This window comes from Carcharhinus amblyrhynchos, chromosome 17 (assembly GCF_965287045.1).
Source record: "Carcharhinus amblyrhynchos chromosome 17, sCarAmb.v2.hapA, whole genome shotgun sequence".
Classification (NCBI taxonomy): domain Eukaryota; kingdom Metazoa; phylum Chordata; class Chondrichthyes; order Carcharhiniformes; family Carcharhinidae; genus Carcharhinus; species Carcharhinus amblyrhynchos.
In genome coordinates, this window is record NC_137340.1 from 53,867,272 (window position 1) to 54,011,450 (window position 144,179).

General features: G+C 44.4%; 1 protein-coding gene across 1 annotated transcript; it reads right to left on the minus strand.

The window, feature by feature from the left end:
• Positions 1 to 1,308: 1,308 nt before the first annotated feature.
• On the minus strand, positions 1,309 to 81,180 carry prom2 (prominin 2). Its single transcript, XM_080205972.1, has 24 exons — positions 80,898 to 81,180; positions 61,396 to 61,451; positions 57,340 to 57,545; positions 50,789 to 50,909; positions 45,539 to 45,602; positions 42,742 to 42,831; positions 41,605 to 41,801; positions 40,253 to 40,327; positions 38,877 to 38,940; positions 37,284 to 37,443; positions 36,726 to 36,878; positions 30,608 to 30,731; positions 27,693 to 27,784; positions 24,248 to 24,332; positions 21,824 to 21,970; positions 20,517 to 20,588; positions 17,941 to 18,030; positions 16,543 to 16,596; positions 15,235 to 15,315; positions 13,868 to 13,936; positions 11,727 to 11,816; positions 10,914 to 11,036; positions 3,986 to 4,009; positions 1,309 to 1,803 (listed from the first exon to the last, which is right to left on the minus strand). The coding sequence occupies exons 1-22, from the start codon at positions 81,133 to 81,135 to the stop codon at positions 10,920 to 10,922; spliced, it is 2,445 nt and encodes an 814-aa protein (XP_080062098.1). The 5' UTR covers positions 81,136 to 81,180; the 3' UTR covers positions 1,309 to 1,803; positions 3,986 to 4,009; positions 10,914 to 10,919.
• Between the last annotated feature and the right edge of the window lie 62,999 nt (positions 81,181 to 144,179).

Consider the following 144,179-nt stretch of genomic DNA (forward strand, 5'->3'; position numbering starts at 1 on the left):
GGTGGATTGGTGCTGCTGGGGTGGGGGAGGGGGAAGGACCAGCCATTGGCTGGCTGCTGGACTAAGTGAGCCCAGAACCAACTAAATTAAAACTTATCCACTAAAAAGCACCGTCCACAGAGAGTCTGCACTGGATAGTCTTGTATACTCCATTGGCATGGGTTGTGTGAGTTATTATCATGAATTACGATAGGCACCAGGGTTTTAAATAAGCCCCAATCCAGGAAAAGTGGTGATTAGGATAGCTTTCAAATAACCAAGTCTGGGAATGGCAAATACACCGAGATTCAAGTAGTCAGGTTCAGTGATGGAAAAGATATAGGGTTAGAAGTTCAACCCAATGTCAAATAGGACTCCAAGGTTGTGCACAGTTTGGGGAATGAAGGCAATGGCTTTGATCTGTTCTTAGTATTGTTTGTTCAGAGCTACCAACTCAGAATCCTTACAGGAGGAGGCCATTCGGCCCATTGAGTCTGCACTGACTCTCTGGCAGAACATCTTACCAAGGCCCTATCCCTGTAACCCCGCCTATTCATCCACATCTTCAGACACTAAGAGGTAAGTTAGCATGGCCAAACAACCTAACCCGCACACCTCTGGACTGTGGGAAGAAATTGGAGCACCCGGAGGAAACCCATGCAGACACAGGGAGAACGTGCAAACTCTACACAGACAGTGACTTAAGGCTGGAATTGAACCCAGGTCCCTGGAGCTGTGAGGCAGCAGTGCTAATCATTGGCTCCTTCAACGGCATTTTCTAAATGATGACCACCCCCATCTAGAAGGACAAGACTAGCAGACACATGGGAATACTACCAACTGCAAATTCTCCTGCAAGTCACTCACCAGCTTGTCATGGAAATATGTCACTGTTCCTTCACTGTCACTGGGTCAAAACCCTGGAAATCTCTCCTTAACAGCATTGTGGATGTACCCACCTTACAGGGACTGCAGCAATTCAAGAAGGCAGCTCACCACTACCTTCTCAAAGGCAATTAGGAATAGACAATAAATGCTGGACCAGCCAGCGATGCCCACATCACATGAAAGAAATAAAAATTGTTGGGCAAATAGTGTGAGGTACTGGAGGTTTGAGAGATTTGCTGTTGAAGTAATGCTGAATGTTAATATGGAATTAACATGGTGTTTTTGGATGGTTTCATAAAGGGACAGCTTGTAGATAAGAAACAGAGGGGTTGGTCAAGGATATATCCTTGGGGAATATCAGAGGTGACACAGGGTGGGAGCTGGAAGCGATCAGGCCACAGTTGATTAGTTAGGAATGGAACCAGATTAATGCAGATTTGTGCAAAACCTCATTCGAATTACATACACTGTCATTTCTACTGACTACACTTTGGTAATACTGAGCTCTAAAGGAAGCTCTGTGGGGAGAGAATAGAGCCAATGTTTCGCATCCAGATGACCTTTTGTCAGCCATTACACAGCCCTCCATCCCTCTCACAGGCGGCTTTCCAAATATACACAAGGGCAATACTATTCCCTTTCCCCAAACCCACCGCTCTGCTCACCTGGAGCTGGACCAGAGAGGCTCTGACGAAGGTCATCTAGACGCAAAACGTTGGCTCTATTCCCTCCCCACAGATGCTGTCAGATTTTCCAGCTATTTCTGTTTTTGTTTCAGATTCCAGCATCTGCAGAATTTTGCTTTTACCACTAATGTCATTGGTCCATTCATTTTTGTTCACATTGTCTAGTCAATTAACAGTTGTAATCTTCAGTATCTTGATAAAATCCCAAATTCTGGCTTCTGAGAAGCTGATTCAATCACGCAGAGACCTCCTAAATCAAAGCAGAGATAATGTTACTTAACACTTTTCCCTCTCCTGGCTCCTTGGAGTATTGAGATAATGTGATAAACAATTTTATGGATGTCAATCAGAGAGACATTTACAGCACAGGAAGAGGCAATCCAGCCCTTTGTGTCCATGGTGGCTTCCTTGGAGCAGCCCAGTCAGTCCCACTCTCCCATTCAATCCCATTGCCCTGCAAGTTTTCTTTAAATGGCCATCCAATTAGCTTTTGAAATTGTTGAATGTTTCTCTTTCCACCACTGTCATGGGCAGTGAGATCCAGGTGTAATTGAAGTCCTTCCTCACATTCTCCACTTCATCTCTTGCCCAAAATCTTAAATCTGTGTGCCTAATTTTGTACTATCAACCAATGGGAAGAGAATTTCCTAGTCTACCTTATCTAACTCTGGCATAGTCTTGTACAGCTCAAACAAATTTCCCCTCAATGCCCTTTCCTCCAAGGGGAACAACCCCAGCTTCTGTAGCCTAACCTTGTGATTAGACCTCCCCCCCCCCCCCCCCCCCCCCACCACTCAGTATCTGGAACCATTCAGGAAAGTCTCCCCTGCACTCTGTCAAGAACTTTCACATCCTTGCTGTATGGTGACCAGAACGGGACAGGCTAAGTGCAACCTTCCTGGTTTTGTACTTATTGAGCTGGATTCTCCAACAGTCCCGCTGCAGTGACTGGAGATTTGGCTGAGCACCAAATTTTGCATCATTTCTGGCAACAATGGAGTGGTGTGAACAGCCAGAAACTTCTGGCCAATATCTCTATTTATGACACCTGCTCCCAATGTGTCCTGGCACCTTTAAAGATCAATGCACATGCACTCCCGGGTCACTCTGTCCCTGTAAACTCTTTAGAATTGCACTATTAAATTTATATTGCCTTTCTCAATCACTTCTGCCTAGATGCACAAATGCAAAATCTGTATTAGGAGCCCAGAACTAGGGGTTAAAGTCTGAGGGTAAGGGATAAGCCTTTTAGAACTGAGGTGAGGAGAAATTTCTTCTCCCAAAGGGTGTGAATGTGTGGAATTCACTACCACAGAAAGTAGTTGAGGCCAAAAGTGTTGTCTGATTTCAAGAAGAAATTAGATATAGCTCTTGGGGCTAAAGGGATTAAGGAATATGGGGGAAAGGGGGGGGGAAAATCAGGATATTGAATTCAATGATCTGCTATGATCATAATTAATGGCGGAGTAAGCTCGATGGGCTGAATGGCCTACTCCTGCCTCTGTTTTTTATGTATTTTTCTGTCTGTGGTACCTCTCAGTATAGCAATATCTAAAGTGAGTTTAAATTTAACCATAACACTTTGAAAATGTGAATTCAATTTAAAAGCATGGCAGCATTTATAAAAGTGAAGGTGTCAGATTATTTTTAAAAACCCATTCCACTGGTGCTGCAGGAGTGGGGAAGAGGAGGGGCTGCTGCCAATGGCTGGCTGTTGGGCTGTGTGGGGCCCAGGTCTAGCTTAATTACAACTTGACCATTAAGAATAACAACTATCTGCAAAGAGCCTGTGAGCTCCCCCTCCCTGCTCTCAATGGCCTCTTTTTGTTTCCAGGAACAGTGGGAGAATTCCATCCAACAGTCATTCCAGTAGTTCTGTCTCTTTCTCCTATGTCAGAAGCAAAGTATGTTGGAGGGCGCGGGGGGGAGGGGGGGGTATGTGTGTGGGTGGCTGGTGTTATGGAGATCAGGCTAACACAGCCACCCTCTGCCCCCCCCAAACCCCAGCTCCATGCGACTAGCCCCAGCTACATCCAAAAGGAATTAGCAACCTGGCTTCAATGGGTCAAAACTGAGGGACATAAACTTGGAGTGAGGCCTTTCAGAAGTGAAATTATGAAACACTTCTTCACACAAGTGAAATGGAAATCTGGAACCTTCTGTCTGAAAAGAACTGGAGGTCAATTCAAGTTTTCAAGACCAACATCAATAAATTTCTTTTGGCACGAGGGTATTAACAGGTATGGAGCTGAGATTGACAAGTAGTATTACAAATCAGCCATGACAGGACAGATCTCAAGGGGCCGAATAGCCTCTTCCTGTCTCTGTGCTGTGTCGCAAACTCCACCCATTGCAATGATATTTGGGGTGCTCCAAAAAGTGTAAGGGCCATCAGGGGCCAGTAGCTGCAGCCAATGGTCTGTTATACTTACATCTCAAACTGAGGATAACTGTTCCTGAAACAAGAAGGAAAAGATGAGTGAATGTTGTACACAACATATAGAAATACAGTTATTGGCCATTAAGCCAAACAAAAATGATAATTTCAGGGAAACAGGTGGGCTCAGGAAGATTCCATTTGCATTTCAAGCTATTTTTCCCAAAGAATTTAACTTTGAATCATTCACTGGGGGAGGATTGGCTCAGATATTCAGTGTGTGATTCGGAGTAACAGCAGCAGAGCGGGTCCAATTCCCGTTTTGGCAGAGGTAGATTTGTCAAATTCCCCGTCCTTGCTGGCAACAGTAGCAGAGCATGAATGGCCAGAGAATTCAAGCCCTCAGATGGGTGAATAAATATAACTGTTGTTATCGTGATCCTGGAAGATTCCAGTTTAATTTATCCAAATTGTAGTTGGAATGATTTCCTTCATCATCCAATAGTTTGACACGGACTTTTCTGCCATGCAAATGACTTAAACCATTTAGGCTTAGGGCGGATTTTCTGACCGCACTTGCCCCAAAATAGAAAATCCCGCCCAAAGTCAGTGGACGTTTGAATGGTCCATCCCTCACCACCTGCTGCGATTCCGTGGCAGTTGAGGCAGGAAAATTCCCCCCTTTGAAGTTCAATGGTTGAAAAATTACTTGCAGTTTTTTTGCAAGCCATCTTCCTACCTCTCCATTCACCTGATAAAGGAGCAGTGCTCCGAAAGCTTGTGATTCCAAATAAACTTGTTGGACTTTAAGCTGGTGTTGAGACTTCTCACTGTCCCCAACCCAGTCCAACACCAGCATCTCCACATCACATCTTCCTTTTGGCCTAGCTCCTCCTCCCCTCAATATTTTGACTTCCTGCCAAGATTTCTGTTTGTTCTTTAAGGATATCTCATCCAAGCTGCCTGTCTTCATGTGTGACTCTAGAGTGAACAAGGCTGTGCCTTGGATATTCAGACTTTCTAGCAGGGTCTAAAAAGTCTGGAGGGACAATGCTGCATCGCAGCAACACTATGGCACTCCCACAGCAGCACAGGGATTGAGCACAGCCTCTCCTGATGTGAATGTCTCAAGCTGGGCCATGCATTTGCCACCTGTGAGATCAAAGATGAGAAACCCCTTCAAAAAGTAAATACATTTCCAAATGCACTTGGACTCAATACCCATGTTGCCACATGCCAACCATGACTCAGTGGGTGGCACCCTCTCCTCCAAGCCAATTGTTTGAGGCTTCAAATCCCACTCCCAAGGATTTAGGTGTATAATCTAGCCCGACATTCGCATTGCATTACTGGGGGAGTACTGTACTGCCAGAGGTGCCATCTTTCAAGAGAGAAATTAACCCAAGGCTTTATCTGCCTTCAGGTGACATCAAAGATCCTGCAGCCACTCTCTGCAGAAGAACAGAGGAGTTAACCTTGGGACCAATCTTCACCAATTTCCCTACATCACTAAAACATCTGATCATTTGCCTCATGGCTGTTTATGGGAGCCTGCTGTGTACAAATTGACTGCCATATCCCATACATTGCAGGGTTGATGGTCAGAAGCTGTCCCCTGGCTGGAGAGTCTAGAACTAAGACTTAGAGGGCAGAATCTTATTGCCCTTGAAAATGTTTTTCCAATGTGGATGAGTACAGGTCATGTTACTGAAGATCTGTGGGCCCTATCTGCCCAAAGCTCTTCCTGGAGACAGCCTCTTAATTGACCTCTTCCAAGAGCTCTACCCAATTAATGTCTGTGGGTGGGTCAGCAGTAAGTACGTGCATTATTCAGCCAGTGAGGTGAGCTGTCAGAAATATTTATAAAATTAGAGACTAATGTGGGATGAAGAGGGTAAGCCTGTCAGAATGGGGGGAGGTTCCTCCTGAAGAATTGTTTAAGTCACAGGAAGCAGCCTTTCCTGCCCACATATCACCATCAATAGGGATGAATGATCAGATCCCATGGTCACCTGACCTACCACAGCAGGCTGCCTCCAAGGAGCTGTGGGCTTTGGCACTCAGGAGGTCGCTCTGATGCTGAAGAGATCACAATGGAGTCCTTACCATCCTCGTTAACCTACTCATTGGGTCATTTATGATTACCTGTCTGGCAGGCAGACGTTCCTATTTTTTACCCACCTCTGGCAAGATTGTCCAAAGATTGGAACATGTTGCTCTCCCAACCTGAATCCCTAAGTTTACTCCTGATCTAAACTTCATACCAACTGCCTGGAACTGGGAAGATCCCACTCATAGTCCAAGGATAAAGAGTCAATCAGTTTGGACTGAGATGATGAGTGAGCTCCAACAATACCAAAGAAGCTTGACACTATCCAGGACAAAGCAGCCCACTTGATTGGCACCACATCCACAAACATTCAATCCCTCCACCACCGATGCTCAGTAGCAGCAGTGTGTACTATCTACAAGAGACATTACAGCAAGTCACCAAAGATCCATAGACAGCACCTTCCAAACCCACGACCATTTTCATTAAGAAGAATAAGGGCAGCAGATACTTGAGAACACCACCACCTGCAGGTTGCCCTCCAAGGCATTCATCATCTTGACTTGGAAATATATCACTGTTCCTTCACAAGTTGCTGGGTCAAAATCCTGGAATTCCCTCCCTAACAGCATTTTGCGTCAACCCACAGAACATGGACTGCAGCGATTCAAAAAGGTAGTTCACTATCACCTTCTCAAGGGCAACTAGAGACGGGCAATAAATGCTAGCCAGCCAGCGATGCCCATGTCCCTCAAATGAATAAAAGAAATAAATTTCTTCACTTAGCATCTTGTGAAGCTTTGGAATTCTTCCTCCACAGATGATATTGTTAATCACTGCGTATATTCAAGACTGAGAGCCATAGATTTTTGCACTCTAAGGATACCAAGGGATTATCATGAAAGAGGTGGTATTAGGCAAGTTAATGGGGCTAAAGGTAGACAAGTCTCCTGAACCTACCAAACTACCGAATGGTAGGTTGTCGAACAAAGTTAAATCTCACAGGATCCAGGATGAGGTATCTAAATGGATACAAAATTGGCTTCTTGATAGAATGTGGAGATGCCAGCGTTGGGGCAAACCCCAAAAGCTTGTGAATTTACTATCAAATAAATTGGTTGGACTTAAACCTGGTGTTGTCAAACTTCTTACTGTTCTTGACAGAACATAAGAAATAGGAGCAGGAGTAGGCCATCCAGCCCTTCGAGCCTGCCCCGCCATTCAATAAGATCATGGCTGATCTGTCGCTGCTCAGTTCCACTTTCCCGCCCTCTCCCCATAACCCTTAATCCCCTCTCCTATCAAAAACCCATCAACCCGCGTCTTAAAAATATTTAGCGAGGCAGCCTCCACCACTTCAATGGGCAGAGAATTCCAGAGATTCACCACCCTTTGAGTGAAGAAGTTCCTCCTCAACTCTGTTCTAAACCGCCCCCCTTTTATCTTGAGGCTGTGCCCCCTAGTCCTACTGTCTTTTTTGAGCGGGAAGAGTCTTTCCACCTCTATCCTATCCATCCCATTCATCATCTTATATGTCTCAATGAGATCTCCCCTCATTCTTCTAAACTCTAACGAGTACAAGCCCAGTTTATTCAGCCTCTCCTCATAGCTCAACCCCCTCAACTCCGAGTTGTTTTTCAAACTGGAGGCCTGTGACAAACAGTGTGTCTCAGGGATCAGTGCTGGGCCCACTATATTAATGATTTGGATGAGAATATAGGGGGCATGGTTAGTAAGTTTGCAGATGACACCAAGATTGGTGGCATAGTGGACAGTGAAGAAAGTTATCTCCAATTGCAATGGGATCTTGAGCAATTGGGCCAGTGGGCTGACAAATGGCAGATGGAGTTTCATTTAGACAAATGTGAGGTGATGCATTTTGATAGATTAAACCAGGGCAGGATTTACTCAGTTAATGGTACGGCACTGGGGAGAATTACAGAACAAAGAGATCTAGAGGTACATGTTCATAGCTGCTTGAAAGTGGAGTCACAGGTGACAGAGTGGGGAAGAAGGCATTCGGCATGCTTGGTTTCATCAGTCAAAACATTGAATACAAGAGTTGGGATATCTTGTTGAAGCTGTACAAGACTTTGGTAAGGCCACACTTGGAATACTGTGTGCAATTATGGTCACCCTATTATAGAAAGGATATTATTAGACTAGAAAGAGTGCAGAAAAGATTTACTAGGATGCTACCGGGACTTGATGGATTGAGTTCTAAGGAGAGGCTGAATAGACTGGGACTTTTCTCTCTGGAGCGTAGGTGGCTGAGGGGTGACCTCACAGAGGTCTATAAAATAACGAGGGACATAGACAAGGTCAATAGTCAATATCTTTCCCCAAAGATAGGGGAGTCTAAAACTAGAGGGCATAGGTTTAAGGTGAGAAGGGAGAGATACAAAAGTGTCCATAGGGGCAATTTTTCACACAGAGGGTGGTGAGTGTTTGGAATAAGCTGCCAGAGGTAGTAGTAGAGCTGAGTACAATTTTATCTTTAAAAAGCATTTTGGTAGTAACATGGGTATGATGGGTATAGAGGGATGTGGGCCAAATGCAGGCAATTGGGATTTGCTTTGGGGTTTTAAAAAAATAGGGCGGCATGGACAAGTTGGGCCGAAGGGCCTGTTTCCATGCTGTAAACCTCTATGACTCTATGATGGAATGCATCCCAGGGTACTAAAAGAGATGGTGGGAGAAATAGCAAATGCTCCAGTGGTAATTTACCAAAATTCACTGGATTCTGGGGTGGTCCTGCAGATTGGAAAATGGCAAATGTGACGCCAATGTTTAAAAAAGGAGGCAGACAAAGGATGGGTAACTCTCGGCCGGTTAGCTTAACTTCTGTATGAGCCAAAATGCTTGAATGTATCGTCAAGGAAGAAATATCCGGATATAAATTATCCCATTGGTAAGATGCAGCATGGGTTCATGAAGGGAAGGTCATGTTTGACTAATTTGGTGGAATTCTTTGAGAACATTACACGTTCAGTGGACAATGGAGAACCTGTGGATGTGGTGTATCTGGATTTCCAGAAGGCATTTGACAAGGTGCCACATCAAAGACTGCTACATATGATAAAGGTACACAGTATTATGGGCAATGTATTAGCCTAACAGAAAGCAAAGAATGGGGGTAAATTTGCGGACGACAAAGATTGCTGGAGTTGCGAATAGTGATGAACATTGTCAGAGAATACAGCAGGATCTGGATAGGCTGGAAAATTGGGCAGAGAAATGGCAGATGGAATTTAATCCAGATAAATGCGAAGTGATGCATTTTGGTAGATCTAATGCAGTGGGGGGTTATACAATAAATGGCAGAACCATCAGGAGTATAGACACACAGAGGGATCTAGGTGTGCAAGTCCACAGATCCTTAAAAGTAGCAACACAGGTGGAATAGGTGGTGAAGAAGGCATATGGCATGCTTGCCTTTATCGGACGGGGCATAGTGTATAAAAGTTGGCATATGATGTTGCAGTTATATAGAACATTGGGTAGGCCATATTTGGAATACTGCGTCCAGTTCTGGTCGCCACACTACCAGAAGGACGTGGAGGTTTTGGAGAGAGTGCAGAAAAGGTTTACCAGGATGTTGCCTGGTATGGTGGGTCTTAGCTATGAGGTGAAATTCAGTAAACTAGGGTTGTTCTCCCTGGAAAGACAGATGTTGAGGGACAACCTAATAGAAGTTTATAAAATTATGGAGGGCATAAATAGGATGAACAGTTGGAAGCTTTTTCTGAGTTAGGAAATGACAAATACAAGGGTCCACAGGTTCAAGATAAGGGGGGCAAGGTTCAATACAGATATGTGGGGGACATATTTTACACAGAGGGTGGTGGGGGCCTGGAATGCATTACCAAGCAAGGTGGTTGAGGCAAACACACTAGGATCATTTAAGACTTATCTAGATAGCTACACAAACAGACTGGGAATAGAGGGATACAAACGGATGGTCTAGTTAGGAACACATGTTCAATGCAGGTTTGGAGGGCTGAAGGGCCCGTTCTTGTGCTGTATTGTTCTTTGTTCTAAATGGGTGTTTTTCTGGTTGGCCATTAGTGACTAGTGGTTTTCATCAGGAATCAGTGTTGGGATTGCAATTGTTTAGGATTAACATAGATGTTTTGGAGTTGGGGACCAAGTGTAGTGTATCAAAACTCACAGCTAACACTAAAATGAGTGGCAGAGCAAAGTGTGCAGAAGATGCTGAAAGTCTGCAAAGGGATATGGATAATCTAAGTGATTGGGCAAGAGTCAGACAGATGGAGTACAATGTTGGTAAATGTGAGGTCATCCATTTTGGTAGGAATAACAGCAAAATGGACTATTATTTAAATGGTAAAAAATTGCAGCATGCTGCTGTGCAGAGGGACCTGGGTGTCCTTGTGCAGGAATCTCAAGGAATCGGTTTGCAGGTACAGCAGGTAATTGAGGGGAGATCTTATGGAAATGTACAAGATTATGAAGGGAATAGATAAGATAGAAGCAGGGAAGTTGTTTTCATTGGCAGGTGAAACTAGAACTAGGGGGCATGGCCTCAAAATAAGGGGGAGCAGATTTAGGACTGAGTTGAGGAGGAGCTTCTTCACACAAAGGGTTGTGAATCTGTGGAATTCCCTGCCCAGTGAAGCAGTTGAGGCTCCCTCATTGAATGTTTTTAAGGCAAAGATAGATACATTTTTGAACTGTAAAGGAATTAAGGGTTATGGTAAGCAGGCGGATAAGTGACGCTGAGTCCATGAAAAGATCAGCCATGATCTTACTGAATGGCAGAACAGGCTCAAGGAGCCAGATGGCCTTCCCCTGCCCCTATTGCTTATGTTTTTGTTGTGACACTTCCAAAGTACTTCATTGGCTATAAGTATCATTCAGACAGAGGGAAAGGGTTTGAATAAATATAAGATCTTTCAGTTTCCTGATTCACCTTTACTTACTCATACACGTCTGAAGTTGTCATACGTCGATAGAATTTGGCCAGCTTCACCGCAAATATGATGCTCGGAATCAGGAATATAGTGCTCCAGCCCATGCTAAACCAGAAAGCATTCTGTGAGAAGCAGATAGATATTGTTAATGCTCCCCTCGATTTTAGTGGAACTTCAATTACACAATGCAAAACATGGTGTGAGTTTTACATCAGGACTTTATTCCATATCCAGTTCTTGATCTATTTGATCCGAGAGTGTTTGATGCCAGCAGTAAGTGACCAGAATAAGTCAAGAGCCACAAGAGGGAAGAGATTGGCACATTTTCATTCAATGCGAGAGTTGAACCTGACTCTCATAGGTCATACCACCCTCGACGCAAACCCAAATCCCATTCCGGCGCCACTCCCTCTGCCCTCTACACCATCGTCCTCCTCGAACAGGAACAGGGCAGGTCCCCCTCCCAATCCTGACGTCTACTCCCTATCTGGTACCCTCCTCCCTATCCTACCCCCTCCTCCCTCTCCTGCCACTCTCCCTCTCCTGCCCCCTCCTCCCTCTCCTGGCCCCCCACCTGCTCCTCCCTCTCCTGCCCCCTCCTCCCTCTCCTGGCCCCCCACCTGCTCCTCCCTCTCCCTTCCTCTTCTGCATTCTCTTCCCTCTCCTGCCCTCTCCTTCCTATCCCTGCTTCCTCCCAATTATGCCCCTGTCCCCCTCCTGCCTCTCCACCCAATCCAGCCCTTCCCCCCCCCCCAAATTCTGCCCCTCCTTTCCTTCCTGCTGTCTTCTCCCTATCCTGTTATTCTTCTTACCAATGAGTCCAGAAGATAAGCGCAGGCGATTGTTTCAGCACCATTGACAGCTTCAGCGACTGGTCGGCACCGAGCAAGATCCTCCGTAATCTGGAAAATAAACCATCTTCTACTGAGCAAACAAGAATCAACTGAGTCTCAACAATCAACTCTCCTCAAACAAAACCTACAATGCTCCTCAAACAAAACCTACAATGCTCCTCAAACAAAACCCGCAACCCTCCCCAAATAAAACCAACAGGGCAGAGAATTCACACGATTTATGTAGAACTCACTCCCAGACACATATCAGTCTCTGTGGAATTTACACACTATAGATATCTGTACTCTTTAATTTGCTCCCCTAATTTCCTGTCAGATGTGGAGATGCCAGTGTTGGACTGGGGTGAACACAGTAAGTAGTCTCACAACACCAGATTAAAGTCCAACGGGTTTATTTGGTAGCACAAGCTTTTGGAGTGTCACTCCTTTAGGTGAGTGAAGGGTTGTGTACACAAACAGGACATATATAGACACAAACTCAATTTACTCAATTTTCAACCTCAATGCAATTCTACAGCTCATCCACTTCATCCTGGATCACAGCGTCTTCACCTTCAATAACCAGTTCTTCATCCAGACACAAAGAACAGCCGTGGGGACCAAGTTCGCACCTCAATATGCCAACATTTCACGCACAGGTTTGAACAAGACCTCTTCACCACACAGGACTTTCAACTGATGCTGTACACTAAACACATCGATGACATTTTCTTCCTTTGGACTCATGGTGAACAATCACTGAAACAACTATATGATGACATCAACAAGTTCCATCCCACCATCAGACTCACCATAGACTACTCTCCCGAATCGGTTGCATTCTTGGACCCATGCATCTCCATCAAGGACGGTCACCTCAGCACCTCACTGTACCACAAGCCCACAGATAACCTCACAATGCTCCACTTCTCCAGCTTCCACCTGAAACACGTTAAAGAAGCCATCCCCTATGGACAAGCCCTCTGTATGCACAGGATCCGCTCAAATGAGGGAGATCGCAACAGACACCTCCAGACACTGAAAGAAGCCCTCATAAGAACAGGATATGGCACTCAACTCATCGATTGACAGTTCTGACACGCCACAGTGAAAAACTGCACCAACCTCCTCAGAAGATAAACACGGGACATGGCGGACAGAGTACCCTTCGTCATCCAGTACTTCCCCAGAGCAGAGAAGCTATGACACCTTCTCTGGAGCCTTCAACATGTCATTAATGAAGATGAACATCTCACCGAGGCCATCCCCACCCCTCCACTTCTTGCCTTCAAACAACCGTACAACTCAAATAGACCATTGTCCACAGCAAACTACCCAGCCTTCAGGAGAACAGTGACCACGACACCACACAACCCTGCCACAGCAACCTCTGCAAGACATGCCGGATCATCAACATGGATGCCATCATCTCATGTGAGAATACCATCCACATAGTCTTGTGACTCAGCCAACATTGTCTACCTGATATGGTACAGGAAAGGATGTCCCAAGGCATGGTACACTGGGGAGACCATGCAGATGCTCAACAATCAAACAAGAGGCGTGTTCTCTTCCTGTTGGGGAACACTTCAGCAGTCATGGACATTCAGCTCTGATCTTCGGGTAAATGTTCTCCGAGGCAGCCTTCACAACACAGATTCGCTGAGCAGAAACTGATAGCCGAGATTTGCACATGTGACGACAGCCTCAAACTGGGATCGTGGGTTCATGTCACACTATCTGTAACCCCACAATTGGCCTGGGGTTGCAAAATCTCACTAACTATCTTGGCTGGAGACAATACACACCTCTTTAACCTGTGCTTAACCCCCTCTCCATTCACAATGTCTGTACCTTTAAGACTTGATTACCTGTAAAGACTCGCATTCCAACGATTATCTTGTAAATTGAGTTTGCGTCTATGTATGTCCTGTTTGTGAACACAACTTCTCACTCACCTGAAGGAGTGACACTCTGAAAGCTTGTTCTACCAAATAAACCTGTTGGACTTTAACCTGGTGTTGTGAGACTACTTACTGTTCCCGTCAGAGTTAATATCAGTCACACAGTGCCATGTATTTCTGAACTTGAAGGTAGATTTTATGATGATGTTCGCTTACCATTGTCTTGGTCCAACTGACATAGGAATCGAAAATAGCAAGTTGACAATCCAGAAAAGCTTTGGTTTCCTGTCATGGTGAAAAGTTTGGCAGTTTCACATTTATTTTGTTATAAAGGACATTTCAGTGGTGCAACATTTATTAATGCCTTTACAATGTGGTCAACACATCATGATCTCTGGTACTGAACACAAGAACTGCAAGTTCCCAGATCCAATAATACCGTGTGTCAGACCAGGAATCCACCTGCAATCCATGCTGAGTCAGCGTATCTAAAGCAGGGTTACAGTTGGCCTCAGTACCACCAACGCAGGGAAGTGGAAAATGGGGAGCTCAGGATCTCGCTTGTACTAACTGGGGTTGAGTGTCATCTTCAGCACTCACAGCTGGACAATGAAGTGATGGTTTGAGGACTTACTCCCGCTATTTGGAAACTTCCTTTTGGAGCAGAGAGTTTAACAAAGTTCAAATCCCACTGGGAACTGAGAACCTGGATCACACTGAGAGAAGAAAGGCTCAAGATCTCAGTTCAGTCAAACATTTTCACAGTAACTTCATTGCAATGTTAATGTAAACTTACTTGTGACTAATAAATAAAATTTAACATTGCCCTTTCACCTCCAGGAACAAGGTTCAAATCCAATCTGGATGTAGGGAATGAAGGCCCCACTGTCTATAATAGATGGTGCAGCGTGAGACAGGCGGTGCAGCGTGAGACAGGTGGTGCATGTTCACCTTTGGATCTCAGTCCACAGATAAGTTCAAGTTTTCCTATTTACCATTCCTCCTAAATTGTTGTCCAGATATTAAACTTAAGATCCAAGCTTTGTTTTACTTTTTCATGGAATGTGGATGTTGCTATCTAGCAGCGTTTATTGTCAATCCCTCTTTGTCTTTGATCTGAGTTCTTGCATGGACATTTCAGAGGGTAGTTGAGAATTAACCACATTGTTGTGGCTCTGGAGTCACACGTAAACCAGACTATAAGGACAGCGGATTTCCTTCCCTAAAGGACATTAACGAACCAAATAGATTTTTATGACAGGCAATGAGAGGTTCATGGTCACCATCACTGAGACTAGCTTTATATTCCAGATTTATTTATCAAATTTAAATTCCACCAGCTGGTGTGGTGGGATTTGAACCCGGGTTCATGAGACAGTTCATCTGGGCCTCTGGATTAATACTCCAATGAGCATTACACAGCACCACCTTCTCCACCTCAGCAAAGATCACATCTGAGGCCAATCCACGGATTGTGCCTAGGCTGAATCGTACATTCGGAAACATTAATCTACATTCTGTAGAAACATTGAGTAAATAGGAGTTTTTATGGAATTTGACACAAATGCTTGTGGGATACTCACATTTTTAATTATATTGGAAGCTTTTGTCTGGAGAAATGTCTGTGCAGAAGTCACATTCGATAAAGTAGCATTCACATTTACCTGGAAGAATGGGTTGAAATACAGTTAGGATAAACAGTCACAGTGTGTAACAACATCACAGCATGTAACACACTGATTGTATAACACTGTCACAGCGTGAAACACTGTCACAGCGTGAAACACTGTCACAATGTGTTACAGTCAGTGTGTAACACAGTAACAGCATGTAACAGTCACAGTGTGTAACATAGTAACAGTGTGTAACACAGTCACAGTGTAACACAGTAACACCATGCAACAGTTACAGTGTGTAACACAGTAACAGCGTGTAATAGTCACAGTGTATAACAGTCACATTGGATATAACAAGTGTGCATAAATATATAATGTTCTAAGAACAACAATATGATCTCAATGATTCAGAGTGGCCTCACCACTGGAAATAGGGAAATGAATTCCAATTATTTAGAGCTCTGGTTAGATCAGCCCTCGCGAACTCTGTCCAATTCTGTTGACTGAGGCCATCCAGCTGTGGCGGCAGTGCCAGGAATAGTTATAAGAGCCTGAGTTGTTGTGACAACATACACTTTTAGATGCATGTTGTAACCTGGAGCTGTGGATAATGAGGTAGAAGCTGCAACTTATTTCCACCACATGGCTGACCAGGAATTTCTCCCACTCTTACTGCCTGCCATTGGCGACTGTTAGAAGGCTTTATAAATTGATATCTGTTTGGCCACATTATGAATGCACCTTCCTCGACTGTCATGTTCTGGGTGGAAATGAACATGAGGCACGGACACTACATGACCAGCGCATGACCTCTACATTAAAGACATGCTTGGGAAATTACTGCAAACTAAATTTCGATATAGGAATGGGATAAAAGGTGAAATATTGGCATTTTTATCAGGAGATTCCTCTTGATATAAAAGTTGATCAATATGTGGAAGTATCTGCCTGGGGGATCCTGGAATCCTTTAACAAACATTTGAAATGTCAGGGCTAGGGCTGTCTGGATTGATGAATGGGCTGAATTATGTCCTTTAAACATCTTGTGATTATGTAATTTAACAATATCGTTGGGTGTCTAAGAATGAAATCCAGATCACCCATGTGATGTTGCAGTTTGATGATTCAGCTCAGCATCCACTCATGTCTGATCATCTCAAACCACGCATTTCATTGATTGACAGCTCTGGCCTAGAGCTATCAGAGAACAGGAGTTAGACCAAGAAGCAACATCTGTAAAGCAGCCACAGAAATGGTTTCGAACAAATTGTGCACCTCAATCTGTGAAGTCTTTGCCTGAAGATTCTCAATGTTTTCTTTCAAATTTTCCTGTTAAACCAAAAATCAAACACAGTCAACAAAATCCATCACTTTCCCTTTCTAACATATGAGAGAGAATTTCTGCCCTGGTATAGATGTTTTGGATAAAGTGAAACAGCTGCTCATTGTTATCCAGTCCTAGAATTCATAAACATCAGTCATATCATCTCCTATCTTTCTCACCGCCTGGGACTATAAGAGTAACTGCATTCTCACCATGGCCCACTGGCTACCAGTACATTTATGGAGCAAGTTAATTTAGGAAGGAGAATGAAGCGGACATTATTGAGTGTGAGATTATGGAACTCACTTCCAAGGGGAGTGGTTGAGATGAATAGATCCATAGAAGCCAGAGAATGAAGTGAGGGCGAAAGATATAGGATATGTTAATGAAGTGAGATGAAATAAGTTAGGAGCAGCCTTGTGTGGAGCACAGACGAGTGGGGCCAAATGTTTCTGTGCTGCAAATTCTATGTAAACAGGTTCAAAAGGCATTTTTTATAAATAAAAACCAGTATAATTCAAGCATCAGAAATCAGAATTTAAATACATATAGAGAGAAAAGAGGTGTTAATGTTTTGGATGTACTGAAGGGTGGGTGAAGGTAGTATAGGTCAGACAAGGATGCCAAGTTGCTATGGCAACATGGACTTTTATGGGCATGTTGTGGTCTGGAGCTACAGGCCGTGATTCAGCATCTACCCGAGCCACGGGCACAAATCCCATAACAGCTGCTACATCTCCTGAGAGACCCAAAATGACATTTGCACCTGTGAGATTTCGGTTTGGGATCTTCTCCACTCCCTTCTGATGACATGATCAAGTTCACACCAGGAAGGGCGTGAGCCTGATTAGCATACGTCATAACAAATTTGAATTGAATTATAGGGTTTAATACGGCAGTGCACAGATAAGTATGGGCCTCTTGAGTCTAATAAGCATAGAATCCTTACAGTGTAGAAGGAGGCCAATCAGCCCATCAAGCCTACACTGACAACAATCCCACCCAGGCCCCATCTCCTTAACCTCACATGTTTACCCTGCTAATCCCCCTGACACTAAGGAGCAATTTAACAAGGCCAATCAACCTACCCGCACATCTTTGGAGTGTGGGATGAAATGGGAGCACCTGGAAGAAACCCATGCAGATACAGGGAGAATGTGCAAACTCCACACTGTCACCCAAAGTTGGAACTGAACCCAGATTCCTGGCACTGTGAGGCAACAGTGCTAACCCCTGCACCATCTGTTTTTCTGTCTAAGCAATCCAGTCTGAGACAGGTTTCCCATGTTGAAGTAACTGTGCTATGATTGTGATGTAAATATGTGCACACATCCAGCATTAACACTTACAATGTTTGGCACCATGTTGTCCTGGACCCAATTGTTCAATTCCTTCAGGTTTGCTGCATCTCTGCCTAGATTAGTTTTGGTTGGATCCGACTGTAATACAATGGACATGTGTGTGAACAGAGTATCTGGTGACAGTTACGTGATGAAGTTTGACTTCATAAGAGTGAGCACTCATTAGCATTGGGAATGAGATGTTTTCACATAAATCCCATTTTCCCGATCAAACACTTCCTGGTCAGGTACAGCCTGGGTTTGATACAATCTCACACACTCTCAGGATGTGGGAATTGCTGGAGCAGCTGTTTGAAGGGGCTGGTGGCTCTTCAATCACAGCTAATGATTTGGTACAATTGACTGTACCATATACACGGCTATCTCCACATATACACTGCTAACAAATATCCCAAGAAATTTCGTCATTTTTTTCCTACATCTCATAGCTCAGCTCCGTGTTGCCATTATTGGTCACACTACAGGCTGGATTTTATGTACCTGGACAATGGGTTTGAAGACGGTGGTGTGGAACAGAGGGGAGAGTGAGGGGGGCTTGTAAAATGCAGCTTGTGCCCTGCCCCAACCCTACCTGCTCACCCCTCATCAACTTACCAGCCCCTGACATTCCTAACCCCCAACTGCACCCCCCCCACCGATCTTCCCACCCTGACCTGCCCACCCTCTGACCTGCCTGCTCCTGACCTGCCTGACCTCAACCTGCCTGTCCCCAACTTGCTGCCCAATCTCTAACCTGCCTGCCCCCTGACCTCCCTGCCCCTGACTCCCTGCCCCATCTGCCACCCCTGACCTGCCTGCCATTGACCTATCCACCTGCTGACCTGCCCAACCCCCTGACCTGCCTGACCCCAACCTACTCTGCTCCAATTTTAAACTGTTGGGGTTGTGAACTGCGAACTATCCAACTGATCAGTATCTACGAAGGTGGGACACCCTCTCAATATAGGTCAAAACACCTGCCCTCAGCCAGTTAAGACAGTAGCGTAGCCAGCTGTAGTGTGGGCAGGCTCACCCTGCATCCCACCAACTCTGCTGGGGGATGTAGGAGGATAGCAGTGAAATGCAGCTCAATGTGTCGCTGCTTGCAGCAGTGGGGGCTGTTGGGGGGGTGGGGAATGACTGAATTGCCACATGGCTGCTGCTTCTCACATCGAGCCTGAGAGATTGCATATTGACAAGCAGAATTCTACACTCCCCTTTCCACAGCTCTTTAAGTTATAAATGATAATTTCAATCCTGGGATGGAGATATTTCACATCATTTTACTTCATGTTAATGCCGTTTCCTGGCAGTTGCCCTGTGGCACTGCCTGCTATGGATCACCGGTTTCATTGTATTTTGCTGTGCTGTGCTTTGTGGCTGATGTTACTCCAGAATGTTTGACAAACAGACCAATTGATGATGGATTCGTAAATTAAACAGTCCCATTTGGGGATTATATATATCTGGGATACTTCATGAATACAAATATAAGGCAAAAAAAAGATAAGATTTGCCTTTTTCTAGCATTATAACAATCTCTTCATGTGTCAAGAAGTATTACAGACAATTGAGTACTTTCTGAAGAGTAGTCACCCCTTTGCAATATGGGAGAAACAACAGCTGGTTTGTGCACAGCAGGATCCCACAACCTGCATTGTGATGATGACGAGGTGACCTGTTCTTTGTGATGTCGATTGAGGGATATTGGCCAAAGCATCAAGGAGAACTCCCCTGCTCTTCTTCAAACTAGTAAACCCCACATCCAAGTGAGAAGACAGACAGGGGTTCGATTTAACGAAAGCTGACGCTGCTACACTCCCTCAGTAATACATCGGGAAAGGCAGTCTGGCTTTGGTGCTCAGCTCTCTGGTGTAAGAGCTGAACCGGTATCGAGTCAGAAAAGAAATTATGTCGTTATTTGTGGGTGCATTCTAGGCGTACTCTGTGGGAATGTGAAATGGGGTAATTCAGTGGGAGATAATCTGTGGAGGTATTATTCTGTGGGGAAATTTTATCAGGATATTCTCTGGAGATATCATTCTGTGAAAATATTCTGTGGGAATATTCTTTGTGGATTTTCTCAAGGTATTCATAGAATCCCTACAGTATAGATGGAGGCCATTCGGTCCATCGAGCCTGCACCAACAACAATCCCACCCAGACCCTATCCCTGTAACCCCCACATATTTACCCTAGCTAGTCCCCCTGACACTAAGGGGCAATTCAGCATGGCCAACCAACTAACCTTTGGACTATGAGAGGAAACTGGAGCACCCAGAGGAAACTCACAGACACGGGCAGGACGCACAAACTTAACACAGACAGAGGCTGGATTTGAATCCGGGTCCCTGGTGCTGTGAGGCAGCAGTGCTAACTACTGTGTCATCATGCTGCCCAAAATCTGTATCCGTCCCATGTGGGAGCACTGGAATAGTTAGAATTGGAATCTCAGTACACGTTCCAATCTCCAGTACTAACACACTGATTAAAATAAAAGTTGCCGAAATGATACGTAATTGAAAAGAGGACAGAAAGATGTGCTGCTCATGTTTCTGACCCGTGTTGATTGTTGATGGTCTTACCACTTCCTTTGAGAGATTTTCTAGTTTCTCTGCGGTGTAAAGCAGTTCTCCCTGAATTATTGGCATTCTCAACTGAAAAATAGCAACATTATATTAATGATTTGAATGAGAATATAGGAGGCATGGTTAGCAAGTTTGTGGATGACACTAAAATTGGTGTAGAAGACAGTGAAGATTATCTAAGGTTACAATGGGATCTTGATCAACTGGGCCGGTGGGCCGAGGAATGGCAGATGGAGTTTAATTCAGATAAATGCGAGGTGGTGTATTTTGATAAGACAAACTAGGGCAGGGCTGACACAGAGGTACATAGTTCCTTGAAAGTGGCGTCACAGGTAGACATGGTGGTGACGAAGGCATTTGCTACACTTGCCTTCATCAGTCAGATCATAACGTACAGGAGTTGGGACATTGGATTACAACTGTACAAAATATTGGTAAGGCCACATTTGGAGTACTAAACAATTCTGGTCACCCTGCTATAGAAAGAATGTTATTAAACTGGAAGCACAAAAAAGATTCACAAGGTTGTTACCAGGAGTACAAGATTTGATTTATAAGATGGGGCTGGAGAGGCTGGGAGTTTTCCCCCTGGAGTGTAGGATGATGGGAGGTGACCTTATACAGGTTTGTAAAATTGTGAGGGGCACAGTTAAGGTGAATAGTCAAGGTCTTTTCTGCAGTGTAAGGGAGTCTAAAACTAGAGGGCACAGGTTTAAAGGTGAGAGGGGAAAGATTTAAAAAAGGGACCCGAGGAGCAACTTTTTCACAGAGAACGTGGTGTATGTGTGGAATGAGCTTCCAGGGGAGGTGATGGAGGCAGGTACAATAGCAACATTTAAAATACATTTGGACAGGCACATGGAGGGGAAAGGTTTAAAGAGATATGGGCCAAACGCAGGCAAATAGGACTAGTTTAGTTTAGGAAACCGAGTCAGCATGGACAAGTTGGGCTGAAGGGCCTGTTTCCGTGCTGTATATCTCTATGACTCTATAGATGAGCACAGCTGGAATCCAACCTGAAGTTATGATATATTAATTATATGTACAAGTTAAAATATATTTCCTCAATGTTTCTCCCACTATGCCAAAATAACTAAAGCCTCTGTAAATTGGGCATTAGTCAGTTAGATTGAGATGACAATTTGCCAACTTCATGATCACTTCTTTTCATTTTCCATTTCCATAACTTGTATGTTTGAATTCAAATTCTCAAACTGCCCATGCTGAGATTTAAACTGATGATCTACGTATTCCTCAGATGACTAGTTCAGCAACAAAAGCCAATCCATCAAGAGAGAACTTACCTGCTTCGAGATGCTTGTAAAATTTAGATCATTGATCCCAGTCTTCGGCAAGTCATTCACAATCTTTTTGCCCTTGTCATTTAGTAATACAATCTCCGATAAATTGATATTCAGCCTATCAAATTCATTGGCAATGTTCCCTGTATACTGCAAAAAATTAAAACAACATTTAATTTTTTTATTTTACTTCACATTGCTGGGTGAGTTATTGAACTTCAATAAAAGTGAAATCATCATGGAAGAAAGTAATTCGATATGTTGGATGTAGGCCCAAAGCCCATACATGTCCTCTATCATGGAATCTCCCCACACATTTAATCCCCCCTCCGACAGTCCAATCTAAATCAAACAAAAACAGAAAATGCTGCAAAATCTCAGCGGGTCTGACAGTCTCTGTGGAGAGAGAATAGAGCTAATGGCTGAACAAAGAATTCTCATTCCTCCATTTCTCCTTGCTCCTCCATTCCTCCTCAGCCTTATATCCTGCCCTGATTGTAGGAAATGAACAATGTGTACCCCCTGCCTGTCCCTTTTTCCCGTGTGTCAACAATAGACATCCACTGGCCTCTCAGTTTTAGAACTGAGGTGAGGAGAAATTTCTCCACACAAATGTGGTGAATGGTTGGTGAATGTGTGGAATTCACTCCCACAGAAAGTAGTTGAGGCCAAAACGTTATGTGATTTCAAGAAGAAATTAAATATAGCTCTTGGGGCTAAAGAGATCAAGGCATATGGAGGGAAGAGAGGGATCAGGATATTGAATTTGATGATCAGCCATGATCAAAATGAATGGCAGTGCAGGCTAGAAGGACCGAATGGCCTACTCTAGTTTCTATGTTTCTAAAATGGCAGTGCATTGATCCTTTAATTGGCTCGATTGGCCTCGTGATTGATGGGCTGCCAGCAGTGAGGTGCATCCACCCAGTGTAATATCATGATGTGGGAGTGATGATGCTGTGAACCCCTCTTGGCATCATCACCCTGCATTCGACATGACATCAGGAATGCTGGCTGCTCACATTGGCAACTTCCAATTCAGGCCCAGAAAACCATCCCAGCCCTAAACTAGACAGAAACAAGGACCCGGCAACCAGGAACAAGGGCCCCGGCAACCAGGAACAAGGGCCCCGGCCTGCTGAATCTGACCCTAATGGATCTGTATCTGTGATTAATCAACGCCACACAGAAACTACCATCTCCTGGTTCATTCGCTATTTCAAGCAGCCATCCTATCCAATGCCTGCTGGGACACTTTAAATATAGGTAGAGGGTTTATGCAGCCTGCAGAAGGTTGTGGAGGCTTCATTGCTGAATATGTTTGAGACTGGGATAAACAGATTTTTGGTCTCTCAGGGAATCGGGGATATGGGAGTGGACAAGAAAATGGAACTGAGGCAGAAAATCAGCCATGATTGGTTTGAATGACAGAGGAGGCTGAAGGGGCCGAATGGTCTCCTCTTGCTACTTCCCATATTCATATGTTCAAAGGGTAGCTCCCCCTCCAGTAACAAAGCCCAGACTCAGTCATTGCCCCGCCGATGCTCATCAGCAGCAATGTGTACTAAGTACAAGATGCACTGCAGCAATTCACCAAAGATCCTTAGACAGACCTTCCAAACACACAACCACTTCCATTTAGAAGGAAGAGGGCAGCAGTAAGATGGGAACACCACTATCTGCAAGTTCCCCTCCAAGCCACAGTATCCTGTCTTGGCAATGTATTGCCATTCCTTTCCTGTCGCTGGGTCAAAATCCTGGCATTCCCTCCCTAACGGCACTGTGGGTCATAGGATCATAGAAACCCTACAGTGCAGAAAGAGGCCATTGGGCCCATCAAGTCTGCACCGACCACAATCCTACCCTGTCCCTACCCCCATATTCCTACATATTTACCCACTAATCCCTCTAGCCTACGCATCTCAGGACACTAAGGGGCAACTTTAGGATGGCCAATCGATCTAACCCACACATCTTTGGACAGTAGGAGGAAGCTGGAGCACCCAGAGGAAACCCATGCAGGAGAATGTGCAAACTCCACACAGACAACCCACAGAACATGGTCTGCAGCAATTCAAGAAGGCAGCTCACCACCACCTTCTCAAGGGCAACTCCAGATGGGCAATAAATGCTGACCAGCCAGTGACAATCATGTCCCATAAATGAATTTAAAAAAGTATGCAAAAACTATTCCAAAGAGATGTGAGATGAAGTTCAGCATTAATTAATGTTATTGAAACATCAATGTGGCAAACACATTGACCGAAATTCTCTGGCCTCGTACGTCTTGCCAACACTGACAACAAGAACAGAGGATTTGGCACTCAGCCAAATCTCCGTTGACTGTAGCAGGACTGGAGAACCCCAGCTGCAGACGGGAATGGAGAATTCCAGCCACAGTTTGGGATCCATTAGTTACTGACATACCTTACTCAGATTCAAATGTTCATCCAGATTGAAGGTCTGGCTCAGTTTCAGGACCTTCCATACAGGCGTGTTGTTCTGGCAATCACTGTGTACAGAAAAAGAGCTCAGTCTGTGAGGGGGTCACCGAGAACTTGACAAAGCATACAGGATCCTGAGTGTTGTAGACTGAGCTACAGGCTACAAGGGCCAGGGTGCTATGCTAAACCTAACAGCACATTAATTCAATCTAAGTGGAATATTGGCTGGAATTTTCCAGTCTCGTACACCCGGTGACAGCTGACAGTAAAAACAGAGGATTGGCACTCTCTCCTTTCTCCTTTCATAGCAGCGGGAGTGGATAATCCCAGCTCCAGGTGAGGTCAGAGAATTCCAGCCATTGTGTTCAGTTCTGGGAACAACACTTTTGCCCACAGGCTTCAAGTCCCTGTCATCAAGGCTAAATAGGGGTCAGGGCCCACACTCTGTGGGGAACAGTCACTCCCAGTTCTGATTGTCCAATTAATGGCCATAGGCTGTGCTCGCTATCCATTTAAGGATGACAGGTCGGCAAACAAGAGCTGCCCATCTTTGTCAAAACAGCAGACTTCCATTTTCAATAAGTGAGAGGGGAGAGAGAGGGAGAGGAGAAGAGGGGGGGGGGGTGGAGAGAGAGGCAGAGAGGGCACCCCATCACGGATGCATCCTCACTCCGGCTTTTCGATCTTTATATTAAAAAATGGATGCAGGGCCATCATTGTGAAGGGGCAGCTCACCCACAGGGTGCCCAGCAGTTTCAGCTGGATCCAGGCAAGCAAGAGAGGCCTTCCTTGGAACATTGCACCCCTCGCCTGCCATTAGGAAGCCAGGTCCATACAGCTCCATGTAGGCACATGTGCCCCATATCCCTTAATACCCCTGACGAATGACACTCCATCAATCCCAGATTTCCAATTGAAACAGCACCAAATGCCAATTTGGTTGGAGAGTTTGAAATCTCTATCGCCCTGTGTGTATATAGAAATGTTCCCTAACCTCATCTGGAAAGGTATGACTAACTTATAAACTTTGCTCCAAAGTCTTATACTCCCTAAACCAGTTCACTCCCTAAACTAGTTCTTCTCTCTCTCTATCCCATCTCTTCCACTTAATATCTTAAAAACCTCAATCTAATTATCCCTTAATCCTCCAAAATCTAGGGAATACAACTCTACGGGGTGGGATTTTCCAGCCACACTTGCCCCAAGACTGGAAAATCCCACCTAAGGCAATGGACTTCTGCATGGTCCTGTCCTGCCTGCTACCATTCCCATGGTGGGCAGGGTGAGAAAATTACATCCTAGATTTTTAATAACTCATAACTTAGCCCTTGGAATCCAGGTATCATTCTGGTAAATCTATGCTGACTCCCTCCAAGGTCAATGTATCCTTCCTAATATGTGGGACTTAGAACTGTTCACAGTAACTCCAGGTGTGGTGTAACCAGGACTTTATATAGTGTGAGACCATGTGACCTCTACCCCCTTGGATTCTAATTCTCTCGATTATAAAATGTTCATACAGTAAGAATGCAGAATGAAAATGGTTATATTAATGATTAGATGGGTGGGATATTTAGACCTCAGGAGGAACATGAGCAAAGACCCAGAAATAGTTGCAATCAATTTAGTATGTGTATTGTAACAGTATCTCTGTAAATATGGGACTTTGAGTTATTCTTACACCAAAGACTTCAACAGAGTCAATATTTTTCACTCTGGAAAAAGGTGTGCATTTGATAAAACAGCTGAGAAATAGATATTCCGTTCAGAGTCTAACTTTGTGACTTCTTTATCCTCATACACCGAGATCTTTTGGCCCTGCCATGGTGGGCTTTCCCATGGTGGCTTTTCCCACAATGGATCCTGTGATCCATTTATATCCCATTTACTTCTGCAGAACTGGAGGATTCCCCAGTAGGAAGGGACTGGAAAATCCATCCAGAGGATAGGAAAGTCTAATTGACAACTGTTTTCTCTCGAGTTGGAAAGGCAGGTTTATACCAGACAGTCTCAATATTATTCAAAAAAAATGGGCACTAGGGGCAGAATTTTCTCATCCCGCCTGCCACGGGAATCAGAGTGGGTGAGGACGGACCATGCAAAGGTCCATTGACCTCAAGTGGGAATTTCTGGCTTTGGGAAGAACGCGGCTGGAAATCTCCCACCCTATACCTCTTTGAAATCTGTCTGTTATAAGGTTACTCTATCATCTATCATAATAATATGTCATCAAAGAAAAACAGCTTCCTAACTAATCTCATTCCATGACAAAGTCCTTTGTTTAGGATTCAAATTTCATAACATTCTAACTGTTCCTTCACTGACTCGAAGCCTCTAGAGTGATGTATGGTCATTGGCGTTTGGCTGTGTAGTACTCTGGGTGGGTACCGACTGTTATCATTTTCTTCATTATAGAATCAGCACTGGTATCTTGTTTTAATTTCACAGCTTTTCTCAAATACTCAGATCTCGAGAATCTTCCTTTCAGCTTTTGGATAACAAGTCATGTCAAGATAATTGTCTCCACCATTTTGTTACCAATTTCATCAATTCACCCACTCTCTGTCACTCTGCCATTCCAGACCATTCCCATCTTAACTCTTTTACTCCCTTCGTTCCAACCCATCCCTATCATTCCCATCAAACCTAACCCATCCCACACGGAAACAATCTCCCCAGGTCCAGATAACTTTGTTGCTGGATTCTCCTTACCTTCTTCCCAAAAACCCTCAAACAGACACTCCCTTTAAACTGACCAATCTAAACTGTCCATAAGCTGGGTATTATTGTTGCAGATTCATGTGAAAATTGATAGGAGACAAGTTGGGCTGGGGTGGGGGCAGAGGATTGGTGTTGTACGCAGGGGGATGGGAAATGAGTAATTGAAAACCCAAAATCCCAGAAACATTTGAACCGTCTCCAGTATAATTCCAGCAATCAGAACTTTACCTAAAAGGGGAAATTTCATCACTTCACGGTAAATCGCAGCTTATTGTAATTGGATTGGTGGCCCACACTCCTGATTAACCCCAGAAATTCTGGAAAAAATACCATGGCATGGTGGCACTGGTTAGCATTGCTGCCTCACAGCACCAGGGAACCGGGTTCAATGCTCGGCTCACTGTGCAGAGTCTGCACGTTCCCTCTGTGTCTGTGTGGGTTTCCTCCCACAGACCGAAAGGTTGGGTGCATTGGCCATGATAAATTTTCCCGTAATGTACTCGAACAGGTGCCGGAGTGTGGCGGCTAGGGGATTTTCACAGTAACTTCATTGCATTGTTAATGTAAGCCTACTCGTGACATTAATAAAATAAACTTTCAAACTTAGGTTTATGCTTGGGGGGGCGCAGGTGGTGGTGGAGTGAGGGGAAATAATTCAGATGTCTCTCCAGCAATAATTATGAAGGAGTGTTTAAGTTTTCACTCACTTGTAAACGTTACTGATGTTCAGAGTGGTGTTCTTCAATCCAAAGGACTGCGCTAGGTTGAGTTTGGCACTTAGCCCCGAGGTTTCAATAATCTGTAACAGAAGTTAAAAGTATACATGTATCAGTTTCAGTACCATTCACTCTGTAGCTTGTGCCTGTCTCAAAATGATCTCCTGCACTCTGCGTTCTACACAGCAAAAGGAGATTACTTAGCTTCTTTCTGCCAATCCAATTAGGGTGGCATGATGGCACAGTGGTTAGTGCTGCTGCTTCACAGCGCCAAGGACCTGGGTTCAATTCCAGCCTCAGGTCACTGTCTGTGTGGAGTTTGCACATTCCCCCGTGTCTGCGTGGGTTTCCTCTGGGTGCACCAGTTTCCTCCCACAGTCCAAAAATGTGCAGATTAGGGGCATTGGCCATGCTACATTGCCCCTCAGTATCAGGAGGACTAGCAAGGTAAATGTGGGGTTACGGGAATGTGGCCTGGGTGGGATTCTTGTCAGTGCAGGCTCAATGGGCCGAATGACCTCTTTCTGAACTGTAGGGCTTCTATAATTCTATGACTCAATCCTGTTCCATCATCCTGATTACTAATGTCCACCTCCCCTCCCTGAACCCTTTGCCAGCTCTCAGATTAATGAGCTGCTATTTATTCTGTTAGTACACACTGTCACCTTGTGGTCAGAGTGAATACTGGGAGTGAATCTCAGTGAGTGAGGATAACATTACATTCAGTGATTTGTGGAAATTGCCCTTAAATTAAAATTCAAGCAAAATGTACAACAGGCACTCAAAAAATATAGCTGGTTTGGCACTGTTTATAGTGAGATGGTGATTGGACACTGCTTAAACTCCCCTCAATACTGATATCATTTACCAACTGACAGGGAGAACTGCAGATACAAGGGGCCTTCAAGTCAGGGGCATTGAATTAAAATGCTTCACATTTTGGTTCAGATCTCCATGGAGTAGAGAAACTTAAGGGGAGGTTTGAGAGAAATGTTCAAAATCTTAAGTGCTTTGACAGAATAAATGAGGAATCTCTGTTCCCAGTAGCAGGAGGGTCAGTAGCCAGAACAGATTGAATGTGAGTAACAAAAGAGCCAGGGGCCATACGAGGGAAGCCTTTTCTTTTTACTTTGGACTATTGTGATCTGTAAAATACTGCCTAAAAAGGAATGGACGCAGATTCAAAAGTGACTTCCAACAGGAAATGGGATAAATACTTGACAGGGAGAAGTTTGCAGGGCCATGAGTAAAGAGGCAAGGAGTGGAACTAATTGAATAGCTCTTTCAAAGAGCTGGCACAAGCACAATGGGATGAATGGCCTCCTTCTGTCATTCTATACCATCTCTCTTCAGGAAGGGTGACATGGTGGCACAGTGATTAGCACTGCTGCCTCACAGCGCCAGGTATGCGGGTTCAATTCTGGCCTTGGGTCACTGTCTGTGTGGAGTCTATACATTCTTCCTGTGTCTGCATAGGTTTCCTCCAGGTCTCTGGTTTCCTCCGACAGTCCAAAAATGGCTATGGGAAATGTACAGTGTTATGGGAATAGGGCTGGCGAGAGGACCTGGGTATGATACTCTGTCAAAGAGAGTCTGTGCAGACTCGATGGGCCAAATGGCCTCCTTCTGCACTGTAAGGGTTCTATGATTCTATGAAAAAGCCTTGCATTCATACCTTACCTTGTCTCTCAAAAACAGCACAGAACATTGATATAAAGTGGAAGTCTTATGGCTCACTAACTCCCCTGCCTCTATGCCCAAAGGTCCTGGTTCAAGTCCCACTGCAGGACTTGCTAGCCACAGAAGGAGTAATGATGCAGTCGATAAAATGTCCCCATTATTCCCCAAAGGGACAGAAATGTGAGTGAAGATCCAAAACAAACAGAAATATAATTCCTGGGATGTGGCGTCACTGACTGGGTAAGTATTGATTGCCCATTTCTTATGAGGAACAGTAGAACTAAGAGCAGGAGTAGGCCATTCAGCCCCTTGAGCCTGTTCCGCCATTCAATAAGAACATGGCTTATCTTTTTGTGGACTCAATTCCACTTACCCGCCCACTCACCCTTGATTTCTTTACTGTTCAAAAATCTATCTTTGTCTAATCTGCATTCAACAAGATACCCTCAATGGCTTCATTGGGCAGGAAATTCCATAATTCACCCTTTGGGTGAAGAAGTTCCTCCTCAGCTCAGTCCTAACTCTACTCCTCTTTATAATTACTCCTGAGAAGGTGAGCTGCTTTCTTGAACCACTGCAATCCTAAGGTGTAGAAACATCCACAGTGTTGTTGGGGAGGGAGTCCCAGGATTTTGATCCAGCCACAGTGAAGGAATGGCGATATATGTATCAGCATGGTGACTGATTTTTTTAAATTTAAATAGTAAGTTTATTTATTAGTGTCACAAGTAGACTTACATTAATAAAGTTACTGTGAAAATCCCCTCGTTGCCACATCCCAGCATCTGTTCAGACACACTGAAGGAGAATTTAGCATGGCTAATACACCTAACCAGCATGTCTTTCAGACTGTGGGAGGAAATCGGAGCACCCAGAAGAAACCCATGCAGACATGGGGAGAATGTGCAAGCTCCACAGACAGTGACCCAAGCTGGGAATTGAACCCGGGAACCTGGCACTGTAAGGCAGCAGTGCTAACCCACTGTGCCACCCAGTAGGGGAGGAATTTGGAGCGGTGGAGGATGGGGAATGTGAAAATTGGAGGTGATGGGTTAGAAGCAATAAGCGACCAGAGGTGGAGGACCATAGGCAATGGACAGAAAGAAAAAAAATACATCCGGTAAAAGATTGAAGTTTAACCTATTGAAGGCAGCACTGATAAAAAAAAACAAGGCCAATACTGGTAGTGAGAACAATATCAGCACAGAAATACAAACAAGTATTACCTGGAAAAGTTCATCATTATACCAGGGTTTGCAAACCAGCGAATACACATTTCCACCCACGATAAACATGATAAAGACAAAGAGCATCAAGAGCCACGAGAAGATGAAACTGAAGCTGGCTCCCCTGTTGGAGCAGAGTGAGGTGTTAGTGACTAACATTCAACAAGATTTGATCAAGCACTCCCGGGACAGGTCTTGGCTAGAGGGTGGGGAGTGCTAGGTGGGCTTTAAAGTTCCCTCCCACTCTTCCAATTACACACCTTATCCTTCACCGGCAAAGAGTGCTATTTACTATCATAGCGTCACAATTTCATTTCCCACAGCAACAATCTTTATTGCCTGCCTGAGCTGGCACTCTGTGCTCAGTGTTGCCCGGTTCTGTGGTGGCTTGATAAAACGGAGTGTCACCATCAGAGGAGGGTTAATATTGGCCTGGAATTTGCAGTTGGAAATGATGGTGAAATGGTCAGTGTTCACCAGCATAACTCCACCAAAACAGCAACTTCTGGAGTTTTCACATGGGGAGGCAATGGCCTAGTGGTATTATCACTGGACTATAAGCCCAGAAATTCAGCTAATATTCTAGGAACTTGGGTTTGAATCCCGCCATGGCAGACGGTGAAATTTGAATTCAATTAAAAAAAAGTCTGGAATTAAGAATCTACTGATGACCATGAAACCATTGTCAATTGTCAGATAAAGCCATCTGGTTCACTAATGTTCTTCAGGAAAGGAAATCTACTGTCCTTACCTGGTCTGAACTACATGTGACTCCAGACCTGCAGCAATGTGGTTGACTCACAGTTGCCTTTTGAAATGGCTGAGTGAGACATGCAGTTCAAAGGCAACTAGGGATGGGCAATAAATGCTGGCCCAGCCAGCGATGCCCATGGATGAATGAAAAAAAAGTGTGCAGAATAAATGAAAATCCAGAGGTTGCTGCCAGTGCTTTTACACTTCCCTCTAGGATGCGCAATTGAGTTTCTTCAGACTGTAATTAATTAGAAATCACTGAACTGCCAAAAACTTCATTTCTGTTTTTAGACTTGCTGTAAAACCCCCTGAAAGATTTCACCTTGCTGAATGAAGTGTAATTGATTTTTTGACATACATACTGCTAAGCACTTCACTGGCAATGAAAAAAAAACTGAACTATTATTTGAGGAATATCAAATCACAAATCTCATATTTTTAAAATTTTTTTTAAGTTTATTTATAATGTTTTTGTTTCTTTCTTAAGCTATAATCAGAATTAGTTATTTTACCGAGAAACTAAATTAAGAGTGAAGGATGATCTGTGTTTTTAACTTCTAATGTTGCTGTCTGTGAGAATACTTCAACTCGGTTGGCTGCTTACTTTCTTTGTTGACATCACCACCACTGGACACTCGAAGGTCTCACTGACTGGTGTCCAATTTAAACTGACATTGGAAAAAGGAAAATCCACAATTCAGAGATCGCAAGATCTTTGTGAGAAGTTTTCTTTAGGGCCAGTGGTTCCTGCCATTACTTCTTTACTGATCACGATATCTAGATCACTGACTCCAGCAGACTGGGATCTAGGCTCTGCAGATGAAAGGTCATTATCCTGAAAGACTGAGTCACCCATTCATAACTAAACAGATGTACTGGAGTATAAGGTCTGCTTCCTCTGCATTTAGACAGTAATTGTTGGTGAGAACTTGGTATGATCACCAATAAAAAGTAACATTTATATAGCATTTTTAACATGTCCAAATGTTCCCAGGGGTTTCAGGAGAGACACCAAACAAAACTAATTTTGACACAGAGTCACATAAGAAGGTCTGAATTTACAGAATTTGATGATCAGCCATGATCATAATGAATGGTGCAGCAGGCTCGAAGGGCTGAATGGCCTACTCCTGCTTCTACTTTCTATGTTTCTATTGGAGGGCAGGGGGAGAGGGTTGTGAATCATTACTTCCTGGAAGAAATGTTGGACATTATCCAACCCATGTACAGCAAGGCCACCCCAAAATAATAACACACCATGGGCAGCATGTACGAGATCAGAGTGATAAGAACATAACATAAGAAATAGGAGCAGGAGTAGGCCAACTAGCCCTTCGAGCCTGCCCCGCCATTCAATAAGATCATGGCTGATCTGTCTTGGCTCAGTTCCACATTCCCGCCCTCTCCCCATAACCCTTAATCCCCTCTCTTATCAAAAACCCATCAACCCGCGTCTTAAAAATATTTAGCAAGGTAGCCTCCACCACTTCAACGGGCAGAGAATTCCAGAGATTCACCACCCTTTGAGTGAAGAAGTTCCTCCTCAACTCCGTTCTAAACCGCTCCCCCCCCTTTATCTTGAGGCTGTGCCCCCTAGTCCTACTATCCTTTCTGAGCGGGAAGAGTCTCTCCACCTCCATCCTATCCATCCCATTCATCATCTTATACGTCTCAATGAGATCTCCCCTCATTCCGATCTCAACCCTTCCCTTATACTCTCAAGAGCTGCTGGCCAATTAGATTAGGCATAGCAGCTCCAGCAGTCCCAGCAGTGCCAGAACTCAACACTGGGCATGTTCAGGATGCAAACAGGTCCAGAGACAGAAGAGTACATCAGAGCGGTCAGTCAGGGACATTGGATGGAGAGGCTCTGTAAGTGTAAAAGTGAAAGTAATTTGACAATCTCAAATAAAACCATAAGACAATAAGGTATGGGAGCAGAATTAGGCCACTCGGCCCATCGAGTCTGCTCTGCCATTCAATCATGGCTGAAATTTTTCTCATCCCCGTTCTCCTTCCTTTTCCCCATAACTCCTGATCCCCTTATTAATCATAAGAACACAAGAACTAGAAGGAGGAGAAGGCCATCTGGCCCCTCGAGCCTGCTCTGTCATTCAATGATTCATGGCTGATCTTTTTGTGGACTCAGCTCCACTTGCCCGCCCACTCACCATAACCCTTAATTCCTTTACTGTTCAAAAATGTATGTATCCTTGCCTTAAAAACATTCAATAAGGGACCTCACTGGGCAGGGAATTCCATAGGTTCACAACCCTTTGTGAGAAAGAGTTCTTCCTCAAATCACTCCTAAATCTGGTCCCCCTTATTTTGAGGCCATGCCCCTAGTTCTAGTTTCACCCGCCAGTGGAAACAACTTCCCTTCATAATCTTATATGTTTCTATAAGATCTCCCATCATTCTTCTGAATTCCAATGAGTATAGCCCCAGTCTACTCAGTTTCTCCTCATAAAACAACCCCCTCAACTCTGGAATCAACTTAGTGAATCTCCCCTGCATCCTCTCCAGTGACAGGATATCCTTTCTCAAGTAAGGAGATCAAAACTGTACACAGTACTCCAGCTGTGGCCTCACCAGCACCTTATACATCTGCAGCATAACGTCACTGCTTTTAAACTCCATCTCTCTAGCGATGAAGGACAAAATACTATTTGCCTTCTTAATCACCTGCAAACCAACTCCTTGTGACTCATGCACAAGTACACCCAGGTCCTTCTGCACAGCAGCATGCTGCAATTTTTTACCACTTAAATAATAGTCCATTTTGTTGTTATTCCTACCAAAATGGAGACCTCACATTTACCAACAATGTACTCCACCTGCCTAAATTTCGCCCACTCACTTAGACTATTTATATTCTTTTGCAGACTTTCAGCGTCCTCTGCACACTTTGCTCTGCCACTCACCTTAGTGTCATCTGTGAATTTTGACACACTACACTTGGTCCCAAACTCCAAATCATCTATGTAAATAGTAGACAGTTGTGGTCTCAACACTGATCCCTGAGGCACACCACTAGTCACTGATCACCAACTAGAAAAACGCCCATTTACCCCAACTCTTTGCTTTCTGCTAGTTAACCAATCCTCTATCCATGCTAATACATTACCCGTAACACTGTGCACCTTTATCTCATGTAGCAGTCTTTGGTGCGGCACCTTGTCAAATGTCTTCTGAAAATCCAGATATACCACATCCACAGGTTCCTCATTGTCCACTGCGCATGTAATGTTCTCAAAGAATTCCACCAAATTAGTCAAACATGACCTGCCCTTCATGAATCCATACGGCATCTTACCAATGGGACAATTTATATCCCGATGTCTCGCTATTTCTTCCTTGTTGATAGATTCAAGCATTTTCCCTACCACAAATATTAAACTAACCGGCCTATAGTTACCTACCTTTTGTCTACCTCCCTTTTTAAACAACAGCATCACATTTGCCATTTTCCAATCTGCAGGAACTAGCCCAGAGTCCAGCGAATTTTGGTAAATTACCACTAGTGCATTTGCTATTCCCCCCGCCATCTCTTTTAGTACCCTGGATGCATTCCATCAGGGCCAGGAGATTTGTCTACCTTTAGCCCCATTAACTTGCCCAACACTACCTCTTTCATGGTAATGATAGTTTCTAGGCTCTCACCTGCCATAGCCTTCCTGTCATCGATTTTTGACATGTTATTTGTGTCTTCCACTGTGAAGACCGACACTAAATACCTGTTCAATGCCTCAGCCATTTTCTCATTTCCAGTTATTACATCCCCCTTCTCATTTAAAGGACCGATGTTTACTTTAGCCACTCTTTTTCATTTTATATATTTGTAGAAACTTTTGTTTTTTCAGCAATATAGCAATATCTGTTATAGTTTATATTCTGAGCTAATTTACTCTCATTATCAATCTTACTTTTCTTTATTGTTTTTCTTGTGGCTTTCTGTTGACCTTTGAAGATTTCCCAATCCTCTAGTTTCCCACTAATCTTTGCCACTTTGTATGTCTTTTCTTTCAATTTATACCCTCCTTTATTTCCTTAGATGTCCATGGCTGATCGTCTCTTTTTCTACACTCCTTCCTTATCACTGGTATAAACTTTTGCTGGGCACAGTGAAAGATCGCTTTGAAAGTCCTCCACTGTTCCTCAATTGTCCCACCATAAAGCTTTTGCTCCCAGTCTACCTTAGCCAATGCTCCCATATCCCTTTGTAGTTTCCTTTGTTTAAGCACAAGAAACTGGTATTGGATTTTACTTTCTCATGCTCCATCTGTATTTTAAATTCAACCACACTGTGGTTGCTTCTTCTGAGAGAATCCCTAACTGTGAAATCATTATTTTTTCTGTCTCATTACACAGGACCAGATCTAGGATGGTTTGCTCCCTCGTAGGTTCCATTACATGCTGTTTAAGGAAACTAACGCGGATACATTCTATGAACTTCCCCTCAAGGTGGGCTTGACCGATTTGGTTTGACCAATTGATACGTAGATTTAAATCCCCCATGAGAATTGCTCTACCATTTTTACATGCATCAATTATTTCTTTGTTTATTTCTCACCCTGCCATGATACCATTATTTGGTGGCCTATAGACTGCACCTATCAGTGATTTTTTCTCCTTACTATTTCTAATTTCCACCCAAATGGATTCAACGTTTTTTCCCTAGAACCTATCATCTCTTACTACCACCCTGATGTCATCCTTAAATATCAGAGCGACACCGCCTCCCTTACTTTCCTGTTGGTCCCTTCAAATAGTCTGATACCCCAGTCGTGACCACTCTGCAACTATGCCTCTGTAATGGCTACCAAATCATACTCGTTTGCAATGATTTGTGCTGTCAACTCATTTACCTTGTTTTGAATGCTACAAGCATTCAGATAAAGTACTGTTATGCTGATTTTTGTACCTCCATTTTGAATTCTAACACTTCCATTAATAACATCTCCTGCGTTCTCCTTCCTTTTAACTTTTTTCCTGATTTTTGATCAAGAACCTATCTATCTCTGTCTTAAAGGCACCGAATGACCTGGCCCCCACAGTCTTCTGTGGTAAAGAGCTCCACAGATTCACCACTCTGTAGTTGAAGAAATTCCCCCTCATCTCTGTTTTAAAGGATGGTCCCTTTAGCCTGAGGTTGTGCCCTCTGGTTCTAGTTTTTCCTACTAGTGGAAACATCCTCGCCACGTCCACTCTATCCAGACCTCACATCATCCTGTAAGTTTCAATAAGATCCCCCCTCATCCTTCTAAACTCCATCAAGTGCAAACCCAGAGTCCTCAAACCGTTCCTCATATGATAAGCTCTTTGTTCCAGGGAAACAAATATACAAATTTTAGATTCCTCTTACGCCATGAAGAGATTCCCTCCACAGTTAGAAACCAAGCTTCTTTCAGTCGGATCCACATTGGGATCCAGGCTTGTTGCTCCCAGTAACATTCCCAGGTAATTGCACAGGACAACCAGGAGAATTATACAGGATAGCACAATCCCAACGATCCACCTGAAATTCAGGAATGACAAAGACACTAATCAAAATCCAAAGATTTATACAGAGAAATACAACAAATGATCAAAAATACCAAGTGTGAATATTAAAGAGTATTACAGTGAGGGGTGCAGGGTATATCAGAGTGTTACAGTGAGGGGTGCTGGGTATATCAGGGTGTTACAGTAAGGGGTATGAGATATATCTGAGTGTTACAGTGAGGGGTGTGGGATTTATCAGAGTGTTACAGTGGGGTATATCAGAGAGTTTCAGTGAGTTGTGCAGGATATGATATTTTCTCACAGGGAGATGTGCGTTATGTTATTGTGATAGTCAGGAGTTTGGGCTATATTGGAGTGTTATAATGATTGGTATGTGTTATATCAGGTATACATTGTTGCCACTCATTTCCTCTCTTACCTGTACTTATCTCCCTGTTGGACCTGTGGGAGGTATTTATTCATTGAGGTATTAATGTTGTCTATCTCAGAACTGACTGATGTTATTGAGGTTAATACAGGAAGCTCATTTGTGATATTTTTTATCTGCATCTCAATGTTCTTTATGCTCTTCTTAGTTTCTGTGTGAAAGATAAAAAAAAGTACATGTATGAAATCATTTATTTAAACAAATGCTTGAAGCTGGTGTGCAAAATAGATTTGGAACAAACAGAAGGTTATGCTATATTTCAAGGGACTGGTGTAAGAAGGGGAGGAAATGATGCTTCAGTTGCACACAGCCCTGGTCAGAGCCCTGATAGGATTTTCCATGCTCCCTGCAGCATGTTTCGTGCAGGCTGAGGCAGCCTGCCATGAACCAGCGGTGGGATCAGATCAATGGGATTTTCCTGGCGTATGTACCAGACATTACCAGGAAACCACTGCCCCCACCTCCCCAAACCACCCCCATCACCCCACCCCCCCAAACCCCATGCCACCCCATCATCCCTCACCCCCACACCACCCCACGCACCCACATCCCCCAACCCCCATCCCCCATCCCACCCCACCTCACCCCCCTCCCGCACCCCCACCCCACAACCACCCCTGCATCCCACCCCACCGCACCCCACCTCCCTGCCCCACCCCCAACCCCTCCCACCCAACTCCCCACCCCACCCCCCGACCCCCGCATCCTACCTCCTGCACCCGACTCCCTGCCCCACTCCCCCACCCCCCACCCCAAATTCAAGAAGGTGGCTTGTCAACACTTTCTCAAGGGTAATCAGGGATTGGAAATGAATGCTGGCCTAGCCAGCGATGTCTGAATCCTGTGAAATAATGAAAAGAAAGCTGTATTAGATTTTAAGATCTTTGTTTTATTTAATCTCAGCACATTTTCTGAGGACTGACCATGATAAATACTGGGCGATTTGACATTGAGTGTATGAGCCATGGGGGTGTGGTGGGGATGGGTGATGTGAGGATGGGGGTTAGAGAGCCTAACATGTTACAATATATCTGCGATAAAGTCCCAGACAATGCTGGCAGCCTCAGCATATGGCCATCCTGTTATCCATTAACCAATCATTTACTGGCACATCTAATTAATACCCCAGGCTTCAGCTTTGGGCTTTTTCTGACTCCCTCTGTGACATTACCCTTTTTTGTGAAGATCAGTTAAGTACTTCTCCCTCATTGTGCCAAATTCTCTCACTTACCTAAAGTTTATGTTATTTATTATTGTCACAGATCGGCCTACATTTACACTGCATTAAAGTTATTGTAAAAATCCCCTAGTCACCACACTCTAGTTCTGAGAAAACTCACATCCATTCCAGCTCCAATTGGATATCAAGTATTAGTTGATATATTGGTGCTGTATATTAGCCCTTGTATACATGGTACATTGCAGCCACATAATGGCATTGCCCATTGAATTGGTATCATGGCACTTAGGAAGACAAAAGTAAAAGTTGAATGTTACAGGCACAGAATTACTTCATTTTGTGCACAGCCACATCAATATGCAGCACAAAGGCAGCTTAGCTTTGCATGCAAGGACTGCACTTACCTGTCACAGTGTTGGCTGACTGGTTAACAAGCAGAGCTGGTGTGTCATTAAAAGCCTTGTAACCCTTTGCAGAAGGAAGAAACATATTAGGACTGAGGCAAGGTGTTGAATTACACAATTACAGGCAGATTACAGAGACTGTGTAATTGTGAATAATGATTGAATGCCTCTTTATTCTGACCAATTTATTACTGGGAATGAATCAAAGGAGGAGATGGTGAAAGAGTGGTTACATCATTGCAGCGGTAATCCAGAGGCCCAGGCTAATGTTCTAGGCACAGTAAGAAGTCTCATAACGCCAGGTTAATGTCCTTTCAACTGGAGTCTTCAACCTGTTGGAGTCCTCACTCACCAGATGAAGGAACAGCGTCTGAAAGCTCATGATACCAAATAAATCTGTTGGACTTTAACCCGGTGTTGTGAGACTTCTAACTGTGCCCATCCTAGTCTAACACCGGCATCTCCACATAATGTTCTAGGGACATAGCTTCAAATCCCATCATGGCAGCTGGTGGAATTTAAATTCAATTAATAAAATCTGGAATGGAAACACTAGGTTCAGTACTGATGACCATGAAACCATTGTCGATTGTTATAAAAACCCATCTGGTTTACTAATGTCCTTTAGGGAAGGAAATCTGCTGTCCTTACCTAGTCTGGCCCACATGCAACTCCAACCCCACAATAATGTGGTTGACTCTTAACTGCCCTCTGAAATAGCCTAGAAATAAAACTAGAAATAGTTCAAGAGTAATTAGGGATGGGCATCAAATGCCCACCAGCGACGCCCCACATCACATGAATGAAAAGAAACAGCACGTTAATGAGTTCCTAAAAGAAACTGAGTTATAGAATTTTATAGATTGAGAGTTTTCTATAACTGAGAATGATGGAAAACAATGAAGTTGTAGAGAGAAATGGATACTCTGTTATTACAGAGAGTAATAGATATCAGTCAGTGATATTGACACCTGAAAGGGTGTCTGTTTGTATCAGAGATCTCATGCTGTCATATCCTTTTATGATTATTTTCTAACAGAAACTTGGGAATGAGTCACTCAGGGAAATCAATGCATGGGAATGACTGCATAATTTCAGCAAAAACAGCTACTATTATTTTTTCTTATCTCTAATTGTCTCATTATCCCATTAATACTGTCCATGTGCTTTCTCTGGAAGCACCTTTTGGGTGAAAATTGTCCCTTAACGTTCATCCTATTCCTGACTTCCTCATCTTCAGCTTGTGCTCCTTGGATTTCAACACTTTCCCGTTATGAAGAGTCTCCCGGGGAATAGTTTAATGAACATCTTAACCTTCAATCTTTAAGTCATTATGAACACAGAAAGCTTGGTGAATGTGGTTACAACTACTGTACCTCTTGTACAAAGAAAGAAAGGTTAGCGTTCACCAATTCCTTCATGGCCCTTATCTCTTTGTCCATATTGGGAACCTGTTGAGAAATTCAAAGTGATTTGAACATCTGAATTCACATCACATCTTAATTTGGTTACTTCAGTGATAGATTCAAGACGAGATCACACATTTTCTCAACATGAAGTCCTGCTCTGATATCAGCTAGACAGTGAATCCTGAATGGGAGTCCAATCTTGCTGATACTCCAATCACTCCAGTCCTTGGTACTGGGAGCTTGTGATTCACCCAGCCTCTTCACACACCAATCCCTGCCCCACACTAACATCAATGTCACTGTGTTCCTTGCGAGGGAGGAACGATGGATCTTGGGTGACATTGCTCTATTGTTTAGTGGGACTTTGAGCTTCTGGGTTAAGTGTCCAGTAACATTGGTGGAACAGCTGGAGGATTACCTGACAATGGACCAGGCTCACTCTCAGATCTCCTTACTCCTTTGAAGTAACTTTGTGGATGCATCATTGTACCTCTCTCTGGCCAATGTCACAGTCCAGACATGACGAAAAATATAGATACAGATTCATCAGCTGGACAATTTCATAAAGTTATTGCGCCCATTGCTGTTATAAATGGAGAATTGCTGAACTAGTAAATTGTTCAGCTAATCACCTGATGCCTTGCAGCAGTTTCAAGGTGTTAACGGCCACGGGGTTGAGGAGTCTGGTGCAGCTGCCTCCTTGCAAGGGCAAAACCTTCATGAATCATAATCGCGCATTGTGATGCTAATGGCCAGAGCATTAGCGGTCCTAACACCACAGGTTCAACAAAGAGAGTGGCAGTTAGTTAACCCGACACCAGTGCCTCCAAAAACAAAAAGAATTGCGACTCCAATTAAACATTCAAAATATTGGACGGCTCAGTGGCACGCTGGTTAGCACTACTGCCTCACAGCGCCAGGGATCCGGGTTCGATTCCCAACTTGGGTCAACGTCTGTGGGACTCTGCACGTTCTTCCCACATCTGCATGGGTTTCCTCCGGTGCTCTGGTTTCCTCCCATAGTCCAAAAGAAGTGCCGGTTATGTGCATTGGCCGTGCTAAATTCTCCCTCAATGTACCCGAATAGATGCCAGAGTGTGGCAACAAGGGGACAGTGACCCAAGCTGGGAATTGAATCCAGATCCCTGGCTAACCACTGTGCCATTCGTTAGGACTGAAGACACAAGCCGCAGGTGGAGCAATGAAAATCAGGGGGGGGGGGGCGCAATTCTGAGGCCGGAATTGAAGGAAGACAATTATCTCCGAGGTTACGAGGCTGGAGGAGGTGAGATTAGATCAATGGTGGGCACATTCTGTACCGTGCTAAAATTGGCAGAAAGGGTAAGATTGGCCACCAGGCCCTGACTACTGCTGCATCCTGAACCACACTTATTGAATGTGTTGTTGATATCTTGTCGAATGGCTGTTAAATTCTGCTCCAGGACCTCCTGTTGCTGGAGCAGCCATGCTGCTGTTGAGTTTATGAGCAGCAGCTTGTCATTCATTTCAGTGATATCTGTGAATAAAAACAGGTACACTGTGACCGAGAGAGAGAGAATCAGTCAGAACTCAAACAAAACTTCACAACACCCCCTCCCAGTGGAAAGCACATTCTCCACCCACTTTTCATCCTTACTCAATATTTCCCTGCGACCTAGTCTTGCAAACTGTTTACAGTATTAGATACACAGTAAAGCTCCCTCTACAGCACAGGGTTAGATACAGAGTGAAGCTCCCTCTACACTGTCCCCCATCAAACACTCCCAGGACAGGTACAGCACGGGATTAGATACAGAGTAAAGCTCCCTCTACACTGTCCCCATCAAACACTCCCAGGACAGATACAGCACGGGGTTAGATACAGAGTAAAGCTCCCTCTACACTGTCCCCCATCAAACACTCCCAGGACAGGTACAGCACAGAGTTAGATGCAGAGGCTGATGTGAAGGGGCAGGCTTTGCATCATCTGAAATGGGGTCTGTTTAATTTGCAATGGCTCTGCCATTGAGGAAACCTCAGGTTTCTCTCCTGTGTCAACCACACCTGGCCCTTTCCCTGCTGACAAAAATCAAATCTGTCGGAAATGCGCCCAGGTTCTTCCTATCATTTTCTAACCACTCCAGGGAACCGGGTTTGATTCCCAGCTTGGGTCACTGTCTGTGTGGAATCTGCATGTTCTCCCCATGTCTGAGTGGGTTTCCTCCAGGTGCTCCAGTTTCCTCCCACAGTCTGAAAGGTGTACTGGTTAGGGTGTATTGGCCGTGCTAACTTCTCCCTCAGTGTACCCAAACAGGTGCCAGAGAGTGGCAACTGGGGAATTTTCATAGTAACTTCATTGCAGTGTTAATGTAAGCCTACTTGTGACACTAATGAATAAATATACTTTAAGCAATCCATCTAAAACATCAATAAACAAGATATTTGTCATGTTATTCTCTGCATATTGTGGCCATTACCTTGTGCCAGCTGAGATGCTGAATTCAGTGCATCATAGGTGGTTTCACCCAGTATCTTCAGGATTGTAACTCCAAGGTCTGAACCAATGTCTGAAAATCACAAATCAATCACGATCATTTGAAATAAGATGATAAAAAGGACATAAGCTGCAGTTTGTACAGCTACAGATTGCTGAATTCAACCTTGATTAATTTAACACTGGGAGCCAGATGCAATCATACTAGTGATTGGGGAGTGGGGATGGGGTAAGAGCAACACACAGAAGTTTTAAGTATTGTAACATCGTCTTATTTTTTTACCCATATAACAAGATAGGGAATCTGCTTTCTGCCTTTCCTAATCCCAATGTTGTGATGGATTCAGGTTATTCAACAACATTTTCTGTCAACTGGGAAAATCTCTGGCTGCCAGCACAACTCTGAACATTGCTCCATTCTAACTAATCACCACTCAACAACAATCAGAGGAGTGTGTCAAAAATCTTTCCATTGTGTACGTAATCTATTTCATTAGTTCTATGGTCTCGCACTCGCCTTTTCTCTCAGCTACCATTATCTCTCTAGTTGCTGACCAGCACTGGCTTCTATTCCAGCAATGCCTTGAATTTAAAATTGCCATCTTTGTTTTCCAATCCCTGTATTGCCTCATCTCTCCGTAATCTCCCCTCAACCCTCCAGGATCTCTGTGCTCCTGCACATCTGGTCTCATACAATCCACCATTGGCAGCCATGTTTTCAGTAGCCTTGGTCCTGAACTCTGTGGCTCTCTCCCTAAATCTCTCTCCTCTTTAAAATGCTTCTTAAATCCTACCTCCTGGGCTGGAGTGGGGTTACCTGCGTTGCGAAGTTGGTGTTTGTAAAATTATTTTAAAAATTGTAAAAATGCTAAGAGGTAAAAGTATTTCATGGTCTCTTTAAAAAATAATGCAGGTGCATATAGAGTACACAGACTGAAATATTGTATCGAGAGGCTAGGCAGTCATGTTACCAAGACAATAGGATGTTTTTGAATTTTGCCCAATCAATTTAAATTAGGCACTTGAATAACAGCAGGCTATTAGATATAAACTTGTTATTTGGGTAACCTGAGAACCAATCCTATTATGGGGTATTGGTATGTCGTCAGAGGTATAAGAGACAGCTCTCAGCTCCAGAGAGACACAACCAGCAACTATCTCTGCCACAGCTTTAGAGAGAGAAAGAGAGACATAGCCAGCAACTGTCTCTGCCACAGCAAATAGCTTTTAGCTCATCTGAATAGAAAAGGTACCAAAAAGAAGTCAGAGGATTTCAGAAGACGACAACCCTGGTTGAAATTTTGAGCGACTAAAAGTTCTATTTTTTTGTTAATGAGTGGTAATTGTATTTATCTGAACAGCATTCCATGCGAATAGTGTTTTATTGGGTTTGCTAATAGTTTATTTAACCAGTTCACTGTTAGTTAGATAAATAAAGTGTTACTTGTTGATTTTAGGGAGAATCCCAGGTAGTTATTTTGATTTAACCACTAAAAGTTGCTTAAGAACAGACCATACAATTTCTCACACACTTTAACAGATTACGAGGCGAGATACTTCCCTTTGAGTGGTTGCGTGGTTAATCCTCAGAGAACGGATTAACTTCCCCTTTAAAACACCTGTCCAAATAACATACTAATTTAGGAGCAGAAGGAGGCCACTCAGCCTCTTGAGTCTACCCCGCCACTCAATAAACTCATGGCTGATCTAATTTTAATCTTAGTTTCTGCCTGCTGCCACTAACTTTTCACCCCTTTGTTATTCAAGACTCTATCTACCTCTGCCTTAAAAATATTCAGAGGCTCTGTCTTAACATCTTCTGAGGAAGAAAGTTCCAAACACTCACAACCTTCTGAGAATAAGAAAGGGTCCTCATCTCTGTCCTATTTTTAAACAGTGACCCCACCTTCCAGTTCTAGATTCTCACACAAGAGGAAACATCCTCTCCACATCCCCCCTGTCAAGTCTCCTCAGAATCTTAAATATTTGAAACATGTGATGGAGTGTCAAATTTGGTCTGACATTGCACTTGTAAACTATCACAACACTGACCCCAGCAGAACACCATTCTTTAACTTCCATCCAATCTGAAAAGTAACCATTGATGACTATTCTCCTTTAGCCATTGCTGTGCTTTTGATTCCATGAAATTTAGATTTTGCTCATAAAACTGGTCTTCAGGGACATCCCCTCTACTCGAAGCTATGATTCCAATCAGGCTTTGGATACACAGAGGAGGAGCATACCAAGGTCTATGGCACCATAAGAAATGTGATTGAACAGATGTGACACAACTATGTATGTGTATTGTGTCATTGACAACACTGAGGGATAAACTGTCTCCTCCTTTGCCTGATGGTTACCTAATCCTTTGTCCTCTTCTTCCTGTGTGCCCTCTCCTCCATTCCTCCCATTTTCCCCATCCTTCTTCAGCCCCCACCAGCATGTTTTTTTCAGCCACATTATACTACGTACAAACTTCAAGGGGTTAAAACTGCCTCATTATGTATCCTTTTTACACCTAAGAAAATCCTCAGCTGTAACTTGGTCACAGAGCCAGCTGGTTAAGTTTTTGAACTGGACAGGGAGAGTGGGCCTCAAATCTTCACCAATAGATGACAAAGATGCTTGTGGACAAATACAGACCATCTCTGAATCACAGCCATTGGCCAAACTGACATGATCTGTGTGTTGGTGATACCAATCCTGCAAATTAGTTGCAGCTATACACAGAACTTGCACAGGCTAAATCAATCTTTCAACCATAAATCAATACTTACTGTCCAGGTTATCTGTGACACTGTTTATTGGGACTGCACAGGCATTAGTGATTGCTGTGATTTGCTGAAGAAAAATTAGTTTGAAGAAAAATTAAAATCCCAACATATACTTCTGAAAATAACATACAGCTCCTGAATACGTGATTCTCACACTAACCAAGTGCCCAGAATTATACTGATTAAAAAACACAGCCAGATTTCAAAATATATGCATAATACAAACCCACTCCTGAACCACATATAGTAACAATTTACATTTATGCAGCACATTTATTATAACTAAATATCCCAAAGCACTTTTTAAAAAAACTTTATTTGTTAGTGACAAGTAAGGCTTACATTAACACTGCAATGAAGTTACTGTGAAATTCCCCTACTCACCACAGTCCGGCACCTGTTCGGGTCAATGCATCTAACCAGCATGTCTTTCAGAACGTGGGAGGAAACCACGCAGACATGGGGAGAATGTGCAAACTCCACACAGACAGTGACCCAAGTTGGGAATCAAGCCCGGGTCCCTGGCGCTGTGAAGCAGCAATGCTAACCATTATGCCACCATGCTGCCTACAAGACCACTTCACAAGAGCAATGACAATAAAAATATTTTTGACATTTTTTTGGCATAGATTCACATAAGAAGATATTGGGAAATCTTGGTTAAAGAAGCAGATTTTAAGGACCATCTTAGAGGAGGAGACAGAAAGGTTTAGGGAGGGAATTCCATAGTTTAGGGCATGGCCATCTGAAGGCATGGCCACCAATGATAGAGTGATTAAAATGTATGACACGCGAGAGGTCAGAATTAGTGGAATGCAGGTAATTTAGGGCAGTGTGGGGCTGGAGGTGGTGAAACAGCGAATTAGGGCCCAGGTCATATAGAATTTGAACACAAGGATGAGAATTTTCGGATAGAAGCTTTGTTGGGTAGCACTGGTGAGTTGGTGGTCAAGATCATACCAATGCTTAAGAATAGATTGAATAGATGGCTGAAAGATTGAAGAATAAAGGGACGCAGAGCACCAGGGATTAGGATAAAACTCATGACGAGGGATGATACTAATACTTGTGGCAGCATGGTGACACAGTGATTAGCATTGTAGCTTCACAGTGCCAGGGACCCAGGTTTGATTCCCACCTTGGGTCACTGTCTGTGCGGAGTCTGCACATTCTCCCGTGTCTGCCTGTGTTTCCTCTGGGTGCTCCAGTTTTCTCCCACAGTCCAGAAGATGTGCTGGTTAGGTGCATTGGGCCATACTAAATTCACTCTCAATGTTCCTGAACAGGCACCAGAGTGTGGCAACCAGGGGATTTTCACAGTAACTTCACTGCAGTGTTAATGTAAGCCTACTTGTGACACTAACAAATAAACTAAAAAAACTTTTAAAAATACAGTCATGTGGCTGGAAGTTCTAATTTTAGAAAGAAATTTGTTCTCTAATGTGTGAACGACATAAACATATGCTCATTGACAATTACACTGTCGTGTCTTAACTCTCTCCGAATCTCATTTACCCATCACCCGCTATGCTTACTGGCCTGCAACAAGTTTTGGAAAACTATTCAACTGTGATGGTCATCAAGGCCAGGTTGCCTATGCTTCCACTTACAAATCCAGCAACCTCTCCAATCCTCTCTTTCCCAACCTGGGGGATCAAGGCTAACTGTCATCTTCCCTATTCTGTGTGAGGTCACCACATCCAGTACAGACTGGGCTTGACACCGGGGAACTTGTACAAAAGCTGAGCTGTTTCTTGCCAAGCAAAGGGTAGAGATTTTCCTGAGAAACACACCAACAATAGTAAATCCCTCAGATGAGGGACACCAGTTATGAGTGTCACATTCTTCTCTGATGCAACATAACACCTGAACCAGAGGGGTACCAATATCTTGGGGGGAAAATTTCCCAATGCTCTTCGGGAGGGTTTAAACTGATTCAGAAGGGGAATGGGAACCTGAATTGTAGCTCCAATGTACAGAAGGTTGAGAATAGGGAGGTCATGGATGAGGTTTCAAGGTCGCAGCAGTATATTGGCAGGCGGGAGGGTGGTTTAAAGTGTGTATACTTTAATGCTAGGAGCATTCGGAATAAGGCGGGTGAACTTGCAGCCTGGATTGATACCTGGGACTTCGATGTTGTGGCCATTTCGGAGACATGAATAGAGCAGGGGCAGGAATGGTTGTCGTGAGATCATGTTGCAGCTGTGCAAAACTCTGGTGCAGCCGCACTTGGAGTATTGCGTACAGTTCTGGTCGCCGCATTCTAAAAAAGATGTGGAGGCATTGGAAAGGGTGCAGAGGAGGTTTACCAGGATGTTGCCTGGTATGGTGGGAAGATCTTATGAGGAAAGGCTAAGGGACTTGAGGTTGTTTTCATTAGAGAGAACAAGGTTAAGAGGTGACCTAATTGAGGCATACAAGATGATCAGAGGTTTAGATAGGGTGGACAGTGAGAGCCTGTTTCCTCAGATGGTGATGGCTAACATGAGGGGACATAGCTTTAAATTGAGGGGTGATAATTATAGGATGGATGTCAGAGGGTAGTGAGAGCGTGGAATGCCCTGCCTGCAGCAGTTGTGGACTCGCCAACTTTGAGGGCGTTCAAATGGTCAGTGGATAGGCATATGGATAATATTGGAATAGTTTAGGTTAGAGGGTCATTAGATTGGTTCCACTGGTCGGGGCAACATCGAGGGCCGAATGGCCTGTACTGCGCTGTAATGTTCTATGTTCTATAATGGATATTGGGAAAACTCTAAAATGGGTTATTTCTTTGAAGACAAGACTATATACAAATAGAGTTAAGTAGAAAGCTAAGCTTAAAAGATAAATGTACTTTTTACCACAACAATGGGGAAGGACTAAATAAACTGGAGTCATTCTCCATTGAACAGAGATAAGGAGAACTTTAATTGTGTTCAAAGTTGTGAATTGTTTTGAGAAATTGATTCCAGTGGCAGGAGGGTTTTTAGATTCATTAGCCGGTAATTTCCTCAGAGTGGTGGTGTCTGTCAGATTTCCACTCTGGATGGACATACGCTCACTAGTTGTACTGGAGGGGAGGAAACAGAGCAGACTGGAGGGGAGGAGGTGGGGCCAACTGGAGGGGGTGGAGCAGATCATGTGAGTCAGACCAGGAGGCGTTTTCGGGGTGATGTGGGCAATTTGTTCTGGAGTTGTGTGTGAGGGGTATCCCAAGTGGGTTGAGTCTGGGTGTTTAGGTAGTTATTCTGGAGTAACTTCTAACTCTTTCAGAGTAATTATGAGGGTAAAACTGGCAGAACCGTCGGAAGTTAACGATTTCAGTCACCTTTTTGGTTGGTTCCTAGCTTAATGCAATTGTCCAGAGGAAGTTAACACTTCTGGACAATAGCTGGGTAAACCATTACATGAGAACTTCTCAGAGGAATTCCCCAGGTATCATTGAAGGACCTCCTGAATGTAAAGCTGGGGAACCAGGATGTTATGGGTCATAGATTCCTAAACATTTACAGCACAGAAGGAGGCCATTCAACCTATCTGCTGGACTTTTACTGCCTTGCCTGTCTGAGACTTTTAAGATCTCACCTGAGGCCAATGGAGAATGCCATTCTACAAACCACGCCCATCCAATTCCAGGGTGGACGTGGCAGTAAAATTCCAGCCATTGTGTTCATGCCGAAAATCAAAGAGCTGACTACATTAATCCCATTGACCAGCACTTGGCCCAGAGCCCAGGAAGTTACAGTGAATATCTAAATTTTACTTGTATGTTATGAGAGTTTCTGCCTCTACCACCATTTCAAGCAGTGAGCTCCAGACTCCCACCACCCTCTGGGTGAAAACATTTCTCCTCAACTCCCCTCCCCTCCTAATTAATTCTGCCTCTTAATTTAAATCTCTGCCCTCTGGTTATTGACCCTCTGCTCACGGAATGATTGCCTTCCCATCCACCCTATCTATGACCCTCAATTATCTTGTATGTCTCCATCATGTCCCCCACTCAACCTTGACTGACCCAAGGAAAACAGCTCCAGCCTATTGAATCTTTCCTCAAAACTCAAACCCTCCATCCCGGGCAGCATCTGCACCCTCTCCAGTGAAACCACATCTTTCCTATAGTGTGGTGGCCTGAACTGCACACAGTACTCCAGCTGTGGCTAAACCAGAAGTTAATGCAGTTCCTGCTCTTATATTTGATGCCTTGTTTAATAAAGGCAAATATCCCATATGCCATCTTAACCACACCTTATTTACCTCTCCTTCTGCCTTCAGAGATCTGTGGATATGCACTCAAAGGGTTCTCTGATTTTTCAGTACATTCAAGGGTGCTACCATTCACAGTGTAATCCTTTGCCTTATTAGCCCCCTCCCCAAGTGTCCTCACACTTGTCAGGGTTGAATTCCATTTGCCACAATGACCAGTGCAATGAAATCCTCCTGCAGTCTCCTTCTATCCTCCTCACCATTCACCACCCAACCAATTTTCATGTTATCCATGAGCTTCTTGACCGTACTTCCTATTTTTAAGTCCGAATCATTCATTTACAATGCAAATAGCAGCGGCACTGAGCCCTGTGGAATCCCACTGGAAACAGAATTCCAGTCACAGAAACATCCCTCTAACATCACCCTCTGCTTCCTGCCTCTCAACCAATTATGGATTCCAATGTGTTACTTTGCTTTGGATTCCACGGGCCTTCTCAGAAGCCTTACTAAAGTCCATACAGACCACATCAAATGCATTATCCTCATCAACACCCCTGGTTACCTCCTCAAAAACATCGATTAAATTTGTTGAACACAACCTTCCCTTAACAAATCCATGCTTCCTATTGCATTGGTAAATGGAGGGCATGGATAATTGAGAAAGAACCCAGATGGAAGACGAGAAATTCTTTTGAAAGATTGAGGAGTGTCTGAAAGGGCATTGGAAGGAGATTCAATAATAACTTTCAAAAGGGACCCAGGTAAGTTACATCAAAGGAAAATGAGTTTGGGTAGTGGGGGAACAGCAGAAAAAGTGGGACTAATTGGAAAAATCTTTCAAAGAACATGAACGGCCTCCTGCTATTCTGTAGATTTCTGTAATTCTGTTGCAGTTGACAATGTGCGTGGACATTAGATAGTGAAGTAAAAAGAAATAGCTTTATAGAAAAATGGGTTCACCTTTAGAGAGGAATTGCAGATGAAGAATCAGTACTGGATGAGACTGTCATGAGGAATGAATTCAAAATGTTACTTGTAAACCAACATAACAGAATAAAAGCTTACTTTTGGGATGGCATTAAGGTAAGTCTTTAGATTGCGTAAGGTGTCTCCCAATAAGTTGCCACTATCTTGTAAGGATTCTGTCACCTTCTCATTGCTGATGAACATGCAGACATTTCCCGCTCTGTAGGTGGGAGCATTGGGGGGTGGGGAACAAAAAAACAAGTGTTACCGTTTCAGAAGGAAAAAAAAAGCCTCTGCATTTAGATAATGACTTTTCAGAATGCCCTACAGACTATTTGAATTCTTAATGTGTTTGAGTAATAACGATGTGGATGTGCCGGCATTGGACTGGGGTAAACACAGTAAAAAGTCTGACAACACCAGGTTGGACTAAAACCTGGTGTTGTCAGACTTTTTACTTTGAGTAATAATACAGGTTTTGCCATCTCAATAAAGGTGAGATGAATGGTACTCAGTGTTATTGCAAGTGGTACAGTCACCCAGGCAAAGGCAAGATATACAATGAAACACAAAAAATCCACATGTGTCCAAATCATGACTCTCCACTTTGAAAGCAGCAACTCATCATCAGATCCAGCATCGGCACACATTAAACCATGTTTCAGTTGCTGCATTTGGATAATAATAACACATTAAGCACATTGCAGAAGTTTAAATCTTGTTCATTTTATCTAGCCTAAGTGCCCTCATTAATTACTTCTAGTCACCCTCTCTTGCACTAACAATTAACTATTACAAATATGGAATCTCATTCCCTCCAGTTTTAATTCAGGATTTAAAAATGTCAAATTCTACATTTTGATCATTTGAAACTTTGCTGTTGAATCATTTACCTTTCTCTTAATCCAATTTTCTTTCTCCGTTTACTTACCTTTCATTACCTGGTTTGATGTTATCTTCACCCACTCTGACTTCCTTCCTAGTCCTTGCACTGTTTATTTTTTATTCTCTCGATCTGATTGTTTAAGGGGTTAGTCAGGTGTTTCCTATTCACTCAGATTTCCCTCAATGAAACAATGTCAGCTCACACTTACAACACAACACACAAACCCTGCAAGTATCTAAGCATGCAAAGGCAAGTTTTACTTGTGGCAGGCAGATGCTGTTACCTGCCTCATGATGGCAAAATCATGGACTATTAAAATGAGCAAGTAAGTCATAACATTCTATTTTAAATTGGTTTGAAAACTAATGTTGGTTTCTCCTTGTGAAAAAATCTATTTCAAAAGTGTCAACAATGACCTACAATATATTACAGATGATACTGGGATCAGACTGTCCAATGCTTTGGGCTAGAATTTGCTCTGTGCTATACTTGGAGCGCGGGGGTCACAATCCAAACTTGCTCATAGCTGATGAGTTAGAGTGAGGCAGAATGCAAACTTGGCATTGGCTCCACATTGGAGCCAATGGACATGGTGTTGGATTGACCAGTTCCCACATTGCAGGGAGCTGAAGCATGGGCCAGTAGCGAAAAATTAAAGTTAAAGTTTATTTATTAGTCACAAGTAGGCTTACATTCACACTGCAATGAAGTAACTGTGAAAATCCCTAAGTGGTGCTGGGCGCAATCTTACCTGCCGTTCATGCCACACTCCCACTGCAGCGAAGACAAAGAAATTGGCGGCCACCAAACCCCTGTTCACTGCAGCGGTGTGGGAAAATCCCGATGGCGTGAACAGTGATAAGATTCCAGCCTATGTTCTTGTAGACAGCCTATTCCTCGTAAAAACAAGTTACATTCAACACATTATAATAAAAGCAAAATCCCGCTTATATTGAAAATCTGACATAAAACAGGACATGTTGAAAAGACTCAGCAGGTCTGGCAGCATCTGTGGATTCAATATTTTGAATCTGTATCAGGCTGTATCAGACTTGAAAAGTTAAATCTGTTTCTTTCTGAGTTTTTCCAATGTTTTCTGTATTGTTTTGGACTCCAATCCAGGTGTGAGCTGCTGAATGATTTTGCTGCGAATGTAACTCAGAAAGTGGAACTCCAGGCGAAAAACTCAGGGAACAGCAAGCGTGCAGTTAGAGTGCTGCAGGCCATAGTGCTGGAGTTAGATAGGAGTCACTGGGAGTCCTGATGAACTCCAGATCACCCTCAGGAAGGACTGGGAGCCAGGGTAGTCATTCTTGATCTCTGGGTCAGAGGATATGGCAGCAGCTCCCATTGTCATTGGCTGTACCTCAATTCACCATTGTCAAGAAGAGATAAAGTTTGAAGTTTATTTGTTAGTGTCACAAGTAGGCTTATGTTGACACTGATGTGGAGATGCCAGCGTTGGACTGGCATAGCACGTAAGAAGTCTCACAACACCAGGTTAAAGTCAACAAAGAACAAGAAAATTACAGTAAAGGAACAGGCCCTTCATCCCTTCAAGTCTGCACCACCCATGCTGCCCATCTGAACTAAAGTCTCCTAACCTTTTGGGAACCACACACCTCTATTCCCATCCTATTCATGTATTTGGCAAGACGACCCTTAAAAGTCATTATCATATCTGCTTCCACTACCTTTCCCGGCAATGAGTTCCAGGCACCCACCACGCTCTGTGTAAAAAATCTGCCCAGTACATCTCCTTTAAACATTACCCCTCACACCTTAAACCTGTGCCCCTAGTAATTGACTCTCTTACCCTGGAGAAAAGGTTTTGACTATCCACTCTGTCCGTTCCTCTTATAATCTGTTAAATTCTGTCAGTCACTCCTCAACTTCCGTTTGGTGGCATGAGCACTCTAAAAGCTCGTGCTACCAAATAAACCTGTTGGACTTTAACCTGGTGTTGTGAGACTTCTTACTGTACATTAACAGTGCAATAAAGTTACTGTGAAAGTCCCTAGCCGCCACACTCCAGTGCCTGTTCAGGTACACTGAAGGAGAATTTAGCATGGCTAATGCATGTGACCAGCATGTCTTTCAGACAGAGGGAGGAAACCAGAGCACCTGGAGGAAACCCACGCAGACACAGGGAGAATGTGCAGACTCCACACAGACAGTGACCCAAGCCAGGAATTGAACCCAGGTCCCTGGCATTGTGAAATAACAGTGATAATATCTGCGCCACCATGCCACCCTGGTGGAATCTGGCTCCAACTTGGCAGAGGGCAGAGCACAGAGCCTCTGCTGCATCTTTCACTTGGTTCTGATGAAAGGTCATCTCTACCTGAAACGTTAACTCTGTTTGTTTCTCCATTGATGATGCCTGGCTTGTTGGGTTTTTCCAGCATTTTCTGTTTTTAGCTCGGATTTCCAGCATCCACACCGCATTTTGCTTCATCTCCCCATCATCCGACAGACACAGAAACACTGTCAGTGCAGCCACCTTTGTGTGGGCAGATCACCAAATCCGCCAGCTTCCCTGTGAGGATGCAGTTAGACCCCAAACACAGAAACTCATCTCAATACTTCCAGAGACTCTCCTCAGTATTTCCAGAAGTTATTCTTCCCTGCAGGCATGTGCCTGTTTCTTTAAATAGTATAAACCGGGGCACTTACATCTGCATACTTCTTCAACAGTGAGTGACAAACAAAGTGGTTGAATGTGAAGTCCAACTTTGGAATTTGAGTGTCAAGGCAGCCAGTAAGACTGAGTGAGGTGATGATAGTAATGTGGCGTATATAGGGGGTGCTGCACAAGGATCCACTCCCCCAGGGTGAGAGCACTAAGCACCCACAGGAAAAAACAGAGGAAACACAGGGGGGAATAGTTCAGTTTTGTACAGATGAGCAGACATATTACAAAACAGATTTCTTTTGGTGGTTTTTATTTCAAAACCTTTAATCTTTTAAAAGATTACAAAAATTCTGGATCAGAACATTGGCCACCTGTCAGGATGTAACTCACTCTTTCACTTTTTTAAATCATTGATGGGACTTGGGCATCACTGGTTAAACCTGCAGTTATTGCCCTTCCCAAATTGCCCTTGAGAAGGTGGTGGTGAGCTGCCTTCTTGAATTGCTGCAGTCCATGTGGTATAGGTACACCCACAGTGCTGTTAGAGATTTTGACCCAATGATAGTGAAGGAACAATGTAATATTTCCAAGTCAGGATGCTGAGTGACTGGGAGAGAATCTTGAAGGTGGTGGTGTTCCCATGTATCCAATACCCTTCCCCTTCCAGATGGTAGTGGTTGTGGGTTTGGAATGTGCTGTCGAAGGAGCCTTGGTGATTTCCTGTGGTTCGTCTTGTAGCTGGTACACACAGCTGCCACCATGTGTTAGTGATGGAGGGAGTGGATATTTATGGAAGGAGTGCCACTCAAGCCATCTGCTTTATCCTGGATGGTGTGAACTTCTTGAGTGTTGTTGGAGCTGCACTTCTCCAGGCAAGTGGAAAGTATTCCATTACACTTCTGATTTGCGCCTTGTTGATGGTGGACAGGCTTTAGTGAAATCATGTGTTAAGTTCCTTACTGCAGGATTCCCAGCTTCCGATCTGCTCAGATAGCCATAGTATTTATATGGCTAGTCAAATTCAGATTCTGGTCAATGGTAACCCCCAGGTCGTTGATGGTAGGGATTCAGTGATGGTAATGCCATTGAATGCCAGGGATTGAGGGTTAGACCCTCTTTTGTTGGACATGATCTGTGGCATGAGGGTTACTCACCACTTGTCAGCCTAAGTCTGAATATTGTCCTGGTCTTGCTGCATTTGGACATGGACTGCTTCAGCATCTGAGGAGTTGCTAATGGTGCTGAACATTGTGCAATCATCAGTGAACATCCCCTCTTCTGACCTTATGATGGAGGGAAGGTCATGGATGAAGCAGCTGAAGGTGACTGGGCCTCAGACACAATCTTGAGGAACTCCTGCAGGGATATCCTGGAGCTGAGATGATTGATCTCCAACCATCACAACCATCTTCCTTTGGGCTGGTCTGACTCCAGCCAGCAGAAAGATTCTCCCCGATGCCCATTGATTCCAGTTTTCCTAGGGTTCCTTGACGCCACACTCAGTTAAATGCTGCCTTGATGTCCAGTGCTGTCTGACCACACTCTTAGAGTTCAGCTCTTTTACCCATGTTTAAACCAAAGCTATAATGAGATCAAGAGCTGAGGGACACTGACACAAGCCATGGTAATGGTTGAATGGGGAATATGCTGGGCCATGAGGTTACAGATTGTGGTTGAATACAATTCTGCTATTGCTGATGGTCCACAGCGCCTCATGGATGTCCAATCTGGAGTTGCTAGATCTGTTCAAAGTCTGTCCCATTTGGCATAGGTGGCGATGCCATACAACACAGTGTATAAGGTATGATTCCGTGAGTATGACAGTCAGGCTGCTGTTTGACTATTGTGTGAGATAGCACTCTCTATTTTGGGACAAGCCCCCAAGATGTTAGCAGGGAGGATTTTGCAGGGTTGATAGGGCTGGGTTTGCTGTTGTCTAGGATGCCGGATGGTCCATTCAGTTTCCTTCCTCTATTATTCACTTCATTTAAGCAGTTTGATACAACTGAGGGGCTTGCTGGGTCAATTCACAGGGCAGTTGAAAGTCAGCTACATTGCTATGGGCCTGGCATCCAGGCAAGGATGGCAGATTTCCCTTCACTGAAGGGGATTGGAGAAACAGTCGAATTTGTACAAGAATCGACAGAAGTTTCATGCAATTTTATTTCCACATGTTCATTAAAATCAGGGTCCCCCATCTGCTGTAATGAGATTTGAACCCAGCTTCCCAGAGCATCATCCTGGGTCTCATGAATACTGGGCCAGTGACAATACCACTATATCACTGTCTGGTTGTCAGGGTTGTATCTCTCACTCCAAATGGCTTCTTGCATTCCATACAAAATCCCACAGAATTATTACAGTCAATCTCCATATCAATCTAGTCCTCCCCTCCATTAATCTCTTACTGCCTGCTTGCCTCAGATATCCTGTTGACTACTCACAACTAAAATTTCCCAAGGAGATCCTTAACAGGTTCACCAAAGTTCAAATGCATCAAAACTACAATAGATTTAATCCAGAGATTTATTCTGTATCTAACCCCATGCTGTATCTGTCCTGGGAGTGTTTGATGGGGACAGTGTAGAGGGAGCTCTACTCTGTATCTAACCCCATGCTGTATCTGTCCTGGGAGTTTTGATGGGGACAGTGTAGAGGGAGCTTTACTCTGTATCTAACCCCATGCTGTACCTGTCCTGGGAGTGTTTGATGAGGACAGTATAGAGGGAGATTTATTCTGTATCTAACCCTGTGCTGTACCTGTCCTGAGAGTGTTTGATGGGGATGGTGTAGCGGGAGCTTTACTCTCTATCTAACCCCGTGCTGTACCTGTCCTGGGAGTGTTTGATGGGGACAGTGTCGAGGGAGCTTTACTCTGTATCTAACCCTGTGCTGTACCTGTCCTGGGAGTGTTTGATGGGGATGGTGTAGAGGGAGATTTACTCTGTCCCTGACCCCACTAGAGTAACTGCCCTTCAAGCTCTGATTAAAAATCTATTCACTATTAAATGAAAATCTGTTTGCATCAGCATACAGACATTCCTAATGAGTTAAAAATCTATGCAGAAAAATTGTAAAGTGCACATTTGATGAAAATTTCTGAATCTTCGGGAAAAGTTAAACACTCACAGGATGACTGTTGTAACCAGGAACAAGATGGCTGCCAGGCTCTTCCTCCTGCAGTTAGTTGATTTAGTCTGTTCCTGGTACAGCTTCCCTCCACAGTTCCCACAACACCGGCAGCAGCAGAAGCAAAGACCAACCAAGGGCATGAGGAGGAAGAAGAGAATTCCAATGATCGCGCACACAATGAAGCCAATCTCATACAGCAAAACCTGGATAAGACGAGGATATAAACTGGATTATTTATTCAGTCTAGCAATGAAAGCGGGGGAATTACGAGGGTCAGATTGCTGTTTGCCAGTGACTCCCATCGAGCAGGCGAGAATCCAAAGCTCGTTTAATACCATGTCCAATTTCCTTTACAGTTTGATTCATAGAAAAACAAACTGCTCAGAGTGTAAAACTGCACTCATGATTATTAAAACTTAAGATTGAGTTTAAATCCAACCCTCTGTTTCCCCTCATTCACTGAACCTCCACACTCTGGAACTTCACAACTCTTTCAGTAATTTATGCAGTCTACAGGCTCTGAAATGTGGCATCCTCTCTGCATTAATCTGATTGCCGACAGTAATCCCTGCATTAATTAACCTTTCATTACCTCTCACAGAAGTAGATATTTGAATTGCTTTGAGGTTGAGACTGTTTTATGCAGGTGTCTAATAAGTATTTGCCACACTCAGATGTCCCTCAGTTAAGAGACCAATGGGCCTATTGTTTTTGATGGTGTTGCTTAGGAGAAGCTGTCACCATGGAATCCACTTCGTCAAATCGTGCCTGCTCTTTCCTCCACCTCCATCTAAATTTCCAACAGGCAGGTGAGGCACTGGCGTTCTGATTTCTCGGGAGTGTGACACATGCCATGGTGCAGCTTTCCCTGGATGCTGGATGCAAAAGCCAGCAGGAACTATGTACTCAAGTCCTGGCATGTGTCTTCACCCACAACCCTCGGACTCCATGCTGTGTGTGCTACCAATGGAAATAATCTTCCAATGTTGCTGGAGCAACATCAAAGCCCAACTGGTTAATTAATATCCTTTAGGAAAGGAAACCAGCTGTCCTCACCCTTTCTGAACCGCAAGAGGACTGTTAACTTCTCTTTAAAATGATGCAGCAATTCATTAAGACCAGCATCACTCTCTCAGAGCAATATGCAATGATGCAGGACTTGCAGTGAGACCCACATCACAAGAATCAGTTGTATTTATTTGTAAAAGCAATATGATTAAATTCACATGTCATATAGTCTTTTCATAAATTCTTTCATGTTTACCGTACACATTACTGAGTTCACTGGATAGAGGCTGCCTGGTTCCATTCCCTGGTGAATTAGTTGTGTTTTATCTGGTGTTCAGTAAATAAATTACAATTTATCCACTTTTCCTTGAATTTGTATCCATTCCAACTACCCCTAATCCTAGTGAGTGAGTATTCTTGGTAATGTGATAAGGTAATACATTAGACCATAAGACGTAGAGACAGAAGTAGGCCATTCAGCCCTTCGAGTCTGCTCCGCCATTCAATGAGATCATGGCTGATCTGATGTGATAATCCTCAACTCCACTTTCTCGCCTCATCCCCATAACCCTTGATTCCCTTGCTGATTAAAAATCTGTCTATCTCAACATTTAATGTATTTAATGACCCAACCTCTACAGCCCTCTGTGGTAAAGAATTCCACAGATTCACTCCCCTCTAAGAGAAGAAATTCGTCTTCATCTCCCTCTTAAATGGATGATCCCCTTACTCTGAGACTCTGTCCTCTGGCCCTAGACTTCCCACAAGGGGAAACAACCTCTCAACATCGATCCTGTCAAACCCCCTGAGAATCTGATATGTCTCAATAAGATCGCCCCTCATTCCTTTAAACTCCAATGAATACAGGCCCAAGCTACTCAACCTCTCCTCATGAGAAAATCCCTCCATGTTTGCAGTCTGCAAACCTTCTTTAGCCTGCCTCCAATGCCAGGATATCTTTCTTTAGATAAGCAGACCAAACTGTTCACAGTATTCCAGGTGTGGCCTAACTTGTGTCATGCATAGTTTTTATAAGACTTCCCTATTTTTATGCCCCATTTCCTCTAAAATAAAGGCCAACATTCCATTTGCCTTCCCTGTTACTGCTGAACTTGCAACATGCTTACTTTTTGTGATTTAGGCATGAGCACCTTAAATCCCTCTGTGCTGCGGCTTTCTACAGTCTTTCTCCATTGAAATAATATTCAGCTCCTTGTTCTTCCTATCAAAGTGCATAACTTCACATTTCCCAACATTTTATTCCATCTGCCAAGTTCTTGCCCACTCATTTAACTTGTCTATATCCCTCTGTAGACCCTGTGACATCCTCACCACCTGCCTTCCTACCTATTTTTATGTCATCCACAAACATGACAATAGCACATTCTCTTCTCTTGGCCAAGTCATAAATATATATTGTGAATAATTGTGGCCCCATCTCTGCGGCACTCCATTAGTAACAGGTTGTCATCCTGAAAATGCTCCTCTATCGCAACACTCTGTCTGTTGTCAGTTAGCCAATCCTCTCTCCATGCGAATCCTCTATGTCAGGGTAAGGAGCATCAGAGAAATGTTAATGTTGTTGCTTCACCATCGCGGTTGGAGGAAGTTTAATTCAAGCAATAAAATCTGGAATTGAAAACTAGCCTCACAAATGGTGACCATGAAACTATCATTGATTGTCATAAAAACCCATCTGGTTCACTAATGTCCTTTAGGGAAGGAAATCTGCTGTTATTACCTGGTCTGGCCTACATGTGGCTCCAGAGCCACAGCAATGGGGTTGCCACTTAACTGTCCTCTGAAATGGCTGAATGTGACATTCAATTCAAGGGCAATTAGGGATGGGCAATAAATGCTGGCTCAGCCAGCGACTCCCACATCCAGTGAATAAATAACGAAATGATGAACAGGTTCAGAAAGGTTGGCTGCTTTTAATTTGATATTTAATTGATTTGATTATTTGTGTTTGTGAGACAATGGTTGCTCATGCAAACAAAGTGTTGTTTTGTAAAGTAGCGACCCTGAATCCATGGAAATATTAATGACGCTCCAAGAAGGATCAATGGAACCTCCTGCATGGGATCATATTAAGATTTTGTTTGTTGACTATAGAGAAAGGAATGTAAAGAGACAATAAAAGGATATCAAATACTCTTGCACAGAAACAGGGGCATTGAGGTAGAAATATAGTCATTGCTCCTTTTCTGGGCAAATAGCCAACAGTACCAGACCTGAAGGCTTGAGTGACACTCGATATTAGGCCTTGGGGATCAATTGAATAATTTGGGTGAGCAGTCAGCAACTTGATCTGCTTTGCCTTCCCTCCTGGGAAGCACCGCAAGGTAAGAAGTCTCACAACACCAGGTTAAAGTGGTGTAACCTGGTGTTGTGAGACTTCTTACTGTGTTTACCCCAGACCAACACCAGCATCTCCACATCATAAGTACTGCAAGGGCCAGGGGATGGGCAAAGGGAAAAGGGATAGGGAGATAGCAATGTTTGCATGGAACTCAGGGAGCTTTCCACAAAGCCATTTGCTAGGCTGCACCCAGTCCCATACCAGGAAAAACTTACTGAGGCTTTGGTGTGTGCAAGCTCAAAATCCCCAATCAGGGATTCAGGCCCAACTAATGCACGCAAAGGGTCTAATGACTGTTTCAGGCAGACCCTGGGCAGAGTCTAGCAGTACCTTGTTTCTCACTCAGGAGTAAACATAACTCTGGTTCCTGGGATGATAGAATCAGTTGAATGATCTGCCTCCCATAGTGAACAAAGACTAAGTCAAACTGCTTCTTACACCAGTGCAGTGAATGTGGATAATGATCAGAAACAGGCAGATTCCTTATTGAGATGGAGTCATCCTTGTGTTCAAGCTGAGAGTGATCAGGACAATGGGAATGCTGAGTGTTTGGAACTCGCTTTTTCATCCTTTCCTCATTTAGGGATCGTTAAGAAGGCTTCTCTCAGAGATACTTTCCAATGTCAATACTTTCTCTTCAAACTAACAATACAGAAACTCACTGACTGTTTCACTCTTCTTACCTTTTGATATTTGTTCTCTAATTCTGAAGCATCTTTTACAAGTGTCTTGACTATATCTGAAAAACAGAAACAGAAGACTTTGTTAGCAAACGTAAATAATTATTATTCATTTTGTACAGAGAGATGATGATTATCTGTTACTATGTGAGAGACTGCATGTGTCTATCTCCTGCCACTTTTGTATGTCAGTCACTGTCTACATGATGCCTGCCTCTCACAGGATGAATAATTCAGTTGGATGTACATGTACTCTGTGACCAGTAGAGAATGGTCTGCATATATTTTTTGATGCAGACTACATGGATGAAACTCAATGACAAAGATAAAGATGTTTACATGCCACAGAGTTAAACTGGTTGGAAACTGACTACCTGTAAGAATGGAGCAATTACTGAGAGGTTCAATGACCTTTTTCAATTATTGCTTGTCTTATGTCTTTGAGACAAGTTCTGCGGTGCAGTGGATAGCGTCGCTGCCACTGAGCCAGAACAAAGGTACAGGATTAGGCCATTCAACCAGTCAAGTCTGTTCCGTCATTCAATACTATCACAGCTGACTGAAAACTTCAATGCCTTTTACACCCATTATCCTTATAACCCTTTATGTTGTTAATCAGAAATCTATCAATCTCTACTTTAAACATACACAATGACTGAGATTCCACAGCCTTCTGGGGTAGAGAATTCCAAAAATTCACAGCCCTCTGTGGAAAGAAATTTCTCCTCATCTCGGTCTTAGGAGGCTTCCCTCTTATTTTGAAATCGTGTCTCTGGTTCCAGCCTCTGAACCAAGGGAAACAAGATGGAAGGAGATTTAGAAATGGACAAATGGAATGATGGAAGAAATTAACATTTAAAATAGTATAATAAGAAATTAAAGTAATAAAATGGATTAATAAGATAAAAGAAAGAAATAAAATAAATGGAAATAGGTTGAAGGTGGAGAAGAGAGTTGATTCTCTGAAGCTGTTGAGCTCAATGTTTAATCTGGGAGGCTTTAAAGTGCCCTATCAGAAGATGAGGTGCTGTTTCTCCAGTTTGTGTTGCGTTCACTGGAATATTGCAACAGGCCAAGGATAAACATGTGGACAGGGGAGCAGGCTGATGAAATGGCAAGTGACAGGTAAGTCTGGACCCTACTTGTGGATAGGTGGGACCAGTCTATGTTTAGTCTCTCCAATGTAGAGTAGATCACATTAGGAGCAATGAGTGCAATAGACACAGTGTAGACCGCACTGGGAGCAGCTGCTAATTATTTAGCTTCTCTGCCATTTCTCTATCTTAATATCTCTCTTTATTCAACTGTGACACCTTGGATGGGATTTTCTGGCTACGCTCACTCCAATACCGGAAAATCCCGTCAATGGACCTTTGCGTGGGCTACTCCCGCCCACTACAATTCTCATGGTGGGCGGGACGGGAACATTCTGATTGAACTTCCACACTTTCAAACATAATGTAAAATTCTATCACATTGTGATCACTCATCCCGAAAGATTCTTTGATAACCAGATTAATTAGACCCTTTTTCATTACATCCTAGATCTGCAATAGCCTGCCTCTAGTTAGCTTCCAGCATACAGCTCTAGAAACCCATCCCTGATATACTCCAGAAACTCCTCTTCCTCAGTATTAGCGCTCACTGGTTTCACCAGGCCATGTACAGATTGAAGTCACCCATGATCACAATATTGTCCATGCTACCTGCTTCGCTCATCTTCTAATTAATACTATGCCTCACATTACCATTACTACTTGGTGGCCTATAAACAATTCCAACTAATGTCTGCTGCTCTTCGTTGTTCCTTAGCTCCATCCAAACAGATTCCATACACGGTTCTTCTGATCTGAGATTCTCCCTTACAATTGCATAGAGTCATAGAGGTTTACAGCATGGCTCTTCAGCCCAACTTAAGAACATAAGAACATAAGAAATAGGAGCTGGAGTAGGCCATCTAGCCCTTTGAGCCTGCCCCGCCATTCAATAAGATCATGGCTGATCTGAAGTGGCTCAGTTCCACTTTCCCTCTTTCTCCCCATAACCCTTAATCCCCTTGCCTACCAAAAACCTATCTTAAATATATTTAGCGAGGTAGCCTCCACCACTTCAATGGGCAGAGAATTCCAGAGATTCACCACCCTTTGAGTGAAGAAGTTCCTCCTCAACTCCGTTCTAAACCGCGCCCCCTTATCTTGAGGCTGTGCCCTCTATTCCTGCTGTCCTTTCTGAGCGGGAAGAATCTCTGTACCTCTATCCTATCCATCCCCTTCATTATCTTATATGTCTCTATAAGATCCCCCCTCATCCTTCTAAACTCCAACAAGTACTGACCCAGTCTATTCAGCCTCTCTTCATAGTCCAACCACCTCATCTCCGGTATCAGCCTAGTGAACCTCCTCTGCACTCCCTCCAAGGCCAAAATATCCTTGCGCAAGTGCGGCGACCAAAACTGCACACAGTACTCCAGCTGCGGCCTCACCAGTGCCTTGTACATTTGCAACAAGACCTCCCTACTTTTATATTCTATCCCCCTCGCTATAAAGGCCAACATTCCATTTGCCTTCTTGATCACCTGCTGCACCTGCAGACTGAGTTTTTGCGACTCATGCACAAGGACCCCCAGGTCCCTCTGCACCGTAGCATGCTGCAGCTTTTCGCCCTTTAAATAGTAATCCCTCCTACTATTATTTCTGCCAAAGTGGATAACCTCACACTTGCTAACATTGTACTCCATCTGCCAGGTCCTCGCCCACTCGCTCAGCCTATCTAGATCCCTCTGCAGACTTTCCATACCCTCCACCCAATTTGCTTTTCCCCTCATCTTTGTGTCCATACTGCCCAGATTTTGCCATTAAGCTAGTCCCAATTGCCTGCATTTGGCCCATATCCCTCTATACCAATCTTACCCATGTTAATTGTCTAAAGGCTTTTTAAAAGATAAAATTGTACCCACCTCTACTATTACCTCTGGTTCCAGACATTCACCACCCTCTGAGTGAAAACATTACCCCTCTGGACCCTTTTGTATCTCTCCCCTTTCACCTTAAATCTATGCCTTCTAGTTTTAGATTCTCCTTTGGGAAAAGATGTTGACTATCCACCTGATCTACTCCCCTCAATATTTTATAGACATCTATAACATCACCCCTAAGACTCCTACACTCCAGGGAAAAAAGTCCCAGTCTATTCAGCCTCTCGTTATAACTCAATCCATCAAGACCTGGAAGCATCCTAGTAAATCTTTTCTGCATTCTTTCCAGTTTAATAATATTCTGCCCATAATAGGGTGATCAAAACTATACACATTACTTGTGTGGCCTTAGCAATGTCTTGTACAACTTCGACAAAGACATCCCAATTCCTGTATTCAGTGTTCTAATCAAAGAAATCAAGCATGCCGAATGCCCTCTTCACCACTCTGTTCACCTGTGACTCCACTTTCAAGAAGCTAAGAACCTGTACTCCTAGTTCTCTTTGTTCAAACACTCTCCCCAATGCCCTATTATTAACTGCCCTGGTTGGATCTACCAAAATGCATCACCTCGCATTTATCTAAATTAAACTCCATCTGCAATTCATCAGCCCACTGGCCCAATTGATCACAATCCCATTGCAATCCTAGATAACCTTCTTTACTGTCCACTATGCCACCAGTCTTGGTGTCATCTGCAAACTTACTAACCATGCCTCCTATATTCTCATCCAAATCATTAATATAAATGACAAATACTGATTCCTGAGGCACACCATTGGTCATAGGCCTCCAGTTTGAAAAACAACCCTCTACAACCATCATCTGTCTTCTGTCATCAAGCCAATTTTATGTCCAATTGGCAATTTCACGCTGGATCCCATGAGATTTAACCTTCTGCAACAACCTACCATGTGGTACCTTTTCAAAGGCTTTGCTAAAGTCCATGCATTACCTACACTGCCCTCATCTACCTTCTTGGTTACCCTTCCAAAAAACTCAATCAAAACCTGAGACATGATTTTCCACATATAAAGCCATGCTAACTGTACCCAATCAGTCCTTGCATCTCTAAATGCCTGTAGATCCTGTCTCTCAAAATGTCTTCTCACAACTTACCCACTGCAGATGTGAGGCTCTGTATTTCCCAAGCTTTTCCCTGCAGCCCTTTTTAAACAAAGACACAACATTTGTCACCTTCCAATCTTCAGGACCTCACCTGTGGTTGTCGCTGATTCAAATGTCTCTGCTAGGGAACCCACAATTTTCTCCCTACCCTCCCACAACTTTCTGGAATATACTTCATCAGGTCCTAGGGATTTATCTGCCTTGATGCACTTTAAGACTCCTCTGTAACATGTACACTCTTGAGGAGTGTACACTATTTATTTCCCCAAGTTCCCTAACACCCATGCCTTTCTCAACTTTAAATACTGATGAGAAATATTCATTTAGGATCTCACCAATCTCTTGTGGCTCCCCACACAGAGGCCCTACTCTCTCCCCAGCTACTCTTTTGCCTTTTGTGTATTTGTAGAAGCTCTTTGGATTCTTTTTTGCCTTATCTGCCAAAGCAAATTCATGTCCCCTTTTCACCTCCTGAGTTCTCTCTTAACTCTTCTCCTCTACCCTCGATACTCTTCAAGGGATCCATTTGATCCCATCTGCCTATGCATGTTATAAGCCTCCTCTTTTTGGAGTCATAGAGTTATAGATGTTTATAGCATGGAAACAGGCCCTTCAGCCCAACTTGTCCATGCTGCCCTTTTTTAAACCCTGAAGCTAGTCCCAATTGCCTGCATTTGGCTCATATCCCTCTATCTTACCCATGTAACTGTCTAAATGCTTTTTCTTGACCAGGGCCTCAATACCCAGAGTCATCCAGGGTTCCCTACTCCTACCAGCATTGCCCTTCACTTTAAGAGGAACATGCTTACCCTGAATGTTAGTTAACACACTTTTGAAAGCCTCCCACTTACCAGCCATCCCTTTGCCTGCCAACAGAGTTCCCCAATCAACTTTTGAAAGTTCTTGTCTAACGCTATCAGAATTGCACTAATCCCATTCCTTACATCAGCACAACTCCACTTCTTTTCCTTCCTTGACTGTCCTTCCTAGCGGAATATCCTGAATATTCAGTTCCCAGTCTTGGTCATCATGTGGCCAAGTTTCGGTAATGGCAATCGTGTCACACCAATTGACCTCAATTTTGCCTTTTGGAGCATGTTACAAGTGATATACACATTCAGGTAGAACACCCTTTGTCTTTTTGACAACATTCCACACTTGATCCTTACTCAGTGCTTGGCTTTGTTTCTTCTGCCTTCTAGTCCTATTATCATTTCCTGTAACAAACATTACATCCTTCCAATTTGGGCCACCTTCAGGTTCCCATCTCCCTGACAAGCTAGTTTTAAATCCACCCCAACACCACGAGCAAATCTTCCTGTGAGCATCTCAGTGCCAGTCCTGTTACGGTGTAACCCATCCACCTTGTACAGGTTCCCATCTGCCCGGGGACCAGAAACATTCCCATGCCTCAGAAATCTGATGATGGCCCTTCTACGTCATTTCTCCAGCCATGTATTTAACTGACCAATCCTTCAATTCTTATGCTCACTAGAACATGGAACTGGGAGTAATCATGAGATTACTGCTCAAGGTCCTGCTTTTTAATTTCCTTCTTAACTCCCTGAAATCTGCTTTCAGTTCCTCGTCGCTCTTCCCACCTATGTCATTGGTACCAACATGGACAGTGACTTCCAGCTGATCACCTTTCCCTGCAATCGCACCATGATATCCTTGACCCTTGTACCAGGGAGGCAACACATCATTCTGGAGTCATATTTACTGCCGCAGAAACACCTGTCTGATCCCCTGACTATGGAACTCTCATCATTATCACCCTTCCATTCTTCTTCCATCAACTACAGCTGAGCTACCTGTGATACCATAGACCTGGATCTGACTGCACTCCCCTGAGGAGCCACCATCCAAAATGGAAAACCGATTAGCAAGTAGGATAGACTTGAGGTCTCCTGCACTATCTGCCTGATTGTCCGTGACTGCCTGGCAGTCACCCATCCCCTCTTTGGCTGCACACTTTTAATCTGCAGTTTGACCACCTCTCTAAATCTGCTATCCACTTAGACCTCTGTCTCATGGATGTACAACAGTGACTCCAACCAGCACTCAGTTCCCAAACCTGCAGCTGAAGCTTGCACGGTTGGTAACACTTCCAACAGGTGGGATTGTCTGGGACACATGATCCATCCACAACTTCACACGTACTACAGGATGTGCACTCCATCCTGCCGAGCTGATCTGTCCTTCTATAACTCTAAAAGCTATTTATTACACTTCAGGCAAGTAGAATAAATACTGGTAAATTAACTTTATGACATTATGCTAATTTTATCTTACTTTGTTTATTTAATTTAACTTTGACATAATCTAACTTTACTTCACTATTCTTGGTTTATAATATTTGCTGCACAACCCAGGTTCGATGCCCGGCTTTGGCCACTGCCTGTGTGGAGTTTGCATGTTCTCCCCATGTCTGTGTGGGTTTCCTCCCACAGTGCAAAGATGTGCAGGTTGGGTGTATTGGTCATGCTAAATTGCCCCTTAATATCCAAGGATATGTGGATTAGGTGGATTAGCTATGGTAAATTGCTGGGTTACAGGGTTAGGGAATTTGGGGGAAGGGGGGCGCTGGTGGGTAAGATGCTCTGTCAGAGGGTCAGTCCAGACTTGATGGGCTGAATAGCCTCTTTCTGAATTGTAGGGATTCTATAGTTCTATTGCTAGTGCTCCTTACCAAAATCTGTGGAGCAATTCCTTTATAATGATACATTTTTCTTGTTTAGTTTATTTAAACAATTCCCAACAACAGCTTTTCATCAATCAATGAATTTACAGTTTTCCTGTGCTATCACTCCTGGATTTTCCCATTCCCCAGGTAGAGGTGTCCCTCGCAGGTCTGGCTGACTCTACTCCAGGAAGGTGAGCTCTGAGTTCAAGTCCCCCCCAGGACTTGAGGGCTAAGAAAGTGCGTTCATTATGTGGCTAAACAGGTTGAATATTAACCTCCAAATCCTTCCAACACATGCTAATGGATGCAATTAGAGTAGGAGAGATTCCTGGTCAGTCATAGAATGAAAAGTTTTTTTATTTATTAGTGCCACAACTCAGCTTACATTAACACTGCAATGAAGTTATTGTGAAAATCCCCTACTCACCACACTCCAGCGCCTTTTTGGGTACACTGAGGGAGAATTTAGCACGGCCAATGCATCTAGCCAGCACATCTTTCAGATTGTGGGAGAAAACCACAGCAACCAGAGGAAACCCAAGAAGGAAAGAATATTGGAGCCTGTACCATCACTATCCATTAAAAGTGTATATTGTCACAGCAAACTGAACCCCAAAGCACACTATAACTCTACCACCATGATCTTTGGGAAGGAACGTGGGGAGGGCAGAAGTTTGTTCCACCGCACCATTAACAAGGTGCATGAAATTGAAAACTGAGACAGCCGTGATTATGTGGAAAGGTGCTGCTGGGATCGTGTTTCTAATTTGTTGGTAACCAGGCAATTAATCAGCAATTTTCAGCATAAAGAATTATCATTTCAATCAGCAGTAACAATGCTTTCCTAGAATCATAGTATTTCTACAATGCAAAAGGAGGCCATTTGGCTCATCAAGTCCACACTGAACTCAATCCCACCATGGTCCTATCCCTGTTACCCCACGTCTTTACCCTTCTAATCCCCTGACATTTAAGGGGCAATTTATTGTGGCCAATCCACCTAACCTGCACATCTTTGGAGTGTGGGAGGAAATCAGAGCACCCAGAGGAAATCCATGTAGACACAGGGACAACATGCAAACTCCAAACAGTCACCTGAGGCCAGAATTGAACATGGGTCCCTGGCGCTGTGTGGCAGCAGCGCTAACCGCTGTGCCACAATGCCTCCCCAGTTTCCTTTCATTATTTTGCAGAAAGATGTCAGTCACTCTCAGAGTGATATCTTGTTCTATACATTTGCAGTGGTGGCCTTGTATGGACTCTCAAGGACAATGTTGCGAAACTATCAAGGAAATCAAGGGAAATTAATTTACAGAAGAAGACTAAACATGACGTAAGATGTAACCTAGCTACTGGAATCCTGTTTGCCAACACAAAGCAAATTTGACTTATGGGATTATTTAATGAATGTAATGTTTATTGTACAAAATGCCAAGTAGGCAGATTTCACTGATTGCACTGGCACACCTTGGGCCATAACACTGACACACCCAGCACTCTTATTCACTCCCCTCTTAGCCAAGTAGCAGGTTGGTGCTCTTTGTTACAGCTGTTTGTTATTGGTATGGACTGAGAAATAAGGAACACTGCACAAATGTAATGACAAACTTTGACCATGAAAGGGTTCGGAATTCAGGGCTCCAAACAATACGAAGAAGACTAAAGATGACGTAAGATGTAACCTAGCTACTGGAATCCTGTTTGCCAACACAAAGCGAATTTGACTTATGGGATTATTTAATGAATGTAATGTTTATTGTACAAAATGCCAAGTAGGCAAATTTCACTGATTGCACTGGCACACCTTGGGCCATAACACTGACACACCCAGCACTCTTATTCACTCCGCTCTTAGCCAAGTAGCAGGTTGGTGCTCTTTGTTACAGCTGTTTGTTATTGGTATGGACTGAGAAATAAGGAACACTGCACAAATGTAATGACAAACTTTGACCATAAAAGGGTTCGGAATTCAGGGCTCCAAACAATACAAACCTCTTCCTCTGTGCCACGTATGACTGCAAACACCAGCGAGTTTCACTAGCCATTGATCTTCATGCATTAGGGAGAGGTGGTAGTGTAGTGATATTGTCACTATACTAGTAATCCAGAGATCCAGGGTAATGCACTGGAGACCCCGGTTCAAATCCCACCATGGTGTATGGTGAACTTTAATTTCAATACAAATCGTTGTGGTACATGTGGGTGCCAACAACGTAGGCAAAATGCGAACTGAGGATCTGGGGAGGGAGTATGAAAAGCTGGGAATGGAATTAAAAAGTAGAACCGACAAGGTGGTTATCTCTGGGCTGCTGCCTGAACCAAGTGCAGACGGGCGTAAGGTTGATAAGATTAAGGAAGTGAATGGGTGGCTCAGGGATTGGTGTGGGAGGAATGGGTTTGAATTTATGGGGCATTGGCATCAGAATTGGGGTAGGTGGGACCTGTTCGGGCGGGATGGGGTTGATCTGAACCGTGCTGGGACCAGAGTCCTGGTGAATCATGTAAATAGGACTGTAGACAGGGCTTTAAACTAATTGGGGGGCGGGCGGCGGGGGGGCGGGGAGGGGGGGGGCGGGCGGCGGGGGGGCGGGTGGGGGGGCGGGGGGGCGGGGCGGGGAGGGGGGTGCGAGGGTAGGTGACATTACAGGGTCTAAAGTTAAGGAGAGGGTACAGGTAAGGGAAGAGGCCGAGGATGTCCCAATAATAAAGGGAGTAGGGAGTGTGAGTATGGTTGGTGGTGTTCTGGCAAATAGGGTCCAGGTGAAGGCTGGGATGAAGGCACTTTATCTGAATGCATGAAGCATTCGGAATAAAGTGGATGAGCTGGTGGCGCAGATAAGCACAAATGGATACGATCTGGTGGCCATTACAGAGACGTGGCTGCAAGGTGACAGGGACTGGGAACTGAATGTCCAGGGGTATCAAGTGTTTAGGAAGGATAGGCGGGAGGAAAAAGGGGGGGCGTAGCTCTGCTGATTAAGGATAGCATCAGGGTGGTAGCAAGGGATGATATAGGAACCAAAGAGCAGAAAGTGGAATCATTGTGAGTGGAGATTAGGAACAGCAAAGGGAGGAAGACGCTGGTGGGTGTTGTCTATAGGCTCCCGAATAATGATCTGGAGGTGGGGCGGGCTGTTAACCCGCAAATAAGTGCGGCGTGCAGGAATGGAACGGCCGTAGTTATGGGGGATTTCAATCTACATATTGATTGGTCGACCCATGTTGGATGCGGTGGGCTCGAGGAGGAGTTCTTGGAATGCTGCCGGGATAGTTTCCTTGAACAGTGTGTGTTGGAGCCGACAAGGGAGCCAGCTATCTTGGATCTGGTGTTATGTAATGAGGCGGGTAGAATTAGGGAGCTTGCGGTGAAGGATCCTCTTGGAGACAGTGATCATTGTATGGTGGAGTTTCTGGTGCAGATGGAGGAGGAGAAAGTGGGTTCCCGGACACACGTCCTTTGTTTGAACAGAGGGGAGTACGGTAGGATGAGAGAAGAATTGGCGAATGTTGACTGGGGGAGCGCGTTGGAAGGTAGGTCTGCTGAGGAGCAGTGGAGGATCTTTAAGGAGATCTTTCTTGGTGCTCAGCAGAAGTTTATTCCGATGGTCAAAAAGGACTGTAGGAGGAGAGGTAATAAGCCGTGGATAACAAAGGAGGTGAAGGAAAGTGTTAAATTGAAAGCGGAGGCGTTTAGAGTAGCTAAGAGTAGTGGGCGAGAAGAGGATTGGGAGAGGTTTAAATGTCAACAAAGATTGACAAAGAAGTTGATAAAGAAGGGTAGGAGAAACTATGAAGCTGGGCTAGCGCTTAATATAAAAAAGGATAGCAAGAGTTTTTATAAATATATAAAAAGGAAGAGGCTGGCTAGGGTGAACGTTGGACCCTTAGAGGATGAGAGGGGGGACTTAGTGGTAGGGGATGGGGAAATGGCTGAGGTCTTGAATAACTTTTTTGTTTCTGTCTTCACGGAGGAGGACGTGAATAATTTGCCGGGTGTTAGCGATGGAAAGGTGGTAGGACTGGAGGGTCTCAATGACATTATTGTTACTAGAGAGGCGGTGCTCGACAGACTGGAGGGACTGATTGTGGACAAGTCCCCAGGACCGGATGGAATGCATCCGAGGGTTCTGAAAGAAATGGCGGAGGTGATAGTGGATGCCTTGGTGGTTATTTTCCAAACGTCGCTGGATTCCGTGGAATCTTGATTTTCAGAAGGTGTTTGACAAGGTACCTCACAAGAGGTTATTGCAGAAGGTAAGGGGGCATGGAGTTGGGGGTAGGGTGTCAGCGTGGATAGGGGATTGGTTGTCAAATAGGAGGCAGAGAGTGGGGGTTAATGGGTGCTATTCGGATTGGCGGTTGGTGACTAGTGGAGTGCCCCAGGGGTCGGTGCTGGGGCCTCAGCTATTTACCATTTATATAGATGATCTGGAGGAAGGAACCGAGTGTATGGTGTCGAAATTTGCTGATGACACCAAGATTGGTGGAACGGCAAATTGCGCGGAGGGTGTGGAGAGTCTGCAGAAGGATCTAGATAGGCTGGGCGAATGGGCCAGGAACTGGCAAATGGAATTTAATGTTGGCAAGTGCGAGGTGGTCCACTTTGGTAGGAATAATGGTAGGAAGGACTATTACTTACATGGCGAAAAACTGCAGCAGGCGACGGTGCAGAGGGACCTCAGGGTCCTTGTGCATGAGTCGCAAAAACCCAGCCTGCAGGTGCAGCAGGTGGTCAGGAAGGCTAATGGGATGCTGACCTTCATAGCGAGGGGGATTGAATATAAAAGTAGGGAGGTCTTGCTGCGGCTGTATAGGGCATTGGTGAGGCCGCAGCTGGAGTACTGTGTGCAGTTTTGGGCGCCGTACTTACGCAAGGATATTTTGGCCTTGGAGGGAGTGCAAAGGAGGTTTACTACGCTGATACCGGAGTTGAGGGGGTTGAGCTATGAGGAGAGGCTGAATAAATTAGGCTTGTACTCGTTAGAGTTTAGAAGAATGAGGGGAGATCTCATTGAGACGTATAAGATGATGAATGGGATGGATAGGATAGAGGTGGAGAGACTCTTCCTGCTCAGAAGGGACAGTAGGACTAGGGGGCACAGCCTCAAGATAAAGGGGGGGCGGTTTAGAACGGAGTTGAGGAGGAACTTCTTCTCTCAAAGGGTGGTGAATCTCTGGAATTCTCTGCCCGTTGAGGTGGTGGAGGCTGCCTCGCTAAATATTTTTAAGACGCGGGTTGATGGGTTTTTGATAAGTGAGGGGTTTAAGGGTTATGGGGAGAGGGCGGGAATGCGGAACTGAGCCACGACAGATCAGCCATGATCTTATTGAATGGCGGGTCAGGCTCAAAGGGCTAGATGGCCTACTCCTGCTCCTATTTCTTATGTTCTTATGTTCTTATGTAAATCTGGAATGAAAAGTCTAATGTTGACTTGAAACTGATGTCTCTTAGGGAAGGAAATCCGCCATCCTTCCCCAGTCTGGTTTTTGTGTGACTCCAGACAGCAATGCAATTGACTCCTAAATGCCCTCTGAAGTTGTGCAAGAAACCACTCAGTTCAAGGGGAAATTAGGGATGGGTAATAAATGCTGGCCCAGCTGCTTATTATCACACTTGGACCAAGGTGGTAAAGAGTCTGGAGCTGAGTGACTGATAGAGCCCAAACTGGACAACAGTGATTGCTCTGTAAGTGCTGCCAATGACAACTGCCATCACTTTAAGATGATGAGTGTGGACTGAGGGAGTTGTGATTGCATTTGTCCTGCCTTTTATGGATGGATAGGACAGGACATACCTGGCAATTTTCCACACTGTCAGAGATATGTCAATGTTATATCTGCACTGGGGTAGCCATGACGACTGAGGTAAAGAGGAAATCATAACTAGGAAACATTTTCAAACTAGACTGCAAAAGTAGCCCAATGGACTATTGGTAAGAAGGAAATTCAGGGAGGAGAGCCGGAAGTCCTCACCCAGAGAGTGATCACATGTGATGTAGCATTTTGGAAACAGAATGCGGATAATACCAGCATGCTGAAAATTGCTCAGTTTTTCTCAAGTGGTGAGAGTTATAAACATCCCCAACTTTTCCAGTCACAGCATCTGTTTCAATGCTTTGTGCTTAGTGGCTATGATAAGATGGGGCTGTGTTTGCTTCCATCATGGTGCAGGTGTGCTTGTACCATTTTACTCCATGATGTCATTGTGAGTGACAGAGATCAGAACTACTCATTCCTTCGATCTCAGTGTGACATTCATCCTTTTCATTTAGTTTCTTGTTTTATTTAAAGCAACATTCAAACTGGCAGCTTACGGGGCGAAAAACTACAGCAGGCGACGGTGCAGAGGGACCTCGGGGTCCTTGTGCATGAGTCGCAAAAACCCAGCTTGCAGGTGCAGCAGGTGGTCAGGAAGGCGAATGGGATGCTGGCCTTCATAGCGAGGGGGATTGAATATAAAAGTAGGGAGGTCTTGCTGCAGCTGTATAGGGCATTGGTGAGGCCGCAGCTGGAGTACTGTGCGCAGTTTTGGGCGCCGCACCTGCGCAAAGATATTTTGGCCTTGGAGGGAGTGCAGAGGAGGTTTACTAGGCTGATACCGGAGTTGAGGGGGTTGAGCTATGAGGAGAGGCTGAATAAACTGGGCTTGTACTCGTTAGAGTTTAGAAGAATGAGGGGAGATCTCATTGAGACGTATAAGATGATGAATGGGATGGATAGGATAGAGGTGGAGAGACTCTTCCCGCTCAAAAAAGGCAGTAGGACTAGGGGGCACAGCCTCAAGATAAAAGGGGGGCGGTTTAGAACGGAGTTGAGGAGGAACTTCTTCACTCAAAGGGTGGTGAATCTCTGGAATTCTCTGCCTGTTGAAGTGGTGGAGGCTGCCTCGCTAAATATTTTTAAGACGCGGGTTGATGGGTTTTTGATAAGAGAGGGGATTAAGGGTTATGGGGAGAAAGCGGGAAAGTGGAACTGAGCAGCGACAGATCAGCCATGATCTTATTGAATGGCGGGGCAGGCTCGAAGGGCTAGATGGCCTACTCCTGCTCCTATTTCTTATGTTCTTATGTTCTTATTATGTACTGAGAACAAGTAATTCTCTGCAATAGCTCATTGTCAGCCTTTGGAGGACATTGGTTAGACAGACCCAACGGCAAATCTGGCCATAATTACCAATGTGCAGCTCAAATCTACAAAGAACAATATTGCTAGGTCCAAATATCAGAAAGTAAGCAACAGTTTAAACGGTTGATTGACTGCAGACAGACAAACTGGTGAAGCAAAGGGGGTTCATGGTGGGCCGATGGAGGGAATCTAAACCAGCTTAGGAACATCAACTTCCAATGCAGTCAGCACCAAACAGAAACATTGACAGAAATGTTACTTTTCATAGCAACCAACTATGCAGGAACTCGCAATGACACCTCTGCACATGTGCAGTCAAGTGTGCAGATGATATCAACAGCCGTCTTGTGTCACCATCTTGCATTGGTGGGAGACACAGTGACCAGAATTTTACCGGCACCCCCGCCCCGATTCCGGGGGCGGGCGAGGCTCGGAGAACAGAATTCTCCACTGGCCTCTGGCGGGATCGTACAAACTACGGGCGGACGTGCCAGTAAAATTCCACCCAGTGTGATAAAATACTCTCTGTATATAAAGGAGCGTTGTTCTGTATTGTTACACAGACTGAGGTCATGGATCCCTCTAAATTTCCTGTCACCTCTACAGCTGTGCACCACATTACATTTATCCATTGTAAGATAGATCAACCATTCCTTTCTCTATCCATTTATTTATCCATATCTAATCAATCTCAGTAACGTGTAACTTTGCTTGGTGTTATCACCAAATGTTGTACTTTCTTATCAGATCCTTTTCCATACTATTTGTGTGTATCGTGAGACTTCACATGGTCTGGAACAGATCAAATGGCCCCCAAAGACAGTCTGTGTCACTGATTACAACAACAACTTGCATTTGTTTGGCATCTTTCTTGTGGTAAAATGTTTCAAGGTGCTTCACAGGAGCCAGAAAGGTGGCACGTGGGCAGGTGACTGAAAGCTTAGTCAGAATGGTAGGTTTGATGGAGCACCTTAAAAAACTAAAGGTGAGGGAGGTGGGCAGAAAGGTTTAGGGTGAGAATTCCAGATCCTACAGCCTGGTAAACAGAAATCCCAATCACCAGTAGCAGAGAGATTAAAATCTGGAATGGGGGCAGAACTGGAGGAGTTGCAGAGACCTCAGGGGGTTGGCAGTCTGGAGAGAGGAAGGAATAAGGTCATGGTAGGATTTAAGATCAAAGGTGAGAAGTTTCAGATCAAGGCTTTACTGCACTGAAATTAAATGTAGCTCATGATGCCAGTGAGGGGATGATCGGGGAAGGGCAGTTGCTGTAAGTTAGGATAAGCAAGTAACTGTTCACTTAGACAAGCAGGAGTTCAGATTTCCTCAGTCAGGAGAAACAGGGAGGCTAAAAATTCTAACAGGTTTCATCATTGTGTCTTGTTCTCACTCAAATCGAGAACATTCACACACACCCACACACTCACATACGCTCACACACATTCACACACACCCACACACTCACATACACTCACACACACCCACACACTCATACACATTCACACACACCCACACACTCACATACACTCACACACACCCACACACTCACATACACTCACACACACCCACACACTCACACACACTCACACACACACACACTCACATACACTCATACACACCCACACACTCACATACACTCACATACACTCACACACATTCACACACACCCACACACTCACATACACTCACACACATTCACACACACCCACACACTCACATACACTCACACACATTCACACACACCCACACACTCACGTACACTCACACACATTCACACACACCCACACACTCACATACACTCACACACATTCACACACTCACACACACTCACACACATTCACACACACCCACACACTCACACACACTCACACACATTCACACACACCCACACACTCACACACACTCACACACATTCACACACACCCACACACTCACACACACTCATACACATTCACACACACCCACACACTCACACACACTCACACACATTCACACACACCCACACACTCATACACATTCACACACACCCACACACTCACACACACTCACACACACCCACACACTCACATACACTCACACACATTCACACACACCCACACACTCACACACATTCACACACACCCACACACTCACATACACTCACACACATTCACACACACCCACACACTCACGTACACTCACACACATTCACACACACCCACACACTCACATACACTCACACACATTCACACACACCCACACACTCACATACACTCACACACATTCACACACACCCACACACTCACACACATTCACACACACCCACACACTCACATACACTCACACACATTCACACACACCCACACACTCACACACATTCACACACATTCACACACACCCCCACACCCACACACCCCCACACCCACACACACCCACACACACACACACACACACATTCACACACACCCACACACTCACATACACTCACACACATTCACACACACCCCCACACACCCCCACACTCACACACATTCACACACACCCACACACTCACATACACTCACACACACCCACACACCCCCACACCCACACACATTCACACACACCCACACACCCACACACTCACATACACTCACACACATTCACACACCCACACACCCACACACACCCACACACCCACACACTCACATACACTCACATACACTCACACACATTCACACACATTCACACACACCCACACACTCACATACACTCACATACACTCACACACATTCACACACACCCACACACACACACATTCACACACACCCACACACCCACACACTCACATACACTCACACACATTCACACACACCCACACACTCACATACACTCACACACATTCACACACACCCACACACTCACATACACTCACATACACTCATACACACCCACACACTCACATACACTCACACACATTCACACACACCCACACACTCACATACACTCACATACACTCACACACACTCACACACACCCACACACTCACACACATTCACACACATTCACACACACCCCCACACCCACACACCCCCACACCCACACACACCCACACACACACACACACACACACATTCACACACACCCACACACTCACATACACTCACACACACTCACACACATTCACACACACCCACACACTCACACACATTCACACACATTCACACACACCCCCACACCCACACACCCCCACACCCACACACACCCACACACACACACACATTCACACACACCCACACACTCACATACACTCACACACATTCACACACACCCCCACACACCCCCACACTCACACACATTCACACACACCCACACACTCACATACACTCACACACACCCACACACCCCCACACCCACACACATTCACACACACCCACACACCCACACACTCACATACACTCACACACATTCACACACCCACACACCCACACACCCACACACACCCACACACCCACACACTCACATACACTCACATACACTCACACACATTCACACACATTCACACACACCCACACACTCACATACACTCACATACACTCACACACATTCACACACACCCACACACACACACATTCACACACACCCACACACCCACACACTCACATACACTCACACACATTCACACACACCCACACACTCACATACACTCACACACATTCACACACACCCACACACTCACATACACTCACATACACTCACACACACCCACACACTCACATACACTCACACACATTCACACACACCCACACACTCACATACACTCACATACACTCACACACACCCACACACATTCACACACACCCACACACTCACATACACTCACACACACTCACACACATCCACACACATCCACACACATTCACACACACCCACACACTCACATACACTCACACACATTCACACACACCCACACACTCACACACATTCACATACACCCACACACACCCACACACTCACATACACTCATACGCATTCACACACAGTCATACACATTCACACACACACGCTCATACACATTCACACGCACACACACTCACATACACTCATACACATTCACACACACACACACACACACACGCTCATACACATTCACACACACACACTCACACACACTCACATACACTCATACACATTCACACACAAAAGTTCACACACACACATTCACTCACACGCATACAAACTCTCATACACATATAGATACACACAGACACACACACTCATACACACTCAGACACACACAAACTCTCAACACACAACACTCACTCACACAGTCTCACACACACACACTCACTCATATACACACACAGACACACTTACATACACACTGACACACACAAACTCTCCCACACACAAATACGCACTCACTCATAAACATACATACACACAGACGCACATACACTCACACACACATACACATTCACTCATACACACACACACCTACACACTCACACACATACACATACACACAGGCACACGCACACAGACACACACACATACACACATACACTCACACACACTCACACATACACACACACACTCACTCACACACACACGCTCTCACACACACACATTCATACACACATTCAATGTGTGTGTGCGAGCGTGTAGGTGTGTACACCCACATACATACTCAAGCACACTCACACTCGCACACACACACACACACAAACTCTCACACACACACAGACACACATACACACATACAGTCACACACACACACACACTCACATACACACACACACTCACATACACACACACTCACACACACATTCATACACACATGCCCACATACATACTCATGCACACTCACACACACAGACTCACACACACACACACCCACACACACACTGATAAAACACACACTGATAAAACACACAAACACTCACAAAGCTGTTGTGACTGGGGGTGAGCTCTACATTTAACCTTGGATATTGTTCTTTGTTGAGATTAATGCAAACAGGCTAGATAGGTGGAATTATGTTGGGTTGCTTTGTTGTGTTGGTCCGGTTAAGTTACAGGATAGTTGGCCTACTGTTTGTCAAACCCGAATGAGAATTCTTTGTGACACGTCGGCTGTTTTGCTCTTGGACATCTATAACCCTTTCTTGAGCCACCTCTCTGCTAATTCCCCCTCTAGATGCCCAGGTGTTTTTGCCCCTAGTTGTAGAGTCTAGAACCAGAGGGCATCGTCTCGTACTAAGAGGTCGGCCATTTCGGACTGAGATAAGGAAACTCTCAACGGGTTGTGTATCTCTACTCCACAGATGGATGCTTCATTGTTCAGTACAACTGAGACTGAGATTGAAAGGAGTTTGGATTCTAAACAAATTTAGAGATTTGAGATCAGGCAGGAAATTGGAACTAAGGTAGAAGATGAGCCATCATCTTGATGAATAGAGGAGCAGGATTGAGAGGCTGAAAGGCCAATTACTAATTCTATTTCTAAACTTATATTTTTGATGAGAATATCTCTTTTTAAAAGTTTGGCGATACCAGTCCTGGTTCTTACATCCCTCCTTTGTTGCATTTATCTGTTGCCCTGCGCTTCTGTCAGTAAAAAAGGAAGATTCTCACCTGTTGGGAAAGGATTTGGTTGGACGATATCAATGAAACCATGCACCATGCGGTAAAGAACTAATATTGCCCCAGAAATTGGGCGGGGATTGCTGCTGTACTGAGTTTCAGAGATGTTACCAAAATCGTGCTGCTTCCTGCTACAGCTTTGTAAGGTCACAGAGAACTGAAGACAGGCAAATGTTGCAAAGACAAATAATCCCAGCCGGGAGTGGACAATCCGCCAATGGAAAGCCATGAGAGAAGCAGAGCAGGAATGTGGACCTGATCTGATTCGAATCCTCCTTTTCTCTTTCCAACAAAGTTTAATTTACAACCAAACTCTGGGTTCCAGACATGGTGGAGTTTCCTTTCAGCCGGTGAAGCCTTGGTTCTCAGATCACAATGCAGAGATCCCGTTGCTGTGCAGATGTGCTAAGAAAATAAATGAATAAATATTACTGATCATGGCATTTTGCTTTTTGTTTCTTTACTTGTATATGATGCTTCAATTAGAATCATAGTGCAGAAGGAGGCCATTCAGCCCATTGAGTCTGCACCAACATCAATCCCATAGCCCTCTGCAAATCTCCCTGATACAAAGGAGCAATTTATCATGGCCAATCCACTTAACTCACACATCTTTGGACTGTGGGAGGAACACAGTAAGAAGTCTGACAACACCAGGTTTAAGTCCAACCGATTTAATTGATAGTAAACTGAGTTTACTATCAAATAAATCGGTTGGACTTAAACCTGGTGTTGTCAGACTTCTTACTGTGTTTACCCCAGTCCAACGCTGGCATCACCACATCTGTGGGAGGAGACCAGAGCACCCGGAGGAAACCCACGCAGACAACGAACAAAGAAAATTACAACATAGGAACAGGCCCTTCGGCCCTCCACGCCTGCACCTGCCATGCTGCCCGACTGAACTGAGACCCCCTACCCTTCCGGGAATCATATCCCTCTAATCCCATCCTATTCATCTATTTGTCAAGATACCCTTTAAAAGACATGGGGAGAATGTGCAAACTCCACACAGACAGTGACCCAAGGCTGGAATTGAGCCTGGGTCCCTGGCACTGCAAGGCAGCACTGCTAACCCCTGTGCCACCATGCCACCCTGGTTTTATTAAATAATCTGTTCACAAAGTATCATTCCATATAAATCTTTCACTGAGTGACTTCAGTTGTCACCTTCAGAAAGTATTTTAAAGAAAGGGACAAGGTCAATCCTTCCAGAAAGGTTTTGAATTCAAATAACATGGAAGTATTTTGATAAATTGAATTCAACTGAAGTTCAAAACAATAGTAACTGTAAAACAGTCAGATTATTGCTTCACCCATATCCTTTAGGGAAGGAAACGTACAGGCCAGAATTTTCCGATCATTCATGCCGGTGGGATTTTCCCTTCCTGCTGCAGTGAACGGAGATTTGGTTTGTCACCAAATTCTCCGTCTACGCTGCAGCGAAAGCCTGGCATCAACAGATCACGCCCACAATCTTTAACCAGTCTGTAATACATACAAATCATCATTGTCTGCTGAAGAGGCCAGCCATCCCTAGCCATAACAAACCAAAAGGAAGGCCCATTACCCTCTTCCACAAGCCAGATGCCAGCCCTGCTGTAAACCCTACACACGAAGAATGCAATGTTTAGAGTTTTAATAAAGTGGCCTCTCCCAAGAGTCAAAACTGGGAAGCTGGGGTGTTGCAACAGCAGGAAGTCTGTTGAAATATCACTTCCAATTAGTGTTGATAATTCAGGCAGTATACCACAGGAAATATTCAGCAGTGGTGGGGAAGTCAGATGCAGCTCCATCTCACCTGAATATTTATGCTGCTGAGGAGCTGCAGAGATGGTAGGAAAGGACTGCTGGGGAAATACGTGTTTTACCTGTTCAAGGTCAGCATTTACTGCCCATCCCCGAGGGCAGTTGAGAGTCAACCATATTGCTCTGGAGTCACATGGAGGCCAGGCCAAATAAGAGTGGCAGATTTCCTTCCCTAAAGGACGTTAGTGAACCAGATAGGTTTTTACCCCAGTCGACAATGTATAAAACACTGGTGAGGCCACAGCTAGAATATTGTGTGCAGTTTCTGATCACCATATTACAGGAAGGACATATTTGCCCTGGAGAGAGTGCAGAGGAGGTTTACAGGAACATTGCCAGGGCTAGAAAAGTGTAGCAATGTGGAGAGATTGGATAGATTGGGGTAATTTTCCTTGGAACAAAGAAGGCTGAGGAGTGACTTGGTAGAGCTGTACTAAATTATGAGGGGAAGAGGTGGAGTGGACAGGATAGAATTGTTTCCCTTGATAGAGAATTCTAGAATCAGGGGACATAGATTGAAGATAAGTGGCCACAGGTGTACAGGGGACAAGAGAGAAAATGTTTTTACGCAGAAGTTGGTGAGTGTCTGGAATTCACTGCCTGAATTGGTGGTGGAGTCAGAGGCCCTAAACTCTTTTAAAAGTACCCGGATCTACACCTTAACTGCTGTAAACTACTGGGCTATGGACTGGGTGCAAGAAGGTGGGATTAGAAAGGGCACCTGGGTGTCCTTGAGCTGGCATGGAGAGTATGGGCCGAATGGCCTCCTTCTGTGCTGTAACCTTTTTTATATTTCTATGGTTTCATGGTCATCATAAGATTTTTAATTCCAGATTTTTATTGAATTCAAATCTTACCAGCTGTTTTTGTGGGATTTGAACCCAGGTCCCAGAACATTACCCTGGATCACTGGATTACCAGAAATTACCACTGTATCTCCCCTGACCAGTCTGTGTCCAGGGGACCAGATAGGTATAGTCCAAGGCCTCCTTGTCACAACAGGAGGTGGTCTCATGTTCTTCAAAGGAACCTTCAAAACAAATTTGATGTACCTGCGCTTCATGCATCTGAAGTCTGAATGGATTGAGTATCATACCAGGCCCATGGTTGAAATTGTGCACGCATCTCGATTCCAACACTGAGAGGTGACTTTGCCATTTAAATTCGGATCTCTAGGGCAGCTCTCCTGCCTGATTTCAGGGTAGCTAAACATTGGCTGGGAACCATGTTGGAAATGCAACTGGAGGGAGGGAGGGAGAGAGGGAGAGGGGGAGGGAGGGAGAGGGGGAGGAGGTTTTTCTGCTGGTGGGTGGGACAAAACCTTGAAATCAGATCCTGGCCATTAGAGAGACGTATTTGGAAAACACCTGTTCGTGCTAAAGGTGGAAGGAATGAGAAAAGTCTCTTGCGCAAAATACAGCGGGTGACTAACTAACTAATAATTTACTATCAGAATTTTTGGATTTGTTTTTTTGGATGAGGGTATGCAGGAACATGGAACTGAGAATCTAGGATAGATTTATCATGGCAAATCAGCCAACTTTTCTGATTGAATGGTGGAGCAGGCTCGAGGGGCTGAATGGCCTCCTCCCGTTCCAATGAAATTCCAATCCCACCATCACATCACCCCTGCACTTTGCCACCTCACCATGCCACACCCTCTGGGAAAGGTTAGTTACAATAGCCATTTATCTCACTATTTCTGAGTCAGCTCAGTATGTACACATATAAATAACTGTGTGTAATATTTACATACTCATTTGAATGAAGCAGCTCCATCTGACATACTGGGAGTTCACTTGTTCTCTCAGCTTCCAGTTTCAGTACATTATCTGGATTTGGTAACCAGTCTCTTCCTTGCTTTCAATTCCAATCCTTGATATTTTTCTCCTACTTTCTTCGCTTTTGTTTTCCAATTTGCCACCTTCCTTTGGTTCGACTCCTTCACAATTCTGTAGTTTCTCGGTTCAGTGGGATTGGTTACCCGGTTAAAGAACAAGATTCCTGGGAAAGAAAAGCAAAGAACCCAGTGTGGAAGGCACTGTGAAAATCAGCAGACATTCTGTTTTTTGACTCACAGCAGCCTCTTGTCCTGTTGATTCTTTGGTAAATGATTAAACTTAGGGTGAAAATTAAAGCTTCTTCCTGATGTGGCTGAGCTTGAAGAAGCAATGTTCTTTTTCCAAAGGGTCTGCAGGCTGTGCAGACTGACTTGTCCCCTCACACACACACACACACACACGCACACAAACAGGAAAGGCGTTTCAATCACTTTTCAGACTGGGAAACTTTAATAAACATTCCCTGTCCTTAACAAGAAGCAAATCAAATTCAGTTACCTTTCCTCACAACTGAATTGAATACTGTGTACCTTTGGGGTTGCACAAATGCACTTCCTCCCAACAGCAACAATATCCTTCCTGTGACCAGGCGACAAAACCCCAGACAGTACTGACTAACATTCTCCCATTGCACTAAACAACTGCTTCCATGTTGTGTCCTACACACATCCCAAATAACTGAGCTATCAATATAACCATTTTAACCCCCTGCCCCCAAGACAAGGTCTTCTACCACTAACCCTAACCATCTTAGAATCACAGAATCCCTATAGTGCAGAAGGAGGTCATTTGACCCATTGAGTCTACACTGACTCTCTGACAGAGCATCTTACCCAGGCCCTCCTCCCCCAGCCTATCCCCATAACCCCACACATTTACCATGGCTAATTATTCTAACCTCCACACTTCGGGATACTAAGGGGCAACTTAGCATGGCCAATCTATCTAACCTATGCATCTTTGAACTGCGGGAGGAAACCAGAGCACCAGGTGGGAACCCACACAGACACAGGGAGATCATGCAGCTTCTGCACAGACAGTCACCCGAGGCTGGAACTGAACCCAGGTCTCTGGCACTGTGAGGCAGCAGTGCTAATGACTGTGCCACTGTGCTGCCCCAGAATAGCACACCTCAGCTCTTGCAAGGACAAATTCAAATCCACTATGGCAGTTTGAAAATTCAAATTCAGTTGTTTAAAAATATCCAGTAATAAAAATTGGCAACGGCAAAAGGGAATCTCACTAAAAACACAAACGGTTGAAGATATAAGCTTGCCATCATTCCATGTCTCATACGTGACTCCAGTCTTACACTGGGCTAAGGACTCCAAATTGCCTTTAAACAAGAAGGAAGTGTGTCACCACCTTCTAAAGGACAGATAGAGTAGTTTTCTCAGTAACATTCTCATTCTGAGAATCCAAAAATCAGACCACGTTCCTGACTGGCCATATCTTTGGCTAACACATCTGCCCATCTTTGATTTCTTTATGTGACACCATTGCCCAGGTAGTCTCTAAGGGATGGACTTTCACTTCTGAGGTAGGTAGCTTGAGTTGGGAAATTTTCTGACTTGCCACGTATACAACACCATCCCACCCCCTGCCCCCACAGAACTGATGGTAAAATACCCCCTGAAATGTGTGATTCTCATGTTGGGGGGGAGGGTGTTGCTGTGGGATGGAGCCACATTTCACATCTCCAAGTGACTAGTCTCTTATAAAAACAAACTTCCATTGAGATCCCACATCAAAGGAAACTAATCCTTTGACAGACTCAAACTTTGAACTCAGAATTCCATGGCTTTTAAAACTCAGCCAAGCATTCATAATGACATAAGTGAGCCCATTGGTTGTGAAACAGCCCTATTGAAACTGCATGACCAGACACTACGGTTTTATTTTCTAACCTGCAGCGTATGGCTTGTCAATCAAAATCTTCCAACAGAGGATTTTTTAAAAAATAATCTGTAGATCAACTTCATTTTCCTGCTTTCTTCCAAATCCTTCAATACCCAAAAACATCCATGGACCTCATTCGGTGTCAGGAGTTGGCTTAGATGACGCAAGGAACCCAGCATGTTGAGCCATTTAATTTTGATGAGAATTACACTGACAACTGGAAAGCCTTCGTGAAAGAATGGCTTGTCGACTGCTGTGACAGTCTATCCAACAAGGCAAAGTCCAAACCTACACGTTGCTAAAGCTAACAGACCCAGAGGCTGTGGAGAAATCAGAATCTTTCACTTTCCAGGATATGGAAGACAAAGCGGACCCTGAGTGAAATAATTCAGTGTGACAGATATAAAACAAGAAGATTTTTTCAACGAGAAAAATCTATTTGCAACTGAAGGAATTCACAACCCAGGTCTGCTCCCAACAACTCCCCAACTCACACCACCCACTTCTAGCCCCAGGGATACACACCCTCACTCCCAATAGGCTGAGGTTCCCATACTTGCACTCCATGGGTTTTGACTAGGTCATGTGGTCACAAAGGATCACCATGCTATCACATTCAAATACTACTGAAGAAATTTGAACAAATCTGCACGTCTGTAAAAAATGCAATCATAGATTAACACGCTTTCAACACTACCAGTCAAACAGGCGATGAGCTGACATAGTTGTACATCTCAACGCTGGAAATTCTGGGAAAAACTGTGAATTTGGTATTCTCATGACAACATGGGGAGTAGCCTGATCGAGGTGTACAAGACTGTGAGAGACGCGGACAGAGTGGATAAGGAACAGCTGTTCCCCTTAGTTGAAGGGTTGGTCATGAGGAGACATAGGTTCAAGATGAGGGGTAGGAGATTTAGAGGGGGATGTGAGGAAAGACTTTCTTTTACCCAGAGGATGGTGATGGTCTAGAATGTGCTGCCTGGGAGGTTGGTGGAGGTGGATTGCTTCATATCCTTTAAAAGGTATCTGGATGAGCACTTGGCACATCGTAACATTCAGGGCTCGGGGCCAAGTGCTGGCAGATGGGATTCGGTAGTGTTGGTGCGGACTCAATGGGTGGGCCGAAGGGCCTCTTCTGTGCTGCATGATTCTATGAAATTTGTTAGAGACCGTGTAGGATGTGAAATACATGGTGACAGTGTACACATCAGCTGCTCCATGAAAAAAACTTTACTAATATTCACATGTTGAATGAACAGTCTGAGAGGAACTCTAAAGAACTGAGAAGCTGAAATCCTTTTGGTATAAAACATACCCTGTTCAAATTGCAGCAACCAACTCCCATAAACAAGAACATAGAACATTACAGCGCAGAACAGGCCCTTCGGCCCACAATGTTGCGCCGACCAATTAAAAAAGCAATGACCCTCTAACTTAAACCAATCCCTTTCCGTCCATAAACCTATCCATGGATCTCTTAAACGCCCCCAAACTAGGCACATCTACAACTGCAGCAGGCAGGGCATTCCAATCCGTCACCACCCTCTGGGTAAAGAACCTACCTCTGACATCCGTCCTATATCTACCACCCCTTAATTTAAAGCTATGCCCCCTCGTGCTAGCTTTCTCCATCCAAGGAAAAAGGCTATCACTGTCCACCCTATCTAAACTTCTAATCATCTTATATGTTTCAATAAGGTCCCCTCTTAGCCGCCTTCTTTCTAAAGAAAACAAGAAGCAATTGTTCTGCATCGAACAAGTGCTGTAATAACCACGCTAAATGGAATCACTTTGCCAAGTATAGATGAAAGTAGCAACAAGGCGCTGTGACAAGATATACTGCAGTCAACTACCTCCCCACAGCTCAGCCTGGAGGCAAAGTGGATGAGCTGGAGGGGAAACTAAATGCTCTGGAAGGATTCTCCTGTGAAAGAGCTGACTTCATCAGTGAAAAGGGTGAAAATATTCACCATGCTCAACATTGCTCGCAACAACACCAAACTGAATGTCAGAATTGATACTGGAGCAAAACACAATGTTTAGCCAAAACTGCTGAAGAAAATCGAGCCCTGTTCCCTACCAACAAAGTGAACGGAGATGGTGGACAGACTGTAATTACAGAGGGCACAGTTATCCTGGACTACACACAGAGCAAGTTTCAATTCCACAAAGGCGACCAGACTGTTAACCCAGCGCTGGTTCTCTCTGACAGCTTTTCACCAGGACTAATCCACCTTGGGCTGGATGTACAGACTTTACAGCAGTAAGCTCTGGAGATGCTGGAATACAGAGAACTGGTTGACTGTAAGGTTATTGGCAAAATGTATGTTAGACATCAGGCTGAATAATTCACTGCCAGCTATTGTCTGTGCTCCAAGAAGGATACCTCTTCTGAAACAGGAGGTAATAGACAATCTAGGCAGAATGATGACACTGGGTGTCAGAGCCCCCTGTAGATGAAGCCATGGAATGAGTTTCTGTGATGTGGCTGCAGTGAAGGAAGACACCACAGTTAGATCTGCATTGACCCAGTTCACCTTAACAGTGGAAATGGTCAAGAGCTTCAAGTTTCTAGATGTCCAGATCACTGACAACCTGTCCTGGTCCCTCCACACCGAAGCTGTAGAAAGCCCACTAGTGCCTCTACTTTCTCAGAAGACAGAGGAAATTTGGTATGTCCACTGTGATTCTCAACATCTTTTACAGATGCACCATAGAAAGCATTCTTTCTGGATTTATCGCAGCTTGGTATGGGCCCTGCTCTGCCCAAGACTGCAAAAAAACTGCTAAGGATGTGAACATAATTCAAAATGTGGGTATGCCGGCGTTGGACTGGCGTAAACACAGTAAAAAGTCTGACAACACCAGGTTTTAGTCCAACCGATTTATTTGATAATAGACTCACAAGCTTTCGGGGTTAGCCCCTTCGTCAGGTGACCTGATTCACCTGACGAAGGGGCTAACCCCGAAAGCTTATGAGTCTATTATCAAATAAATCGGTTGGACTAAAACCTGGTGTTGTCAGACTTTTTACTGTGTTAACATAATTCAATCCATTACTCAAACCAGCCTCCCATCCATCGACTCTGTCTACACTTCCCGTTGCCTCGGAAAAGCAGCGAGCATAATCAAAGACCTCACGCACCCTAGACATTCTCTCTTTCACCTTCTTCCATCGGGGAAAAGATACAAAAATCTGAGGTCACGTACCAACCGACTCAAGAAAAGCTTTTTCCCTGCTGCCATCAGACTTTTGAATGGACATACCTTGCATTAAGTTGATCTTTCTCGACACCCTAGCTATGACTGTAACACTCCATTCTGCACTCTCTCCTTTCCTTCTCTATGAACACTATGCTTTGCCTGTATAGCGCACAAGAAACAATACTTTTCACAATATGTTAATGCATGTGACAATAATGAATCAAATCAAGCAACTCCACAACATCATCATGAAGGGCTGGCTTACAACCACAGTGGCACAGTGGTTAGCACTGCTGCCTCACAGCACCAGGGACCCAGGTTCAATTCCAGCCTCAGGTCACTGTCTGTATGAAGTTTGCACATTCTCCCCATGTCTGTGTGGGTTTCCTCCGGGTGCTCTGGCTTTCCCCCACAGTCCAAAAATATGTGGGTTAGGTTGATTGGCCGTAGTGTCAGGGGATTAGCAGGGTCAATATGTGGGGTTATGGAAATAAGGCCTGGGTGGGTTGTCAATGCAGACTCGATGGGCTGAATGGCCTCCTTCTGCACTATAGGGATACTATGATAACTACAAAGGAGCTTTCCCCTGAGCTCAACACTTTTTACATCACAAGAGAAAAGTTATCAGTGCAAGTAGACTGCACTGATATGGAAAGTTGTATAGAACTTTGGTGAGGTCACAGCTGGAATACTGTGTGCAGTTCTGATTGCCACATTATAGGGAGGATGTGAACACATTGAAAAGGGTGCAGAGGAGATTCATCAGGATGCTGCCTGGGATGGAACATAAGTTATAAAGAGAGGTTGGATAGGCTTGGGTTCTTTTCTCTGGAGCAGAGAAGACTGAGGGGCGACCTGACTGAGGTGTTCAAGATTATGAGGGGCACAGACAGGGTGGATAGGGAGCAGCTGTTCCCCTTAGTTGAAGGGTCAGTTACGAGGGGACACAAGTTAAAAGTGAGGGGAGGGAGGTTTAGGGGGGATTTGAGGACAATCCTTTTTACCCAGAGGGTGGTGATGGTCTGGAATGTGCTGCCTGGGAGGGTGGTGGAGGCGGGATGCCCCACATCCTTTAAAAAGTACCTGGATGAGCACTTGGCACATCATAACATTCAAGGCTCTGGGCCAAGTGCTGGCAAGTGGGATGAGGTAGGCAGGTTAGCGCCTTTCATGCGTTGGTGCAGACTCGATGGGCCGAAGGGCTTCTTCTGTACTGTGGGGATTCTATGATTCTGTACTGAGCAGCTCCTTCAGGTTCACCTGGGGATTGAAGTGACAAAGCACAGGGCAAAAGAAGTTATCTATGGGCTGTCAATGTGTGGTGACACAGAGAGAGAGGTGTTCAGGTGCGTACCATGCAAAGTATTCAGGCTTCATCAAACCAAGAACCACTGCACCTTATTGAGATTCCAGAAGTTTCTATGGTCTGTCACTGCAGCAGTTTACTTGACTGTAATGTGAAACAGCATCCTTGTTGGCCCTTTCACAGGGTGGTTTGAAAATTAGCATTTACCTGACAGCAGGTTCCACGTTCATCTGGAAGCTGAACAGATGCTTTGCCATGGCTGGCATTCCACAATGGCTAATGACAGATGATGCCAGGCTGTTTGTGTGCAGGGAGTTAAGGACTTTGCCCATACCTGTGACCTTGAACATGTTACAATCAGCTCCCTTTATCCACAATCAAATGGTTTAGTGGGGCGTACAGTTGGCTCAGCAAATATCTTCCTCCTACAAAGCCTCCGTGATAACTCAGATTTTATGCTGCATTGCTTAATCTGTGCAAGTTGCTAAGTGAAGGTCAGCTCTCACTAACACAGACAATGTTCTCCAGATACACCAGCACCCTGATTCCTGTTGACAAAATCCTGCTGCAGCCTATAACATGGAAACAAATATGAAGGAAGCTCGTATGAAACAACAGGAAAGAGGGGAAGAATTACTGCGATCACAATGTCTGCAAAAGCCAGACTCTGGAGTTGGGCCAGACAGTCAGAATGCAAACAAAGCAGTGTCTTAGCAACCTGGCCATTGGGCACAGCCCCATAACCCAATAGCTGCATGGTCACTTCAGATGGCACCATATATGTCAGGAACCGGAGCTATCTGGTTCAGGTACCTGAACCAGTCCCACTCACTGCCACAGAGGCTGGTGCTGATTCTGCAGTCCACGACTCCCTTACCAACTGTGACAGACAGCCTTCCTACTGCCAATGTAACAAACCCGATGGTCACCATGCACACCCCAGACTCACTTGTGCCAGCCACTGTATGGACAATAACCAGGCTGCCTCCGAGGGCACAGCCAACTGGGATGACCGCACTCTTGGGGAGGCTAAGCAGACCAAACCCAGAGTTTAAGGACCATGTACCTACCTGAACACATACATGATCCCCGTCTGAAAAGGGTAGGAGAAGGGACACCCCTTTGGCCTCTGCACCAGTTTTAGCTCAAGCTCATGTTTTGTGCATTCAAGTTTTCCATCGTTATTTTAACCGCCATTTTCTGTCCTTTTTTTTTCATGCAGTTACAGATTCTTCTAATTAAACTGGGGCAGATGTAGAGCGTGCATTCAGTTGAACATTGCCAGGCGACCTGTTTACTGATAGTGATATGGGATTTGGGGGAGAGTGTCAAAGGCATTCCCGCATAGTAGTACACACAGCCTGTAAAAGCTGTAGAATGCTCCAGCTAATAAACTGTTTTAATATATCACTCATGTCTTCATTCATACATAATAATACATAATACACAAGGCAAAAGTCATTCTCCTGCATTGCCTGTTAGTTTGAATTGTGACTGCCCTATAATTGTGACCCCAGTGTTTACATACATTCTGAAGTCTGTGACGTACCCTTTCATAATCTTAAATATCTCGTATCAGATTATACATTCTGTAGAAAGCTTATCCAAGCTTTTCTCCGAATCTCTGTTTAAATTCTATTAAATATTTGCACCTTCTCCAGTGCCTCCTTTATCTTTTATCTAATATACAGCAGACAGCATGCGCTCACTACTCCAATATGATTCAGGCAAGGTTCCACACAAGTTTAATATTAACTTCACCATTGCTTTGCAATTCTACCGCTCTAGACTCTAACTTCGAAGCATTGTTTGCTATTTTATGGATTTGATAACCTAAATGCAACAAGTCATTAAAGAAGTGGCTTGTTTCGGTGTTATTTTAAATGAATAAAAACTTCCTCTCCCAGCCTGGTGACCTGGTGGGTAAATGCAATTCCTACTGAGATCACGTGCCATTCAAACCTGGGCTGAGTTAAGTGATCTCACCAGGCAGGGCGGGTGAGGGCAATGGGACTACAAGTGGTCTCTGCCAAGGAAAATCCTTCTTCTTATACACAACACTTCGTTACCTGAGTGGTGCAGTGGGGGTTATGGGCAGACCGTCACTTTTCAGGAGAAAATTACTGAAAAGAAGAAGAAGAACAATTCGCATAGAATTTCACCCTGCTGGTGTGTACATTCAACAATTATTATTCACAATTAGTGAGAAAAATAAACTTTGAATGCTATGTAAACTATCTTACCTGTTACAATAGAGGTCTTGAATGCGAAGACAGCTGGTACAATACACACACATTCAAACCAAAAGGAAGTATTTGGTTGAACTTTAACTGAATCTTATTAGACTCTGTTTAGCAAGGTAATGACGTATTAGGATTTATTTCCTTCACTGAAATTTACATATCAATAATGCCTGCCTGACTGCTCTCCCCCTTCCACTGATGATGGGTAATTAAATATTCTTTTCTTTCCAAACCTCACAGGCGTTCAGTAACTGCACTGGGCACAGGCAGCAGTTCTTTGCTAGAAAGAGTCAAAACCTGGGTGACATGTGGCACAATGGTTAGCGCTGCTGCCTCACAGCACCAGGAACCCAGGTTCAATTCTGGCATCGGATGACTGTGCGGAGTTTGCACGTTCTCCCCATGTCTGCATGGGTTTCCTCTGGGTGCTCCAGTTTCCTCCCAAAAATGTTAGGTGGATTGGCCATGACAAATTACCCTTTAGTGTCCAAAGGTGTGTAGGTTAGGGGGATTGGCCATGGTAATTACATGGGGTTACAAATTTGGGCTGTGTTGGAGAATCAGTGCAGACTCAATGGGCTGAATGGCTTCCTTCTGCACTGTAGGGATTCCATAAAAACCCCAGGCCTTTTTGCAACATTGTTTCTGACAGATATTTTGGGGTACAGAGGGTGGGTTTTCTCAATTCCCCACCAGTTCCCACCCTCCCTGAAATCAGTCAGGATAGTGGCAGGTAGAGTGAGCAAAGCTCATTGTGGTACTCTAACCACCATTTCAATCTTCCCCCCTTACCCCTGCTGGCTATACCATCCTTGTCTAATTGTGTGGAGGTGGACCCTGACCAGATTTCATACTGTAGTAATGCAGGGATTGATGACCAACAGTTAGTCTAACAAACGGTTAAGGTTTATTTACCAGCAGATAAATCTGCAGGGTACTTTCACAATGTTTATGCTTCCAGCTCTAAGATTCACTCTGGCTGAATCACCGCCCTGGTTCCCCATTGGATGATCAGGTCACATGACCTTCCTGATGTACGTCATTCAAAGGGACCTATCATTATATCTTTCCCCCTTTAAGTTTCTCATCATACAATACAGAAATAACTTAGACAATTTCCCAAACAGTAATAATGAATATTTTTAAACAGTTTATCAGAAACTCAGCTGGTTAGGGGACGTTCTCTTTGGGGCTAATGAAGCTGAGTTGGTTGACGTACACTTGTAGATGTCTCTGCAGTTAGACTTGCTTCACTAGGACTCTCTTCTGGAATCTGTGCCTCACTTCCCACTATTCCCACTATTCCCACCGGGAGCAGCACGTTGTCCTGCCACTGGCTGATCAGCCACTTCATTTCTTGGATCCAATAACAAAACTTTCACACACAATTGGAACAGGTACTCCCCAAATGATCTACCTGTTTCTTCAAAGGCTTGTCTAGCACTTTCACCTGATAAGACAGTGGTCTTGTCCTGGCCACCACAACCTCTGAGACCTTCCACTTCCCAGGTTCTTCACAAAGGCTGGACCATCTATCTCAAATGATTTTTCTGTTTTGGACGAATCCTAGTTCCTTTTCTGACAGCTTTGTCTTGTCTCCACCCTCCCTGACAAATTTGGAACTAGCAGGTTCAACCTGGTCTTTAAGCAATGACCCATTAGCAGCTCGAATGAAAATATTCCAGTGGTGGATGTAGTGTGGTTCTATAAATTAGCAGGAAATGTTTCACTTTAGTTTCTAATGAAGCAGATGTTTGCTTCTTCATACTAGCCTTGAACGCTTGCATTGCGCATTCAGCTAGCCCTTTGGATTTCATTGGATTTCATTGAAGGCCACGAACTTCTGGAATTCAGCACTTGTCGCTGTCCCATTGTCCGAGACAAGTATTTCTGGAACACCATGGCTGACGAAACGTTGGTGTAACTTCTCAAGCATGGCATGTGAAGTTTTAAACTTCATTTCAAATGCCTGCAACCATTCCAAATGGACGTCCACTAACAAAAGAAGCATTGTACCCACAAATGGGCCAACACAGTCTACATGATCTCTTACCCATGGCTAACCTGGCCAATCCAAGGGATGCAAGGGGGCTGTAGCTTTGGCTGGAACTGGCACTGGTCACATCGTTTGACAACCTTGTCTATCAACATCAATGCAAGGCCACTAGATATAGCTTCTATTAGCATTTTCATCTTCGACATGCCCGGATGGGCACTATTCAATTCTTCAAGCAATGATTCTCTGCCTGGTATGGGAATGGCCACTCTCACTCCTCAGAGGATGGCATCATCCCCACAACTAAGCTCATGCTTCCTGAGCTGATGAGGCTTCATTTTCTTTGAAGTACTCTCTCACCCCACCATCCATGCAGTATTACATGTTTAATCTTTGATAATAGTGAGTCTTTATTAGTCTAGTGCTGTGCTGTTACAGGTAAAGAGTTCAGAAAGTTTAAAGACAGTACAATCTCTTGTGAGACTAGAGGGGGTGGTGTTCTGTCAGATAACGGTAGACAGTTTAAAGCATCTACATTGGCTGCGTGAGCCTTTACCGATGTTCGAAGGTATATTCGTAAACTGATAATGACAATGCCCATCGCTGTATTCTCACAGACATAGTTGGTGGAATCACCTTACCCTCTTTGAAAAGCCCCAGAAGAGGCTTATTGTCTGCGGCGATAGTAAAATGTGCGCCATAAATGTATTAATATTCTTGATGCCGAAGATAACAGCTGATCTTTCCTTTCCAGGAGCATCTTCTTTCGGATCTGACATGTTCTTGATACGTATCCTCTGTGTCTCTCAGACACGTCTTCCACTGCATGGAAAAATACAGCCCCAACAACATATGGCAACACATTGCATGTGAGTACAATCTTTTCAGAGGGGTCAAAATATATTAATAAACTTTGAAGATTAAAGTGTCAGCTTAACTTGGTTAAAAGCCTCTTCTTGTGGAGTCTTCCAGCACCATTCTTGGCGCTTCTTTAACAACACACATGACAAAGCCAGCAACATTGATAGATTTGGAGGAATTATCCATAATAGTTAACCATTGGAATGGAGGATCTAGGGTGCTCCAATGGGGCGGGTTTCTCGAAAATCACTTTTACTTTATCCGCCATTGAGTGTAACCCTTGAACATTGACCCAGTAACCAAGATAAGCCACCTAATCTGCTCAGAAGGTGCACTTCTTTCCATGCGATGTTGCTCCGAGGAATCGGATGTTCTCCTATGGGGTTGCTTCCAGTCAGTGGACTCTGGGACCAGCCTGAACAAGTACACCAACATAGTAACTGACTCCATTAGTAAGTGTGTAGAAGACTGTGTGCCAAAGAAGCAAATCCACTGCGTGCTGAAGTCCAGGTCTGAGACATTTAAGTCAGGCAACCCTTACCTACTCAAGAAAGCCAGGTATAATCTATGGAGATCCATCAAAGATGCCAAAAGACAGTACCAGATCAAGCTTGAGTCCCAGGCTAGTCACACAGACTCCCACCTATTATGGCAAGGTCTGCAAGACATAACAGGCTGCAGGATGAAGGCATGTTAAATCTCCGGCTCCAATGCACCTCTCCCTGATGAGCTCAATGCATTTTTTGCCCATTTTGTGCAAGCAGTTAGCATGCCCTCCACTCTGGAAGCTGCGGATGAACCTGTATCTGGGGTCACCATTGCCAATGTCAGATCAGCTTTCTTGAAAGTCAACCCACGGAAAGCCACGGTCCGAATGGGGTACCCCAGATGTGCACTCTGATCCTGTGTGGATCAGCTGGTGGAGGTATTCACAAACATCTTCAAACTCTCTTTACAACAATCTGAGGTTCCTATCTACTTCAAGAAGATGACCATCGTCCTGGGACCAAAGAAAAGCCAGGCACCGTGCCTGAATGATTATCGCCCAGTGGCTCTGACATCCTTCATTATGAAGTGCTTTGAAAGGATGGTCATGGTACGAATCAATTCCAGCTTCCCAGATTGCCTGGATCCACTACAGTTTGCCTACCACTGCAACAGATCCACAGCAGACACCATCTCCCTGGCCCTGCACTCAACCCTAGAACACCTAGATAACAAGGACACCTATGTCAGACTCCTATTTATTAAATATAGCTCAACCTTCAACATCATTATTCCTACAAATCCCATCCCCAAACTCCGTGGCCTGGGGCTCAGCTCCTCCCTTTGCGACTCGATGCTGGAGTTCCTAACCTACAGACCACAATCAGTAAGGATAGGCAACAACACCTCCTCCACGATCATCCTCAATACCGCTGCCCCAAAAGGCTGTGTCCTCAACTCCTTACTACACTCCTTATATACCTATGACTGTGGCCAAATTCCCCTCCAACTCAATTTTCAAGTTTGCTGGTGACACCAGCGTAGTGATTCAGATCCCAAACAATGACGAGACAGAGTACCTGTCCTGGATCCCCATGCTGACACTATAGTTAAGAAATCCCACAGATGCCTCTACTTTCTCAGGAGGCTATAAGGAACTTTGGCATGTCCACTATGACTCTCACCAACTTGATGTGGATATGCCGGCGTTGGACTGGGGTAAACACAGTAAAAGGATTCACCTGACGAAGGGACTAACCTCGAAAGCTAGTGAGTTTACTATCAAATAAATTGGTTGGACTTAAACCTGGTGTCAGACTTTTTACTGTGCTCACCAACTTTTACAGATGCACCATAGAGAGCATTCTTTCTGGTTGTATCACAGCTTGGTATGGCTCCTGCTCTGCCCAAGACCACAAAAAGCTAGAAAGGGTCGTAAACAAAGCTGTCCATCATACATATCAGCCTCCCATCCATTGATTCTGTCTACACTTCCCACTGCCTTGGAAAAGCAGCCAGCATAATTAAGGACCCCACGCACCCCGAACATTCTCTCTACCACCTTCTTCCATTGGGAAAAAGACACAAAAGTCTGAGGTGACGCACCAACCGACTCAATAACAGCTTCTTCCCTGCTGCTGTCAGACTTTTGAATGGATCTATGAAGTTAATCTTTCTCTACACCCCAGCTATGACTGTAACACTACATTCTGCACTCTCTCATTTCCTTCTCTATGTATGATATGCTTTATCTGTGTAGCGCACGAGAAACAATACTTTTCACTGTGCACTAATACATGTAACAATTAGAAATGCTCCTCCTCAGTGGACCCCATTATTAGAATGTCATCCAAATAACTGACAATTTTGGTCAAACCTTGCAGCAAACTTTCCATAGTTCACTGGAAGATGGTGTAAGGCGGTGAAACCACAACCGGCAAGCCTGAACATTAATACAATCTTTTATGTGCATTACTGGTGACATAAGCTCTTGATATTTTAGCTGTTAACAAGCGTGGCTCATGCTCAGTTTGGTATATGTCTGACCCGCAGCTAACACTGCATAATAATCCTTTACTTTGGAGATAGGGTCCTTGTCTGGTTTCACATTCTGGTTCATTGTCAACTTGTAATCCCTCCAGATGTGGAACTGCTCAATGTCCAGATCTTATCCACCCCCACTGTCCATATCCCTCCTGGTGACCAGATCACCCTTTGATGTCCGGATTCCGCGCCCCCCTCCCCACCCCCCGTGTCCAGATTCTCCCATGTCCCGATATCACCACTCCCCCCGCCCATTCCCATGTCTGGATCCCTCCCACATATCCAGATTCACCCCTATACCCAGACCCCACATAGCCAGATCCCCCATGTCCAGATCTGCCCCCCCAACCCTGCTGATACCCACAATCCCACATCCCATTCACTTACTTCTGAAGCCTATTTCCCCCCCTTTCAATTTGACCTTTAAACTGGCCTGCTTTACAGCAGCTCCTGTTGTACACAGGGGGTGTGCTCTCCTTCATACTTCTCCTTTATGCTCTGCTGCTGGAGTCAGGAACGTGTTTTGTTTCTTCAGCCTGACTAGGCCTCGGTCAAGAAGCTTGGCTGAGAGGCCCTTTCCATCTCAAGTGCAGATACGGGCAGCATGGTAAGTTCTAGGTTTAATTCAATCTTACATTTTAATTCTGTTTGTTTGACACTTTAACCATTTCAACAACAGGAGATAATTTGCTGATGTAACTCAGGAACTCTTTAGCAAGTCATGACTTCCTTGAAATATCACAAGGTAAGCTGCACTAATTGAATGCATAATGCTGAATGTTGTTTTTGCACAATGAGAATTTGAATTTAGAGAATAGAGTTGATCATTTTAATAGCGAGGAAGTGAGCGTTCCTTGACGTCTTGCATCCTTGCCTTAAGGGTCACATGTTCTTCTTCCCTTGTTTAATTTGACTGTGATGCTAAGACCAAGTCATGTGATGCTCTGGTGTCCCAGAATTCAGCATAAAACCTGATGTTGAATTGACATACTCTGGTTGTGTGTAAACAAAACTAAACCAAATCATTAAACATCAATTTCCCTGCATCCAATGCTAATTGCTATTCAGAGGATGGTACAGGGTCAGATATCCTCTTCTCTTCACCACCAGAACTCTCTGCCATTTCACCGCAGGACTCTGACTGTGTATGTGGAGTTCATGCTGCATACCCCCTGAACCCTGACCCAAAAACATGGCTTGGGGTTTAGAGGGGTTGTGAGCAGAAGTCCTGTCTAACTAGCCAGCACCAGGCTAATACCTTTATAAACGGGGGAGGAAGGGGAGGAGGAGCAGGACCGTGAGAGAGAGAAAATCAACAGAAAACAGAAGATAAAAAGGAGCTTGAAATTCAGGTGCACCGAGAATCTCTGGAGGAACAGGAACTTCAGCCTTTGACTGGTCAGACCATTGATCCTGTCCAAAATCCTGGAGGAATGGGTCATTTTAATATTTCGGGTAAAAGGACTAAGCCTACCAAAAGCATCCAGAGCCTGAGAAGTACTGATTTGATTTGATTTATTATTGTCACATGTATTAACATGCAGTGAAAAATATTGTTTCTTGCACACGAAACGGACAAAGCATACCATTCATAGAGAAGGAAATGCGGGGGTGCAGAATGTAGTGTCAGAGTCACAGCTAGGGTGTAGAGAAAGATCAACTTAATGCCACGTAGGTCCATTCAAAAGTCTGATGGCAGCAGGGAAGAAGCTGTTCTTGAGCCAGTTGGTAAGTGACCTCAGACTTTTGTCTCCATTTCCCAACGGAAGAAGGTGGAAGAGAGAATGTCCGGAGCAGGGGGGCCTGGGGTCCTTAATTATGCTGCTGCTTTGCCGAGGCATCGAGGTGCAAGGTATGGCAGTGGAATGATTCTGTTAGTGGTCAATATTCTAGAATTCTTGGACAAAAAATCTAGAAAATGTGAATTTAAATCTCAGTTTGAAATAAAAAAGTTGATCTCAGTAAAAATGATCACAAAACCCAACTGATGCAATAACATTCTTCAGCGATGGAAATCTCCCATCTTTAGGTGGTCTGATCCAGATGTGAGTTCAGTCCTGCACCAACACGATTAACTGTCTCTGAAGCCCCATCTTCTCAGGTCAACTACAGATGGGAAAGAAATCTCATTGATTCCCACATCTTTGGAATGTTTAAAGGTTCCTCAGTTAGCCCAGGAGCGCCCACAGAAGGAAGGATATAGGAAGATGCCAAATCCCCCCGTCCCTCCACCACATCCTGCATCCACACTCTAATCTCCAGCTGTTGGGACTTTTGGATGCTAGGAATTGGAGTAGGAACCTGATGTACAGCTCAAACTCTGATCCTAGCTCCCTGGATGAAATTCCAATTTCATTCCCCTCGCCCAATCGTCTCTTAATTGCTTCAATGTGATCACCTCTCATTCTTCTAAACTCTGGAGAGTATAGCAGGTCCAATTTACTCAGCCCAGCCTCAAAGAACGAGCTTCTCACCCCAGAAATTAGTCCAGAAATCCTGCGCAGTGTATGGAAACCATTGCCCACAGAGTTCCAAGCAGGGTCTCCCCAGAGTCCTGTACAATTGCAGCAAAATTTCTTTGGGTGGAATTTCATCATTTCTTAACTAATTGTCAACTCAGGTGGGAAAAGTGGTGTGAAAACCAATGCCGGCTTCTCTTGCCATATTTGTTGACACCTAGGCCAGGATTTGCCGACCCTGTTTACTGCGGGCTGGATGGTCGGTGGGGGCGGAAAGTTTGACAGGAGTCCCAACTTCCAGGAAAGGTCAGGAACCCCATTCTGATGCCTAAGGTTATCAGGATATAAGAACTAGAAGCAAGAGTCGGCCACCTGGCCCCTCGAGCCTGCTCTGCCATTCAATAAGATCATGGCTGATCTTTTCATGGACTCAGCTCCACTTACCCGCCCATTCACCATAGCCCTTAATTCTTTTATTGCTTAAAGATTTATCTATCCTTGCCTTAAAAACATTCAATGAGGGAGCCTCAACTGCTTCACTGGGCAGGGAATTCCACAGATTCACAACCCTTTGTGTGAAGAAGTTCCTCCTCAACTCAGTCCTAAATCTGCTCCCCCTTATTTTGAGGCCATGCCCCCTAGTTCTAGTTTCACCTGCCAGTGGAAACAACTTCCCTGCTTCTATCTTATCTATTCCCTTCATAATCTTATATGTTTCTGGAAGATCTCCCCTCACTCTTCTGAATTCCAATGAGTATCGCATTTCACACACATAAGGAATCACCCCCCCTCCTCCTGGGAAACTTTCCCCCCCAGACCTCCCCAGTGGAAGTGCAAGGGGACTGCCTGGGCATGAGCCATGTTGCACAGCTTTAACTTAAACACCTTCCAAGCATTCCAGTTTAAAGAGACAAACAAGCACAGTAATTCAATTGTTTCTTTATTTAACATTTCCAGTACCAATTCAAACATAAACAGTTGCAACTCATTAACTCTTTACTGAACTTTAACACAAACTGAACATCAACTCTCAACTGAACTTTAACATTTAAACTGCACCTTAACTTTAACTGAACATCAACTTTAACTATTTAACTGAAAACAGATACAGCCGGGTTTAGGGAAACCCTGGCCAAGAAATATCCTCGATGTAGAATCTATATTCTTGTTCTCTCTGAAGCATTCTTCAAGGTAAAAGCTTTGTTGCAATGAATGCCCTCTCGGAGTTATCACTGCCGAACAAAGGACTCACACATCTTTTATCCACAATTCTCCACTTGCTTCCGGGAGATTCTGTCACCCAGCCAACTGTATAACCAGAAACCGATCACATGGCTCGAGCATCCAATGAAATTACTTTTGAACGATGCCATAATGCTAAGTTTATTTGACATGTCCCACACATAGCAGCCATAAATCGGAGCCACAATGACTCAGTTAATGTAACTAACTTCCCTGATCTGACCAACACAGGAAGCTTCAGGTCACAGCTCTCAGACCAGAGCCTCTTTACAACCTGCATCTGGTGTTAATCTACAAGTTGACCAAAATTCCCAGCATCCTTCATTCTCAGCCAGAACAGCCATTTTAAAGCCACCATTGCCATTATTGTAGTTAAATTATTGTTGTAGCAGTTCTTTCTCTGTCCACACTCTGTTCCCCCAGCAGCGGGGACCTGACGTGGTGACCTGATGACCTCAACAGTGGAACCGGACGCCATTGAGACCTTCCAGGTGGTCAGGGGCATGGGTGGGCTGTGCCCAATGGGTACCGGCAAAGGGTGAGGCCTAAGGGGAGGGGCAGGGACCAAAGGGACGGGGCCTAAAAGGGAGGCAGGTTGTAGAGAGCTGTGCACTCTGCATCAGTGATCGACCGGGGAAGGGGGTGTGAATGGCTGTGGTATTCAGTTGGGGGTGGGGAGGGAGCTGGTGGCAGAAATTGAGGGGGGGCAGCAGTCGCTCTGAAATACATATCGCTGAGCGATGATCCTCACTATTAAAGACTGCACAGGTTCAAGCAACACAAGACCCACACAGCCAGATGATTCAGTTTCCTGTTCTTAGCCAACAGAGAAACTTTAATGTATGCAGAGCTCACATTCTGTGCATCACAGTGTGTGCGTTCTCACCTCTAATCACCTGCCTTCTTCACCCTTCACCTCTCTGAGTACTTCATTATGTGGCTGTGTCAAATTTCCTGCAAAACATCCTCTTCATTTTTCCCCTCAGCCACTTGTCTAGTTTTCTCTACAGATCTTGTGGTTGTCAGTTCCACATTCTCACCACTCTCTCTGGGTAAAGTGGTTTGACCTGAATTCCATTTTAGAATTATTAGTGGTGATCTTACATCTAGGATCTCTATTTTTAGATTGTCTCACAAGTGGGAACATCTTCACTCCGTCTAACCTATCAAATCCCACAGAGACCATTACCATCAGGTCACTCCTCAGTTTTGTCTGCTGAGGGAAGAGACCCCCAGTCTGCTCAGCCTTCCCTGAAGTATAATCTCACAAGAACATAAGAAATAGGAGCAGGAGTAGGCCATCTAGCCCTTCGAGCCTGCCCTGCCATTCAGTAAGATCATGGCTGATCTGAAGTGGCTCAGTTCCACTTTCCCGCTTTCTCCCCATAACCCTTAATTCCCTTGCTTACCAAAAACCTATCTACCCGCTTCTTAAATATATTTAGCGAGGTAGCCTCCACCACATCAACGGGCAGAGAATTCCAGAGATTCACCACCCTTTGAGTGAAGAAGTTCCTCCTCAACTCCGTTCTAAATTGCACCCCCCCCTTATCTTGAGGCTGTGCCCTCTAGTCCTGCTGTCCTTTCTGAGCAGGAAGAATCTCTCTACTTCTACCCTATCCATCCCCTTCATTATCTTATACATCTCTATAAGATCCCCCCTCATCCTTCTAAACTCCAATGAGTACAGACCCAGTCTATTCAGCCTCTCTTCATACTTCAACCCTCTCATCTCCGGTATCAGCCTAGTGAACCTTCTCTGCACTCCCTCCAAGGCCAAAATATCCTTGCGCAAGTGCGGCGACCAAAACTGCACACAGTACTCCAGCTGCGGCCTCACCAGTACCCTGTACAGTTGCAGCAAGACCTCCCTGCTTTTATATTCAATCCCCCTCGCTATGAAGACCAGCATCCCATTTGCCTTCCTGACCACCTGCTGCACCTGCAGGCTGGGTTTTTGCGACTCATGCACAAGGACCCCCAGGTCCCTCTGCACCGTAGCATGCTGCAGCTTTTCGCCCTTTAAATAGTAGTCGCTCCTACTATTATCCTTGCCAAAGTGGATAACCTCACACTTGCTAACATTGTACTCCATCTGCCAGGTCCTCGCCCACTCGCTCAGCCTATCTAGATCCCTCTGCAGACTTTCCACACCCTCCGCACAATTTGCTTTTCCACTTATCTTTGTGTCATCAGCAAATTTCGACACCCTACACTCAGCCCCCTCCTCCAAATCATCTATATAAATGGTAACAAGCTGAGGCCCCAGCACCGATCCCTGGGGCACTCCACTAGTCACCAGCCGCCAATCCAAATAGCACCCATTGACACCTACTCTCTGCCTATTTGACAGCCAATCCTCTATCCACGCTAATACCTTACCCCCAACTCCATGCCCCCTAACCTTCTGAAGCAACCTTTTGTGCGGCACCTCATCAAACGCCTTCTGAAAATCGAGAAACACCACATCCACCGGTTCCCCTCCGTCTACCGCACTAGTCACATCCTCATAGAATTCCAATAAATTCGTCAGACACGACTTCCCCTTAACGAATCCGTGCTGCGTCTGCTCTATGAAACAATTTTTCTCAAGGTGCCTCGCTATTTCTTCTTTGATGACGGATTCAAGCATTTTTCCCACAACAGACGTTAAACTAACTGGCCTATAATTCCCTGCCTTTTGCCTACTACCCTTTTTAAACAGCAGTGTAACATTAGCCGTTTTCCAATCTTCCAGCACTTCCCCGGAATCCAGCGAGGTTTGGAAAATAATCACTAAGGCATCTACTATCACCTCTGCCATTTCCTTCAGAACCCTGGGGTGCATTCCATCCGGTCCTGGGGACTTGTCCACCATCAGTCCTGCTAGCCGATCAAGCACTACCTCTCTAGTGACTGTGATGGCATTCAGGCCCTCAACACCTACCATCCTCCTATCTTTAATACCTGGCAAACTATTCGCGTCCTCCTCCGTGAAAACCGAGGCAAAAAACTTATTTAAGGCTTATTTTATTTAAAACTTATTTAAACTTATTTAAAAACTTATTTAACTCATCGATCTGCTATCATTTTTATTTGTCTGTTTAGCAGCGACTTCAGTCTTTATTGTCTGCTGCGGTTACTTCTCTTTGGTTTGTCTTTTGGATATTTCAGAGTATTGTATCTATTCTCCTTGTTTACTCTGCATGATCTTCAGGTATAAGATTTAAATTCACTTTATCCTATTCTCCTTCAACTGCCTCTTATGCTTGAAAAATGTGGAACTCTTTGTCTGTACTTCAAGAGATAACTCAGTGACCGGGGAATTGTGTTATTTAAATGCAGATTCATTCTTTCTTTCTTGCAACTGACAATCTACGGATTGCTAAACATTACCTAACCACAATTTCCTGCCTCGTTAACAGTCTATTAATTGCAGCTATTAATAGAGGGACACAAAAAGATGGTGAGGGAGAAAATGGACAACATCTTTTCGAATTAATATTGGGAACAACAAAGCAACTGTCTTTACAGCAAAGCTCTTTTCCTGGCTGTAGCATAAGGGTCTTTGGCATAACAATATGGGACTGGAGGAACAGTACTGCCCACTTTGTGATGTACAGAGTCACATGACTGTAGACTAATGGAAGCCATCATAAAGTTAGCTCTTGGTCTGGGCTGTACTTTGTCTTTGACAAGTATTTGAATCTTCAAGGACAGTAAGAGGTCTGACAACACCAGGTTGTAGTCCAACCGATTTATTTGATAGTAAACTCACAAGCTTTCAAGGTTTCCCTCTTCGTCAGGTGAATGGAGAGTTCTGGCCTCAGACAGAGCATATAAAGCACAGACAGTTTACAGATTACTGATTAGAATGCGAATCTTTACACCTAACCTGCTGTTCAAGACCTGAAGTGGCTAACAATGTGAGTGGAAGGAGCACTGAGCACAGGTTAAAGAGATGTGTATTGTCTCCAGACAGTACAGTAAGTGAGGTTTTACAAACCCAGGCAAGTCAAGGGGGTTACAGATAGTGCGACATGAACCCAAGATCCCTGTTGAGACCGTCCTCATGTGTGCGGAACTTGGCTATCAGTCTCTGTTCAGCGACTCTGCGCTGTCGTGTGTCGTGACGGCTGCCTTGGAGAATGCTTACCCGAAGGTCAGAGGCTGAATGCCCGTGACCACTGAAGTGTTCGCCAACAGGAAGGGAACAGTCTTGCCTGGTGATTGTTGAGCGATGTTCATTCATCCGTTGTCGTAGCGTCTGCATGGTCTCCCCAATGTACCATGCTTCGGGACATCCTTTCTTGCAACGTATTAGGTATACAACGTTGGCCGAGTTGCAAGAGTATTTACCATGTACCTGGTGGATGGTATTCTCACGTGTGATGATGGTATCCATGTCGATGATCCGACATGTCTTGCAGAGGTTGCTGTGGCAGGGTTGTGTGGTATTGTGGTCACTGTTCTCCTGAAGGCTGGGTAGTTTGCTGCGGACAATGGTCTGTTTGAAGTTGTGCAGTTGTCTGAAGGCAAGAAGTGGGGGTGTGGGGATAGCCCTGGCGAGATGTTCATCTTCATCAATGATATGTTGAAGACTCCGGAGAAGATGTCGTAGCTTCTCCACTCTGGGGAAGTACTGGACAACGAAGGGTACCCTGTCCACTGTGTCCCGTGTTTGTCTTCTGAGGAGATCGGTGCGGTTTTTCGCTGTGGCGCATCGGAACTGCTGATCGATGAGTTGAGCGCCATATCCTGTTCTTACGAGGGCATCTTTCAGCGTCTGGAGGTGTCTGTCACGATCCTCCTCATCTGAGCAAATCCTGTGTATACGGAGGGCTTGTCCATAGGGGATGGCTTCTTTAACGTCATTCGGGTGGAAGCTGGAGAAGTGGAGCATTGTGAGCACATCTGGAGTGCAAACATTATCCCGAATGGCAGTCTCCAGCACCACCATAGACCTTTGAGTGTGTTGAGTGAAAAACAGTTGTGATCTCGCAGCTACATTCGTTTGTAAGTACTCTTGTGATAGATCTATCTTATTGAACTTGTAGCCCCCAGAGAGTCCGCGACTAAGTCTTCAATCAGTGGCAGTGGGTACTGATCAGCGCACAATGCAGGCTATTAGTCATTCAGGTGTGAAACAAGCTCATCTGTTTTGAGGCTGGTGGCCACTGTAGTTGGAGCAGAATTCACCCTGTACTGCAAATACTTCTGTTTCTCACCTAAAGCCTCTCTTATTTAACGTGCAGATTCTGTTGGCTGTTTATAATGTTAAATTTTTATCTTGCCACAGCTGCTTGTGAACTACATCGCTGTGAATTCTACAAACTATTCATTTCCTGCCTAGCTTATCAGTGAAATTTCCAAACTTACTTTTTTTTTTGCTAAGGTTTTCAAGGTGGCCGTGTAGGATTATATTAATGTGTTTGCTTTTTGGTTTGTTGAGTTGAACACATGTCTGTCATGGGTTATATTCTTCACTGAGACAGACATTCCTGAACTTTTTCAGAATTATATCAGGGTCCTCTTTTCCCTCCTCCATCTGGATAACAAATGGTTTGAATTTCCTGATGAGTGCTGGGCTTGCTAAGTTTAACACGGTATTAAGTCTGTAAGGTAATAAACTTGTAGCTTGTTTTGACTTGTCAAAGCACGATGACACGGTGGATGGCACAATGCCAGGGACCCGGATTCGATTCCCGGCTTGGGACACTGCCTGTGTGGAGTTTGCATGTTCTCCCCATATCTGTGTGGGTTTCCTCCCACATTCTGAAAGACATGCTGGTTAGGTGCATTGACCCAAACAGGTGCCGGACTATGGCGACTAGGGGAATTTCACAGTAACTTCATTGCAGTGTTAATGTAAGCCGTACTTAGAGTCATAGAGGTTTACAGCACGGAAACAGGCCCTTCGGCCCAATTTGCCCATGTTGACTAATGAATAAACTTTTGATTAATGAATAAACTTCACTTTACTTTTATAATGCAGCACGGTAGTAGATACACCACTCCTTCTCAAACTTCTGACTGTAACGTTTTCATCAAAGACAAGCGGTTAATGCAGTGGAATCCTTGTGCTAAACTGCCAACACCTTGTCCATGTAAATGTGCTGGGTCCCCGAAACTTGTAACAAACAATACTTTATTCCCTAGCTGAGCAGCTACTTCATTCTTGTACCTGTCCGTGTTTCCGGGGAGAATTCCCATGCATCCGACACGTGCCCTCTTTTGTATCCTTGTCAACATGTGATCACATGTCTGGCACCTGTATTCCACATATCAGACTGTGGGCAACAGACAAAGAAATCCCATAGGAAATTCCAGCTTCTTCAGAAACTAGGGATTACAGTTCACAAACTGCCTCAGCCCTGACCAACAGAAAAGTAATCATCTTCAGTAAACTTGATCTTTGTCTTTTATTCTTGAATATTAATTTGGCCAAAAGTTATCCTCCTCTACTTTGTAATTTATAGTTTTGCATGTGCGTGTGTCTCAGTGTGTGTATTTGTGTGTCTCGTGTGTGTGTGTGTGTGTGTGTGTCTGTCATAGTGTGTGTGTATGTGTGTGTCTCAGTGTGTGTGTGTGTGTGTGTGTATCAATCTTTGTGTGTGTGTGTCTCTGTCTGTCTTAGTGTGTGTATGAGTGCGTGTGTGTCTCAATTTGTGTGTGTGTGTGTGTCTCAATGTGTGTGTGTGTCTCAATGGGTGTGTGTGTGTGTGTGTGTGTGTGTGTGCGTGTGTGTGTGTATGTTTTGGTGTGTGTGTCTGTGTGTGTGAGTGTGCCCCAGTGTCTGTGTGTGTGTGTGTGTGTGTGTGTGTGTGTGTGTGTTTCAGTGTGTGCCTCTATCATAGTGTGTGTGTGTCTCAGTGTGTGTGTATGTGTATCTATCTTAGTGTGTGTGTATGTGTGTCTCAGTGTGTGTGTGTGTGTGTGTCCGTGTGTGTCTCAATGTGTGTGTGTCACAGTGTGTGTGTGTCTCAGTATCTGTCTCAGTGTGTGCGTGTGTGTGTGTGTGTGTGTGTATGTTTCAGTGTGTGTGTGTGTGTGTGTCTCAGTATGTGTGTCTCATTGTGTGTTTGTGTGTGTATGTCTATGTGTGTGTCTGTGTGTGTGCCACAGTGTGTATGTGTGTGTCTCAGTGTGCGTGTCTCATTGTGTGTCTGTGTGTGTGTGTCTCAGTGTGCGTGTGTGTGTGTCTCAGTGTGTGTGTGTGTCTGTGTCTGTGTGTGTGTGTCATTGTGTGTGTCTATGTGTGTGTGTCTCAGTCTGTGTGTGTCTCAGTGTGTGTATGTGTGTGTGTGTCTCAGTGTGTGTGTGAGTTTGTGTCTCAGTGTGTTTGTCTGTGTGTGTGTGTGTGTGTGTGTATATCTGTGTGCAGGTGTCTCAGTGTCTGTGTGTATATGTGTGTGTGTCTCAGTGTGTGTGTCGCAGTCTGTTTGTGTGTCTCTATGTGAGTCTCAATGTGTGTGTGTCTCAGTGTGTGTGTGTCTGTGTGTGTCACTGTGTGTGGGTGTGTCTCTCAGATGAGTGTGTGTGTGTGTCTCAGTGCGTGTGTGTCTGTATGTGTGTCTCAATGTTTGTGTGAGTGTGTGTGTGTTTGTGTGTCTGTGTCTGTGTATGTGTGTGTGTCTGTGTGTGTGTGTTTCAGTGTGTGTGGGTGTGTGTCTGTGTGTGACTCAATGTGTGTGTGTGTGTCTGTGTGTGTGTGACTCAGTGTGTCTGAGTGTGTGTATGTATGTGTCTGTGTATGTCTCAATGTGTGTGTGAGTGTGTGTCAGTGTGTGTGTGTGTGTGTGTTTCAGTGTGTGTGGGTGTATGTCTGTGTGTGTCTCAATGTGTGTGTGAGTGTGTGTCTGTGTGTGTGTTTCAGTGTGAGTGTGTGTGTGTGTCTCAGCGTGATTGTGTGTGTGTGTCCGTGTGTGTGTCTCAGTGTGTATGACTCAGTGTGCCTGAGTGTGCGTGTGTATGTGTCTGTGTGTGTCTCAATGTGTGTGAGTGTGTGTCAGTGTGTGTGTGTCTGTGTGTGTCTCAGTGTGTATGACTCAGTGTGTCTGAGTGTGTGTGTGTGTATGTGTCTGTGTATGTCTCAATGTGTATGTGAGTGTGTGTGTGTGTGTTTCAGTGTGAGTGTGTGTGTCTCAGTGTGTGTGTGAGTGTGTGTCTGTGTGTGTGTGTGTTTCAGTGTGAGTGTGTGTGTCTCAGTGTGTGTGTGTGTCTGTGTTTCAGTGTGTGTGTGTGTGTGTGTGTGTGTGTGTGTTTCAGTGTGAGTGTGTGTATCTCACTGTGTGCCTGTGTGTCTGTGTGTTTCAGTGTGTGTGTGTGTGTCTCAGTGTGTGTGTGAGTGTGTGTCTGTGTGTGTGTTTCAGTGTGAGTGTGAGTGTGTGTCCGTGTGTGTGTGTTTCAGTGTGTGTGTGAGTGTGTGTCTGTGTGAGTGTGTGTCTGTGTTTCAGTGTGAGTGTGTGTGTCTCAGTGTGTGTGAGTGTGTGTCTGTGTGTGTGTGTTTCAGTGTGAGTGTGTGTGTCTCAGTGTGTGTGAGTGTGTGTCTGTGCGTGTGTGTTTCAGTGTGAGTGCGTGTGTCTCAGTGTGTGTGTGAGTGTGTGTCTGTGTGTGTGTGTGTTTTAGTGTGAGTGTGTGTGTCTCAGTGTGTGTGTGAGTGTGTGTGTGTTTCAGTGTGAGTGTGTGTGTTTCAGTGTGAGTGTGTGTCTCAGTGTGTGTCTGTGTGTGTGTGTGTTTCAGTGTGAGTGTGTGTGTCTCAGTGTGTGTCTGTGTGTGTGTTTCAGTGTGTGTCTGTGTTTCAGTGTGTGTGTGAGTGTGAGTGTGTGTGTGTTTCAGTGTGTGTGTGTGTGTGTTTCAGTGTGAGTGTGTGTCTCAGTGTGTGTGTGTGTGTTTCAGTGTGTGTGTGTTTCAGTGTGAGTGTGTGTGTCTCAGTGTGTGTTTCATTGTGAGTGTGTGTGTTTCAGTGTGTGTGTGTTTCAGTGTGTGTGTGTTTCAGTGTGAGTGTGTGTGTCTCAGTGTGTGTGTGTGTGTGTGTGTTTCAGTGTGTGTGTGTGTCTCAGTGTGTGTCAGTGTGTGTGTGTTTCAGTGTGTGTGTGTGTGTTTCAGTGTGTGTGTGTGTCTCAGTGTGTGTGTGTGTGTGTTTCAGTGTGTGTGTGTGTGTCAGTGTGTGTGTGTGTTTCAGTGTGTGTGTGTGTGTTTCAGTGTGTGTGTGTGTGTTTCAGTGTGTGTGTGTGTGAGTGTGTGTGTTTCAGTGTGTGTGTGTGAGTGTGTGTGTTTCAGTGTGTGTGTGTGTTTCAGTGTGTGTGTGTGTTTCAGTGTGAGTGTGTGTGTCTCAGTGTGTGTGTGTGAGTGTGTGTGTTTCAGTGTGTGTGTGTGTTTCAGTGTGAGTGTGTGTGTGTCTCAGTGTGTGTGTGTGTCTCAGTGTGTGTGTGTGAGTGTGTGTGTTTCAGTGTGAGTGTGTGTGTGTCTCAGTGTGTGTGTGTGTCTCAGTGTGTGTGTGTGAGTGTGTGTGTTTCAGTGTGTGCGTGTGTGTCTCAGTGTGTGTGTGAGTGTGTCTGTTTTAATAGTTTCAGTATCTTTACCTGGCCAGGATTTTGGCAACAACAGAAGAACTAACCCCTGATTTGGTTCAGCTCAAGGAAGCCAATCAGACTGAGTTCTTTGCAATCAGTGTGTAAAACAGTGAAGGGCATGGGCTGAATTGACACATGAATCCATATAAATTTCAAAACCCATATTACTCAACTAAGGAGTGAGAAAAATGCAGGGACTTCTCCCTCAGCTGCTACTGACAAAGTGTAGTAGCAACATGTCCACTTGAGATGGTGCTGGAGGTGGAAAACAAGCATTACCACAGCATCACCAGACGTGGGAGCCCTGGAGCTACTTGCTGAAAACTGGAAGTATTCTCCATTCTGACACCACCTACTGCCATTACTGGGAATTGTCAAACAAAGCATCAAATCTTCCTGCAGACACTTTACCAATAGTTTCTAGTTGGATGGTGCCTTTAATGTATTGAGGTGTTTCATGGAAGTATTATAAAACAGAATGTGATATTGAGACACATAAAGAGATATTGGGTGGAATTCTCCCAAATTTAGCAATGGGGAAAACCATATAACTCGGAAGCTCTGTAATCATCTTTAAATTTAGTGAAAATTATTATAATGAGCTTCCCACACTTTCTAGGCAGCAACCTCATTATGTCACCAGCAAGGGGCAGGAAAAATTGGGGAATAAGACTTTTCCCCTGTGGGCTGTGATGATACTGTGTTGATATATTTTAGTTTTAAGGTGGGGTTGCTTGAAGAGACAGTATTTTGTTACCGGAATCAATTTGTCTGGGAAAACATATCGGTCAACAGCTGAGAGCAGGGTAATAATTGATTTTAGTTAGGGATGTGTTTCTTTGTAGAAATAGGCTCGGTATACGGAGTTATGTACTTAATGGGAGGAGTTAAAATTGTAGGGAAGAAATACTATTTCAGTTTCATTTTTTAAAAATACAAACTTGCTGCCTGGACTGCCAAAAGGAAGCAGTGGCTCTATTGCTGTCTCTCTCTCTCTGAAAAGATATTTCTGAGAGCAGTAGGACTCTTAACCTGAAACAAGCCAGCAATCCTGTATTTTGCTGACTAATTTTGAAGAAGGGTTTAAGTCTGTAAGAGGAATATTGCTTGAATTGGAACCCATGGGGATAGGTTAACAGTTAAGAATTGAATGTTGCTCTATATTTACACATTGTTCGATTGTTAAAAGTTGAACTAATTCATTTGTTATAGTTAAAGTGTGTTGTTAAATATAGTATGTTTTGATAAAAATGTGTCAATAGAATTGAACCTGGAGTGAAACATCATATCCTCACACTAATGCCAAAATAGAAGGTGTCGAGGTCTAGTCTGAGTTCCTGATCGTATCCTAAAAAAATTGGGAGCTTTTTTTCTGGAATTAAAAGCTATAAGACAGTGAGTATTGAGTATTGGTGTTTTCTTTTCAGTATTGCATTCCATTAATTTAAATAGGGAATGCCTTGTGTAATAATAGGTATTTCAGTGGCTAAAGTTTTCCTGGAAGTGGAAGAAGTCACTCGGAGTGGCTTACAAAAGGTGGTGAAAGCAAGGGTTTTGGACTTGGTAAAGAAGCTGCAGTAGATTTTACCTGAAGGGGTGCAGGAGATGGAGATAATTTTAGTGACAGCTCAGCATCTGAATTTGCTAGAAACACAGTCTGCTTTGGAAATGGCTGCAATTCAATCACAAATAAAACTGTTTGAATTAGAGGCAATGGCAAGACAGAGAGAAACGGTAAGGAGAGAGAAAAGCCCTGGCAGAACATAGAGAAAAAGGGAGGGAAGCAAGAGAGAGACGGCAATCTCAGCAAAGAGAAAAAGAATTGAAACAGTTTGAATTGCGATTGAAAGTGGAAGAAGGGGAAAGAGAGAGAGCTTTTGAACTTGGGAAAATGGAACTGAAAAGCAAACATCAATTTAAATGGTTGGAGGCAAAGGTAAAAGCTGCGAGGACAGTGAGGAAGAATCAACCCATCGTAGTCAAAGGCCCAGTGGGGATTTGTTTAAAACGTCCAGGTATTGCCAAGGGTAGAAGTGGAGGATGTAGAAGAAGCCTTTTTTATTTTCGTTTGAGAAAGTAACTAAACAATTAAAATGACCACACGCCATTTGGGTATTTTTAGTTCAAAGTTGATAGGTAGAGCTAGTGCAGTATTTGCGTCGCTATCAGAGGAGATATCTAGGGATTATGATGAAGTGTAAAAAACCCTTTTAAGTGCATATGTACAAGTACCAGAAACCTACAGACAGGAAGCATATCCTGGGATCTTCCCTGACTGTGTGGTAACAAGGTCACAAAGTGACAGGTTGAGACAGGGGGAGGAGAAATCAAAGAGTAAAGATGAGGAAACTGAAGTTCAGTTATCAGAAACAATCTTTGACTGGATGGTTAATAAAGAACAAGAACGGGTGGAGGACGAAGAGGATATATTTATTCAGGAAAGTTGGCAGAATTAAAATAGAAAGAAGTAAAGAAAAAGCAGTTGTATCAGAAAGCATGCAGAGAAGAAGAATCTAAGTGTATACTGGAGAGTTATTACATGAAAAATGATGCCTTAATTTTTGGTCATGAGGTAAGGGGACCACTTAAATTGACCAAGGCAAAACTGATAAGTCAGTCCGAGACTACATTATTGGACTATGTGTCAAACTTTAAGGAAAGATTAGGGCTGTTGAATTGGCTAAACAACATTTAAAAGTAGCACAGCATGCAATGAAAAAGCAAGCGGATAAAATATCAAAAATTCATAGTTTTGTTAGTGAGGATAAAGAATTAGTATAATTACTAGTGGTAGATAAGCCATTAAAAGTAAGGTTTAGTGGATCTTATCAAATCGAAAGAGAACTGAGGTGAATTCTTTGATAGGAGCACCAGATAGAAGGAAGGTCAGATGAGGGCGGCATGGTGGCACAGTGGTTAGCACTGCTGCCTCACATCGGCAGGGGCCCAGGTTCAATTCCAGCCTCAGGTCACTGTCTTTGTGAAGTTTGCACCTTCTCCCCGTGTCTGCATGGGTTTCCTCTGGGTGCTCCAGTTTCATCCTACAGTCTAAAGATGTGCGGGTTGGATTGATTGGCCATGGTAAATTGACACTAGTGTCAGGGGGATTAACAGGATAAATATGTGGGGTTTCAGAAATAGGGCCTGGGTGGGATTGTGGTTAGTGCAAACTTGATGGGTCAAATGGCCTCCTTCTGCACTGTAGGAATTCTATGATTCGATGAGGAGAGGTGGGTTTTAAAGAGTGTCATATGGAGGAAAGCAAGGTGGAGAGAGAGCTGTAGGGAGGATTCCAGAGCTGGGGTCTACCCCACTGAAAGCACGTCCACCAACTTTGGAATGGAAAACTTAGATACTGAAGAAGCCAGAACCAGTTGAGAACAAATGTCTCAGATTTTTGTGGGCTGGAGGCGATCACAGAAATGGGGGGAAGCATGAAGAGGTTTGAAAACCAGGAGCAGAGTTCTAAAATCAAGATGTTGCTTGACTGGAAATCAATGTAACTCGGTGAATCCAGGGCAAAGGTGAATGGGATGTGGTGCAGGTTAAGACATGGGCAGCAGGGTTTTGGAGGATTTCAGGTTCACAGAGGGTAAAATGTGGGAAATCTATCTGGAATGTTTTGGGATGGTCACGTTTAGAGATAAATCATGAAGAAGGGTTTCAGCAGCAGAAGAGCTGAAACAGGAGTGAAGCAAAATGATGTTAGGGAGGTGGAAATAGGTGACCATAGCAATGGGGCAAACGTGTGGGCCTGGTGTCACCACTAGGCCAGACCAGGTAAGAATGGCCAATTTCCTTCCCTAAAAGACATGAGGCCATCTCAGGGTCAAATGTGACACCGGTCCATTGCGTGTTACAAATGCAAAGATCTCCTTTGCTCCCGAGGTCAAAGGTACTTGCCAGCTCCTTCCAGTAAATCGACTTCAGTGATGAACATAGAACTTCCAATTCTCTCAATAAATTGTCCAAGTGTGGAATAGGAAATGAATCACTTCTGATGACTGCATTCATTTTTCTGTAGAACACACACATTCTGCAGCGATGATCTTGTCAAAAAAATTCTAAGTGCAGAACAAGCATGAAAATAGGAGAGTTTTAAATCTGTTTTGTGTTGAGAATTGATTTGTTTTATCTCCAAATTGTTCATAACCTCTCTCAATAATTTTGACATGAAATTCAACTCCTGATCAGATTGGATTTCTTTTGGTAAACCGTGTCAGGTAAAAGGTTTGGTGAATTCTTCAAACACTCTCTTAGCTGAATTACTTCTGAGTGGGATGGCTTCAGGAAATCCAGTTGATATATCCACGATAGTCAATAACCATAGATTTCCACTGCGTAGTTTTGGTAAGGGGCTCACACAATGAAGGAGAGCTCGTGAAAAAAGGTTCTTCAAAAGATGGGATAGGGTTCAAAGGCGCTGGTTTAATTACAGCTTATAGTTTCCCCACTACTTAGCAAGTGTGACAAGCTTTGCAAAATGTACCATATATCTGAGTAATCTAGACAAGTTGAAATGTTTTAGTATCTTTGGCTTAGGTTTTCCTTATCCCTAAATGTTCTCCCAATGATACGTCATGAGTATTCAAAGAATCTCTTTTCTATATTCAGGAGGGAGTACTATCTGGCGTTCTTTTGCCCACGTGCCATTTGCACTCACATGTGGTGGTCTCCACTTTCTCATCAGAACCTTATCCTTGACATAACATTCAGGAATGCACTGTGCTTCCTGTGTTGAATCGGCTGTTTGGTATAATTGCTGTACCTCAATCAATCTGTATGCTATCAATCTCCCTCTGCAGTCAATGTGAGAAAAATTGTATCTGATAAACTAATCTCATTTGATTCATCCTGCTCCTTCCATTTTTATTTTCTTTAAGTTTTTCTGTCTGTGATCACTATGCAATCTGGGTTCATTCCAATAAATAATTTTTGTAAAGACTCTGCGACAATCAAAGGGGAAAGTACCTGTAACTTTTGCTGCTGACATCTTTTCTCTTGTCTCCCACATGCTGGCTACTCAGAACTACTCAATACTGACCAAGTTTTGCAGTTGGCTTTTATTCTAGCTTTTTTTATATACTTCTGGAAGGTGAAAGCTCCAAATCCACCTGCAATATTGCTCATTCCTGCTGAGTTGAAACTAATCTCCCATTATCTCCACAGGAGATGGCAAATCCATCTGGGATATTGCTCATTCCTGCTGAGATGATACTTTCCTCCCATTTTCTCCACAGGAGATGGCAATTAAATCCTGGCTGACATTCACACTTTTGAGCTATCTTTGTCTTGACACTGGGTGTAATTCCATTGTCTCTTGTAATATCATCCACCAGCAACTCAGGCAGTGACTGAATTTACATCCTTAGCCGTCTTTGGCTTGTATTTTTTTAAATCCACAGGTCTTATTCAAAGTACAATATTTCTGTGTGTAATTCAGTTTTCATCCTCCACCATGCCGGAGTTTGCAACTGTTGTGACGAGAGTGTGACTATATCCTTGATAGGTTTTCTTACAACAGAAACAGTGAGCTGATGGAAGTCCAGAAAAAGTTGGCCTAAAATACATATTATCTGTGTGCCTTACAGTTGAGTAAAAAGTACAAGGAGTTAAGGGTATTGGAGGATTAGTTGTAAAAGGGAACTTGTAGCAAGCAAGAGGGAATGGCTCCAAAAGAGAAAATGCTGGAAAATCTCAGCAGGTCTGGCAGCCTCTGTAAAGAGAGAAAAGAGCTGACGTTTCGCATTCAGATGATGCTTTGTCAAAGCTTTGGGGTGATGAAGGGTCATCTGGACTGAGCTGAGTGGTCATCCCCCACGCAGAGACACACAACCTCTCCCTCGCACAGAGACACACACCCCCACTGCGGAACAAAGACACACACTCTCCCCCCACACAGAGATACATACCCTCCCCCTCACACAGAGACACACACCTCGGTGGGGTGTTGTTCAACGTTAGACTGAGGGTCACTTTCTGGGGAACATCTGACAGACTCACCCCTGCAGCTGTTTGGGGCAGGGACAGCCCAGGGCCCCGGCACTCAGAGGGCAGTTGGAGTCCAACCCCTCCCACTCAGTCTGTCAGAAACTGGGTGTCTGGAAGTGACTGTAACCTCCCTGGTGGAGATGCAAAGAGAGGCAGCAGAATATCAGGCAGAGATTCAACAGTCATTCGTCAGAGAAGAATGGACAGTGGAGGAGGCCATTCATGTTCAGTTTAATGTCATGGCTCCGATATGTGAACACCTCAAGGCCACAGTTGGAAGGTTGTCAACACTAAGGAGACCTTGGTCCAGCAGGTCCATAAGACCATAAGACATAGGAACAGGAGTATCTATTCAATTTGCAGGTGGGGCTGATCCATGCACAACGAGTGACAGAGAAAACCAAACATAATGTCCTGAGAGCTCCAAACTGTACTGAGTCAACACAGAAAACGCTCTCTCAAAATCCCAGAACACCACCCCAATTCACTCCCATAGAACCCTATACAACACTACAGCTAAATTCACTCCTCAGCTAAATTCACTCCATTCCCCTTTAACCCCACCCTTGAATACAAAAGTACTTGATCCTCCTGTCCGTGTCTCCCATAAGCTGAGTCTGAAATCACACAAGGTGTGTAAAATCTTGGTCAACTGGGCATTTAATCCCCTCAATAAGGAGCATAATTATTGGTGAACGCACTGCCAATCCACACTCGCGTCGCCAATCAAAATATTGCTCGAGTGAAAGATCCCGACATCATCACACACTATTTAAGGTGTTTCCAGATGAGATGCATACGCATCCACCCAACAGACATAAAACTCTGTCCCATATTCCATCTGCCAAGTTTTTGCCCGCTCACCTAACCTGTCTCTTTCCCCATGTAGACTCTTTGGAGGTAAATTTACCATTTTCTTTCTAAGTGCTGGGCAGGCTTGAAATTGGGAGAGTTTCAGATCCATCTTTGGGCCTGTTTTTAGACCCCCTCCACATGCACACTCCACCTGCAAAATTCTGAGTGAGCCTCTTGTTTGCTGCAGAAGCCTGCAGGTCTCTGATCCTGCACATGCACACTAGCAGTAGCAGAGGTCTGACAGAAAAGAGAGAACTGTCAGGCCCCTGCTACTGCAGGCAGCCTGAAGCAGCTCCCCACCCCTGCAATTGCAGAGGCCCGTGGCCCATGATATACCCCCTATTGACCCCTCTGTCACCCTGACCAATCATGGGCCCGCCTCGTCCACCGAGCACTGCAAAGTGGCAGCAGGCCCTCTCCCCCCATTATCCCCTCCCCCATTAGACCTACCCCTTGGCCCCACCCCGATTAGCCTTGCCCTAGTGGCCCCTTCCCATTAGCCCCATCCCCAGGACTGCCCAATGGACATTGCCCAGGTGCCAGGGTGGCACTGCCAGTCTGGCAATACCCAAGAGGCACCTCACTGTGCCCTCAGCCTCCCCCGGAGTCCTCAATGACCTCCGGTTCCATCACTGAGGCCAAGTCGACTGCTCCCCATTCATGAGGAGTGTCTATTCCTCGCCAGTGAGAACCTTTCCCATCGAAGTCATTAAGGGGGGTGGGCCCGGGCAACTGAGTGCTGGGCTCAGTAAGCAGATGTTAAATAGCTTTTAAATAAATTTCCATACATTAACCTGCCTCTTACCCATTTCCATCAAGAGGCTGATTGCACCGGAAATCTGGTGCTCGTAAAATGGTGCCGTCTGTGAAAACCAGAGCCAATCGCACTAAGAGCTTTATGCCCCACTTTACCACCACGTCATACCCGTAAATGGCACAACGCGATAGTAAAATCACTCCCTTTGTGTCATCCTCATCACCTGCCTTCCCACGTATTTTTGTGTCATCAGCAAATTTGACAATAGTACATTCCCTTCCCTCACCCAAGTTATTAATATTGTAAATAATTGTGGCTCCAGCACTGATCCCTATGATAATCCACTGGTTAGACATTGCCATCATGAAAATACCTTTCTTATTCAACTCTCTGTCTTCTATCAGTTAGCCAATCCTCTAACCATGCTAAAATACTACCCCCAACACCATGGATTCTTATCTTATAAAGCAACCTTTTGTCTGATACCTTATTGAATATATTTTGGAAATCCAAGTACTGATCCCCTTTATCTATCCTGTTGTACCATCTCAAAGAATTCTCATAAATTTGTCAGTCATGATTTCCCTTCCTGAAGCCACGCTGACTCTGGTTAAGAACATAAGAACATAAGAAATAGGAGCAGGAGTAGGCCATCTGGCCCTTCGAGCCTGCCCCGCCATTCAATAAGATCATGGCTGATCTGTCGTGGCTCAGTTCCACTTTCCCGCCCTCTCCCCATAACCCTTAATCCCCTCTCTTATCAAAAACCCATCAACCCGCTTCTTAAAAATATTTAGCGAGGCAGCCTTCAACGGGCAGAGAATTCCAGAGATTCACCACCCTTTGAGTGAAGAAGTTCCTCCTCAACTCCGTTCTAAACCGCCCCCCCTTTATCTTGAGGCTGTGCCCCCTAGTCCTACTGTCTTTTTTGACCGGGAAGAGTCTCTCCACCTCTATCCTATCCATCCCATTCATCATCTTATACGTCTCAATGAGATCTCCCCTCATTCTTCTAAACTCTAACGAGTACAAGCCTAGTTTATTCAGCCTCTCCTCATAGCTCAACCCCCTCAACTCCGGTATCAGCCTAGTAAACCTCCTCTGCACTCCCTCCAAGGCCAAAATATCCTTGCGCAGGTGCGGCGCCCAAAACTGCACACAGTACTCCAGCTGCGGCCTCACCAATGCCCTATACAGCTGCAGCAAGACCTCCCTACTTTTATATTCAATCCCCCTCGCTATGAAGGCCAGCATCCCATTCGCCTTCCTGACCACCTGTTATTATGTATTTCTAATGCTCAACCACTCCACCCTCCATAACGACCTGAGAGAGTCGCCAGCACTTAAGGCCCAAGTGTGAGTGCAGAACGCGTCCTCACAGCGATGGCTCGACTATTCCCTCACAAATCAGACCTCGGAGAGCTTGAAGAGATGTCTCCTGATATCAGACTTAGTTTCACTCCTCTTGGAACATTCCAGCTGTGTGTGTGTGTCCTGGGCATGCCTCTCATGCCTCCCTTCCTCCATGGCATCATGTTGTTTATGTTGTCCCTCGCCGGCCCCCTGGGTTTCCTGCACCTTCTCTTCATCTTCTGAGGAGGATTTCTCCTCCTCCAGGTCACCATCTGACAGGGCCTCACCTCTCCGCATAGCCAGATTGTGAAGCGCTCAGCAAACTGCAATGCTGCAGCAAATCCTTTCTGCTGTGTATCGTAGAGAGCCACTAGAGTGGTCCAGGCATCTGAATCCCATCTTCAGCAATCCAATGATCCGCTGTGTGAGGGAGTGTGTGGAGCTGTGAGCAGCATTGTACCTCTCCTCGACTGGAGTCTGAGGAGGATGCATCAGTCATGAGCCAGTGTTTAATGGGCAGCTCTTATCCCCCCAGCAACCATCCTTGCAGACCTCCTGGCTCTGCAAAGATCCCAGGCGCCTGCGAGTGACTGAGAATGTAGAGGTCACAGTAATTCCCGAGCACACGCGTGCAAAATGTGCTTCCAAAGGTTTCACGCCAACTGCACAGCAAGCGGATCAAAGACCTTGCTGTTGATAAAGGGCTGCTGCCAGGGAGCCTGTGTAGCCTATTGCTCACTGCACTCTTGGGAACGCTGGGAGAGCTGTGAAGCCTGTGAATCTGTGAGCCTGGTTATTCTCGTCCAAAGCAAAGTTCACATAATAGTGGGTCCTCTTGTGAACGGCTTTGGTCACCTCCTGAATAAACCAATGTGCTGCTGACCATGAAATGCTGCACAGATCCCCAGTTGCTCCCTGGATAGACAGACCCAAAGGCAAAGAAATCAGGGGGAAGACCCCCAACTCATGTCAGGTCTTCTTGGAGCATATGATATATGTGGCGACTAGATCTCTGGACAGTTGTAACTTTGTCCTTCACTGCCTCTCATACTCATTTGTAGAAAGGTCACATGTGGACAGTAGATGTTCCTTGTTTCCAGCCATCTCCATTGTCTGGATCTCTGCTCCTGAGCTTCCTGCTGGTGCGGCATGGTGGCACAGTGGTTAGCACTGCTGCCTCACAATGCCAGGGACCCAGGTTCAATTCCCGGCTTGGTGTGTGGAGTCTGCACATTCCCCCCGTGTCTGCGTGGGTTTCCTCCAAGTGCTCCAGTTTCCTCCCATAGTCCAAAGATGTGCAGGCGAGGTGGATTGGCCGCACTAAGTTGCCCCTGGTGTCACAAGCTGTGTAGGTTAGGGGATTAGCGGGGTAAATATGTGGGGTTACGGGAAAGGGCCTCGGTGGCATATTCTGTCAGAGAGTTGATGCAAACTCAATGGGCCAAATGTCCTCCTTCTGAACTGTAGGGATTCTATATATATGTATATACTACATATACAGAAGCACACACTCTCCTTGGCCATGTCCCCCAGGCAGTATCTCATTCAGACGCCTTTCCTGCCTCTGTCTCCTGAATTGATTGAGGATTCAGTAATTAACTGAAGGCGAACAAAAGAGTGGAGTGAGTAAGATTCCGAGTAAGAGCAGGCAGGATGTGTTTGTTAATCAAAGAGGATCTGGTAGACTGTTTCAATACGAGAAGTGTAACAGGTAAGGCAGATGAACTTAGAAGTTGGATTAGTACTTGGAACTATGATGTTATTGTCATTAAAGAGACTTGGTTCGATTTGATTTATTATTATCACATGTATTAATATACAGTGAAAAGTATTGTTTCTTGTGTGCTATACAGACAAAGCATACTGTTGATAGAGAAGGAAATGGGAGAGTGCAGAATGTAATGCTACAGTCATAGTTAGGGTGTAGAGAAAGAGCAACGTAATGCAACGTAGATCCATTCAAAAGTCTGACAGCAGCAGGGAAGAAGCTGTTCTTGAGCCAGTTGGTATGTAACCTCAGACTTGTGTATCTTTTTCCTGACGGAAGAAGGTGGAAGAGAGAATGTACAGGATGCGTGGAATCCTTAATTATGCTGCCTGCTTTGCCAAGGCAGCGGGAAGTATAGGTAGAGTCAATGGATGGGAGACTTGTTTGCGTGATGGATTGGGCTACATTTACAACCTTTTGTAGTTTCTTGCGGTCTTGGACAGAGCAGGAACCCATACCAAGCTGTGATACAACCAGAAAGAATGCTTTCTATGGGGCGTCTGTAAAAGTTGGTGAGAGTCATAGCTGACATGCCAAATTTCCTTCATCTTCTGAGAAAGTGGAGGTTTTGGTGGGCTTTCTTAACTATAGTGTCAGCATGGAGAAACCAGTACAGGTTGTTGGTGATCTGGACACCTAAAAATTTGAAGCTCTTGACCCTTTCTACTTCGTGCCATTGACGTAGACAGGGGCACTTTCTCCATTACACCTCCTGAAGTCGAGGACAATCTCTTTCATTTTGTCGGCATTGAGGGAGAGATTATTGTCACCGCACCAGTTCACCAGATTCCCTACCTCATTCCTGTACTCTGTCTCGTCATTGTTTGAGATCCAACCCACTACGGTGGTGTCATCAGCAAACTTAAAAATCAAGTTGGAGGGGAATTTGGCCACACAGTCACGGGTCTTTAAGGAGTATTGTAGGAGGCTGAGAACACAGCCTTGTGGGACGCCAGTGTTGAGGATGATCATGGAGGAGATGTTGTTGTGTATCCTTAATGATTGTGGTCTGTGGGTTAGGAAGTTCAGGATCCATTCACAGAGGGAGGTGCCGGGGCCCAGGCCACGGAGTTTTGGAGACAAGTTTCGTGGGAATAATAATGTTGAAGGCTGAGCTGTGGTCAATAAATAGGAGTCTGACATCGGTGTCTTTGTTATCTAGGTGCTCCAGAGTTGAGTGCAGGGTCAGGGAGATGGCGTCTGCTGTGGATCTGTTGCAGCAGCAGGTAAACTGTAGTGGACTCAGGTCGGCCGGGTGGCTGGAATTGATTCGTACCATGACTAGCGTTTCAAATGGACGTCAGAGCCACTGGACGATAGTTGTTAGGCCACGCTGCTTGGTTTTTCTTAGGGACCAGGGTGACGACTGTCTTCTTGAAGCAGATAGGGACCTCAGATTGTTGTAAAGAGAGGTTGAAGATATCTGCGAATACCCCCGCCCGCTGATCCGCGCAGGATCTGAGTGCTAGTCCGGGTTCCCCATCCGGGCCAGTCACTTTCTGTGTGCTAACCTTCAAGAAAGCTGCTCTGACATCTGCAATGGTGACCCCAGATACAGGTTCATCCAGGGCTTCCAGGGTGAAGTATACTCTCTCGTTAACCTCTTGCTCAAAACTGGCATAGAATGCATTGAGCTCATCAGGGAGGGGTGCATTGGTGCTAGTGATTTTACATGCTTTCATCTTGTAGCCTGTTATGTCTTGCAGACCTTGCTGTAGTCGGCAGGGGTCAGTGTGGCTAGCCTGGGACTCGAGCTTGGTCCAGTACTGCCTTTTGGCATCTTTGATAGATCTCCATAGATCATATCAGGCTTTCTTGTATAGGACGTACTAATGAAGTCAGCTCTGGGGCTGCAGCACAGCTACAGTTCACATGTGGGCAACTGGTCTGAGTCAATTTCAAATCAGTCAGATCGGGTGTCTCCAGGTCCTACCGATCACCAATCTGTAAAAGATTGAATTAGAGAAACGTTAGAGAGTTTAAAGCAGTTGGAATGAAGTTTGAGAAGCACAGACTAAGAGTAAAAGGTCGAATTGGAAGGTATGCTGGGCACAGCTGGCAAGAAGTCCCCTCGCTCTGGCACTATCTCGATTAAGGGAAGGACAGAATTGGCAGCTTAACGTTCCAGGGTACAGATGTTTTAGGTGGGTTAGACGGGGTTGCTAAAGGGGTGGGAGAGTTGGACTTCTGGTTAGGGAGACTATCACGGCTGCACTGCGGGAGGACATACAGCGAGGCAACGTGGGTAAAGCTTAGGAATAGGAACGATGTAGTCACAGCGGTGGGGGTTTACTATAGACCTCCCGACAGCCAGTGGGAGAAAGAAGAACAGATATGTAGACAGATTTTGAGGAAGGTGTAAAAGTAATAGGGTTATTGTGGCAGGAGATTTTAACTTATCCTATAATGACTGGGACTCACTCAGTGCTAGGGGCGTGGATGGGGCAGAGTTTGTAAAGAGCATCTAGGAGGGTTTCTTGAAACAGTATGTAGATAGTCCAACTAGGGAAGGGGCTGTACTGGACCTGGAATTGGGGAATGAGCCTGGCCAGGTGGTCGAGGCTTCAGTAGGGGAGCAGTTCAGCAATAGTGACCACAATTTGGTAAGTTTTAAGTGACACAATAACCCATTGGGCTCTTGGCCAGAACCACAGTGGATTGTTTGCGTATTTGAAAAGGTGATGATGCTTTCCCAACTCTGAGTGAAGCCAGCAGTTTTGACAATTAAACCCTTTCAGAGCCCTGGTCTTAACCATCTAGGTCGTTGGTCACCATTTATTATTCTTTGAGACAAAAAATTGTTTGAGCATCAAAGTATGGCGATAACTTCTAATTCTGAATTCTAATAAAACCGTCGTTTAAAACCACAAAGCCTGCTTCTGAAAACAGAGTTGAGAAAATAACAGTTGACAGGAGTGGGTATTTTCAGCATTCACGTTTAAAGGTCTAATTTTCCAAAAGAAAAGCCAATGGAAAAACAGTCCAGGTGGTTTCTCAGGTTATATAAAAAAACTCATCCAGAAAATTGCACATTGAGGTTGGGAGTGAGACACAGAAAGATTTCACTGCAGAGAGAAGAGAACATCAATAGAGAGACTTCAGTACAGATTCAATGCGCTGTTAGAGGTTTCTTTTGGATGAGATTTTTAAGTGAAGCCCCCTCTGCAGTGGATATGACACTACTTTGCAGAAAACTAGCAGCCTCTGTCAGACAAGACACACCGATGTGAATAAATAAATACTTCACAATTTTCAGCCGGTTCAGAGATATTTGTGGTGTGAGCAGAGAGCAGCACACAAAGTCTCGTATCCACGTTCAGTGAGTTGTGGGAGCCCAAAAATCCCCTTTCAGCAAGTGGGAAAAGGCACCTTATTATTGAGTCAATTCTTAGTCAAAGTCAAGATTTTTTTTGAAATTCAGATGTGGATCATGGGTGTCGCTATCCTTGAAACTGATTGGTTTGCTAGGCCATTTCAGAGGACAGTTGAGAGTTAATCACATTGCTGTGGCTCTGGAGTCACATGTAGGCCAGACTGAGTACGGGTTTCCTTCACTAATATAATTAACAATGATGTGCCTCAAAAAGAATGAGCCCTTGATACTTACAAAGAAACATACAAATTAGGAGCCACAGCAGGCCATTTGGTCCCTTGAGCCAGCACCACCATTTGATAAGATCATGACTGATCTGTTGGTGGTCTCAAACCTAGGTTCCTGTCCATTCCCATAACGTGTGATTCCCTTGTCAATCACCAATCAATCTAACTCAGCCCTAAAATTATTCAAAATATATAGCACTGTGTACGAGATATATTGCATCAACTTACCATGTTCCTTTGACAGTACCTTGAAAGCCTGCAACTTCTACCTACTCAAGGACAAGGGGCAGCAGTTGCATGGGAATACCACCATCTGAAAAGTAATCTCCTAGTCACACACCATCCTGACCTGGAAATATATCGCCATTCCTTCACAGTCACTGGGTCAAAATCCTGGAACTCCTTCTCTAACAGCACTGTGGATGTTCCTACACAATCATAGAATCCCTACTAGGAATGGGTAATAAATGCTGGCCTAGCCATTGATACACACATCCCATGAAAGAATATGTTTAAAGCAAATAACCTTGCCTCCACTGCTCTCTGGGGAAGAGAATTCTTTAGAAAGATTTTTTCCACATTTCCATTTTAAACAGGAGACCCTTTGATGGTGAGGTAAGTAAAACAAACTTTATGCAGACAGCATTGATGAAGAATCCAATCAGTACAAAGGAATAACTTTGGATTTGTCTCTCTTTTCAGTTCTCCAACACCTTGAAAATACCCTCCCCATTTATACAGCCCAGTTTGTCTCATTTCACTGATAAGACCGCACAGTTTATCTGTTCTCATATCCTTTCAGGAGCAGTTTATTGATGTATTAATTTACCTGAACTCTGTACTTCATACTGTGACTAATTGACCCCTTCACCTATATCTATTCTACTATTCATTGAAGTTGTACATCAGTCATTAAGTCACTGATTTCTCAGACACAGGCATCCTGCAGGTCTCCTAATCATCTTAAAGAGCCTCTAATTCCATAACTTGTTACAGTTATATAGGTCAGTTTGATCACTAAATCTACATACCCAACACTTACCAGCTAGTATAAAGGTGATTACAGTCATTGAAAGAATGGCCTGTCAGACTGTGATCACTGTGAGAATCTTTCCACTCCATCAAACCATTCTCCCAGAGAGGACAGTGTGAAAATAATCAGAACAAAATCTAACTGACACGATTGAATGTTTTGATGGCTTCCAATTAGCCATGCGCACTGTGAGTAGGTTCAGTTGTCTCTGGTTACTGTAGGTTTACTGGTGTGTGTTTACATTTGAGAATTGGGAGAAGTAAATTTTTGAATAAAATCAGATAAAGGAGGCCAGACCTAATGAGTATATTCTAGGAGTTTATAATGTGAGTGTTGGAGTAAAATCAAAATTAAAGGATACAAGATGGTTACCTGGCACAAAATGGACTCTGGGAAAAGACATTAAAATGTACTGACTTGGGCACAGACATTGCACAACAAAGAGTTATCTGCAGGGAATAGATCAGACCTTGAGACACCTTAGCTTAACCTAAAGCAGAACCAAAACAATGAGTTTCATAATGAGATCAGTCATTGATGGGGGGCATAAATGCATAAATATATCTATTCTATGTATAACGATGTGTTAACTGTCGATGTCCGTACTTGTCTGCTCTATGTATAATGATGTGCTAATGGCTAATGTCCATACTTGTCCACTATTTAAAAATGTATAAAAGATGCTCAACTGCCATTTTAAAGTTGGGAAGGTGACTGCATGCACTGCGGAAAGACCAGCGCTTCTCCCAAAGCTTTGTCTGATAAAACTGTGTGTTCTGACTCCACGTGGTGATTTTCTCACAACAGTGAGTTTGAAAGCTTGTCTGCCAGAGCATGTACTGTGAGATCATAGGATGAGATGAGTACCCCCCCTTGAAAACCAAAGGCCTGAAGATCCCAGAGGAGCACTGTTGCAATGAGACTTTCCACTGTGAATGCATGCTGCGAGCCTGCTTCCAGAAACTTTACTTTGCAATGTTGATCAGACAAATCTCAAGGAGCCTTGGTTATTGTTTCTGAGATTTAAGGTACAGTGAGACCTGATTATCTGCGAATAATCTCCTTGTGTCAACACAATATCTATTCATTGTAGGGTAGTTCTAGCAATATAATGGGAGTATTGTTATATTTTTACAATGTCCATAAAACCAGCATTACAAGGAGCTAAACATTAAAGATTAACAAGCTTTTATTATTAACAGTCGTTTGATAATACATAAGTTGAGAATTGCTGAAAAGAGAGGTATCTGCCTATTAGCAATAAGTGAAGGATCATGCTGATTTATTGGATTAGCCAATCACTGGAATGTACAGTCTTTGCATCTGGCATTGCATTCTCAGTCTAAAAAGACATTCTGCCTGTCACACAATTGAACAATTTCAGTGCTGGCAAGGTACTGACAGTAGTCAATGAGCTTACATTGGCAACACAATAAACAAAACATCTCCTGTTAGATATGATGTTACAATTGGACAGCATAGAACCATAGAACATTACAGCACAGAAACTGGCCTTTTGGCCCTTCTTGTCTGTGCCAAAGCATTTTTCTGCCTAGTCGCACTGACCTGCACCTGGACCATATCCCTCCATACCCCTCTCATCCATGAACCTGTCCAAGTTTTTCTTAAATGTTAAAAGTGAGCCCACATTCACCACTTCATCTGGCAGCTCATTCCATACTCCCACCACTCTCTGTGGGAAGAAGCTCCCTCCCCCACCCTCCACTATTCCCTTTAAACTTTTCCCCCTTCACATTTAACCCATGTCCTCTAGATGTTGAGAGGTATTGATCGGGTGGATTCTCAGAGGTTTTTTTCCCAGGGCTGAAATGACTGCCACAGGAGGACACAGGTTTAAGGTGCTGAGGAGTAGGTACAGAGGAGATGTCAGGGTTAAGTTTTTCACTCAGAGGGTTGTGGGTGAGTAGAATCGGCTGCCGGCGGTGATGGTGGAGGCAGATTGGATAGGGTCTTTTAAGAGACTTCTGGATGAGTACAAGGGACTTAATAGGATTGAGGGTTATAGGTAAGCCTAGTAGGTAGAGATATGTTGTGTGCAACTTGCGGGCTGAAGGGCCTGTTTGTGCTGTAGTTTTTCTATGTTCTGTGTTCTATGTTCTATGGTCATCCAGTCTACATTTGGTATCCCCAGTTTGGAGGAGACTGCAGCAAATACAGTAGCCCAACTTGAAGGAGGTGCAAGTGAAATGTGGTACAGTGGTTGGCATTACTGCCCCATAGAGCCAGGGATCCGAGATCGGTTCCGACATTGGGTTACTGTCTGTATGGAGTTTGCACATTCTCCCTGTGACTGCGTGGGTTTCCTCCCATGCTCCAGAGAATTGTGAGTTAGGTGGAATAGCCATGCTAAATTGCCCATTAGTGTCAGGGGATTAGCAAGGTCAATATATAGGTTACAGATAGGGCCTGGGTTGGAGCTTTGTCAGTACAGGCTTGATGGGCCGAATGGCCTTCTTCTGCACTGTGGGGATTCTATCATTAATATAAGACATTTACAAGAGATATTACCTTTCAGTTCTTTCCATTTGACCCCTTATTTCTTCTGCTCAGCCTTCACCATTTTGCCTTCCCCATGTTGCGCACTTTGTGAGGTTTCCCTGCACAAATAGAGAACAACAGATAGAAAATTGCTGTTGTTGCTGTTGGTACTTTCATCAAAGGATCAAAACCTTAAGCACAATAATGAGGGAAAAATACGGCTTTAAGCCAAGGAATCATTATCATGTAACCTCAACCAAAATGCATTAAATTCAGATTTCACCAGCTGCCATGGCAGGATTTGAACCCAGGTTCGTAGAACATTAGCGGAGTTTCTGGATTAATAGCCTAGCTGTAATACCACTAAGCTATCATCCCTCCCTTTTCTTTTGCAGAGGGTTATGTGTCTCTGAAATTCTCTTCCTCAAAGGGCTGTAAGCAAAGTTTTTGAATTTTTTAAGACAGAGTTGGATCGATTTTTGATTAACAGAGGGGTAAAAGGTTATCAGGGTTAGGTGGGAATGTGGAGTGGCGGTTACAATTAGATCAGCTATGATCTTATTGAATAGTGGACCAAGCTTGAGGGGCTGAGTGGTCTCCTCCCGCTCTTTTTTTGCATGTCCATAAGGGAATAGCTTTTTTCCTAAATGCTTTATTCAAAATATTTTTAAGACTTTTATCACAAAATATTGCAATCCTCCACAGTCTCCACATTCATTGGAATTTGAAATTTCATTAAATGAAATTTACTGATAATATACCTTCATCTATTTCATTTTCTGAATTATCAGAAGCATACTTTACAGAGAGAATCATTGATAAATCAATGATAGAATAGATATAAGAATTTGCAAATGGTTAAAGACTTTACAGGTCTAAAAAAAAGTAAATTCAATTTTATTGTTAGTCTATGTCAAGCCAACTTGTTGAATTTCATGCAAGCAACTCACATGTTGACACTTGGCTGGGATTTTCCAGCCCTGCCATGGCAGGTTTCCATGTGGTGGATGGGATAAGTCATTCAGATCTCCATCGGCTTTGGCAGAATCGAAAAATTCCACCGTCAGGAGGAGCTGGAAAGTCCTACACAAAAGAGGTCTGGAATAGACCATGCACAGAAAGTGTCTCCCCTAATGTCGAGGCATGAATTAATACAGCTGCCTAATTTAGCCTCAGATGACAGAGAATTGAGGGTTAGCTTTGATTTGGTTTGATTTTATGAATTCAGAATCTCTGTTTTGATGTAAATAAAGATAAAAATGTGGTGAGAAATCTGAGATTAGAACAGATTTTTCTGCATTTTATTATTTCACAAGCTACATTAGAGTTGCAGTTGTGCATAAAGAAGTTTTTAAATAAGCCCAGCTCAGCCAGAGGAAATTAAATCCTGAAGTGAGCATCATAATCCTTACCCATGAGTTGTTCACTGGAGACTTCATACTCTCCATCATTTCACTGCCATTTGGAAACAACTTTCCACTGACCAGCAGGGGTCGGCAGAGGGACAAAAGATGAAACGACTGCTCAGAACAGGTGTTACAGATGGCAGTGAGAGCTGGTGAACGTTAGGAGTCAAAGTAATAATCAACAGTAGGACACAGGCTGTAAAATTATATATTTGTAGTCAACCCTCAGTTTTACAGGTTAAATTTTTAATTTTGTTGAGTATTTACCAACTCCAGAGACCTGGCATTCAGCCTCTCAGAATTTCCTTTCCTGCAGTTTCTATCCTGTTGCTCTGACCTTGTCCATTTCCCTGTATCAGTAATATATTGACTGCACTCTGTTCTTTCCAATATACTTGCCGACTTATTGAGTATGCAATCTCCCCCTTCCCACCACATCAATTTCACTAATATCTTGATAATTACCTCACATCTGCTTCTGACTCAGCTCATCAGCTGCTGAAATCCTCACCCATGCATTTGTTATTTTTAGGCTCGTCCTATTGTGATGCACTTCTGGTTTGGTCAGAAATGGGGAGTTTTAAATAATTTATATTTGTGTTTGTGGACATTAAAATAATGCAAAGTTTAAGTAAGTTAATTTTATGTTCTGGTATTTGGAAGGGTTAATGGCTGCAGTTTGGTTCAGATGCATGAATGGTAATGAGAGTTTACAATGTGAAAAGAAATGGGGTTTAAAGGAAAACTAGGCTTTTGTTTGGCAACAAGAGGCCACCCTGGGGCAGAAAGAAATTTTGAGTTTGTTGTAAGCTAGAGTCAGGAGAAGCTGGATAGGACAACGGCGTTGCTGAGAGAAGACTTCCCAAAGAAACAAAAGAAAGCCACAAAAATCCAAGGAGTAGGGACAAAATTAATGCCTCGGGAATACGTTTAAATTAAAGGAACAAAGAACAAGAATTTGCACAAGGCCTTGTTTGGTGAAGTTAAAGTTAAAAGCAGGGAAAGTGCTCTGAGTTAAAGAGGTAGCTGGGAGAACCAGATTTAGACATCCAAGGTAAATCAAAAGTTTGGTAACATCTTAATATATCCTGTGAAGCAATTGAGTTCTGTTGGCATGGCTGGGTACCTGAGAGGTTGTGTGGAAGCTTGAATGCATATAACAATCCAAGGCCAAGGAATGCTGAAAGAAGAGATTAAAATCCTGGAGGTGGATTCTTGGTGAAGGCGTCTGAGAGAAAGCTTTGTTTGGAGGAGGGTTCAAGCATGTTCTTCAAGAGAAGTGTTTAGAAGCACCCATTTTGAAGACAGAGTTCTTGTGAGATCAGTTGGCCCATAGTGTGACAAGTATCTGGAGGGATTTGATGAAAAATCCACAGATGTTTTGGATGGTTCTGTCACTTGGTTTCAGAGTGTGGTGTGTCTGACCACATTTTGCCTATTGGTTTATATGGACTGTGACTTGCTGAGAACATTAGAGTATAAGATGTGTTTTGTAACTTGTGTTACAAAATGTCCCCATGTGTGCGGAACTTGGCTATCAGTCTCTGCTCAGCAACTCTGTGCTATTACTTACGTGGCGAAAAACTGCAGCAGGCGACGGTGCAGAGGGACCTCGGGGTCCTTGTGCATGAGTCGCAAAACCCAGCTTGCAGGTGCAGCTGGTGGTCAGGAAGGCGAATGGGATGCTGGCCTTCATAGCGAGGGGGATTGAATATAAAAGTAGGGAGGTCTTGCTGCGGCTGTATAGGGCATTGGTGAGGCCGCAGCTGGAGTACTGTGTGCAGTTTTGGGCGCCGTACTTACGCAAGGATATTTTGGCCTTGGAGGGAGTGCAGAGGAGGTTTACTAGGCTGATGCCGGAGTTGAGGGGGTTGAGCTATGAGGAGAGGCTGAATAAACTAGGCTTGTACTCGTTAGAGTTTAGAAGAATGAGGGGAGATCTCATTGAGACATATAAGATGATGAATGGGATGGATAGGATAGAGGTGGAGAGACTCTTCCCGCTCAGAAAGGATAGTAGGACTAGGGGGCACAGCCTCAAGATAAAGGGGGGGCGGTTTAGAACGGAGTTGAGGAGGAACTTCTTCACTCAAAGGGTGGTGAATCTCTGGAATTCTCTGCCCATTGAAGTGGTGGGGGCTACCTCGCTAAATATTTTTAAGACACGGGTTGATGGGTTTTTGGTAAGAGAGGGGATTAAGGGTTATGGGGAGAGGGCGGGAATGTGGAACTGAGCCACGACAGATCAGCCATGATCTTATTGAATGGCGGGGCAGGCTCGAAGGGCTAGATGGCCTACTCCTGCTCCTATTTCTTATGTTCTTATGTTCTTATGTTCTTATCCTTACAAATTAATACATTTGTAAAGGTATAGCTGGGGTGAAGGAGTAATGCATTTTAGTTAATTTTAGTAAATGCTACATTCTTCTGAAAAAGATAACCAGTGGTCCTGCAACTCTGTTCATCCACATCTCGAAATAAAAACAATAAAAGTTACAATTGATTGAGCTGGGGTCCACTCTGAGACCTGTCTGTCCGGTGATAACATCAGCTGGGATTATAACAGACTGGTCTCCCACATTCTACCCTTTTTAGACTTCAGCTCTTCTCAAATTCTGCTTTCTGTGTCTTTTCTTGCGTCAAGTCCCATTTACCTGTCACCCCCTGTGCTCTCTCACTTACATTGGCTCCTAGTTAATAATGTCTCAATTTTAAAATTCTCACCCTTTTCAAATTCCTTCATAACCTCACCCCTCCCTAGCTCTGCAATCTCTTCCAGCCACATAACTCTCTTAACTTTCTGGACTTCTTAGTGATTCACTTCTGACATAGATCTTATAGAAACAAGCCTTTCTGCCTAACCAGTCCATCCCAGTGGCCACACACCCATCAACCTTCCCCCACTTCTTTCCTCATCTAAATCTATCATCATTCCCTTCTCTGTCCTGTGCTTATTTAATTTACCCTTAGATACATCTACACTCATCCTTCAGCACTTTGAGTTCCACTTTTCCTTTAACAGGGTGTGGGTGTCACTGGCTGGCATTGCCCATCCCTAACTGTCCTCCTTTTCAGAGGGTGTTTGAGAGTCAACCACGTTGCTGTGGATCTGGAGTCACATATAAGCCAGACCAAGTGAAGGACATTAGTAAACCAGATGGGCCTGATTTTACCATTCGTTCTACATGCTGAATCTGGGTGCAATTCAGATCCGACTTGGAAGTCTGCTTCCAGGCGCTCCCATATGCACTCAGCCTGGAAAAAAAAATCACGTGTCTGAATTGCGCTGTGGACAGGGCTTCTCACACCTGAAACAATCGCAGCTCTGAACCCTGCATGCACAGTTAGAAAAATATTTGGAAAAGCACAGTTATGTCACATCGCTCCCATGCTGCAGAAAGTGGAGAAAACGGCCCGGAGTGAAAAGCGGGAGCGATGGCCCCCACAGATATCACTGTCCCCCTTATTCATCCACCCACTCCCCACACCCCCACTATCCAGACTGATCATGACCCGTCCCCCACCAATCACCCACAGAGTGGCAATAGACCCCCTGCCCCCCATCTCCCCCAGTAGAGATCCATCCAGCCTCCACCCCCCCCCAGAGAATGACCTGGCCTCCCTTCCTCCCCCCTCCCTGAAGAGAATGGCCTGGCCTCACTTCCCCCCCCCCCCCACCTCCCCCACCACCACCCCCCCCGCCCTCCTCCAGAGAATGATCTGGCCTCACTTCCTCTCGCCACCCCCCGCCCCCCCCCCGCCCTCCTCCAGAGAATGATCTGGCCTCACTCCACCCCTACCCCACCAAGAGGTACATCTGACTCGCCTCTCCCCCCCCCACAATCAGACAACGATCGGGATTCCCTCCCCATCCCTCCTCCCCACCAGAGAATGATTTGATGGGCCCTCCTCCCCCTCTCTGCACCCCCTCCCTCCCCCCACCACCACCACCACTGATCTGAGTCAGAGAGCTAATGGAAGCTCAGAACTCACCTCTTCAGCAGCTGGAGCACTTTTTTTCAGCATGTCCATTTCGGCGCGATTCCGGATTGGCAAACACGGTGATAAAGGGGGAAATGCTGATAAATTTGGGCGGGCAGTTCATGAATTCAAAATGAAATGCATGCAAATACATTTAAATCACCGTTGTGCCCGTTTGGGTGCGAATTGGATCGCGACCATTCCTGGATCTTGCTAAAGTGGCCATCTGTGTGGGCACAGGCGCGGATCATGTTAATGGCCTCACACCCGACTTTACCACATTTTCGTGCCCAAAAACAGGCGCAACACAATGGTAAAATGGGGCCCAATGTGTTGTTACAACAATGGTTTCATAGCCATCATTAGATTTTTAATTTTAGATTTTTTATTGAATTTAAATTCCACCATTTGCTGTTGTGGGATTTGAACCTGGTCCCCAGATCTTACCCTGGGACTCTCAATAACTAGTCCAATCACAATGCCACTATGCTGCTTCCTCCCACTACTCTCTGGGTGAAGATAATTGTTGTAGGTAAAAGACACCTCTGAGACTGTTAGTGAGTCAAAGTACAGTAGTTTTATTACAAAAGGAAGAGACCTGGCACCTAACAGCAGTTTACCAGGCTTATCACTGAACACAAATAAATGTGGGTATTTATACATCATGATTCCCAGCACCAGTCACGACGCAAATTCTGATATCAGTCAGGACCCGCAACACTTTCAATTCCAGTCACAATGCAGCCCCCAGCTTCAGCCAGGACTCGCAGCTTCACTCATGATGCAGTCATCAATACAGTCACGATACACAGCTTTTCCAGTGGTTTTGGCAGCTTCTTCATTGACGTAACTTGTGTGGTCACAGCTTCCCAGCAGGAATCCTCCTGTCAAATAGCTGTTATCGTATTCTACCATCTGCAGCTGTTTAACTATGTTTAAGAACATAAGAAATAGGAGCAGGAGTAGGCCATCTAGCCCCTCGAGCCTGCCCCGCCATTCAATAAGATCATGGCTGATCTGAAGTGGATCAGTTCCACTTTCCCGCTTTCTCCCCTTAACCCTTAATCCCCTTGTCTATCAGAAATCTATCTACCTGTGACTTAAATATATTCAGCGAGGTAGCCTCCACCACTTCAACAGGCAGAGAATTCCAGAGATTAACCACCCTTTGAGTGAAGAAGTTCCTCCTCAACTCTGTTCTAAACTGCCCCCCCCCCTTTATTTTGAGGCTGTGCCCTGTAGTTCTGTTTTCCTTTCTAAGTGGGAAGAATCTCTCTACCTCTACCCTATCCATCCCCTTCATTATCTTATATGTCTCTATAAGATCTTCCCTCAGCCTTCTAAACTCCAACAAGTACAGACCCAAGCTAGTACAAACTAGTTAGCTAGTACAAACAGCTGCAATGTCTGTAAAATAACATTCATATTTAACTATCTGTCTTTATGGAAATGTAAGTTAAAGAATGAAAGACATGAACAAGTAAGGAAAACATGAATAAATAATTTATATTGATACCGGGAGCAGTATAAGCTTAAGGAGGTCAGCCATTGTAATATATGCTTGGTACAAAATGCATTAAATTTATTAACCCTTTCCCTTCTTCAATAATTCTTCTAAATTACTTACTGGATTTCTTGTTGACTAACTTACATTGCTTACAGAGGTTGTGTGGTACAATGAGTAATCTCCCTGCTTCTGAGCCATAAGCCCAGGGTTTGAGTTCCACCCTAGGCTATGGTGGTTTTTACAATCACCTCACTGTTGGCGACCAAGCTCTGGAATCCCCTCCCTAAATCTTGCCACCTCTCTCTTTCTTCAAGTCTGTCAATACCACTCACCACTTGCTCCAAGCTTTTGATTATCTGTCTAATATCTCCGGATGGCCGGGTGTAATATTCTGGTTTATAATTCTACTGTGATGATTAATGATATTAAAGGTGCTGTGTAAATATAAGTTGTTGTTGTTGGAATTCAGTGAACAGTGAGTGCAGACAGACTGACCATTTGTGAAGACAGTGAAAGACACAACATGTGAAACATTTTGTAGTCAGTATGAAATGCATTTATTGATAGAAACAGCAAAAATCAGGACAGAGATTTGAATCATATTAAAGAGAACAAACTTCCCTCCACCATCTGATGAACAGACTGTCTGACACAGCTTGGCTCCAATCTCTATAAAAACTCTGTCTCCATCTTGTCTTTGACAAGAATTCCAAATTCGATCTCCTTTTCCCATTGAGAGCAAAGGGGCAGGAGGCCATTCAGCCCATTGAGCCTATTCCACCATTCAGTTCGATCATGGCTGATCTGTACCTCAACTCAATCTGTCTTGATTCTGTGACTCTTTTATATCCATCACTTATTCAATAATATCCAGAATGGACTGATAGAGAAACCCCAGGAGATATTCCAGTATACAATACACCATCAACTGGATAATACCTCATAGCCACTACACCAGTTTCACACAGTAAAGCAATAAGCAGGTCATAATCAGTAGAGAGATTCATTAAAAAAAATACAAGTGAATCATGATTAATATCAGTCTCTAATCAGAGAGTTCAAAGCCGGTTAAAGTTCAGGATTCAATTTTGCGATAATAAAAAAGGATTCGCGCGTTTCAGTAACTCACATTCTCTGGGTGTTAAAATATATTTGGGAAGGAATTGGAATTTCTCAGGTGTCTGTAACATGTTGGGAATATTCTCAGGCACTGTTTGATGAATCCTGTTCACCATTCCACTGTGACACTCAGACACCCCGTACAAGCAAACTATCAGAAAGTAACAGCAGGATATATTGGAATTTGAAAGGAGCTTTTCTTTAGAGAAGGTTTTGGAATGCTGGGATGATCAGTGATCGGGATGTTGTGTCTCAGTCCTGATCAGCTGAAAACCTGACTTTCCCATCTCCACATTCCGCGTTCAGATTTCTCACTTTCACTGTTGTTGTAGGTTGTAGATTCTGCACAAACCATCTCTGCGCTCGTTGAACTCCTCCTCACTCACAGGGTAAGAACCAGAGAGATTTATTTTTGCTACCTTACAGTATGTAAGTGGCACAGGCATCTTGAACTCTCCCTTATTCTGAGGGAGGTAGAAAGCAAAGCCCACATGATCCCACTGGCGATAGTTGTCCCGTGTTTCGGTACTTGTAGAAATTGGTTTCCATTTCCACCCCTGGTCAGAGAGAGAAATGATGGCAGCAGGATCAGCAGGAACTGGAGGACAATCCTGGAATAAACCTTCACCCGGAGGAACAATACCCACTGCGTGCATGATCTCTGCTTTATACCGATAAGTACCTAACACCCGGAATTCCGGTCTCTCTCCTTCACAGACCGAGTTTTGATATGCTTCAATCAGGGTCTGGATATTATAGGTGAACTTGAAATTTCCGTATCGGGATTCAGGTAGAAAAGCGGCAGAGCTGAAGAATGTATTCAGCATTTCATCAGCGACCTCAGGCTCCTGATTTATTATCTCTCGGTACTTGTTTTTCTCTCTCTCTTTCTGACCCTGGTCTATTTCCAAACTCCACCAAGAGAAATGAGCTTGCAGCTGCTCTCCCATTTTCTTTGGAGTTTTAGACCCGAAAGCTCTGTGTCTGACGATGTATTCGGCTCCGGTAAAGTTGGTGACATGGAAGAGGTTTAAAGGCTCGAATGAAGCTGCCTCTGTTCTCTGGACTCCGAGCATCTGATGGTCAGAAATGGAGGGGTAGTTAGCCCTGAGCAGCTCAGCCCTGTGCACATGCTCACAGGGGTAATATTCTTCAGGGTAATCTGATCTTAAACGGTGCCATCCTCTGCCGAACATGGTTTGAGATTGTTGCTGCTCAGAGTGCCGCTGCTGTTGAAAGTGTCCGTTTATATTGTTCGGAGCTGTGGGTGTTCCCCAGAAGGAAACTGAGTTTCGTTTCCCAGCCTGGGGAGAATGGTGAGTCACCAACCAGCGGAATCAGAGCTTTTCCGGGGACCGGACAAGTTCCATCAACCACACCAGAGCAGCAGTAACAGGGTCTTCATCGAATCCAGTGGGAAGGACGGGGGTCTGAGAGCAGCGGCTCCCTCCCAAGCAAACATGCCCAATTACCGGAGTGCGGATTGCTCAAAGCCCGCTGGATGGAACATGACCCCTGTGTCTGACACCAATCTCCCAAAGCAACTGCTCCACTGGTAACCTGCTCACAGCAGGAGACCCCCAGGAGAGCTGCATTAATGATGTTCTCAAACATCCCTCTCCCCACCACCACCCCCCCTCCCCGCCGCCCCCAGACTTATGGGAGACTCTGGCTTGTGACTGCTCAAAATGGGGAAAGTTCATTCAGGAAGACATTGAATGCATTGAGAATCTTTGTCAGGAAAATGTAACTGTGAAAGTGAGGCATTGAAGGGAGTGTACAAATCTCCAAACAGTCAGCGTTGGACACAGTAGCACAGTGGTTAGTGCTGCTACCTCTCAGTGCCAGGGACTCAGGTTTGATTCCTCCGTTACTGTCCGTGTGGAGTTCTCCCTGTGTCTGTGTGGATTTCCTCCAGGTGCTCCGATTTCCTCCCATATTCTGAAAGACGTGCTGGTTAGGTGCATTAGCTGTGCTAAATTCTTCCTCGGTGTATCTGAAGAGGAGCCGGAGTGTGGCGATTCAGGGATTTTAATAATAACTTAATTGCAATGGAAATCTAAGACTACGTGTGATGCTAACAAATAAACTCATCAACCCAACTCTTTAAACACCATCTTTCCCAGATTGTGCATTGACCTCTTCGGCAATTTTAGAACCCATTGAACTGGAATAGAAAACAAAATTCTCGATTCTAAGGGATTGCCCAAGAGACTTAAAGGAAATGAAAACCTACAAAATGCAGAGACAGCCCATCGGCAGGATGTGGGAAGCATGGAATGTGACCACTGGGACAATGCTCAAAATATACAAAAAGACTAGGGTCAGTGTTATGTTTGTTGGGGCATAGCTCCTTTAAGGGAACAGGTCATGTGATCTGGGGTGTGGGATGAGTGGTTGGGAACTGCCCTGAGTGGGCAGTCAGTGTTTGGAGTTTGAAGCCAGTGGAGTGAATGAAGATCTGTATTCCCTGAAACTTGGCTGTGGAGTAGTTATTGAGGGGACACCTTGATACTAATGAGCTTGTGCACCACCAGTTAGCTGGAGTGAGATTGAACTAGAGTGAGGGTATCAGAAATTTGGAGCTGAGTGGGTAACTATTGGTAACTGTTTCTCTTTTCTCTGTTTAAATTCAGGATGGTTTTATGCTTGACAAATCTGCTTGAGTTTTTTGAGGATCTAACAAGCAAGGTGGATAGTGGGGAGCCTATGGATGTGGTATATCTAGTTTTCCAGAATGTGATTGACAAGGTGCCACGTAAAAGACTGATCCAGAAGGTGAGATCACAGGGGATTGGGTGTAGAGTGCTGGATTGGATTGAGGATTGGCTGACTGCTAAAAAGCAGAGGGTCAGGATAAATGGGTCCTTCTCTGGCTGGTGAAATGTAACTAGCGGGATGCCGCAGGGGTCAGTCCTTGGACCGCAACTGTTTACAAGATACATAAATGATCTGCAAGCAAGGACTGAGAGTAACAAAGTAAAATATGTGGGAAAGCCGGCAGTGAAGAGAATATAAAGATTTTACAAACAGATATAGATAGTCTAGGAGAATGAGCCAAAATTCAGCAGTGGAATTTAATGTGCCTAAGTATGAGGTTATCCATTTTGGCAGAAAGAAAATCGAAAGGCAAATTATTACCTAAATGGAAAGAAGATTCAAAATGTGTCTGGGTTTCTATGTTTATGAATTGCAGGAAGTCAGAATGCAGCTGCAGCATGTAATAGAAAAGACAAATGTACCGATAGCATTTATTGCAAAAGGACTGAAGTATAAGAGTAGAGAAGTGTAGTTGCAATTGTATAGGCTGTTGGTGAGACCACGTTTGAAGTATTGTGTCCAGTTTTGGGTCTTCTTATTTGAGGAAGGATGTGGTGGTGTTGGAGGCAGTTCAGAGGAGGTTCACCAGATTGATTCCAGGGATGAAGGGCTTGATGTATGAGGAGGGATTGAACAGTTTGGGCTTATATTCACTGGAGTTTAGAAAGGTGAGAAGGATCTGATTAAGGTATATAAAATTTTAAAAGGGATTGATAAATCTGAGGAGAGGTTAGTAAAGTTTCCAGACCACGAAATACAACAGAGGGTATAGAAGGTGGCAGGAACCTAACCTCAGACAGAGCAAAAATGGTGACAATTATGAGAAGGGAGGTGGTCAGTGCAGTACTGATGGTGTTGTACCTAACTGCATGCAGTGTATGGAACAAGGTAAATGAGCTTGTTGTGCACATTGAAATTGGTTGGTACGATGTTTTGGGCATCACAGAGATGTGACTGCGAGGGGATTGGGGCTGGGATCTAAATATCCAAGGCTATGTGTCCTATCGGAAGGACAGGCAGATGGACAAAGGGGGTGGGGTTGCATTGTTAATAAGAAATTAAGCTAAATCAATAGCAAGAAGTGATATAGGACCAGAAGGCATAGAATCTCTATGGGTAGAGTTGAGGAATCACAAAGATAAGAAGACCCTGATGGAAGTTATGTACAGGCCCCCGAGCAGTAATCACGATGTGGGGCAGAAAATAAATCAGGATGTAGAAAAGGGATATAAAAAAGGTAATATTACAATAATCATGGGAGACTTCAATATGCAGCTGGACTGGGAAAATAGTGGATCAGAAGGAAAGGAATTTGTGGACTGTCTAAGAGGTGGTTCCTTGGAGCAGCTTGTGACAGAATCTACTAGGGAGCAGGCAATTCTGGATTTGGCTATGAGTAATGAGGCAGACTTGATTAGAGAACTTCAGGTGAAGGAACCCTTAGAGAGCAGTGAGCACAATATGATAGAATTTAACTCAGCCCCAGTCCCCTCCTTATTCCTCAATGACCAGTATGTCTCCCTCTAGTGCTGCTTCTGAAGAGAAAAGGAAAGAAAGTGTTTTCTTAGTTAGTTCAGTTGCTTATTCTAATCGTCATGTTTATTCATCATTCATTTTTTTAAATTATGAATTTAGTCCTTTGATTTTGTTGTTTACATTTTCTTCACGTCTTACTATTTTTTTGCCTGATGTTGTGCCTAATCACTTTCCAGACAGCTGCTGCTGGCTTTCTTGCTGAAGGGGAATGAGAGGCTCATAAGAAGTCTGACATTTTTGATGGGCTGGCCATACAGTTTATTTTTGCTTGAATAGAAGCAGAAGTCGTAGGAAATGCTCAGCATGTCCAGCAGTATCTGTGCAGAAAGAAACATTCGCACTGTTTAAGATCATTAAGTTGAAATGTTGACTCAGGCCAGGATTTGACCCCACTGTGGCAGGACCCACTGTGAAGAATGTGGTGAACATCGCCGCAGGGAATGCAGTGAGGCTTGCTGTCAGGATGCAGTGAGCCTCACCATGGCGGATGCTCACTGTTTCACCTCACCGTGACTATGGTTGCCAATGCTGGGCATCTAAAAGATGAGAGGGAGCACTGAAGAGAGGCAGTGATTTGTAAGAGGAGAGCTTGTGAGTAAGTTAAAGTGATTTTGTTTTTAAATTAACTTTGATAGTTTTTTCTTTAAATTTTAGTCCGAAAACCGGAAGTAGTTTGCAAAGGGACTTGGGTATTTTTTTTCCATAAATTGGACTGGTGAGGAATCCCAATACTCTACAGATACTCTACAGGTAGAGTATCCCACCCTCCCACCTCCTCTAACCTAAAAGAGAGAGAGAGAGAGAGAGAGGGGCTCAGAGTGAGAACAGGTAAGTTTGTTTTTGTTTTTTGTGTGAGCTGGAAGGGCTTAGACTCACAGGGCCTAAGCAAAAAGGGTGAGGCAAGGTAAGTTGATAAGTTTTTATTACTTTCTTCTCTGTATTTCTAAAAAGGGCAAGTATGAGTGTGAGGCCAGTATGTTGTTGCCAATGCAATATGTGGGAGGTCCTGGAGGCTCCTGGTCTCCCAGACATCCATACCTGTGCTCGGTGTGTGGAGCTGCAGTCCCTACGGGACCTGGTAAAGGAACTGGAACTGCAGCTCGAGGACCTTCATCTCATTAGAGAGAATGAGGAGGTAACTGACAGGAGCTACTGGCAAGTGGTCACACCGGGGCAACGGGAAGAAGGCATGTGGGTAACGGTTAGGAAGGGGAAAGCTCACGTGATGGAAAGCACGCCGGTGGATGTCCCCCTTCAAAATAAGTACTCCTGTCTGAGTACTGCTGGGGGGGACAGCTCACCTGGGGGTGGAAGCGGTGGCCGGGTCTCTGGAGCTAAGCCTGACCCAGTACTTCAAAAAAGAGCAGCAAGGCAGTGTTAATAGGGGACTCCATAGTGAGGGGATCAGACAGGCGTTTTTGCGGACACAGATGGGAGTCGCGGATGGTGGTTTGTCTCCCTGGAGCTGGGATCCAGGATGTCTCCGGACGCATCCCAGACATCCCGAAAAGGGGAGGGTGAGGAACCGCAGGTTGTGGTTCATATAGGTACTGCTGACGTAGGCAGGAAGAGAGAAGGGGTCATGAAAAGGGATTATAGGGAATTAGGTAGACAGCTGAGAAAGAGGAACGCGAAGGTAGTAATCTCAGGATTGTTGCCTGCGCCGCGAGAGAGTGAGAGCAGAGATGGAATGAGGTGGAATGCGTGGCTGAGGGATTGGAGCAGGGGGCAGGGATTCCGGTTCCTGGATCATTGGGACCTCTTTAGGGGCAGGTGTGACCTGTACAGTAAAGACGGGTGGCACTTGAATCCCAGGGGGACCAATATCTTGGCAGGAAGATTGGCTAGGGCTACTGGGGGGACTTTAAACTAGAAAGGTTGGGGGGAGGGAATAGAGATGAGGAGACTGAGACCGAGGAGGTTAGCTCTTGGGTCGGGAAGGACTGTAGACAGTATGAGAGGGAGGTTAGACGGGTAATGGAGAAGGGAAGTGCCCAGACCGAGGGGCTGAGGTGTGTCTATTTTAACGCCAGGAGTGTAATGAATAAAGGTAGATGAGCTTAGGGCGTGGATTGCTGCTTGGGAATGTGATGTGGTGGCCA

Coding starts and splice junctions, on each gene's coding strand:
- prom2 (XM_080205972.1), bottom strand. CDS start 81,135: ATGGCTTTCCATTGGCGGATTGTCCACTCCCGGCTGGGATTATTTGTC. Junction 36,879..37,283: donor CAACAGGGAGATAAGTACAG/GTAAGAGAGGAA, acceptor CCTGAATTTCAG/GTGGATCGTTGGGATTGTGC. Junction 21,971..24,247: donor AACATTTGAATCTGAGTAAG/GTATGTCAGTAA, acceptor AATTTTTTGCAG/TATACAGGGAACATTGCCAA.